A 141,051-nucleotide genomic window follows, 5' to 3' on the forward strand; every position below is an offset into this window, starting at 1 on the left:
CTAGTGCAAAGCTGGACCTGCTCTCTACGAGCATTGGTGTCTTCTCCGAGTTTCTTGAGTCTGCAATTTGCTGGAATATGATTGCTCTTCTTCACTTGTTAGTATAGTGTTTGTACTGCTAATGCCCGAGTACGTTCATTTGTAAGCTGTGTATCGAAAAGTTCATAAAACGGAGAACCCACGATCATTTTACTAAACAAAGTTTATGATTTCTGTCAAATTCTTGGTTTCACTTTCTGCCTGTTAATGTATCATGTGTTCTCCAAAAAAAGGTGGTCAATGAATAAATAGAAAGTCGTCAAAAGTTCTGATACAATTACTTTGTATTTCCTCTTTCGTTTCTGTGCAAGTGCTCAATCTCAGGCTTGCCATTTGAGCTAAAAGTCACTTGAGCCGTCAAGTAATTTTGCGGGATATTCTATTTTCCTTTAGAGTATTGAAAATTACCTTATTGTCTTATTGTGTGAGGTACTCCAAACATAAAAGCTAATCTAACGATTTCTGATTCTAGTGTTTCAACATTACAGAATACTACAAGACATTAGAAAATCAGCCAATAGCTCTTGATTTCAGAATATCGATACACTATAGAATTTTCGTCTTCAATTAGTGCAAAAGAATTCCATTATTAAGTTGGGGATGGGGTCGAAATTTTCACGTGGGACGCAGGTGGGAATGAAGCCATGTGTTGGGAATAGTACAAACCTTTAAATTTTCTCACAATTTGACGTGACCAGACAATAATTGATGGCACTCAAGGCTATCCTCCGATTTGCAGCATCTCACAATGTGTATGCCTCTTTTCACTCTCTCGTTGGTAACTTGGTATACGAGATCGAGTCTATAATATAGGGCTGGAAATAATGTATGGCTTCGAGAGAGATTGTTTCCTTTTTCCTCCAAGGTCATAATCTTTGGATTAGGTGTCAATTTGCCCAATCAAATCAAATTTGCTCACCAAATATGGTGATCATATAAGCTCTTGGAGTTGGCCAAACATAGTTTTTTGATTTTTCTGCCTCAGCTTCATCATCTCATACTACAATCTCGACAACTAATTTTTCATCAACAGAAATAGTCAAAATCTGATACGATTTCGATAAAAGGCTAGACCGACTATTGATCTAGTAGATAGTTTCGATCAAATCCAACCTGATCAAACTCGTATCCAAATCTATTAAAACATTTCCTTTTTTAATCGGATCTTCAAGTTTTGTTTTTCTTGGTCTGTCGATCCACAAGTTAAAAAAAAAAATTGTTTGAAAATACAAGAATATTATATTCAAGAAGAAACTAATAACCAATATTCTAAAAAACGGCCGCCCAAGCCACCTAGGCGCTGGGCGGCAGCTGGCCGACTCGAGTAATGGATAATCGGAGGCATTGGGCGGTCAGGATTTAAGCGGCCGCCTGGGCGGGTTGGGCAGGCTGGGCAGTCGAGGCGACTAGGCACTGGGCAAGTTGGGCAGGTGGGCTAGGCGGCCGAGGCGGCTAGGCCGTTTTAGTCGTTGAAATTCATAAGATGATTTAGATCTGAGATCTCAATGATTTTTGAAGCAAATGAAATTCATCTTTACATCTACATTTGAGATTTCATTGAAACTCTGAATTCTGAAACACTTACTGGCCTCATGTTTTAATTGATCAAAAGATCTCAATGATCAATGCTTAGGATGATGAGGAGGAGGAGTTATTGATCTGGGATTCTAGGAAGATAGATAGAATGAAAGAGAAGATAGACGAATTGAACTGTCTTTTAAAAAAGAAAAACAAAGATGGTTATGGGTTTTTTAGTCTTCTTAACCCACTATTTTTTTTTTTTCTGAGAATATTCTTAACTCACTATTCTGCTAAGGTGACTTAGCAAATTGATCCACGAATCAACAATATATGATTAAATGAAATAGAAATTCTAGTAAATATAAACTCTTCTAAGTAGTTTTTTAAACTCTTTTTAAGTCTTTATATATATTCGCTAAAAAAAAAAGTCTTTATATATATATTATATAATTATATGATATAAATATAAAAATAAAAATTAAGAAAATCAAATCCACTTAGGCATCTGGGCCCTAGTCCCTTGACCACTGCCTAACAATTTTTTGGAACCTTGCTAATAACAAAGAAAAAAGGTAACAGCCCACATTAACATATACTAATTGGAAAAACTATGCGTTCTCTCTCGAGCTCTCTCCTAGGGTTTCTTTGTAGTGGCGCAGGCTTTCTTCTCCGAGATGGAGGCTTGGTCTCCTTTTTGGGTTTTCATAGGAGTGTGGGTTACGGCCTTGTGTGGTGGCTCCTCCTAGCACTGGGTGGTTTCAACTTCCCTCCTCTCGTCAGCGTTGTTGATGCTTATGGTGGCGCAATCAACAAGCTCCTGGCCAACGATGCTCTTCCTTTTGCTAGAAGTGTAATGGTGGCCAGTCTCGATGGGTTTGATCTGTGTTCAGCTCCATTTGATGATGGAGATGGTGGTAAGGTGGTGATGGCCTTGGATTTTTGGCAACGAGGATTTCAAGGGGTTGCCGTCGGATCTGATGTCTATTGCTCTCATGGCGGGTTGCAAATTCGTGGTTGCATGCATGGTGGTCCAGGTGGTCGAGGTCACTGGAAGCGGCGTGTTTGCTCTCAAGGACGACGGTATTCTTCTAAGTGATGGTAACCACGGCGGTGGTAGGCACGACGGAAGCGTTTGCCATGGGGACGAAGAGTCTATAGCTAGGGTTTGTTTGGACTCCTTGCATCTATTAGGCCTAAAGCTCTGTCTGCGGGCTCGTAGATTAGTTCAGTATTGATTTTTTGGGCCTTGATTTTTTATTTTTTACTGGTTCATTAAGCCTGGGGAATCCCCCTCTATATATGGTTCTTCTTTGAGAACATGAATAATATTAGGAAAGGATCTTGGCCACGTTCGGAGTCTTCTCTAGTAGTGTCAAGGTTACTTGAATCAATCATTGGAGCTTAATCCTATGGTTATATTATGTTTGAGTAGTCTAGGGCTTGCTTTAGATTATTCATTCATGGCTTTCTTCTGTCGTTGTCCGGAGTCCGAGTGAGTCATGTCTCTTAGGTCTCATTTGGTTTGGGGAAAGGAAATCGGATGGAAAAGGAAAAAGAACTTCCCACTAACTTTCCTTTCCGCTGTTTGGAAACGTTGGGAAAGTAAGGAGAAAATGCATGTTTGTTTCCATTCTAGTGTTTGGTTTGTGTACAGAAATGAAACAAAATCATATTAATATTCCATTTTTATCCTCATATATAATTACAAAATCTCATAAACTTTTTAAATAAAATTGTCAATAATAATTTTCAACAAGGATATAAATGTACTTATACTATGTAATTAATGCAGGGAAAGTGAAAGGGAAAATGAATCATTTGGAGGATGAGAGGATTCACTTTCCCCCATATTTTACCTTCTTAAAGGAAAGTTGTTCCTTTCCTTGTGCACACCAAACATAGAAAATGAATAACTTTCCTTTCCCAAGCCCTCAATTCCTTGAACCAAACGAGGTCTTACTTTAATGGACTGACACCCCTTGCATTGAAAAAAAGAAAAAAAGGTAACAGAAAACTGCCAATCACACGCGTGCACCAATCGCACTGCCTGCTCTATATTCCCTCCCTCGGGGCCCTGTCAATGTCCACAGCCACAAGTAAAAAAAAAAATGAGAGAGACTAAGGTACGAGACCCGCACCACGTGGCAAGTGGAGCTGCTCAATCAGTGTCCAAGCAGGGGGGTATTTTGGGTATTTCACATTAAAAATCAGGGGTGGTTTCAAAAGAGAAGATAAAATTTATTTATTCTGATTGGAGGACCGCACCGCCATGTGATGCGGCAGCCCGTGTGCAAGAAATTCCCAAGAAAGATGATAGTTCAATAAAAACAGTAACACCTGCAAAGAAAAACGCATGTAATAAATGTTAACCAAAAAAAAAAAAAAAAACGCATGTAATAAATCAGATAAAACAAAGAAGGAAAAAAAGAAAGAAAAAAAAGAAAACATTCTCCTTTCCAAATCCCAGTACTACCACTACCTCTGCTAGTTCCTCTTCCACTGAATCCAACCAAAACAAAAAAGCGAATTTAAGATCACTGCCAAGGCCAAAACTTTAGCTTTTGCCTTCATTGGCACAATGGCCCCTCCCCATCCCCTCAATTAAATCCAAAGGCAGTCACACTCACCGCGTCCCACAAGCTCTTCCTCTTCTCCTTTTTTTCTTTTGCTGCTCTTCATTGTGACCTCTCTTTCTGATCAGACCTATTTTTCCGGGTTTCTCATTTTCTTCCCTGAACCCACAATTCTACTGAGAATTGCGTCGTGCGGGACCCAATAATGGCTTCAGCAGGCGGAGGCTCCGGCGGCGGCGGCGGCGGCGGCTGGGGGAAGGCTGAGTCGTCGTCGGGCACCAGCAGTTTCAAGCAGCACAACAGCAGCACTCGGGCGGAGTCGGTGAGCAAAGCGGTGGCGCAGTACACCGTCGACGCTCGGCTGCACGCCGTGTTCGAGCAGTCCGAGTCCGGTAAGTCTTTCGACTACTCGCAGAGCGTGAGAAGCACGAAAGAATCGGTGCCGGAGCAGCAAATCACGGCGTACCTGTCCAAAATCCAGAGGGGCGGCCACATCCAGCCGTTCGGGTGCACGATTGCCGTGGAGGAGTCCACCTTCGGGGTCATTGCCTACAGCGAGAACGCGCGCGACCTGCTCGACCTAATGCCCCAGTCGGTTCCGGTGCTCGAGAGGCGGGAGATCCTCACAATCGGGACCGACCTCAGGACGCTCTTCACGCCTTCCAGCTCGACTTTGCTGGAGAAGGCGTTCGGCGCTCGGGAGATTACTCTTCTCAACCCAGTTTGGATACATTCGAGGGTTTCCGGCAAGCCGTTTTACGCGATTTTGCATAGGATTGATGTTGGGGTTGTCATTGATTTGGAGCCTGCTAGAACAGAGGACCCGGCTCTGTCTATAGCCGGCGCCGTGCAGTCTCAGAAGCTGGCCGTGAGGGCGATTTCGCAGCTGCAGTCACTGCCCGGTGGGGATATTAAGCTTTTGTGTGACACCGTGGTGGAGAGTGTGAGGGAGCTGACTGGGTATGACAGAGTTATGGTGTACAAGTTTCATGAGGATGAGCACGGGGAGGTTTTGGCGGAGAGTAAGAGGCCGGATTTGGAGCCTTATCTTGGCCTGCATTATCCGGCCACGGATATACCTCAGGCGTCGAGGTTTTTGTTCAAGCAGAATAGGGTGAGAATGATTGTGGATTGTCATGCCACGCCGGTTCATGTGATCCAGGATGAAGGGCTTATGCAGCCTTTGTGCTTGGTTGGATCAACGCTGCGTGCGCCCCATGGTTGTCATTCGCAGTATATGGCTAATATGGGCTCCATTGCGTCGTTGGCTTTGGCGGTTATCATTAATGGAAATGATGATGAGGCTATTGGTGGACGGAGCTTGATGAGGCTGTGGGGCTTGGTTGTTTGCCATCACACTTCTGCGAGGTGCATTCCGTTTCCTCTTAGGTATGCTTGTGAGTTTCTAATGCAGGCCTTTGGACTACAGTTGAATATGGAATTGCAGTTGGCTTTACAGATGTCCGAGAAACATGTTTTGAGGACTCAGACTCTGTTGTGTGATATGCTTCTTCGTGACACCCCGACTGGGATTGTTACTCAAAGTCCTAGTATCATGAATCTTGTTAAGTGTGATGGGGCAGCGCTTTACTACCAAGACAAGTACTACCCAACTGGTGTCACCCCCACTGAAGCTCAGATCAGGGACATTGTTGAGTGGTTGTTGGCTTCGCATGGAACTTCGACAGGTTTAAGCACTGACAGTTTGGCTGATGCTGGGTACCCTGGAGCTGCCTCACTTGGTGATGCTGTCTGTGGGATGGCTGCTGCTTATATTACTAAAAGGGACTTTCTGTTCTGGTTCCGATCCCACACCGCAAAAGAGGTGAAATGGGGTGGAGCAAAGCATCATCCTGAGGACAAGGATGATGGGCAGAGGATGCATCCACGTTCTTCCTTTAAGGCGTTTTTGGAAGTGGTTAAAAGCCGTAGTTTGCCATGGGACAATGCAGAAATGGATGCCATACATTCCTTGCAAATTATTTTGCGAGACTCATTTAAGGATGCTGAGACAAACAACTTAAAGGCTGTTACACAGGCCCAGCATCGGGATCTGGAATATCAAGGGATTGACGAGCTCAGCTCAGTGGCAAGAGAAATGGTTAGATTGATAGAGACTGCAACTGCTCCCATATTTGCTGTAGATGTTAATGGGTGTATAAATGGGTGGAATGCAAAGGCTGCAGAGCTGACAGGGCTCTCAGTTGAGGAGGCTACAGGGAAATCCTTGGTACATGATCTGGTTTACAAAGAATCTGAAGAAACTGTTGACAAACTTCTCCTCCACGCTCTGAGAGGTATCTTTTTTTTTCTTTTTTTCTTTCCTAATGTATTTGTTCCTGCTCTATTCAAAAAATTTTGTCAATGGGCTGTTGTTGACATTCTTTCCTACTTTATTCTCTATTCCAATATATATACACATTAGTAAAACCATTTTCAAAACTAAAGGTAAGTTCATTGTCAAAGTTGTCGTGATAAAAGGGGTGCATGAAAATTCTGAGGAAGGTAACTATGTGAAATTCTCCTTAGAAATCTATGACACAGAACAAAGTCAAACCAAAAGTTGGCTTACTTCAAGTGCCATGTGTTAACGATGGTGGCTTCAGTCTGGAGCATAGATACCTTCTGATTGATTTGATTTTCTGTGCACATGTAATTATTTTAGACTTTCTTGAATTAGCATTGCAATTTTCTTAGTCTATTATTGAATAATCAACTTCTATCTTTAACAGAATTGGGTGAGTAATCAACTTGTATTGGACACAAATGCAGGAGAAGAAGATAAAAATGTAGAGATAAAACTGAGGACATTTGGCCCAGAGCATGAAAACAAGCCTGTTTTTGTGGTGGTTAATGCTTGCTCTAGCAAGGATTACACTAATAATATCGTGGGAGTTTGCTTTGTTGGTCAGGATGTTACTGGTCAAAAAGTGGTAATGGACAAATTCATAAACATACAAGGTGATTACAAGGCCATTGTTCATAGTCCCAATCCTTTGATCCCGCCCATATTTGCGTCGGATGATAACACATGTTGCTCAGAGTGGAACACTGCCATGGAAAAACTCACTGGGTGGAGCCGTGGAGATATCATTGGAAAAGTGTTGGTTGGGGAGGTCTTTGGCAGTTGTTGTCGACTCAAGGGTCCAGATGCTATAACAAAATTCATGATTGTCTTGCACAACGCCATTGGAGGCTTAGACACAGACAAGTTTCCTTTTTCATTCTTTGACCGGAATGGGAAATATGTACAAGCTCTCTTGACAGCAAATAAGAGGGTGAATATAGACGGCCAGGTTATTGGAGCTTTCTGCTTTCTGCAGATTCCTAGTTCAGAACTGCAGCAAGCTCTTAGAGTTCAGAGACAACAGGAGAAGCAATGTTTCGCTAGGATGAAAGAATTCGCTTACATATGTCAGGAAATAAAAAATCCTTTAAGTGGTATACGCTTTACTAACTCACTTTTGGAGGCTACAGAGTTAACTGAAGATCAAAAGCAGTTCTTGGAGACTAGTGGTGCTTGTGAGAAGCAAATTTTGAAGATTATAAAGGACGTTGATCTGGCTAGCATTGAAGATGGGTAAGTTTTTTGTTTAAAAACTAATTTACTAGGCATGATATTTTTGGTGCATGCTTGTGGTGGTGGGGTGAGGACTATAAAAAATTTACATGCTTGTAAGGAACCAAAGATTATTTAAATATTATTTTATATTAATATATGTTCCCACTGATTCCTATCACATTGTAGTGTATAATAATAACATTATTCCCTTTAAATTCATATCAATGAACATGATTAAGTTCTTTTATCTTCTTTTGTTTTTGAAATTAGTTCTTTGGAGCTTGAGAAGGAAGAATTCTTACTTGGAAGTGTCATAAATGCTGTTGTTAGCCAAGTAATGTTATTGCTGAGGGAAAGAAATTTGCAATTGATTCGGGATATTCCTGAAGAAGTCAAAACACTAGCTGTTTATGGTGATCAAGTGAGAATTCAGCAGGTCTTAGCTGATTTCTTATTGAATATGGTACGTTATGCACCATCTGAGGAAGGCTGGGTGGAGATTCATGTTCGTCCAATCTTAACTACAATTCCTGATGGACACTCTATGATTCATACAGAATTCAGGTATTTTGGCTTTTGTCTTTGTTTTGATATTATAATTGTATGTTGTTGAAGTCAACATAATGAAGTAAGTAATCAACTTGTCCTTGGTTTCTTGGGGATTCAACTTGAACTTCAAGTAGGAAGCTAGTCTAGGTTGGGCTGTGAATGTGTTGATCAAAGCCATATTGGGTTAATAAATCGCTGCTGCAATGATCATAGCAAGTAACCTCCTTGTTGTGTTTTGAATAACTTGGTTGGATGGATTTAGGTTGGTAGTACAATGTTCTGTTTGGCACTTATGACTCCTGATTGTCTCTTGGCAAAGTCTAACTAGGTAGATAATGTGTTTTGTGTTATACGAACATCACTTGATTTAGTGTTTACCAATGCACTTATATTATTAATGACAATGCATTTATAATTCTTTTGATATGTAATTGACTGGTATTAATACGGTGTTTATGATGAAGGTTGGTATGCCCTGGTGAAGGTCTTCCCCCTCAATTAGTTCAAGACATGTTCCATAGTTGTCGATGGATGACTCAGGAGGGCCTAGGACTGAGCATGTGCAGGAAGATTCTAAAGCTCATGAAGGGAGAAGTCCAATATATCAGAGAATCAGAGAGATGTTATTTCTTAGTTATTCTCGAGCTTCCTATGCCTCAGATACATGCAAAGAGTGTTGACTAGGTAAATACTTGCAGACTGTATAGTCTCAACTAGAAATGCTCCTTATACGAGAACAAACTGCTCCTCATAATAGCCACCCTATTCTTTTTGACGGTACTCAACACATCAGAAACCGTGATTCTACCCAGTTCATCGAGTTATTGGTGTTTGTTGCTGCCAACAACAGTTCAAGTCACTAATATGCTTAAGATCTCACTAACTTGGTGAAAATGTTATTTATTGATTTGCTGCTGTGTGTTATTTATTGAAAAAGAGCAAGCGGGTGCATCTGAGATAACCGGGCTTCCACAAATACAATAGAAATCTCTTTGGTATTGTGACAATGTGACTTGTGGTTGGATTGACTGACATCCTTCTGCTATCCCATTCATTCCACCTTGTATATTTCTGTCTGTAACAGGTTCTCAGTGTAAATTTGTTCCTTTGTGTACTAAATTAGGGGCTGAGTTTTTGCTCTTAAAAATAAAAAGCAGTTGCTGAATCTGATGTAAGATATAAATATCTGATTTAAATATGGTTATCACTTGGTCAGGATACGATGGATCCCTGCTATGTAGCATCACGGAACACCAAGCCTCAGACCAATTCTTTATTTAAAGCAGCCTTTTATCCTGTAAAATTCAGAATTTGCCAGTCAATAGTTATCAAATAGTGTGAAATTATTGAGAAGTTTACTCTGCTTCAAGAAATCATGACTCTCATTCCTAATTTTCGTTTTCTTTACATTTGCTTTGGTACTGTGTAAGGGAGACTAGTGTGAATTTCGATCAGTGGTGTGCTGTTTTTATAACATAGTATTAGGTCCCGTTTAGGATTATTTCGTTTTAAAAAAAAAATCAATTTTTGTCTAAAATATTAAATTTTATTGTACTTAATAAATAAATAAAAAATAGTTTTAATTGAAAATTATAAGTTACTGTCACTGACATTAGATTTTAGAAACAACCCAAATATTAACGTTAGAAGCTATTTTAGATTAAATATGCTCTGAAGTTGTTTTATATACTGACAACAAGTTGTTTTATATATTGACAATACTTTTAAAAGTATTGTTCATCAAACACGAAACTGTTTTAATTGAGAGACGATTATTCTCAAAACATAACAGTAAAAATTTTTTTTTTTAAAGTCACGGCAATCTCAAACTAACTCTTAGTAATATTGGAATGAAGCATCGACTCATTACGTGTGTGTGTGTGTGTGTGTGTGGGTGAGTGTGTTTTTTGTTGACTCATGTCCCCTCCTAATGGATCATCCTCACAGTCATCCTCATCCTTGGACTCAGACTGTACTTTGCTCATTAATTATAAACTATGTCTGACAAAAAAAGTGCAACTTGAGGTGAGCAGCAACAGTTGAACCCTTTCTTGACGATTACTTTACGGTGAAGCAACTAGAGACTTTTTTTTCTGGGAGCTTCCCCACGTTCTTAAACCAACCTTGTTCATATCTCCTCACCTTTCTTCTTCTTCTTCTTCACTTGGGACCTCGCTCTTCAATGGACACTACTACTCACTAGCTAACAGAGCTGGAGGCCTGGAGCTATTGAAAAAGTTCAAATGGTCGAAAGTGATCTCGCCCACCTCAAGCAAGAAATGTCCCAGCTCACCAGCCAACGCCGAATCGCCAGCTCCGGTACTCCGCAGCCCAAAACGAGCGGCAGTGCCAGTCGGCTGCCGTCGACTTTTAACTTGAGTGATGCTCAGTATCTCAACATATTGCAGTCGATTGGGCAGTCTGTGCATGCAATGGATCGTAGTGGTCGTATAATCTACTGGTGAGTAGCTGCTTAGCTCAATCAAAGTCTTGCTGATGAGTTTTGTAGTATGGTGTGGTTATTGATTTTTGCTATGTCTCAGCAGTTTTTGGATTATAGGATGCTTTATTTGAAGTGGGAATTCACATAATAGAAAGGGATATTAACTATATATGCCTCTGGGTTTTGATTATTTTATAACATTTGTGTCATAGAAATTTAGTCTTTGAAGTTTGGTGCAATTGAGAGAAAACTCAAAATTGCAGGAACAGAAGTGCTGAAAAACTGTATGGTTATTCTTCGGAAGAGGCCCTTGGAAAGGTTTCCATTAAGCTCATTGTAGATTCCCGGGACTTTGGTGTAGCATATAATATAGTCCACCGTGTCATCCACGGGGAGAGTTGGACTGGGCAGTTCCCTGTAAAGCACAAATCGGGGGCGAGGTTTTCAGTCATTACAACAAATACTCCATTCTATGATGATGCTGGCAGTTTAATTGGGGTTGTTGCTACATCAACTGATTCTCAGCCCTTTTATGAAATGAGGGTTCCAATGTCAGCTGAGAAGCAACCACAACAAGATCTAAGCTTCAGCAGTCGTGAGGCTAGTGTTACAACTAAATTCGGTGCTGATCCTCAGCAGCCTCTGCCAAAAGCAGTTTTGTCAAAACTAACAGACTTGGTTAGTCTTATTGTTTTCATGTTCCTCTGATTTGTAATGTAGCTGTGTGTCGTGATTGTTATAATCGTGAAACAGGCATCGAAGATGAGTTTCAAAGTCAAGTCGAAAATTCAGGCAAGAGAAAACAACATGGATCCCAAAGGTGACAGCGAAGATAGTCATCATCCGTTTCACGGTTCAGATTCTGTCATATCTGCCAATAGGGAGGATGGGAATGCAAGTGGGACTAGCACAGCTATAGGAACTATACCCCCAGCAACTCCTTTTGGTGTATTTAACCATGTTGAGAGCAAGCCTCTAGGAGAACCCTCCATAGATTCTGCCAGTGAGAGCAAAGAAAAATCTTCAATTCACAAGCTAATTGCCTCAAAGGCAGAAGCATGGATTAGTAAGCAGGAAATATCATGGCCTTGGAAAGGAAATGAGCGAGATGGGTCAGTGGCTAGGGCCAGTGGTTTTGTTTGGCCCTGGTTTCATAATGATCAAGTCAATGTTGCCATTCCTCAGAAGAGTTATTGTGTCTCAGAACCAGAAATTCAGGTGAACGAAAGTAATGGGCCAACAAATGATAATGATGAGACTCAAGGGTCCTGGACCTCTCCATTGGATATTAACAGCATAAGCTGTGCCATCAGCCTTAGAAGCACCAGTAGTGCTTTGGCTACGGTGGATGTGGACACTGATTGCTTGGATTATGAAATCTTATGGGAAGACATGATAATTGGAAGAAAGATTGGGCAAGGTAATAATATTTCTAGTGACGGGAGCATGCTGGTGAAGTATTGATATTGTTCATTTCTGCAAACTGTTTAATTACTGCTAGGAAAGCTGTAATTGACTGAACCACAAAAGGTGATTAAATGAGTGTTCCAACAGATAGATCTTTCTTGAACCACTGCTGTTTTGTATAGCATATTGACACTGGTCAAGAGAGATACATGGTGACCAAAATGTTGATCTAACTGTCATTTTTCTGTAGCTGTAGACTTGATCATCTCAACCAAACAAATTTTTTTTTGTACTTGTGTTCGGTTCACTTGTGAGTTTCTGCTTTTAGTTGGTTAAATTTCCTTCTGATATCTGTTTGCTGCTCCCCTCCTCTTCAGGTTCATGTGGAACTGTATACCATGGTCAGTGGGATGGATCAGTATGTTCTTTCTCTCTTTCTCTAGTTCACTTCAACTTTAAGTGGATTCACATCAACAAAGTAACAGAAGTGATATGTCCAAGGGATGATTTCCAATTACTCTAATGAAGAAAGATCAAGTTCAAAATTCAAGCAGTAACACGTAGAAAAGAATGATCCTAAACTCTCTTGCTAAACATTTGGTTTCATATGGTATACTTTTGGATAAAGTGCCAAACGTAGTGCTCAAAGTCTATCTATGTGTTTTTGCAGTAAAATTTAATAATAGTAAAATTTAATAATACTTGTTATCATATGAACAAGTCTAGACCAGGGAATCTGCAATCTGTTTGAATAGTGTTTAGATTAGGGAAGTGGGGAGAACCATGAAAGTTTTTGTGAGCTTATATAACTTTAATGTGCGGTTGAGTTAAATCTCTGCTCTTACAGGATGTTGCCATTAAGGTATTCTCCAAGTTTGAATATTCGGATGATTTGTTACTTTCCTTCAAACAAGAGGTAAGTAAAAAATATCTGAACCACCTACTTCGGAAGCAGATGAGAATTTGACCAGAAAGTTTGATATATTTGGACATTTCTCTTGATGTGTGTGGGAGCAACTTCTGGGTGTAGCAATCTTGACTATACCATATTACTCTGTTATAAAATGTTCCTATACGTTTCCTTTTTAATTACTTTTATTTTTAGTTTTCTCATTTCTTAATTTTATTTGTTATGTCTAGTATAAATTTCACATTATGATTTTATCTATGTAGGTATCCCTAATGAAAAGGCTTCGACATCCAAATGTTTTGCTTTTCATGGGAGCGGTGACTTCACCTGAGCGTCTCTGCATTGTCACAGAGTTCCTCCCACGGTCTGTTCTCAACTTCCCATTCTGAAACTTATTATTCTATATTACCCGTACTCTGATGCATGTTTATAATATCCAAAAATGTAAGAATGTTTATATTGGTTCGTACTGTATTTTAAAGTACTTCTTACCCTGATCTCATCTCAATATTCTCTGAACATAGCGGAAGTTTGTATCAAATACTACAGAGGAACCCATCAAAACTAGACTGGAGACGACGTATTAATATGGCTATGGATATAGTGAGTATTGACCTCCCTCCTTCCCAAACAAAAGAATAAACTTGTGCGCATGTGGGATTCTATATTAAATTTACTAGTCCATGCTTTAATTTTTATTTTTTGTGCTTACTGAATAGATTGTCGTTTAATCGTTCCACAGGCATGGGGCATGAATTATCTTCACCATTTCAACCCACCAATCATTCATCGAGACTTAAAGTCTTCAAATCTCCTAGTTGATAAGAACTGGACTGTCAAGGTCTGCCATATTTCTTGTTTCTGTTTCTTAAAGCCCTCCCTTTGGTTTGTTGTTGTCCATTTTGTTTTTTTTTTCTTCTGGTTCTGTATCAAGTTAAAAAAGTGACCCATTTGATGTTAACTAACAGGTCGGCGATTTTGGTCTTTCACGTTTTAAGCATGAAACTTTTCTTATAAACAAGAGTGGCAGGGGAACGGTATTCTAACTGGCATTTACTTCAACCTTTTTTCTTAATTGTATTAAATTTAATCAGTCCAAAAATTATTATATGAGGCTACATTTGGATATACTGACTTCAATGTCTGTCGTATTCTCTCTGTAGCCTCAATGGATGTCACCAGAATTTCTACGTAGTGAACCCTCAGATGAGAAGTATGTTGTAATTGTTTTTCTGGATTTAGTGTCTTTATCCCCTCGGTTTCTCTCAACCATATTTACATATTCTAAATATGTTTGGTTATATAGGTCTGACATATATAGCTACGGGGTGATATTGTGGGAGCTTGCTACCGAGAAGATTCCTTGGGATAATCTAAACCCAATGCAGGTAATCTCTTCTTTTCAACATATCTTCAGTCAGAATTCAAGAAAGAAAGATATCGCAACAGTTCTATAAACTAAGACATGAGCTAGTTAAATATTTTGTATTATTCAGGTGATTAGATCAATCTTAACTAAAAAGCAAAAAGAACGGTTGTCGAATGGGCTCTTTTTACTTGAGAGATTTGATATTAGACTGCAGTGGTTTCGATTGATATGTACTACACTGAGACACCATTTAGGAAAGAAAGCCAGCACAAGATTTCTGTGTAAATTATGAATATTTACATCTATTACTCTAAGGGATTTGGTATTAAACTTAATAGATATGTTTGATTAATATCTAGCTTCTTTTAACCGAGTAGAATTTGCTTTTTATTTTATTTTATTTCTTTTTTTCGTGCAATATTTTCTTATTCTTTTCTATGGCAAGAATTTAGTTCTTAGCACTATCTTTTTAACATGTAATTTCCTAGAGGCATTTTCTTGGTGGCATGTTGTGTGCGCATATGAGCAACAATTTTTCTATGACTTGCAGGTGATTGGAGCTGTTGGATTCATGAACCAAAGACTGGAGATCCCAAAAGATGTGGACCCAAAGTGGGCTTCTATAATTGAGAGTTGCTGGCGCAGGTATTCTTTCTGCACTTTGTTGATTTTCGTTTAGTTGGTCCGAGATTTTAGTTTAAGATGTAGAATACTGTCTAGGTAGTTGGTCAAGATGCTGAAAACGTTCCTAATGATCATCAGTTGCACTTGTTCACTGACTTGCCGCTCTAACCAGATTTAGCATAATAGGGCTTTTCATCAATGCAAGTATGTATAATTAGGCTTTTCTACAAGTTATGTATTTCTGATGGTCATATTAATTGCTTAAAAATTAGAATGGTTTGATGCTGGGACTATTTTATTCTTGTCAAACGATTCTCAATCTTTATTTTTTTCCTTTTCATTTTCCTTTTAAGTGTAGTTTTAGATGTGTTCATAAGATCCTATGGACACAATAGCATCCAATTGTCAACTGCAATTTTTTATGCTGTGTTGTCTGCGATTACAAGGATTTATTTTTCCTTCTCACCAGTGATCCAGCTAGCCGGCCAACATTTCTAGAACTGCTCGAAAAGCTTAGAGTGTTGCATAGACAATATAATCTTCAGTTCAAAGCAGCACGTTCCGCCTCTAATGAGAGCACCCAAAAAGAATTGTAATCACCAGGCCACGTTTTTGTCCATTGGGTTTCATTATTTCATTCACCACATTGGTAGATGAAGCAGCCACTCTCAGATACTTCCACAGTTCCACCTGGTATTGAAAAGTGGTAATGGTAATTATTATCGTTTATTTTCTTAGCAGTCTAAGTCAAAAGATAATGCGCTTTCTGTAACACAGTTCTAATTCCACTATCTGCCATCTTCTTTCATAAAAAGATCACTTAGCTTAGTGCAACTCTATCCTTCTTATATTGTGCATGTCATGAATGTTATTATTCTTTTGGTATTTAATTAACATGGTGTGAATGTTGGTATTCCCTGGTGAATCTCCTATCGTGAACTAGTTCTATAGCAGTCGATAGAGGACTCAGCTCAGGAGGGCCAAGCCTGGAGCATGTGAAGGAAGATTCTAAAAAAGCTCATGAATGGCGAAGTCCAATATATCAGAGAAGAAGGATGTTATTGGAGCTTCCTGTCACTCCAAGAGGCACAAGGAGTGATGATTAGGTGAGGACTCCCGACTTTCTGATTTCAACAAGATATGCTCCTTGTCACGAAACAAATTGCATAGAACAAACTGCTTCTTATTCGGTGGTTGGATTAATTGCATCTTTGTTCTCCATGCATGCATTCTACCACACTATTTCTTTTCTGAACTGTAAATTTTTATCCTTTTCTTCTGTATAATGAAGCTGGTAGCCCGGGTGATGTAATTAACTGATTCGTATATACTTTTCAATTGGTGAAGATAAATTCTTGGATCCTCCTGTTTGTGTTGCAAGTTCACTGTCACTTCCGTGATGGTCACTCAAAGGAAAAGGTTACAGCCCCATTGGATCGTCCTGCCTAGCTGATCCCATATCTGCTACGAAAATAACTGTACTGCCTAACGATGGAAAGAAGCTGGTTACTTTTTTGTTTTGGTAATTGGCAACTTGTTAGACAGATGGGAGTTCAGTTACTCACTCATCATAGTACAGTTTCATTGTAAAACTCTAAAGTAACAAAAGAATACATTTTTAGGTTTTCCCTCTTAAAGTTCCCTTCAAGGGTGAACTTGCTCATACATCCCATGTTAGGATCGGATTCTGATCACCTTATCTTTTTATAATCAGAACCACTCATAGTTTGGTGAATGAAGTTTTTATATATGCTGAATCTCGTGTATCCAATTAGGTATAGAGGTAGACAGGTTCCGTGTATTGATAGATAAGTTTAGCCTGATATTTACTACGGGTCCTATTACTACTATAGGAAGTTTGGTCTACATCCTAAACCTCAAGAATTTGTTTAGAATTTCTTATGATTGTGTACGTGTCTACTTGACTTCTCCATAAAATAAGGCCATGACCTCTAAAAAGAACGCAGTGATGACAGTTTTAATGAACAGAAAAAAGAAGCTGGTACCAATTTAAGCAAGCTTGTGAGGAAGAAGAAAAAGACTTTAATTTATCTTTATTGGTTCATGTCATACCCATACTGTGTTCCCTGTTTCCTTTTTCTTTTTCCTTTTCCATTTTCAATAGCTTTACTCATTTTCTTCACGAGTGCGTAAGAGTGAAGCCTGAACATTTTCTTCCTTCTGAAGCAGCTACTACAGCCTTTTTTTTTTCAAACCGAGCTTGTTGAAATCAGTGAGCAATGGATGATACACCACCAGCAAAGGAGCTTCTGAAGAAGCTTCAAGTGCTGGAAGAGGGTCACGCCTACCTCAAGCAAGAGCTCTCGGAGTATTCCTATGCCAAACTGGAGAACCAAAGGGCTCTCTCAAAAAGGCGCTCAAGATTCTCTTCCAAAAGAAGAGCCGGTGGTGGTGGCGGTGCAAGTTGGCGGCCGCCGAGTCTCAACTTCAGTGACAGGCAGTATCTCAATATATTGCAGTCAATAGGGCAGTCTGTGTACATATTTGATCTCAGTTGTCGTATAATTTACTGGTGAGTAGCTCAGCTCAACTCGACCAATGTCTTGGCTATATGACAAGGTCAAGTTTGGATTTTAAGTTTTCAGTATAATTTTGGGGTACTTCCGTGCTTATTTGATTTCAATACTTGTTGCAACTGTTAATACACTAGATCAGTGGGTTGTGATTCTGAATTGGTGATCAACATTTATCTGCTTTTGCATAGAAATTTTATCTCTGAAGTTTGGGTTTTTACTTCCAAATTCTTTAGTGTTTTGGAGGTTTCAATTTGGTTTATTGAAGAGAACTCAATTTTATAGGAGCAAGACTGCTGGAAATCTATATGGTTATTCTGTGGCAGAGGCCCTTGGACAGAATCCCCTTGAGCTCTTAGCAGATCCCCAGGCCTTTGCTGTAGGATATAGTATAGTTCAACGTCTCATCAAGGAGGAGAGCTGGACCGGGCAGTTCCCTGTCAAGAACAAAATGGGGGAAATTTTTTCAGCCATGGCCACCAATACTCCATTTTATGATGATGATGGCACTTTCATTGGGGTTATATGTGTTTCATGGGATTTGCGGCATTTTCAAGAAACGAGGGTTCCACTGTTATGTTTAAAACCAGACTCAAGCTTCGGCCGTTGCCCTACCACTAGTGCGGCAACTCAAGTTGGTGTTGATCCTCAGCAACCTCTGCAAAATGAACTTGCATCAATAATAACAAATTTGGTTAGTCTTCTACTTAGTTTTCATGTTCCTCTGGTTTAACAAATTAAGTGGCATCTCATAATCATGAAACAGGCGTCCAAGGTCTGCAACAAATTCAAGTCAAGAGTTAAGGATGGAAAAGAAAACTTGGATGACAAAGCTGGGAGTGGAGATAGTGGCTGGTGTGATCATGGTTCAGTTTCTCATCTCTCTGACCATTTGGAGGATGGGTGTTCAATTGGGGCAAGCAAACCGAGAGGAGGTATACATCCATCTCCTTTTGGTATGTTTGCCAAAATTAAAGACAAGTTTCCAGGTAAACCCTCCGGAGAATATGATGATCAGAGTGAAGGAAAACGCCCAATGCATAAGATATTAACCTCAAAGGCAGAAGCATGGATTGGTAAGAAGGGACTATCATGGCCATGGAAAGAAAATGAGAAAGAAGGGTCGGTGACTAGGAGCACTCATTTTGTTTGGCCCTGGTTGCATAATGATCAAGGAAAAGATTCAATACCTCAGGAGGGTAATTGTGCTTTAAAACCAGAAAATCAGGTGAATGAAAGTAATCAACCTGCAACTAATGAAGCTTCAGGAGCCTGGACCTCTTTGTTTAATGTTAACTGCACAAGACGTGGTAGCAGTTCTGGAAGTACCAACAGTTCTGCCAAAAAGGAGGATGTGGATATTGATTGCTTGGACTATGAAGTCTTATGGGAAGACATGATAATTAGAGAGAGGATTGGGCAAGGTAATGATCTTTCAACTGCCCACTGCCTGCTACAAAACAAAGTTTTCTTTTTTTTACTTATGTTTCTTCTCTTCTCGCATACCAGTTTTGATTGTTTGCTTTGATGAATTTCATTCTGATATCCTTTTGCCACTACTGTTTGCTTTGTTGAAATTCAATATTCTTTGCCATTTTACTTTCCTCTGCAGGTTCATGTGGAACTGTATACCATGGTGTGTTGGATGAATCAGTATGTTATCTTGCTCTTTCTCTACTTCAAATGTGGATGTGCTACAAACCTTTTTCCAGGAAATGATGTTTCCAATTAGTCAATGTAGACAAAAAGTGCAGTCAAATTTCAATAAGTGACACCTGTTTATCCAGAAACGAATGCTCATAAAATCTCTCTGAACAGTGTTTTCATGCCTACGTCTTCTGCATAAAGCATATAACTTGATGAAATGTCAAACTATTATTCATATAAACTTAAGAACAGAACAACCCTTCTTATTCATATATCTCAACAAGTCTAACAGTGCTGGTGCATCTTGCGATCTGTTTTCTCCGTAATAGTCTCTAGGTTTTGGAAATGGAGAGAAGCAGCTAAAATATAAAGATGATATGTAATGTTAATGTATGGTTGAGTAAATTGAGTTTTATCTTTGCCAATTACAGGATATTGCTGTTAAGGTATTTTTGAAGCAAGAATATCCAGATGATGTGCTTCTGTCTTTTAGACAAGAGGTGAGCTTCCTACTTATGCAGTATTAGTACTTTGTACTCGAAAGACAGATGAAATGACTGAAAAATTTGAAATGTACCATTTCGAGATTTCTCTTTATGAGTGCTTGAGGAAGTTGTTGCCCTGTGGGCATGGCAGTCTTCATTGATCTGTGTCATACGTTCCACTGTGTTACATTTATCTTGGTTTTAATAAATTTGGTTTTCTTCTTCTTTTGTTTTATATCTGATGGCATACGCTGGTGTTGTTTAAGTAGGTATCTCTTATGAAAAGGCTTCGACATCCAAACGTGCTGCTTTTCATGGGAGCGGTGACTTCACCTCAGCGTCTTTGCATTGTAACAGAGTTCCTCCCACGGTCTGTTCTTGACTTCCCTTTCTGAAAACTCTTTATTCTTTGTTAATAAATATTTGTTTCATAGTTCATACTGTCTTGTATAATGTACTTCTTGGGCTGCAGCTGCCTCTCATCTCAATCTTTTCTTAATGCAGTGGAAGTTTGTTTCAATTACTACAGAAGAACAAGTCAAAATTAGACTGGAGACGACGTGTTCAAATGGCTTTAGATATAGTGAGTGTTGACTTTGCCCCATCCGCTAACAAAAGAAAGAAAAAATATGGTTACGGTGTTTGTTTTACACCATTGTTCTCGTTTTTTAATGTATTGTTGTAGGCTCTTGAGGCATTTTATATCAGACTATCTTCTGGATTGCATCAAATTGTGTTCATCTGGTGTTTGAATAGAGTCTTGGTTATGTATTTACTAATCTGTGCTTAAAATATATATTAATTTATTTCATCTAGTGTATCAATTATTTTGCAATCCTTCCACAGGCACGAGGCATGAATTATCTTCATCATTTCAGCCCCCCTATTATTCATCGAGATCTGAAGTCTTCAAATCTCCTAGTTGATAAGAACTGGACTGTCAAGGTCGGACATTGTTCATGTTTTTTTTATTCGTAAATCCCTTAATTTGACTTTTTTCTTTTCTGTTTTGGTTTGTTTCTTGAGAGTGTACAACTAGATTTAAGTAAGAAATATATGTGACCCATTTGATGTCATCAAACAGGTTGGTGACTTTGGTCTTTCACGTCTTAAGCATGAAGCATTTCTCTATACCAAGACCGGAAAGGGGACGGTACTGTAACTGGAATTCACTATAACCTATAAAAACCAGTCTAAATATTACTGCAGGGCGCTGTATTTTGAAATTCTTGCCTAAGTCTATAATTTTTTTCTTTTTTAGCCTCAATGGATGGCACCAGAAGTTCTGTGTAATGAATCCTCAGATGAGAAGTATGTTGATTGTTCATCTGAATTTACTCCTTATTCCCCTGCTCTTGTTTTTTCTTTTCTTAACTATATTTCTTTATGTATTTCTTGGTGCTTTTTTTGACATATACAGGTCTGATGTATTCAGCTACGGGGTGATATTGTGGGAGCTCGCTACTGAGAAGATTCCTTGGGATGATCTGAATGCAATGCAGGTATCTTATTATTTCAACTATATTCAGCTCTATTCAAGAGATTAAAGAAAGATATCTAACTAATCTTGACAGTGATTTTGGCACTCCAAATTTTGATACATTTTTCACACTTAACTCTACATCTGAGTCGTTAAAAGTGGAGTATCAAAATTACTCCACTAAATATTGTAATATTCATTGCTTTCCTAAGAGGTCTGATATTGTACTCAATCAGTTGCTTGGATAATTTGATTTTCAGTTCTTCAGACTAGACCGTGTCTTTTGTTATCCAAAAAGAAGAAGACTGTATTTTTATGGGAAGAAATGAACTGAGTTCTTCGCAGTGTTTTCAACATGCTAATTTCTTTTTGTAATAGTAAACAAAAGGACCATGACAGATTGTGTTCACATATAAATAACTAATTGTTTGGGATACTCTTGCAGGTGATTGGAGCTGTAGGGTTCAGGAACCAAAGGCTAGAGATCCCAAAGGATGTGGATCCACAATGGGCTTCTATGATTGAGAGATGTTGGCACAGGTGGTAGTTCTTTCCATGCTTGTTAGTTGATTTAATTTTCTTTCACTATAATGAAAAATCATCTAATGTAAGAAATACTACTCGACTTGGATGACTTCACATTTTTTTGCTACCTGGTGATTGGTCAGAAAGGTTAAAATTGTTCCTATGATCTTTAGGTTCACTTGATTAACACTAAACTTTCTAGCTAGCCAGAACTCACTTGATCGATATGGTTTTGCAGTCACCGTGATTGTTGTCTGTAGCCAACTGCGAGCATAAGTTACATAAGAATTTCAGATGTTCATATTAATTCCATAGCAAGTAGCTAGGATGATTTTATTGGAAGATAATATGTGATTTTCTGTAACAAGACGTGGACTCTGTTTGTCAACCTCTATCAGTTTATTGTAAAAGTCAGTTTCATTTGAACATAATGGCATTGAAAGGTCAAAAGTGTTTTTTCTTTGCTGTGTTATGAGTTATGACTAACTTCTATCTTTTTTTCTTTTTGCTTTTACCTAGTGATCCAGCTTGCCGGCCAACATTTCATGAATTGCTGGAAGAACTTAAAGCGTTGCAGAGACGGCGTGCTCTCCAGTTCAAAGCAGCGCGTTCTGCCTCTAGTAGCACCCAAAACGAATTGCAGACCAGCCTGAAAGACTGAATGATGGAATTGAATGTATATAAATTTGATTGCGTACAATTGTCTTTACATGCTACATATATATAGTAGTTAGCTAGCTAGCTGTCGTCTAACTATTGTCTCTAACACTCGTGCACCAATAAAAGCAAAATGTCTTCCCGGATCCAAATTATGTGGTTGATGAAGGCGCAAAGGTGAAGACCGTACCATTCTCACTAGTTCCAGTAAAGACCGTCCTCCCCGTCAATAGGTCCTTCACAAGAAGATAATCACGAGAGATTAAGAGATAACAAGTTTATCACTAGTATAATCTGACCTAGCACTCTCTCTCTCTGCTAGGGTTTATCGTCGACGGCCGTCGATGACAATTTTCAGGCTTCGGCCTAGCCGTCCTCTTCTTATGGGGTTCTCTTCAGGCTTCGGCCTCCTCTTCTTCTTGGTTGCACTTGTTGCTCCCAAAACTTTCAATGAGATGATGCTCGTAAGCGACGAAGGTCGCTTAAGTGTGGTTGGTTTGGAATTGCCGGTGAGAAAAGGGTTTGTTTCGACGGCAAAAGTTGGTGGTGGAGTTTGTTGGGAAGGGTGGGATCCAGGCAAACTGTCGGTTCTGGTTCCTTATGGGGGCTTCAAAGGCTTGTTTTCTTTAGGCGGAGATGACGGTGCTTCTAGTTGCTTGGTGCGAGCGTGGAAGACTGAATTAGAAGCCATGTATGTGGCACTTAGGTTATCACAGTAAAGCAGAATGGGGTACTGAATATGGACACCAAGTTCATATAGTAAGAAGAGTAACCAAGTTGTCTCAGTATTGGAATGAGCAAGGGATCGATATTCAGATTTTGTACTGGCGTGAGCAATGGTAGGTTGCTTTTTGGAACACCAAGAGACAAGGGTATTACTAAGGTAAATGAGATAGCCAGAAGTGAAACAGCGAGATTCTGGGCAACCGGCCCAACCGGCATCAGAGTAAGCAGAAAGGTGGGTAGTTGGCGTCGATGACTAAAATAGAGACATGGCCTAGTGTGCCTTTGACATAGCAGAGAATACGTTTGGCTGCAATGAGATGCGGAGCGAGTCAACCTCGTATGAATTGTGACACAGAATTGACCGCAAAGGCGATGTCAGGGCGTGTAATGGTTAGATACTGCAAGAAGCCAACCATCAGCCTCTAGTAAGAGAACCGAAGAGGAATTGTAAATCACCAGCCAACTTTCTGTTACAAAATTGACAGATAAAGCAGGCACTTACAGATACTTGCACCGGTTACTGAAAGTGGTATTGGCACTTATTATTTTTTATTTTTTCTTGGCAGTCTAAGTAGAAAGATAATGTACGTATTTTATGTAATACGGTTATAATTCCTCTATCTACCATCTTTGTTCGTACAACATCACTCAACTTAGTCTTATCAGAGCTCTTTCCTTATAGAGTCAATGGCTTTGATCTTTGATTGACTAAAACGCTATTTATAGTGAAGGTTGGCATTCCCTACTGAAGTCTTTCCCCTCAACTAGTTCAAGAAATGTTCCATAGCAGTCGATTGAGGATTGAAGGCGGCCTAGCGCTGGAGCTGTGGATCAGGAAGATTCCAAAGCTCAAGAATGCGGAAGTCCAATATATATATATATATATATATATATATATATATATATATATATATCAGAGAAGAAAGATGTTATTTCTTGATTATTGTGGAGCTTCCTCTAGCTCTGAGACACACTGCAGGGAGTGTACATTAAATAAGGGCTCGAGACTTTTCAATTTCACCAAGAAATGCTCCTTCTCACTGAACAAACTGCACGGGCATCTAATCCACCAGATTCTTCTCATTGAAGGCACCTTATCACTATACAAACTATGTTAGAGAGGAAAGATCCCACATTGAAATAGTGACAAATAAAATATAACTTATAAGTGGGTGGCTTTCACCCAATTGTACCGAGGTCTTTTGTGATTAAAACCTAACGCCTATTGGGTGGTTAAGTTGGATAGTATCGGTACAATGGTGGGCTACGGGCCACACTTGTCGTTGTTTAACATGGTATCAGAGTGGGTCGCGGCTCTCACCCAATTGTACTAAGGCATTTTGTGATTAAAACCCAACACCTATCGGGTGGTTAAATTGGAACAGTATCGGTACAATGATGGGCCACAGGCCACACTTGCCGCTGTTTAACAAACTGCTCTTTACTTCGTGGTTGGATTGAATTACATCTTCATCTCGTAGCGTGCATTCTATGTCAACCACTAATTTGCTAGTAACACATTCAAAAGTGTAAACTTCTTTTGTAGAATAAAGCCATCCCACATTGAAATAGTGACAAATAAAATATAACTTATAAGTGGGTGGCTCTCACCCAATTATACCGAGACATTTTGTGATTAAAACCCAACACTTATCGGGTGATTAAATTGGGATAATATTGGTACAATGGTGGGCCACGGGCCACACTTGTTGTTGTTTAACAAACTGCTCTTTATTCGTGGTTGGATTGAATTACATCTTCGTCTCGTAGCATGCATTCTATGCCAACCACTAATTTTCTAGAAACACATTCTGAAGTGTAAACTTCTTTTGTAGAATAAAGCCATAGCTGTTGAAGGATATCAGGATTATGTGTGCTTTACCAAACTATGATTACTTTCTATAGTGTAAACTTCTTTTGTAGAATAAAGCCATAGCTGTTGAAGGATATCAGGATTATGTGTGCCTTACCAAACTAGGATTACTTTCTATAGTTGTAATAGGAGAGAATGTTCTAAATTCCTAGAATAGGATTCCTTGTATACCCCTGTGCCACGCCACCACTTCCTGCACGCCACCACCTTATGCAATCCTACACGCCTGCATCAACACGCACGTATATGAAGTTTTCATGCATAGAAATCTCCGAGTAATTTTTTAATAAAAGTTCCCGCTTTCTGTATTTTATTATTTTATTTTATTTTTTGGAGGACTTCCAAAATCTCTTCTTCTTCATCCCAGCTTTCTTATAACTTGGGTTCGATTCATAAAAGCGGAACCATGGAGAGTTCACGCTAAACTACGAACTTAGAGCGTTCGTAAGCTACGAATTAAGAGCGTTCGTGAACATCGAAAATTGACCATTCAAACATCATTGTTTCGGTCTAATCCAAACTTCTTGGAAATCTATTTCTTGGTAACAAAGAGGCTCGTAAATCTTCTATTAATTGTCGTGGAAGTTTTTACTCCGAAACTAATTTATTCTCCTTCATTTTTGAATCTCGAATGCAAATCTGCAAAAACTCGACTTCACTAAACTAGATTCGAATGACATTGGTTATCACCGATCGGTGAATAACTTCAAGAATCACCTTACTACTAATGGGATTCTGTAGAGTAGAGCTGACAAAACAGGAATTAATTGAGAAAACCCTCTCAACCTTCCCGTTTCAGCATTAATGGTTGCAAAGCAATATAGGCTTGAGTGCAATGCTAGATGGATCACGAGGTTTCATAAGCTTATCACTACTATGTCAGTTGCTGAGAAACATGACAATATACTCGTGAAAAATTATAATTCAAGGCCCGTTGAAACTAAGAGTGTTTACGAGGCGAACTATAATAGCGCACCTAAAGGAGGGCACAAGGAGCGGAACTCTAAAGTTAAGGGACAACAAAATGGACGTATGGCTCCATAAAACAACCCTACAAAGGAAGGAAAACCATCATATTGATGCGCGGACATGTGGCAACGTTGGCCAGCGTGGGAGAGTCAAAGACGGCTCAGCCGATAGTGGTGGTGCCGCCACCAACATCCCTAGGGGACATCGAAATGCACAAAGTGCATTTCAATTAATGGGTGAGGTATGCTATAGATGTGGATCTTCAGAGCATTGGTTTAAACATTGTAATGCGAGTGAAAAACAAGATACACAATACAAGGTGTATAAAAATATGAGAGAGCATGGGGCTTATCTCGCAGCTGAAGGAGAAGATGGAGATGACAATGACGCCAATCTCACTATTGCAGACTTCAAATCTGGCGAGGGAAAAAATATTGATGCCACAGATTTTGATTAATAGTCTTTATTTTTCAAGAATATATGTAATTGCATTTTGCCTAAGACATTATCAATAAATGACAATAGTTCTAACTCTTTCTCAACTAGGCTCATCTAATTAATTGTGATGTCTATGAAAGTTTTGATATGAGAGAACTGTTTTACAAATGAGCATTGCTACACCAAAATCTCGCCTTGCCTTAGCTGGTCACTATCAAATTAGAGTAACTAAAATGATTGAGTAATTACTATTTGTTGGGCTAAATATTATTTAGTACCCTGTGTATGGGTCAAACATCGATTCAGTCCCTCGACTTTCAATTTCATAAAAAACACCCCCACAATATCATTTTCTCGTCCAATAGGTCCATCCGACTCAATTTCGTTAATTTCAGACGTTAAGTGCTGACATGGCATTTCCAACTCATCAAAAGTGGGGCCCACACGGAAGTGAAATTCCCAAACTGACCCTGGGCAACAGAATATGGAAAAATCCAAAATTAATTGTAGCTTTGAGGTTGAGGAAACTCAAACCTCTCCCAAAGCATATGCAAATGAATGCCCAACCACCAGACCACTTGCATGGTTTTGGTATATTGCAAACAAAAATAATATATATATCTGTATAATAGTGTTTTAAAAAAAAAATTTTACTTTGTCATCTCCACCCACCTCTCTCCTCCTCTCCCCTTCTTCTTTTGCAACCCATGCGCTCCCAAAGCCTCCTTCTCCTGCTCCATGCCTCGCCCTCCCAATTGAAATCGTTGAAACCACAGATGAAACTCCAATAGCGCCACCACCACCACCACCACCACCTTCACCACCTTCCCCACCGCCAAGCCCGCCTTCTACACTTCTTCTGACCCTGAAAACTTCCAAACCACCTTCGACCTCAATAGCCTCTACAACTCCTCCCACTCCTACCTCCGCCATTTCCTCGCCTCCGCCGCTGAAGCCGCCAATGACGTCCAGACCCTCGTCTCCGTCGACGTTGACTGCATGATCGTAGTCTCCTGCCGCCCCTCCACGCTGCGATTCGTCGGCAATTTCGTCGTGTTAACCTGCTCCGTCGTGCTGGGGTTTTGGTTGGGTTGGTGAGGTTAGAGTTTGGGAGAGGGTCGGGTTACGGAAGGGAGAAGGTGGTGACGAGGAGGGATAGGAGTCTTGGCGGGAAAGAGGTTGTGGTAGCGAGGATAGAGAAGCCAAGAGCAGAGGAGGTTAGAGTCAAGAAGAACAGGGGTTTGGGGATTTTGGATAATCACCTATTGTAGGTGAGGAAGAGCTCAATGGTGGCTGGGATGGAGAGAGTGTTTAAGAATTGGGTTCGCTTCGGGAAAAGCTTCCCCAATGGTGACCAACTGCAACTTCCCCAAGAGGAAGAAGAAGAGGAGAGGAGGAGAGAGGTGGGTGGAGATGACAAAGTGTTCATTAAAAAAAAAAAACACTATTATACAGATATATACTATTTTTGTTTGCCATATACCAAAACCATGCCAGTGGTCTGGTGGTTGGGCCATTCATTTGCATATGCTTTGGGAGGGGTTCGAATCTCCTCAACCTCAAAGCTGGAATTAATTTTGGATTTTTCCATATTCTGTTGCCCAGGGTCAGTTTGGGAATTTCACTTCTGTGTGGGCCCCACTTTTGATGAGTTGGAAATGACATGTCAGCACTTAACGTCTGAAATTAACGGAATTGAGTCGGAGGGACCTATTGGACGAGAAAATGATATTGTGAGGGTGTTTTTGATGAAATTGAAAAGTTGAGGGACTGAATCGATGTTTGACCCATACCACAGGGTACTAAACAGTATTTAGCCCCTATTTGTTTATATTTGAGTATAGTCATTTTGGATTACATTTTGGTCAGAAACTTTGATGTAATCGTTGACTATTATTAATAAAGTGTCGATTCTTTGATTCCATGTCTTGGACATATCTTAATTCGAACTTTATTATTTAAAAGATATTAGAGCCAACGGTTTCCATGTGAAAACACCTAGTGAAGTTCCTTTGAATTGCCTCTAATGACTACGGACGAAAACGAGTATTAATTATAGAAGCTTATGTGTCACTCTAGTGGGTTATATGTAATCACTATTCGAGTAATTGAATCCATGCAACAACGTTATAAGAGATTACCTCTAGGACACCGACACATGTAGGCTTTGGCATGACCAATTGGGACATTCAGCTAGTGATATGATGATCTGTTTATTAAAGACTTCACATGGACATCCTTTCTTCCGAGCGAAGAGAAGTAAGAATATTCAGACCACCAACACGCCTCACGACACAGCTGCCGTTCGCCGCCAACAGAAAAATGACAATGCTGTTACCCCCCCCCCCCCCCCCCCCCCGGCATAAACTTGGCATTGACGCCAAGAGTGGCACGTTGCCACATCTCCTTACTTCTCAAGTCAATTGTGAATTTGTTGCTCAACCAAAATCCTCATTGGTTGCTTCTAAGGCCCATCGCTCGTTTTTCAAAGCCTGTTCCTTGGGGAAATCAATACCAAGACCGTCCTATGCAAAGGATACAAGTGTTCTCATTATGTTCTTATAGAATCCAAGGGGATTCTATGGACTGTTTCAACCAACTTGCGGACAGTTTTGATGTTTTATGGTGTTGGTTGACGCGCAGACACGCTAGTCACATGTTGCGATATCGTCCACTCATTGTGCTGCTTATAATAAACTCCTGGCCCAAATCATTTGGCTACGGGCTCACTACTCGGATCATCTCATTTAGTCAATTCGACTTGATAATGTTGGAGAGTTTTACATCGAAGACTTTCGATTACTATTGCATATTAATAAGGATTAATGTTGGGCATCATATTCCCCATGTACACACCCAAATGGTCTCAAGGAAAAACCACCATTAAATGTCTACGATGGTAGCCCGGACATTGGTAATGCGCACCAAGATTTCTGCTTGGGGTTATGCAATATTGCATGCGGCTATGCTAATTCGTCTACGACCCACCGCTACTCACCTTTCTTTGCGTTACAGCTAGTGATTGGGTACTAGTCTGATATCTCATACTTACGCATATTTGAGTGTGCGGTTTATGTGCCAATCACGCCACCACAATGCATCAAAATGGGTCATTAGCAACGAATTCATATATATATATATATATATATATATATTTGTGTTGGATGTAAATCTCCAACTATAAGTCCACTATGTAAAATGTACATTTGACAGGCGATCTTTTTACAACTAGATTTGCTAATTGTCACTTTGATAAGACAACTTTCCCATTGTTAGGGGGAGATTAAAACATCAACATTCAACAGGAACGACAGGAATTGTCGTGGTCTGTTCCTACTATGTCTCATCTCGATCTCCTAAAAGTGACAAGATCACATATACCTGCTGCAAACATGCCTGCAAGGATTAATGTCCCCTCAGAAGGACATGGCACTACCTAGAAGAGCTGGGCACGATGCTGCCACCATGGATGATGGCATAGTGACTCCACAAGGTGGCATAATGGTGTCACAGGTTGTGGGTTCCCCTAGAGAGCGTAGGAGACCCATAGGTTCGATGGATTCTCGCCCTAGGAAGAGAACGAGTTTGGCACAACCTGATCCATTGATCATTGATACTCAAATCCGTCTCATCAAAATATTCTAGATTGTGGTTATGTCCAAGAAACATCGTTAGGAGATGCCTCAATGTTAGAACCAATTCCTGAGAATATAGAGATCTCTACAAACTACACTAGTGTACATAAGGATGTGGGATTATTGAGACCAATGACATCCAATCTTACTCCGTTGGAGAATACTAACGTAGAGAAAATTGGCCTAAATGGAAATATGCGATCCAAGTTGAATTGGATTTACTAACAAAGATGTCAACACCTCCTAAACATAAAACATGTTGACATAAATAGGTCTTCGTTAGAAAGTGTGATGAGAAAAAAGAGGTTATAGACTCGCCTCATGGCGCAAGGCTTCTTACAACTCCCTGGAATCGACTATGAGGAGACATATTCTCCCATAATGGATGTCATTGCACTCCATTACCTTTTCAGTTTGGTAGTTTCCAAAAAACTAAACATGCAGCTTACGAATGTGGTTATTACGTATCTTTATGGGGATCTAAATACAAAAATATGCATGGAGGTCCCTGATGGACTTCATTTACTCAAATCAAGTGGCTCTAGACCACGAAGCGTGTTTGCAATGAGGATGCAACGCTCACTAAGTGACTACTTGATTGGGAAATGATATTTTGAACTATGCCCATACATTTCCATGACAAGTTCCGGATTTACAATTGTTGCGGTTTATGTTGATGAATATAATTGGAATCCTTGATGAGTTAAGGGAAACCGTTGAACACTTGAAATCTGAATTTGAGGTGAAGGACCTTGGGAGAACACTGTTTTGTCTCTGTTTAGAACTTGAATACCATGTCAATAGATGCTTAGGCATTTTGATAAAGTCAAGCCTGTAAGCACTCCTATAGTCATCCGTAGTCTTGACCATAAGAGGGATCCGCTTCATCCCAAGGATGATGATGAAGATGTGTTAGTGGCAGAAGTACCCTATCTAAGTGCAATAGGCGCATTATTGTACTTAACACAATACAAGACTAGACACCTCATTTGTTGTGAACTTGTTGGCTAGATGTAGCCCTGCGCCAACATGACGCCATTGGATTGGTGTAAAGACAATCTTTCGATACTTAAAAAGTACGATAGATATGGGATTGTTCTATACTTACAGAGAGAAAAGAAAGGACAAAAGATGGAATCAGACTCCATAGGCCCGAAGACCGTAGTCACTACCGGTGTCCTTCCTCCCTCCTTCAAAACAATGGTGATGTCACAACGGTCGTTCGCAAACTGGTTATGTCTTTACCATGGTTAGGATCGCGATATCTTAGAAGTCTACAAAGCAGAACCTTGTCGATACTTCTTCGAATCATGCAGAGATTATTGTTCTTCATGAAGAAATTCATGAATGCATATGGTTGAGGTCCATAGTTGCATATATTCGAATAACTTGTGGTTTGAAGTCTACCACAAATAAACCTACGTGCATTTATGAGGATAGTGCTGCTTGCATTGAACAAATGAAGCAAGGTTTCATCATAGGCGACAACACCAAGCATATATCGCTTAAGTTGTTTTCTAAATCAGCAATAACAAACACTTCTGAATATTGAAGTGAATCAAATCCGATCTAAGGATAATGTAGTGGACTTATTTACTAAGTCGTTACCCAAGTCCACTTTCGAGAAACATGTGAAGAGCACCAAAATGAGTAAAATATCTGAACTCCCATGATTACAGCAATCAGGGGGAGATCTCGACATCAGGGGGAGGCATGATGTCTACATGTTTGATCTCGAAGAGTGAAGGGCGCCGTGTTGTATTCTTTTTCTCCTCCTCGAGGTTGTTTTTGTCCCGTAGGGTTTTTATTAGTCGAGCAAGGTTTTTAATGAGGCAACATTTGAAGTGCCATAGTGTCATGGTGTCATGATGACATAATGTTTGGACAGCTCAAGGGGGAGTGTTGAAAGATATCAGGATTATGTGTGCCTTACCAAACTAGGATTACTTTCTATAGTTGTAATAGGAGAGAATGTTCTAGATTCCTAGTTCTGTTTAGAATAAGATTCCTTGTACTCAAACATTATGTACTTGTACCCCCTATATATAAGGGCTCCTATTATCAATGAAAAATACAACTATCCTCCCAATTCTCTCTACAATTCTCTTTTCCTTAAACAATAGCTTGGTTTTGTAACATAGATTACCATGTAATTGACTGATTATAAATACTTTTCACTTGATATACAATGCAATAGCATAGTGGTTTTAAGCCTAGCTGATCCCATATCTGCTGCGAAAATAACTATACTGCGATTATTGCCTAACAATGGATAGAAGCTAGCAAGCTAGCGACTTTTTTGTTTTGGCAATTAGTGACTTCTTAGTTTTTTGTTTTGATACTGATGGTCATTTGTAAAACTCTAAATAACAGAACGATAATTTTTCTCTCTTAAAGTTTGCTTTAAGGAACCTGCTCGTACATCCCATTTGTTAGCAACTTAAAGTTCTTTTCTTCAGTGTATGTTGTGTTTTGCTATAGAGGCTTTGACTTCGACTCTCTCATCTGGTATCTCGTTGTTCTTTAATAACAAAACATCGGATGATAAGGAGGTCGCTTGCCTATCTTATTCCTCTGTTTGAGCCAAAAATAATGAAATAAATAAATAATCGGACACTGAAATTTGGATACTGAAACTCATTATTCAATTTAGGTACTTTGTACCTGGATGAAATCAGCTGTCCCAGATTTCTATGTCTCAATTCTTTTCCCTCAATATAATTGGTCTACAGAGATTAAAAAATGAAACAAAAGGTTAAGAAAATATTTTTTTAATCTCTTTGGATCAATCATGTTGAGGGGACAAAATTGAGATAGAATAATAGAGACAGCTGATTTCATCTCCTTTGTACCTTGACCAGTTTCATGCATCTGTAGATAAGTTTAGCCTATGTATACCTCAGAATTTGTTTAGAATTTGAATGCTTTATGATTGTGTACGTGTCTGCTTGACTTCTCCTCCAAATAATGATCATGAAACTCATAAAGCAATGACCTAGAAAAAGAACGTAGTGATGACATTTTTATTGAATAGAAAAAAGAAAGGTACCAACAGATCAGCTGGTACCAATTTTAGCAAGTTTATGAGGAAGATGAAACAGACTTTGATTTATCTTGATAAAGTAATCTGGGGTTCACATCCAAAACCAATTGGCAATTGATGGAGTGGCCCAAACCTTTATAAACTCATAGGCAAGGTCCCATTTTTCCCATGTGGGATGTATGTATTCTCAACACGCCCCCACACGTGTGGCGAATTTTCAAGCCATACACGTGGACAACTTGGGTGACGTAGAGCCTGTGTGACCGTTAGGCATGCACACGTGGGATAACCCGCTCTAATACCATGATAAAGTAATCTAGGGTTCACATCCAAAACCAATTGGCAATGGATGGAGTGACCCAAACCCTTATAAACCCATGGCAAGGTCTCATTTTTCCCATGTGGGATGTATATATTCTCAACATATCTTTGTTGGTTTCATGTCATGGCCATACTGTGTTCCCTGTTTGCCTGTACTCTGGTCCCTGTTTCCTTTTCCATTTTCAATAGCTTTACTCATTTTCTTCACGAGTATGTAAGAGTGAAGAAAAGTAGCCTGAACATTTTCTTCCTTCTGAAGCAGCAACTACAGCCATTTTTTCCAAAACCGAGCTTGTTGAAATCAGTGAGCAATGGATGATACACCACTAGCATAGGAGCTACTGAAGAAGCTTCAAGTACTGGAAGAGGGTCACGCCTACCTCAAGCAAGAGCTCTTGGAGTACTCCTATGCCGAATAGGAGAACCAAAGGGCTCTCTCAACACAGCGCCCAAGATTCTCTTCTAAAAGAAGAGCTGGTAGTGGTGGTGGCGGTGCAAGTTGGCGACAGCCGAGTCTCACCTTTAGCGATAGTGATAGGCAGTATCTCAACATATTGCAGTCAATTGGGCAGTCTATGCACTTATTTGATCTCAATTATCGTATAGTTTTCTGGTGAGTAGCTCAGATCAACTCGACCAATGTCTTGGCTTGGACCTTGTCATATGTATGGATTTTAATTTTTCAGTTCTTGTTGCAACTGTTAATACACTAGGTCAAAGGGTTGTGATTCTAAATTTGGTGATCAACATTTTATCAACTTTTGCATGATAATTTTATCTCTAAAGTTTGGATTGGTTTCGATTTGGTGCATTTACTAGAACTCAATTTTACAGGAGCGAACCTGCTAGAAATCATTATGGTTATTCTGTGGCAGTGGCCCTTGGACAGAATACAGTTGAGCTCTTAGTAGATCCCCAGGCTTTGATTGTAGGATACAGTATATTTCAACGTCTCACCAAGGGGGAGAGCTGGACCGGGCAGTTCCCTGTCAAGAACAAAATGGGGGAAAGTTTTCCATCCATGGCCACCAGTATTCCATTTTATGATGATGATGGCACTTTTATTGGGGTTATATGTGTTTCCTATGATTTGCGGCCTTTTCAAGGAACAAGGGTTCCACATTTTGGCATGGAGCACTTAGAACCAGATTCAAGCCTTGGCCTTTTTCCTACCACTAGTGCTGCAACTCAAGTTGGTGTTGATCCTCAGCAACCTCTGCAAAGTGCACTTGCATTGAGAATAACAATTTTGGTTAGTCTTCTAGTTAAATTTCATGTTCCTCTGATTTAAAAAACTAAGTGGCGTCTCTTTATCATGAAACAGGCATCCAAGTTCAGCAACAAATTCAAGTCAAGAATTAAGGCAAGAGAAGAGAACTTGGATAATGAAGCTGAGAGTGGAGATAGTCGTCAGTGTGATCATAGTTCAGTTTCTCATCTCTCTGACCATTTGGAGGATGGGTGTCAATTGGGGCAAGCACACTGAGAGGAGATATGCGTCCATCTCGTTTTGGTGTGTTTGCCAAAATTAAAGACAAGTTTCCAGGTAACACCTCCGGAGAATATGATGATCAGAGTGAAGGAAAACGCCAAATGCATAAGATAATAACCTCAAAGGCAGAAGCATGGATTGGTAAGAAGGGACTATCATGACCATGGAAAGAAAATGAGAAAGAAGGGTCGGTGACTAGGAGCACTCATTTTGTTTGGCCCTGGTTGTATAATGATCAAGAAAATGATTCAATACCTCAGGAGGGTAATTGTGCTATAAAACCAAAAAATCAGGTGAATGAAAGTAATAGACCTGCAACTAATGAAGCTTCAGGAGCCTGGACCTCTTTGTTTAGTGTTAACAGTACAAGCAGTGGTAGCTCTAGAAGTACCAATAGTTCTGCAAATAAGGCGGACGTGGATATTGATTGCTTGGATTATGAAGTCTTATGGGAAGACATGAGAATTGGAGAGCGGATTCGACAAGGTAATGATCTTTCAACTGCCCACTACCTACAAAACAAAGTTTTCTTTTTGTACTTATATATATGTTCTTCTAGAGTACCTGTTTTGATGGTTTGCTTTGTTGAATTTCATTCTTCTTTAAGGATGTTGTATTTTAATGTGCCTCTTCAAACTAGGGTTTATTTTCTAGAGTTGTAATAGGAGAAAGTTCTAGATTTCGTAGTTATATTCAGATTCTATTACCTTGTATGTATCTTGTAATCCTCAATATAAAGGGCTCCTATTATCAATAATACAATACACAATTTTTCTCGAATCATATTTTCCTACAACACGTTATCAACACGAGCCCTAACCCTAACCCTAAAAACCAAAACCCTAAAACTCTCCTCACTAAAAAGCTGTCGCAAGCCCTAGCAAACCTTAGCCACAAACTGCCACAAGTTCCTAGCCCTAGCTAGCCATACCATGCGCTGCCCCTGCAGCCCCTGCCCACCCATGTGCCACCGCTGCTGCTATTTTCTGCCATTGCTGCTGCTGCTGTCCTGTTGATTTGCTGCTGCTGCTGTCCTGCTAATTTGCTGCTGCTGCTGCTGCTGTTTTGTTGTTGCCCTATTACCGCTGCATCAATACGTGTGTGTTCTCAAGCCCCGAATCAACAAGTAAGTCTTTAAGATTAAGGTTCCTGCTTTCTTGTCTTTTAAATTTCTTTATTTTATTCGGGGATTTGTAGCCTCCTTTCTCCTCCATCCCACCTTTCTATAACATGGGTTCGATTATTTAATAAGCGGAATTGCGGGGATTCACGCTATATACGAACTAAGAGCGTTCGTGATCGTAGGACTAAGAGCATCCTAAAGCATCGATCTTTGACCATATTAAATATCAATGTTTCAGTCTAATCCAAATAAACTTGGAAATCGATTTCTTGGTAGCATAACTCGGAAATCTTATTATTAGTGATCGTGGAAGTTTTTACTCTGATACTAATTTATTTCTTCTTCTTATTTTTAGGATGTCGAATGAACAAAGACTCGACTTTCCCATGCTTGACTCAACGGGTTTGGAATACCATAGCTGGGTGACCGACATTGAGAACCACCTCACTTCTTTGGGAATATTATCCATAATTGGCCACCAAATCTGGAACTCGTTTTCTAGACTATAGCCATTAAGCATGCTCGAGCAGTCATCCTGATGCGACGACACATGGATAAATCACTTCGTTTGGAGTACATGATGATAAGAGATGCAAGAGAATTATGGGTAGCGCTAGAAGAGCGTTTCGGCAATGTCCAAGATTCCTTCCTCCTTGATTTGAAGGTCCAATAGAGCAATCTGCGTGTTGCGGACTTCAAAACTGTTGCTGAATATAATTCAGAAGCTCTTCGCCTCAAATCCATGTTGAGGTTTTGTGGACAGCTTGTCACAGAGCAAAAGCTAATTGAGAAAACTCTCTCCACCTTCCCCGTCTCAGCAATCTTGGTGTCAAAGCAATATCGAAACCAAAGCAATATCGAAACGAATGCAACACTAGATGGATCACGAGGTTTAATCAGCTTATCAATGTTATGTCTATAGCTGAGAAACATAACATACTCGTGAAGAATTATAATTCAAGGCCCGTTAGAACTAAGAGCGTTCATGAGGCGAATTATAATGCACCCAAAGGAGGGCGCAAGGAGCGGAACCCTACGAATAAGGGACATAATGGATGTGTGGGTCCATATAACCGCCTTAACAAGGAAGGAAACCGCCAATTTAGAGCGGATACACGTGGTGGTAATGCCACACGTGGGAGAGGTGACCGTGGCGCCGCTGGCCGTGGTAGTGGCGCCATGGGTTGTGGTGGTGGCGTCAACCCCCCTAGGGGACGTCCACAACGTGCACCTCAATTAAAGGAAGGCAACCACAATGACATGTGTCATCGATGTGCATCAAGTGAGCATTGGTTCAAGCAATGCAAAGCAAGCAATCAACTGGCTGCATGCTACAAGGAGTATAGGGACCTTAGGGAGCAAGAAGTCTATCTTGCCAAAGAAGAAGATGGTGAAGATGTCAATCTCACCATAGAGGACTTCAAAGCTGCAGATGAAGTGCACAAGAATGCCGCAGACTTTGATTAGAATAGTCCTTTTATTTTCCAAGTATTATGTAATGGCAATTATGTCTTAGTCAATAAATGACATTTTATTTTAACTCTTTCTCACTAGGCTCACCCAATTAAATATGATGTCTAGGAAACTAAGTAGAGATTAGTGGTACTTAAGCGAGCTTTGCTCCACCGACATCTCTTCTTACTTTCCTGGTCATGTCTAATTAGAGTTACCAATTCAAAAGGATTGAGTGACTACAATTTGTCTAAGTTTGATTTCTATTTTGGATTAGACTTTGTTAAGAAACTTTGATGTAATCATTGGCTATTTTTATTAATAAAGTATTGTTTTATTATTGAATGTCTTGGACATATTTTAATTCTGAACTTTATTATTTTTTAGTATGTTTCCTGGAGAGCTTGAATGCCTCATAGATAGTGGCACCACACATACTATATTGCGACATAGGCAATTATTCCTATGGATGACGCCTAGTCGATCTTCAGTGACTACGATGGCAGGACCATCACAATTGATTCATGGTCGAGGACCAACTCAATTTATGTAGCCAAATGGCACAAGTATTAATGTCATTGAAGCTCTATATGCTCCTAGGGCCAGAAGAATCCTATTGAGTTTTAAAGATATAAGAGCCAATGGTTTTCATGTGGAAACACATTGTGAGAATGGAAAAGAGTTCCTTTGCATAACCTCTAATAACTACGGACATAAACGAGTATTAGAGAAACTTATTTGTCGCTCCAGTGGGTTATATGAAACCACTATTCGAATTATTAAATCCAACCATGTCATGAGAGATGACTTATGGGATTCTGACACATATAAGCTTTGGCATGACCGTTTGGGACACCCATGTCGTGATATGATGATCCGTATACTAAAAACTTCACATGGACATCCATTTTTCAAAATGAAAAGAAGTCAAACCCGAAATTCAGTCCAAGGAAGGGCATTGCACCACATGGCACCATTCCTATGCAAAACCGGTAGTCATTGGCTGAAGCCGCCTACCCCCTGCGGCCCAAAGTTGGCTTTGACGCCAACACTACCTCCTTGACCCAATTTTCTGCTTCTATAGCTTATCTTTCTTTTTACAAAGCCTGCTCTTTAGCAAAGTTAGGATCTAAACCATCCTATGCAAAGGACACCAAAGAAAATATCTCATTCTTACAAAGAATCCAAGATGATATTTGTGGACCTATTCAACCATCGTGCAGACCATTTAGATATTTTATGGTGTTGGTTGATACATCGACACGCTGGTCACATGTCATGCTTTTGTCCACAAGAAATGCTGCATTTGCTAAACTCGTAGCACAAATCATTAAATTACGGGCTCACCACCCTGATTATCCTATTAAGTCAATACCTTTGACAATGCTGGAGAGTTTACATAAAAAAAACTTTTGATGATTATTGCATATCCATTGGGATTAAGGTTGAACATCCTGTTCCTCATGTTCACACCCAAAATGGCCTCGTAGAAGCCACCATTAAAGATTGGTTATGCGCACCAATCTCCCTGTGTCTGCTTGAGGTTATGCAATATTGCATGCAGCCGTGCTTATTCGTTTGAGGTCTACTGACACTCAACCTTTTTCTGCGTCCCAGCTGGTTACTAGATATAAGCCTGATGTCTTACACTTACGCATATTTGGGTGTGCAGTTTATGTGCCAATAGCTCCGCCACAGCGCACCAAAATGGGACCTCAAAGACGATTAGGCATTTATGTTGGATATGATTCTCCAACGATCATCCACTATTTAGAACCCTTGACAGGCGATCTCTTTACCGCTAGATTTGCGGATTGTCATTTTGATGAGACAGTCTTCCCGTCGTTAGGGGGAGATAAGAACACTAATGTTCAACAGGAACGATAGGAATTTTCGTGGTCTGTCCCCACTTTGTCTCATCTTGATCCTCGAACAGCACAGTCCGAAATTGAAGTGCGGAGAATACTCGATCTTCAGAACATAGCAGATTCGATGCCTGATACTTTTTCTGATATCGCTAAAGTGACGAGATCACATATACCTGTTGCAAACGTGCCTGGAAGGATTGATATCCCCAAAAGTGGAGGATATGGCGCCGCCGTCCCTTGGCACTGTGGCTAAGGCCAGCCTCCCTGCAAGAAAACGAGGGAGGCCCAAAGGTTCGATGGATTCTCGCCTAAGAAAGAAAGCGAGTTTGGTACAAAAATATCCATTAATCATCGATATAGATAATCCGTCTCATGAAGATATTCCGGATTATGGTTATGTCCAAGAGACATCATTGGGGGACGCTCCGATGACAGAATCAATTCCAGATAATAGAGAAATCTCCATAAATTACACTAGTGTACATGAGACGTTGAAGAAAAACTCTATTATCCTTGATGATGCATTTGCATATTCTATTGCTCAAGGAATCATAGAACATGTTGATATCGAACCTCGCTCTATTGAAGAATGTTAACGAAAAGCAGATTGGCCTAAATGGAAAGATGCGATCCAGGCTGAATTGAATTCACTAACAAAGAGACAGGTATTTGGGCCTATAACACTGACACCCCCAAGTATAAAGTCTGTTGGCCATAAATGGGTCTTTGTTAGAAAGCGTAATGAGAAAAATGAGGTCGTTAGGTACAAAGCCAGCCTTGTGGCTCAAGGTTTCTCACAACGCCCTGGGATCGATTACGAGGAGACATATTCTTCCGTAATAGATGTTATAACGTTCCGCTACCTTGTCAGTTTGGTAGTTTCTGAAAAATTTGACATGCAGCTTATGGATGTGGTTACAACATATCTCTATGGGGATCTAGATTCAAAGATATATATGAAGGTCCCAGATGGACTTCAATTACCCAAATCAAGTGACTCTAAACCACGGAGCGCGTTCTCTATAAGATTGAAACGCTCACTATATGGATTGAAACAATCCAGACGGATGTGGACCGTCCAAGGGATTACTTGATTGGGAAGCGATATGTCAACAATGAAATATGCTCATGCGTTTTTATTAAAGGACAAGTTTCGGATTTGCAATTGTAGCAGTTTATGTCGATGACATGAACCTAATTGGAACTCTAGATGAGTTCAGGGAAACTAATAAGTACTTGAAATCCGAATTTGAGATGAAAGATCTTGGGAAAGCAAGGTTTTTTCTCGGATTAGAACTCGAGCACCGTAGTGATGGGATTATAATCTATCAGTCAGCATATACTCAGAAATTACTAAGGCGCTTTAATGAGGGTAAAGCAAAGCCTGTGAGTACTCCCATGATTGGCTGTAGTCTTGAGCCCGGAAAAGATCCGTTTCGCCCAAAGGATGAGGTCGAAGAATTGTTAGAGGCAGAAGTGCCCTACCTAAGTGCAATAGGCGCATTATTGTACTTAGCTCAATGCACAAGACCGGACATCTCATTCGCAGTGAACTTGTTAGCTCGACATAGTTCCGCTCCAACACGCCCCCATTGGATTGGTGTAAAGACAATCTTTCAATACTTAAAAGGTACGATTGATATGAGCTTATTTTATCCCTACAGAGAGAAAAGAAATGACGGAAGTTTGGGATCGGACCCCATAAGGCAAAACTCCAATTTTTGTAACGTAACCGTTGACGCCACTGCCCAAAGTGGCCTGCGTCCTACTCCTCCTCCCCTCCATCAAAATGACAGCGATGTCTTGATGGGTTTTGCTGATGCAGGGTATCTCTCTGACCCTCACAAAGGTCTCTCCCAAAAGGGTTATGTCTTTACCATGGGAAGCACTGCGATATCTTGGAGATCTACAAAGCAGACCCTTGTTGCTACCTCCTCGAATCATGCAGAGATTATTGCTCTACATAAAGCCGTACGTGAATATATATGGCTAAGGTCTGTAATTAGACACATTTGAGGAACTTGTCGTTTGAAGTCTACCACAGATGAACCTACATGCATTTATGAAGATAATGCAGCTTGTATTGAGCAAATGAAATTAGGTTTCATCAAGGGCGACAACACCAAGCATATATCGCGTAAGTTTTTTTTACTTCAATTTTTACTTCAATCCTTTGACCAGGGTTATTTTTGTCCCACTGAGTTTTTATTACCTAGCAAGGTTTTTAGTGAGGCAACAATCAAAGCGTCATCACTAAGTTTGAGCGGCACAAGGGGGAGTGTTTAAGAATGTTGTATTCTAATGTGCCTCTTCAAACTAGGGTTTATTTTCTAGAGTTGTAATAGGAGAAGGTTCTAGATTTCCTAGTTATATTCAGATTCTATTACCTTGTATGTACCTTGTAATCCCCTATATAAAGGGCTCCTATTATCAATAATACAACACACAATTTCTCTCTAATCATATTTTCCTACAACAATTCTGATATCCTTTTGCCATTTTTACTTTCTTCTGCAGGTCCATGTGGAACTGTATACCATGGTCTGTGGGATGGATCAGTATGTTTTCTTGCTCTTTCTTTAGTTAACTTCAAATTTAACTGGGTGTGCTATTGTGCTACGACCCTTCTTCCAGTGCATGATGTTTCCAATTAGTCAATGTAGACCAAAAGTACAGTTCAAATTTCAATAAGTGACACCTGTTTATCCAGAAAAGAATGCTCCTAATCTGTCTCGCTATAGATTAACATAGTGTTTTCATGCTAAATAAAGCATATAACTTAATGAAATGTCAAACATATTATTCAAATAAACTATGAACTGAACAATCCTTCTTATTCAAATAAACTATGAACTGAACAACCCTTCTTATTCATATAAACTTATCAACAAGTCAAACAGTGCTTGTGCATCTTGGGATCTGTTTTCTCTGTATTAGTCTCTAGGTTATGGAAATGGAGAGAAGCAGCTTAAGTATAATGATGATATATAATGTTAATGTATTGTTGAGTAACCTGAGTATTGTTTTTGCAAATTACAGGATGTTGCTGTTAAGGTATTCTTCAAGCAAGAATATCCAGATGATGTGCTTCTTATTCTTTTAAACAAGAAGTGAGATTCCTACTTAAGCAGTATTTGTACTATGTACTTGAAAGACAGATGAAAATATGACTGAAAAGTTTGAAATGTGCCCTTTCGAGATCTCTCTTTACGCAGTATTCTGATGGCATAATCTGGTATTGTTTAAGTAGGTATCTCTTATGAAAAGGCTTCGACATCCCAACGTTCTGCTTTTCATGGGAGCTGTGACTTCACCTCAGCGTCTCTGCATCATCACAGAGTTCTTCCCACGGTCTGTTCTCTACTTCCCTTTCTGAAAACTCTTTATTCTTTGTTACCAATATGTAGTTGTATTTATAATTTATACCTCGATATTAATACAATTTTTCATTCTGTCTTGTATAAAGCAATTCTTTGGCTGACAAGTGCCTTTCATCTCAATTTTTCATAATGCAGTGGAAGTTTGTTTCAATTGCTACATAAGAACAAGTCAAACCCAGACTGGAGACAACGTATTCAAATGGCTTTACATATAGTGAGTATTGAGTTTTCCCCATCCCCGAACAAAAGAAAGAAAAAAACATATGATCACAGTGTTCGTTTTACACCAGTGTTCTTGTTTTTTAATGTATTGTAGTAGGCTCGGTTTATATCAGTCTACCTTCTGGGCTGCATCAATTTGTGTTCATCTGGGGCTTGAATAGAGTCTCAGTTATGTACTTATTAATCTGTGCTTTAAAAAAAAGAAAAATATTTTTTTCCATTTAATGTATTATTTGTAATTCTTCCACAGGCACAAGGCATGAATTATCTTCATCATTTCAACCCCCCTATTATTCATCGAGATCCGAAGTCTTCAAATCTCCTAGTTGATAAGAACTGGACTGTCAAGGTCGGTCAAGTTCATGTTTTTATTCTTAAATCCCTCAATTTGATTTTTACTTTTTTTTTTGTGTGTTTGGTTTATTTCTTGAGTGTATAGAATTTAATCAAGTAAGAAAATATATGACTAATTTGATGTCATCAAACAGGTTGGTGATTTTGGTCTGGCACGTCTCAAGCATGAAACATTTCTCTTTACCAAGACTGGGAAGGGGACGGTACGTACTGGCAGTCTAGATAGTACTATATGGCACACTGCATTTTGAAATTCTTGCTTAAGTCTATCATTTTTCTGTTTTGTAGGTTCAATGGTTGGCACCAGAAGTTCTGTGTAATGAATTCTCAGATGAGAAGTATGTTGGTTGTTCACCTGAATTTACTCCTTATCCCCCCTTTTTTTTAACTATATTTTTCTTATGTACTTCTTGGTGCTGTTTGGATATATACAGGTCTGATGTATACAGCTATGGGGTGATATTGTGGGAGCTCGCTACTGAGAAGATTCCTTGGGACGATCTAAATGCAATGCAGGTATCTTATTATTTTAAACTATATTCAGACTCTAATCATGAAAAAAAGATATCTTACTAATCCTAATCTTGACAGATTTTGGCACTCCAAATTTTGAAACATTTTTTTACACTTGCACACTACATCTGAGTAGTTAAAACTTAAAAAGTGGAGTCACGAAATTACTCCCCTAAATATTGTATTGCTTTCCCAAGAGGTCTGATATTGTACTCAATCAGTTGTGTCAGATATGTATTTTCAGCTGTCCAGACTAGACTCTCTGTTGTTATCCAAAAACAAAAAAACAAAAGAATACTGTATTTTTACGGGAAGAATTGAACAGTTGTTGACAGATTGAGTTCACATATAAACAACGAATAATTGTTTGAGATACTCTTGCAGGTGATTGGAGCTGTAGGGTTCAGGAAGGAAAGGCTAGAGATCCCAAAAGATGTGGATCCACAATGGGCTTCTATGATTGAGAGCTGTTGGCACAGGTGGTAATTCTTTGCTTCTTAGTTGATTTAACATTCTTTTACCATAATGATTTACATCTAATGTAAGAAATACTACTCGACTTGGATGATTTTACGTATCTTTATTACATGGTGATTCGTCAGGATGGCTAAAAATGTTCCTATGATCGTTAGGCCGGTGCAGTTGTTTGACACTATACTTTCTATCCAGAACTTAATTGATATGGTTTTGCAGTCACCATTATTGTTGTGTCTATAGCCAACTGTGAGCATAAGTTAGATATGTTTCATAAGAATTTCACATGTTCATATTAATTCCATAGCAAGTAGCTAGGATGCTTTTATTGGAAGATAATATATATGCGATCGATTTTCTGTAACAAGACGTGGACTCTGTTTGTCAACCTCTGTTAGTTTATTGTAAAAGTCAGTTTCATATGAACATATGGCATCGAAAGGTCATAGTAAGTGCTTTTCTTTGCTGTGCTATGAGCCTATGATTAACTTTTTTTGTTTCTTTGCTTTTTGCTTTTAACTAGTGATCCAGCTCGCCGGCCAACATTTCATGAATTACTGGAAAAACTTAAAGCGTTATAGAGACGGCATGCTCTTTAGTTCAAAGCCGCACGTTCTGCCTCCAGTAATAGCACCCAAAAGGAAATGTAGACCAACCATCCTTGTGCAGTGGTTTTGCTACTTCATTTACACATTCCCAGATAAAGCGGCATTTTCTCATACTTCCTCAGTCCCACCTGTTACTACTTACTGTTAAATGCTAGTGTTACTTGTGATCCTTTTACCATCTCTTAGCCCTCTAACAAGGAGTATAATGTACTTCATGTAATTCTAATTATATCTCCACGATCAATTATCACTTGGCTTAGTCTTGGGACACCACTTCCAAATTGCAATGTACAGCAAAGAAGCTTTTATTTCTGCTTCTTTTATTGTTAATGCCATGAATGTTATTGCTCTGTGGATGTTTACTTGTCTAAATCTGTTGTACGTTTATGACTTTATGGTAGAGGTATGGCCTGATGGAAGTCCTCCTCGATTAGTTGAAGGCATGTTCGATAGATAACTCCAGAAGACCTAGGCCTGAGCGTTTGGAGGAAGATTTTAAAGCTCATGAACCATGAAGTCCACTGTATCAGATAGTCTAAGATGTCGCCACTTAATTATTTCGAGCTTTCTGTGCTATAAGATATACAAAGAATAGATTGGACACTAGTTGAGTTGGCCGACGATGGTGATCAGACGATTGTTCAGATCTCGAGGCAGAGTTTCCAAGTGCTGGTTGGTGTGGGGTAGGGACCGTGACGGTTGGCGACACTCGCCAATGGTCGGACGGCGATGGAGACGTGATAATGGTCTGACGAGTGACGCCAGTGTTGGGAGGCGACTTTGGAGCGGGCAATATAGGCTGGAGGGCTGGACACGGCCCACTTACTGGTTTGATCTTTTGGATTTGGGTACTGCATGTGGGCCCGTTGTGGGTTGAAGATTGGGTTGGGACTCAATTTTTTTGGGCCCTCAGTTAGGTTTTATTTTATTTAATGTTTTTGTTTATTTATGTCTTTTAGTACTATTGCGCTTTATGCGAGTAATAAGTCTCTATATTTGTTGTGTAGGGCTAGTCAGGCTATGTGCATGTGTGTGCACTCAGAGTGTCTTGTATGCTCTAGGTAAACGGCGAGTTTCTTGCTTCGTCAAATGGTTGTTAACGCATAGTGACAGATTGAAGCTAAATGTCATCGGATTTATCCTCCGACGGCAACATAGTAGAAAAGCTGTGTTTTTGGTGATTATGCTACGTTGTAATCAAATTACATATCGAGTTATCTTTTCGTTATGTCACCACTATGTCAGAGCAAATAGAGTAGCCTGTAAAGCACTCTTTGCTAGTTGGTGCCAGACTGCTAGGTTGAATACATTTAGAGAAAAATTCATCTACCGTCCCCAAACTATTCTGCCAAGGCCAATTTGATACCGGAACTCTCAAAAGTATTAATGTAATACCCAAACACCTAAATTGGCATCAACGTGATACTTCTGTCCAAAATTTCTGACGGCACCGTCTGTTTGCTGATGTGGCAAGCACGTGGGTCCAAAAAAAAAGTGAAATTACCAATTTACCCTTTTTTTTATTCTTTTTTTTCCTTTTCTTTTCATTTCTTTTTCTTCCTTCTTCTTCTTCTTCTTCTTAGGGTTTCGTGGTGCCAAGCAGCTTGGGGCTGAAGCTCCAAATCGAACCCGATACCAGTCGAAGAACTTGCTGGTGTCGTGATCAACGACCCGTCAGTGTAAATTGGGGCAGCCGAGTTGTTGAGCGAGACGAGGCGGTCAGCCGGAAGGTACCGTGAGAGAGTGGCCGTTGAGCAAGGTAGCGATCTTGGCGCCGAACGGGAGGGACTTGAGTGATCAAACAGGGAAAGCTACGGGAGGAGGTGGTTGGTGGAGTTGGGTTCGCCGGAATTTGGTGTGCAGCGAACCGGTGCCTTCTCTTGAATCTGTTTCTTTTCTTCGGCTTCGGTTTTGTTGGGCTGTTTGATTTTTCCTCAAATTGCAGGCGTTAATGCTTACTAATTTGGGTCTTGGTACAACGTCTCTCTCTCTCTCTCTCTCTCTCTCTTTTTCTGCAACTTTGGGCATTTTAATTTGTGATTTGTTTAGTTAGTTTCTCTATTTAAACTCAGTGGTTGAAGAATTCAGAGTTAAGAAGATGGTTGAAGATGTTAGAGTTGACAACATGGTTGAAGATGGTGGAGTAAAGATGGTTGAATTTGATCATAGAAATGGAGACAAAGCTTCGGGATTGAGTAGGGATGAAGATGATGAACTAGAGAAGGGTGAAGATGATCAAGATTATGATTTTTAAACTCTTGTTAAACTCTTGATTTGGACTCAAGATTGATTCATGAATCATTTTGCAATTTCTTCCAAAATGATCTCTTTCACTTAATTGCTACTCAGCCCTTTTCATTTCTTTTGGTTGTTGTTCCTATCATGTAACATCGTCGTTAATCCACAGGAGTGCGAGAGAGATGGATTTGTAGCAAGAATTGGAGAGGATCTCGGCGATGTTAGTGATGGTTTGGGCAGAGGAGAAGGAGAGGAGAGAGAAGAAGAAGCCATTTTTCTTTGATTTCTTGGGAGAGAGTCACCATCGTCGTCGGACTGGTCTTGGTTTAGAAGAAAATCCCAGACGAAGAAGAAGAAGAAATGAAAAGAAAAAAAAAATGAATTAACAAAAAAGGGTAAAAAGTCAATTTTGCCCTTCTTTTTTTTGCCCATGTGCTTGCCACGTCAACAAACAGACGGCGCCGTCAGAAATTTTAGACGGAAGTATCACGTTGATGCCAATTTAAGTCTTTAGGTATCACATTGATACTTTTGAGAGTTCAAGTATCAAATTAGCCTTAGTAGCATAGTTTGGGAACGTGGACTGAAATTTTCTCATACATTTATTTGGTAGAAACTTTTAATATCATTTAAGGACGTTCTCTAGATGCTTATGTTTAGGCTCAATGTCTCTCCTATATTCAACAATTTCATTAATTAAGACTTGAGGGTGGCCGAACCAGCCCTTTATTTAAAATATAAAAAAAAACAAAACATACAAAAGATGTTGATTAGATGCTCCTTATCCTAGAACAAACTACATGGGCACCTCATCCACCTGATTCTCTTGTAGGGCATTTCACAGAAGTAAACACACACCAATATGCTCAAGCTAGGTGGTTCTTAAGTATCAATAATGATGTAATTAATGCGTTGAGTTGCTGCCTTATATTTCTCAGTATAAGGAACCAGTGTACATGTCCGGCCTGAAGTCTCCAGATTGGAGAGTTGATTGTACGTTTCTTTTATATGTTAGTTTCCTCTTTGGGTAATAAAGCCCGTAGTCCAAGTGTCTTCTAGTTGTTCAACCTCATGTAACATAGATGATTAACAATTGGGAAAAATTCACCAACGGTGTCTGGACACTTAGGAGACTTTCAGAATGATACCTGAACTTACAAAGTTATCAATGTGATACCTGGACTCATTTTTTCATATCAACGTAGTACCTACGAACAGTTTCCGTCATGGTGCCGTTAAATTTTGCACGTACGATGCACGTGAGTCACTTAATGAAGATAAAAAGACCGATTTACCCTCAAAAATTTTTGAAAAAATTCACCAATGGTGTCTGGACACTTACGAGACTTTCAAAATGATACCTAAACTTACAAAGTTATCAATGTGATACCTGGACTCATTTTTTCATACCAACGTCGTACCTACGACCAATTTCTGTCACGGAGCCGTTAAATTTTGCACTTGCGATGCACGTGAGTCACTTAATGAAGACAAAAAGACCGATTTACCCTCAAAAGTTTTTTTTTCCTTTTCTTTTCTTTCTTTCTTTATTATTCTTCTTCTTCTTCTTCTTTTTCGGATTCTTTATGCTCTCCTTCTCTCCTTGCCAACACCACTGCTTTCGGAGAACCCACCATCGAATATGCAGGAAGAAAAATGGGGGAGAGCCACAACCTCCACTACCGCGCAATGATGTCGTCCTCCACTGCTTCTTGATTGGGTTTGGGGATAAGGATTGCTTCTTCCTCCACCGCTAGCGAAATCGTGGAGTCTCGAGGCCACATTCTAAGGGCCACCGGCCAGAAGGACCGCCACAGCAAGGTCTGCACCGCCAAAGGCCCCAGGGACCACCCCTTCAGGCTTGTCGCCCACATCGCCATTCAATTCTACGACGTGCAAGACTGGCTCGGATACGACCGGCCCAGCATGGCCGTCGATTGGCTCATCAAGAAAGCCAAGGCCGTAATAGACGAGCTGCCGTCGTGGAACCCGAACTCAATTTCTGTTCAGACAACATCTTCTCCGATTGTGTCGATATCTGCCTCACAAGACATGCAGAACATGAGCCTCCATTTCTCGATGGTGGAGGCTCCAAGTTCTTTGTTTGCTAATAGGCGAGGCGCAATGGTGGGCAGTAGCAGAGTGGCGGAGCTGGTGAATCAGAACAGCTCGAATTTTCTGTAGATGAGGATGGTGTGGAGGCCGAAGTTAATGTTAATCTTTGTTTGCCTACAATTGCCTCTGATTGAAGTTGGGCTAGAGGCCGAAGTTGTCAGCTAGACCGGTGAAGTTGCAGGTGAGGATGTTGTGGAGGTGGTGTTGCATGTCGGGAACGACGGAGAGGATGGCGGGGTGGGATTGGAGCTGTGATTTGAGAGTGGAGGGCTGGCAGGGTCTGTGTTTCTGATCAATGGTGTATAAAAAGGAGTCGGAGGAGAGAACAAGAGTGGTGGTGGCTAAGTCGTCGGCGGTGGGGATGAACTCGGAGTGAGCAGCGAAGCCTCAACGCACAATTTCAATTTGCTGTAAGATTTGAAGTGGGAGGAACCAGAAGCATTTGCGGTGCATGAAGGTGGATTGAGAGGCAACAGCGGTGTTTGATCTGCGATCGGCAGTAGGAATCAGCCGAGCAAGATGATTTGAATCTTCATGATTCAAATCAGGGGAAGAAGAAAACAAAAAGAAGAAGAAGAAAGAAAGAAAGAAAGAAGAATAAAGAAAGAAAGAAAGAAAGAAAGAAAAGAAAGAAAAAAAAAAACTTTTGAGGGTAAATCGGTCTTTTTGTCTTCATCAAGTTACTCATATGCAAAATTTAATGGCTCCGTGATGGAAATTGGTCGTAGGTACGACGTTGATGCGAAAAAATGAGTCCAGGTATCACATTGATAACTTTGTAAGTTCAGGTATCATTCTGATAGTCCCGTAAGTGTCCAGACACCGTTGGTGAATTATTTCCTAAAACAAACTGAGGGCAGAATGTCTTTTTTGCCCTCATTTTTGGGCTCACGTGCTCACAGTTGGCGAAAACGTGACAGAAGTTCGCCAGAGGTACGACGATAATACGAAAAGTAAAGTTTAGGTATCACATTGATAACACTCAGAGTTTAGGTATCATTCTGAAAGTCACCCAAGTGTCCAGACACCGTTGATGAATTTTTCCCTTAACAATTATCTGATCAATATAGGTTTTTCTCTCGGTTTGAAAACATTCTTGGATCCCCTATGTTTTTTCTTTTTACATTGCAGTCTTGGTAGGAAATGCTTTTGCTCTGGAATTACTTTTATTGGAACCGCACATTTTTCTCATTCAAATTTCAACTGCTTACTATAAAAGCAAACAGAGTGGAGGTGCTTTTTTAGAAAACAGTAAAAAGTGTTTCTACAGTCCAAAAAACACCAATGAGTTTTGCTTAAGATGCTACCAAGAGTGCTTCTAAGTAGTTCTAAAAGCACTGTCATACATAACAATTGCCCATTTGAGATGGCGATGGTGATTCGCAAAGCTCGGATTAAACAACAGAGGGATATATAGTTCTTACGTTCACTTCAAGGGTGAACCTGCTCGTTCCTCCACTTTGAGCAACGGATCTGGTCACCTCATATTTTACTCATTGTTTCTGTTGGTTTCTCCAGTGTAGCCTGACAAAATGTGGTACCCGCTGATGGATACAAGGATGACTCCAAGTCCCTGTCAAAGGAAATACACAATGTCAGACGTGCAGACCAAACTGGTCGATCTATGTCTCTCCGATGTTTAAGTAAGGCTATGAATGTAAATTGACAGAGTAACACTAAGAGACAAGAAGTTAATACCCTTCATGGAGGTGGTTGAGCTGACTTATATATTCTCAACAAGGGAAGAGGTTTCCCTTTTCTTCGATGTGAGATGTGGTCCTCCGAGATTGTAGGTTCTGATGCAGGCTCTGGTGCCTACTGTGTCTGTAGCCAAGTGTGAGCATAAGTTAGACATGTCTCATAAGAATCCTTTATCATTTGATTGTTATAGGTAGTTTCATATAAACATAATGGCATTAAAAAGTAAGCCAAGTGTTTTTCCTTGACGTACTGTACTGTTTTTTTCTTTTGCTTTTAACTGGTGATCCATCTCGCTTGCCAACATTTCAGGAATTGCTGGAAAAGCTTAAACCATTTCAAAGCAGCGTGTTCTGTCTCTGGAGATAACGTCCAAAAGGAATTGCAGACCAGCAGTGGTTTCGCTGCTTCATTTACCAATAGCAGATGAAGCAGCATTTTCTGATACTTCCACAGTTCCAGCTGGAACTGAAAAATGCTACTGGTAGCTATGATACTATCACTTTCTCTCAGCCGTATAAGTAAACATGCATATAATATGCTTTATGTAATGCAATTATATCTCCACGATCTGGCGGTATTCAAACAAATTAACATCACTTGGCCAGTGTTAGCAAATTGCAATGTACAAAAAAGCAGCTTTTTTTGCTTGGTTATATTGTGAATGCCATGGATGTTATTATTCTCGGACTGTTTAGGGTGAAGGTATGGCCTGATGAAAGTGTTCCTCCGGTAGTTGAAGACATGTTCTATAGCAGTTGATCTACAACTCAGGAATGCCTAGAACGTACTGACCATGTGCACGACGATTTAAAGCTCATGAATCGTAAAAGTTCAATACATGGGATGCTCGGGAAGATGTTTGTTAATTATTCTCGAGCTTCCTGTGCCTCGGAGATGCACAAACAATGTTGACTAGGTAATGCTCCTTTCACAGAACTAAAAACACTATTCTACACCAGTTCAACTCACCAATACATCTGCTCAAGGTAGCTGGTTGCTTAAGATCACAAAATGTAGTACTCAAGTATTCATGTGTCGGTTTACTGCCTTGTGTTGTTCAGTGAAAGGGACAAAGCGTAGATGTCCAAAAGTTTCCAGAATGGAGAGCTTGTTATCCTTATCTATTTAATTTGTAAAGTTCTTGTGTGTGTGATAAAGTATGTAAGTAATCCAGTACTCTCTTGTAGTTGCTCAACTTTTTGTGACATGACAATTATCTGATCATTATATGAAGTGTGGATATATTATATTCTTGGATCACATGCATGTCTGCGTATAGCTTAGTGTGTTTGTAGAAAGTGATTTAATTTGCTGCGAATCATTTTCGTTAGAAGTACATACTTTCCTTTTTCTAATTAATTACAAGTGTCTAATGCAAAAGTAGTAGGAACGCTTCGTTGAAAAACACACTATAAAACGGTTCCATAATCAACACAGACTATCTTTGTTAAAGATGCTACTCAAAGTGCTTTGGGCAGTTTTTTAGGATTGATTTTGTTGATTTTTCCAAGAAGTACCCCAAAACCCTACAGTTTTTTTTTTTTTTTTCCTGATAAGAAAAACCCAAACCCCTACAGTTTGCCTACCCCTTGTATTGATTTGTTGCTGTAAGTGGTAAGTTTTTTTAGGCAGGTAGGTTAGGTATTCACACTACCCAGTTACAGAGCCAATTAGGGTTCACTTTCCTAGCTTTCTGGGCTAACATTTCATCAGAATTGTACATTATCCTTGGGCTGGATGGAACCCAGAACCTGCTACTTGTCCTAATCTGGCTATTTGTCCCATATAGTTGGATGTTTCAATCTGATGAATGGCTCAAGATTTGAGATGGTGATGTTGGATACCTTATTTTGTGGTTATTATTCTCAAAAGTAATTCATAAATCCAGCCAGCGCATGAATAATAACAATGGACATATGAACAAACACAATGAAGAAGAAAAATAATGGGGAAAATCAAAATCAAGTTGTGATAAGTTGAAATAGATAAAATGATTAAGTCAACTTGATAGGACAGTATGAGTTATAATATGCTGGGTTAGGTACATATATGAGATGGATAAGGTTATTTTAGAGTATGGTGTCTCTTGTATTTTAATGTAAAAGTTTAGCTGATGGTAACAATGGAAGTGTCACTACTGACTAATGTAAGTAAAGTATTATGATTATTGTCCCAAACAATTATATACAATTATATTTGTTATAGAAAAGAGAACAAGAAGACATGAGTATGCTCATTGTCCCCTTCACTCCAAAAATTGTGTGCTTGCACGTCCATTTTCATGTTGTGTACGCAATCTAAGTTTGAAGTTCTAATGAGATGAAATTTTGCTCTAGAATTAAAGATGAGTCAAGCGAAGCAACTCACTTCTTGCTTCTAAATCCGAAATTGTCACCTGAGGAACCACCGGAAAGTCACAAATTATTTATGTCCTCACACAATCATTTAATTTTAAAAATCGATAATAATCATGACAATCATCTAAACTAATATTGACTTTTCTGAAACATTAATAGTAACCAAAGACAATTAGCGTTAATGTGTTTTGAAATCGGCAAATCACTCAAGAGTAATTAGCGAAAATTCTCATTCATTTTTTATTCATGTATTAAAAGGCAAAAAAAATAAGTATTAAAAGCAGTTGTAAAAGTTTTACAACTGTTGAGTGCTCTCTCACATTTGCAGGTGATTGTCATCTCTGTTGACAATTACAGCCACTAAATATTGTACTAATGACCGATAATTACTGTTTATGGCCGTATATTAGCATAATTAGATCAATGTTCTACATTTACGTTCTTTAGAGCATATTTAGTAAACTCTCTATTTTGGCTCATTAACTATTTTGGAGAGCATGTTTAGCTTTTTATATATTTTAGCAGTTGCACCAGACTCCTAAGTGGCTTTCTATTATAACTTTTAGCTATCTCGCTCCTAAATATAGCGAGATGAGGCTCTCTATAATTTAAAACATTCATTTTAAGTTATTTTATGTAATTTATAAATACATTTAAACTATTTAATCTTTATTTAGAAAATAATATAATTTCAAAACTAGCTAAAATAGAGAGCATTGACGCAAACATATTTCTAAAGTGACTAGCTAAAATGACTTTTTAGCTATTTTGGCTAAAATTTGACTCAAAAATGGCTAGCATTGCTAAAGATGCTCTTAGCAGACTCTCTATTTTGGCTCCTAAGCTATTTTGGAGAACATGTTTAGCTTTTTATCTATTTTAGCAGCTGCACCAGACTCTTAAGTGACTCTTCATTATAACTTTTAACTATCTCGTTCCTAAATATAGAGAGTGAGATGAGGCTCTCTACAATTTAAAACATTCATTTTAAGTTATTTTGTGTAATTTATAAATAAATTTAAACTATTTATTATTCATTTAAAAAATAATATAAATTTAAAATTAGCCAAAATAGAGAGCACTGATGCAGACATATTTCTAAAGTGGCTAGCTAAAATGACTTTTTAGCTATTTTGACTAAAATTTAACCCAAAATGGCTAGCATTTTTAACAAACTCTCTATTTTAACTCCTTATCTATTTTGAATAGCATGTTTAACTTTTTATATATTTTAGTAGGTGTACGGTATACCAGACTACTAAGATTATAAAGACAAGAAAGAGATAAATACAAGACAAAATAATTGTTGCTGATATAAAAAAATCTTCTCATACACCAACAATTGATAATTATCGAGAATAGTCTATTACACAAAAGCGCAAAAAAAAAAAAAAAAAAAGTTGTCTGTGGTATAAGAAAAGAGAAAACAAAAAATCAATAATGCAAACTCTAAGAAAAGCAAAAGTCAACACTCAATTAGTGCTTATGTGTCTTCTCTTCATCCTCAATTTATTCCATACGTTCAAGAACTTTCATGGCTTTCCTTTAGACTTGATAAAAAAAAAAAAGGGAAGAGACTGCTTCAACCAAAAAATTCTTGTCCAATTATGGAATATTTCTTTCTAGATTTAGTTTCCTATTCAGTCAAAAACCAAACTGATTAGACAGTTTTTGGACCACAAAAAGGATGCACATTTTTCTTGTGATATGTATGAACTATGAAGCAAAGCCATCAGCTTAGGAATAGCTCGCAACCTAACCTCATCTCACCCTTTATAATATATAGTTTTGTTATAACATTTAATGCCTTAAGAGAGCCAAGGGCAAAATGATAAAATCCCGGAGTATGTCTGAACTATGAGTTTGATCAAAATTAGAGAAAGAAAGTCTTACGATAACCACCAGCGAGAGACTGATATCCTTTTCTTCTTTTTTTTAATTTGAAGGCTAATATCACTTCATTATTCATTTAAACTAGCTCCTTAACATGTGCGAATTGGCTTTTATTTTTTTAAATAAAAAAAATTACAGCAAATTCTCTCCTAATTTTAGGGAAACTTTTTTTTTTTCATGGGAGGTATTGCAAGTTTTTCAAATATGATATAGTATATTGACTATCTTATCCTCATATAGAAATAATTTATTTATTAATATTTATATTAATAAGGACATATATGGTAGTTAAAAAATTTAATCATTCCCTTAAGAATTGACTTAATTATATAAGATGAAAAAAAAAATAGAGAAAAAAAGTCTTGCACAAATTTGGACATTCCCCACTTGGAATTTATCTATGATGTATGAATTTTTTGCATGAAAACTCCAAAAAAGAAGAAGAATAGGGAGTGGTACAGTTGAAAAGAGGAGTGGAATTAGAAAAATTAGTGGGGGTGCCTTTAACCGGGTTGAAAAAAAAGGCTGCTTGAGAGGCTCAACCCAACATTAAGCGTGGAGAGCACGCTCTTCGCTGATTGGTCTAGTAAATGAAATTCCAGAACCATCGTTGGTTGTCACACCCCACGCCCACTGTTGAGCGCGTGACCCAATGATTTGGAGAGTGCAGCCTATAAATAACTTCTGGTCTCAATGGTTGGATTCAGATGATGATGATGATGATAAAACTAGCAATATAGAGGAAACAGCAAACCGCCCAAAAACAACAAGAAGAGAGAAAGAGAAGCAAAAACCTCTCTCTCTCTCTCTCTTTCTCTAAGAAAGCAAGAAGAAGAAGAAGAAAAAGAAAAGCAAAGTAATTGACTGCTCTAATTATCAGAGCAGCTAACAAAGTTCGAGTCTTGGAGATTATATTCATCAATCTCTGACTCCCTGTCATATCAATTTCAACCCCCTCACACCCTATACTTTTGGTTTTAACTCTCATCATCTGGGCACCCGTCATTTTCTCTACTTTAATTGGTTGGATCAGAGTGGGAGTTAAAAACAGAGGAGAAGAGAAAAAGAGAGAGAGAGAGAGAAAGACCCATGAATCCTCTTCTTCTTGTTTTTGCTGTGCTGCTCATATTTCCATTTTCGACCCAACACTGAGGGTTAGTTTGTGTCTATTGGTTCAAAGTTAGAAACTTGATAATGGACACTCCGCCGCCGCCGCCGGAGGAGCTGCTGAAGAAGATCCAGGTGCTGGAGGAGGGTCAGGAGCACCTGAAGCAGGAGATGTCCAAGCTCCGGAACAACTCCGATGCTAAGTCCGAGCACCCGAGGGCCCACTCGGTCTCGCCGCAGCGGTCCAGATTCTCGTCTTTGCCCAAGAGGAGAGTCGCCGGGGGCGGCGCCGTAGCTGGAGCCGACGCGGTGGGTTGGAAGAGAGGGTCTACTTCGTTTCGGCATTCTTCGCCGCTGCAGAGGGAGAGCCGCAGCCATGATCCTCCGACTGGCGGCAGCGGCCGCGCCGGCGATGATTTTAGAGGTGGAGGTGGTAGCGGGCCGTCGGCGGTGAACTTTACTGATAGGCAGTATCTGAATATATTGCAGTCCATTGGGCAGGCAGTGCATATTTTTGATCCCCAGGGTCGTATAATTTACTGGTGAGTTGTTTAAATCCAAGTCTTGGTTTTGCAGATTTTTTTTTTTTTTTCCTTTTTCTTTCGGTAACTTTTTGGATTGTTGTCTTTGCAAATGTGCAATGGTGGTGGTTTTGAATTGAGTTTGACTATGTCTATGGGTTGTGGTTGTCAAATCGGGTTGGTAGTGGAACTAGGAGTTTTCCTGACCAATACGGCCCAACATTTGACTTGTTTATGCATGAAACTTGTGTGTTTGAAAGTGGGATAATTGAAATTTGCAGGAACAAAACAGCTGAAGCTATGTATGGTTATTCAGCGGCAGAGGCCCTGGGACGGGATCCCATTGAGTTCTTAACAGATCCCCAGGACCATGTTGTAGGACATAATATAATCCAAAGAGTCACCAAGGGGGAGAGCTGGACAGGGCACTTCCCTGTCAAGAACAAAAAGGGGGAGAGATTTTCAGCTACTATAACGAATACTCCATTCTATGATGATGATGGCACTTTTATTGGGGTTATTTGTGTGTCAAGTGATACCAAGCCATTTCAAGAAATGAGGACGCACCCTGAACCAGATTCAAGCTTCAGTCGTACTAAAGCTACTGTTACAACTAAACTTGGTCTTGATCCTCAGCAGCCTCTGCAAACTGCAATTGCATCAAAAATTACAAATTTGGTTAGTCTGATAGTTTTCCATGTTCCTGAAATTTATTATTGCATGGTGTACCTTGAGTATTGATTGTTATAGTCATGAAACAGGCATCCAAGATGAGCAACAAAGTCAAGTCGAAAATTCGGGCAGGAGAAAACTATATGGATCGGGAAGGTGTGAGTGTAGATAGTCATCATTCTGATCATGGTTCGGACTATGACCATCGGGAGGATGCAAATTCAAGTGGGGCTAGCACACCTAGAGGAGATATAGCCCCATCTCCTTTTGGTGTGTTTTCCCAGATGGATGAAAAGTCTCCAGGAAAACCTTCCAGAGATTCTGGCGATGAGAGTGAAGGAAAACCGCCAATGCACAAGGTAATATCCTCAAAGGCAGAAGCATGGATTGGTAAGAAAGGGATAACTTGGCCATGGAAAGGAAATGAGCGAGAAGGATCGGAGGTTAAGACCCCTCGTTTTCTTTGGCCTTGGTTGCAAAATGATCAAGAGAATGATCCAGTTCCTCAGAAGAATAATTGTGGTTTAAAACCTGACAATTACGCGACTGAAAGTAATCGACATGCAACTAATGAGGCTTCAGGATCCTGGACCTCCTCATTTAATGTTAACAGCACAAGCAGTGCCAGCAGCTGTGGAAGCACCAGCAGTACTGTGAATAAGGTAGACGTGGACACTGATTGCTTGGATTACGAAATCTTGTGGGAAGACTTGATGATTGGAGAACAGATTGGGCAAGGTAATCAACTCTTAAGTGACCAGTGCATGCTGGTGATCATAGTATTCTTGTGAAGTATTGATATTTTTCATTTCTAGACACCAAAGCATTTGTCCAATAGTCCAAAGGTGTTAAAATGAATCCTCCAAAATGTATTTGATCTTTCCTAAATCAACCATTGTTTTCACGGATCATTATTTACACTGGTTATTGGGACATTTTTGATATCCAGAAATGTCCATCTATGGTCATTCATCTACAGGTCACCTAATAGTCATTTTGCAGTAGCTGCAGAATTGGTCATCTTGACCAAATATAGTCTCTTTGTCTTTTAGTTTATTCTTGACTTTTGCTAGGTTTCTGATATATTTTTTCTGTTTGTCTCCTGTCTGCAGGTTCATGTGGAACTGTATACCATGGTCTGTGGTACGGATCAGTATGTTCTTTTGCTCTTTCTATAGCTAACTTCAAATTTATGTGGGTACACAAAAATATAATTTCTGACTTGACCAAAAGTTATAAGTTGAAGCGAATCATTTTCAATTACCTTGTTGAAGACAAAATGTAGTTTGGTTTGCAACCAGTCCTGCTTAGCAGAAACACTGCTCCTAAACTGTCTTGCTTCAACCAAAAATAAATAAATTGTCATGCTAAACATAGAGTTTTTATGTCAACAACTTATGGATATAGTGTGAAATTGGATGAAAATGTCAAGTATATTTTCAAAGTCTATTGTATGTGTGTTTGCAGTACAAAGTGAACTCTTTCTCAATATATGAACATGTGTCAGAGTAATGGTGCATTGTGGGATCTGTGTTCTGCTCTAATTATCTTTGCTATTACAGGATGTTGCTGTCAAGGTATTCTCCAGGCAAGAATATTCAGAAGATGTGATACTTTCCTTCAGACAAGAGGTGTGCTTCTTAGCTGCTCAATGTTGAAATATGTACTTGTGAAGTAGATCAGAATTTGACTGGAAAGTTTCGAAATATACCCGATGAAGATTTCTCTTCATGAGTGTGGGATTAAGTAATGCACATCTTATATCTCACAAGGAACTTGTGGCTGTGGAAATCTTGACTACACCATATCATACTGTTATAAAACTTTCCTATAAGATTCTTTGTATTGGTTCTATTATTAGTTTTGTAAATGCTGATGTCACATTGTGGTGTTCTTTATGAAGGTATCTCTTATGAAAAGGCTTCGACATCCAAATGTTCTGCTTTTCATGGGAGCTGTGACTTCTCCCGAGCGTCTTTGCATCGTAACAGAGTTCCTCCCACGGTCTGTTTTCAACTTTTCTTTCCAAAAGCTCTTTATATGCCAGTGTTTGTAATCTATGTTTCTAGTTTTGACCAATAACAATAATTAATATATTACTTACTTTCTTGTAAAGTACTTCTTGGGCTTACAAAATTTCTCTTAATGCAGTGGAAGTTTGTTTCGGTTACTACAAAGAAGCACAGCAAAACTAGATTGGAGACGACGTGTTCATATGGCTCTGGATATAGTGAGTTATTAAACTCCCCAGTCCCCTGAGAAACAAAAAGAAGAAAAAGAACAAAGATGATTATGATGTTTGTTTTACATTGTTTGTTTCAAAATCTCTCTCTCTCTCTCTCTCTCTCTCTCTCTCTCTCTCTCTCTCTCTCTCTCTCTCTCTCTCTCTCTCTCTCTCCCTCTCCCTCTCCCTCCCTCCCTCCCCAGTCCCCTGAGAAACAAAAAGAAGAAAAAGAACAAAGATGATTATGATGTTTGTTTTACATTGTTTGTTTCAAAATCTCTCTCTCTCTCCCTCCCTCCCTCCCATAAACATGGGTCTTAGAATTTTATCCACTCTGCCATGTGGGCTTAAAAATTGTGTGCATCTGGGGGTTGGATAAATATCCACGACATTGGTCCATGCCTGGATCATCATCATTTTGTTATTGTGCACTTATCAATTGTTTCTTTTCCTTCCTCAGGCACGAGGCATGAATTATCTTCATCATTTCAACCCTCCAATCATCCATCGAGATCTGAAGTCTTCAAATCTCCTAGTTGATAAGAACTGGACTGTCAAGGTCTGCCATTGGTTATGTTTTTGTTTCCCACCGTTTGATGTTTTGTTGTCCATTTTGTTTTTTTCGTTTTCTTCAGATTCTGTGGCATTTATATGAAGTTAAAGCTTGACGCTTAATTTATCTGACCAGGTTGGTGATTTTGGTCTTTCACGTCTAAAGCATGAAACATTTCTCACAACCAAGACTGGGAGGGGAACGGTATTTTAACTGGCATTCACTACTTCCTCCTTATTAAAGAAATTTATTGGTTACAATTTATTTTATTTTATTTTTCCGGAAAGGCAGATGTAATATATGACGCCAAAATTTTGAAGTCTGTCATTTTTCTGTTTTGCAGCCCCAATGGATGGCACCAGAAGTTCTACGCAATGAACCCTCAGATGAGAAGTATGTTTCAATTGTTCATTAGGATTTAGTGTCTTTATCCCTTCTGATTTCTCCAAACTACATTTACATATTCTAAGTGCTATGTATAGGTCGGATGTATATAGCTACGGAGTGATATTGTGGGAGCTTGTTACTGAAAAGATCCCTTGGGATAATCTAAACTCAATGCAGGTATTGTTTTCTTTTGAAAATATATCAAGGCACTATTGAAAAAAATTAAAAAAAGTATTTGACAGCATTTCTGTGATATATGTTTTTCTCTTTGGTCTGAACGTTTCTGTGATAGATGAAAAATTTGTAATACTTATTACTTTCTCGTGATATTTGATTTTTGAACAATGCAGTTGTTGAATCTTTGATTTAATATATCTTTGGTTTCAACATTGTTTATATTTTTGTCTAAAGAAATGAACCGAGCCTTTTTAGTGTAATCTTTTGGTCTTTTCATTTCTTTTTTTAGTGATAACTAGAGGGCTATGACATGTGCACATATGAACAACAGTTCGTTTAGGATACTTGCAGGTGATTGGAGCTGTAGGGTTCATGAACCAAAGACTAGAGATCCCAAAAGATGTTGACCCGCAGTGGATTTCTTTAATTGAGAGCTGCTGGCAAAGGTAGAATTCTTTCCGTACTTCTTAATTGATTCTCCTTTGATGGATCCAACCTCTCAACTTGGATCAGTTTATATGAGATCACTTTCTAGAGGTCATGATGCTTATATACATTCCTAGTATAATTGCAAAGTTCCTACCCGTCTCTCTGCATTACATATGCTGATGGGTGCATATCTTGATGTTATTAGTTGCACTACCCTGTTTTCTAGCCAGCATTAGCCTAAAAGTGGTTTGCATTACCATCATCATTCTATTTCGCCAAGTGCAATAGTTGTACTTGTTAGGTTTGTGTATATCATATATCTCATACGAATTTCAGATGTCATTGTGGATAGAACGTAGAATGATTTTCTATCATTTGATAGCCAATGTGGTTTGGCATTTGTTGGGTCATATGATTGCATCTATTCAACTTTGGTAAAACTGCTAATGTGCTAACTTCAATTTCATCATAACCAGTGATCCCGCTAGCCGGCCAACATTTCAAGAGCTGCTGGAAAAGCTTCGAGATCTGCAGAGACAATACGCTCTTCAATTCCAAGCAGCGCGGTCCGCCGTAAGTGATAGCACCCAAAAAGAACTGTAGACCACCAAGCTTACTCTGTGTATAGGATTTCATTGCTTCGTTTACCACATTGGGGATGAAGATGAAGCAGGCCACAAATTGAGCAATTTGCATTTGTTAATGGCAAGTGGTGTTGGCAGCCAAGGATAGCCACAGAGGGCCTTGTGGTATTGGAACCACAAAATTCAAAGTGAGATGGATAGTTGTGAGCTACCTAACTTTAGATGGTGATGGGTTGGTTGTGTGATGCTTGTTTGTTCACTGACATAAAATTTTATCTTCAAAGTACAGGGAGTCATGTCTGTTTGGATCTCATGTCACCCCATTTTGTTATTTTATATGATGGGAAAGTTTCAGCACCACGTAGACAAAATTGTTGTACAAAGGGGAGAGAAGAAAATACTTCACAGTTAGTATTCATTTGAGTAAATATAGTGATCAATCTTTTGCTTATTTACCCTTTGTTCTATTTCTAGTCATTTTAGGATGTCCACTTTGGTCTTATTGTTCTCTTTGGATCTAATAGCTGAAAATTCAATTGCTTTAGTTGGTCTTTGTATGACATGCTTTCGGAGCTGGCAGTGAACTTTGGTGAAGGTGAGTGGGTTATCTTTACAGACCATTACTCCCATGTGAGTCAAATGATCTAATCCATTGGATGAACATGTAGTGGATATCGGATATTGATGTGACATACTATTTGAGGCAAAACTGAAAGTGAATGGAACTCTTGGATTTTCCTTCTTAATGCTACTGCTATGCTTATGTCTAAAACAGGGATTTAGAATTCAATAAATATGCTCATCATTTGATAGCCAGTGTGTTGTTTGAAGTGACATGCTTATGAGTACACCGTCTTAACCAAAGATCCAGACTCAAACCTAACATCGGGTTTGGCCGAGCTAAGAAGGCAATGATAACAGGCAATAAGATAGGGCAGGAACAAACTTTCCGTGCAGAAATCTTGTGGCTAAAGGGAGCTGTTAGGAATCTGTTAAATTGAAATCAAAGATCATCATTGGCTATTAAAAAGCTGAAATGAATCTGTTAAATTGACAGATCCAAAAGAATACTCGAAGCCGTGAAGACCAAGCATTGCATATATCATCAGTGCAGCAACGTTCGATATCCAAACAGCATTCAGCAATCAAACTTGAAAAGCTCAATTCACACAAAACAGTGTACCTTGAAGCCAAACATGCCAAGACCAAGAATTGCATATATCATGAGTACAACAACATATTTTGCGACTGACCACCTCTGAATATCCGATGACATTAGCAATCAAAACTTGAAAAAAACTCAAATTATCCTTGCAACACACATTTATATTTCCCTAAAGCCGCCAATAGGCAGTATTTCTAGTGAAGCAAGTGCCTAATGGCAGCAACAGCATCACCTTTGTGCTCCCTCAATGTCCTCTCAGCAACCAACTTGTCCAGCTCTAGTTCATTTGCAATTATCTCAACGTCGCGTGGATTGATCTTCACAGTAGCCAATTCTTTCTCCCTGAAATTTGTAACCAAGCATAGCCCTATATCATGCACAACCCAACTAGTGCTCATCATCTAGCAATTTAACATCTTTATACAACTTCGATCATATTAACAAGATTATGATACCTAATATTTATCGTCTTCGATCATACTACTACTCAGTAAAATTACAATTACGCACATATGACCAGCATAAGAATGAAATTCATCAAAAAAGAAAAGAAAAGAAAATAGTGAATTGAAATTGTGACCTCTTTCTCATGGCTTCCAAATCGGCTTCTGAGGTGGCAGCGATGGAAGCCATGGCCTCCTGGACTCGGGTGGAGTCGAGCTGGCGATCTTCGACGCGGTCAGTGAGCTTATCGAAGGCTTTGCTCTGTTGCTGCAAGTCCTTCGAGTCCTCGATCCTATCAATTCCTTCTTCTCCTGCGCCCTCCATTTTCAGATTTTGATTCTGCTTCTGCTTCTGCTTCTGGCCACAGAAAACCAACCCCCTTTTTTTTCTGTGAAATTGATAGAACCCTAGAATTTGCCCCCTTTCAGGAGAGACGTTCACAGTGGGCTATATAAACTAAAACGTTCGAAGGCCCAACAATCTGGTTTTGTTACAAGACAAAAGCCCAGTTCTCAATGGTTCTTTTTATATGACATTCGTGGGCTTGGTATGAGAATCATTCATAACTCTTTGTTTAGGCGTTTAGTTCAAGCCTAGGATATATAACATACACTACTAGCAAAATAACAACACACACGGATTTACTGTAGTTAAAAGCCACAGATATCCGTGTGAAATAGAAATACTGACAGAAATCCGTGTGAAATGAGTATAATGGGGCCCACAATAATTTATACAATAACAATTTCAACGAATATCCGTGTGAATAAACAACAGTCACAGATATCTGTGTAAAAACTAAAACATTTTCACACGGATATTTGTGTGAAAAACAATTCACACGGATGTCTATATGTATTATAAATTAGTTTATTTCGAAATCATTAATTTTTTATGTTATGTGAATTATGGAGGGACGGATTTCCGTTACAATAAGTATTTGATACAGATTTCTGTGTGAAATGAGTAATACACACGGATTTCCGTGTGAAAATGTTGACACAGTAATCCGTGTGAAAAAGCCAAAAATGAGACTACACACAGAAATCCGTGTGCATAAACAATAGTAACTGATGTCTGTGTAAAAATTAAAACATTTTCACACGGATATCTGTGTGAAAATAACAATTAGCTACAAAATTCCGTGTGAAAAAATATAGGTGTATATAAGGTTGACCATTTATTTGATATCGAAATAACGACGGATTGAGTTAATTTTTTTTACACAATATCTATTAATACACTATAAATAGATGGGTAATGTCAAATTTATTGATTTTCAATTTTGATTTATTGGTTCGCACCAAATTCTTATATGTCTACTAATGTGGTATAACTAGTTTATTAGTTGTCAAGAAAAGTATACATTTCATGAGCAACAATGTGGAGCAAATAGATTTTATCAAAATCGACCGTTGGATGTTGTCATGATTAGAATAAATAGTTATGGTCAAAATTTCAGCTATTTTTGTTATCGTTTAGGTCTCGATCTACTATATCAACCCTTAACCCTAAATACCACATAAAACTAATATGCTCATAACCGCTCATTCGCAACTTATTTTTTCGATCTGTCAGCTCTCATACTCTCATGAATATGAGGTATACCAAATAATGTAAAAATTTTGTAAAATTTATCTCCTCGTGGTTTAACTCCCCTTAGGGAAGTATCGGTGTATATAAGGTTAACCACTTTATTTGATATTGAAATAATGGCTTTAATTTGAGTTAATTTTTTTACACCATACCTATTAATACTCTATAAATAGATGGCTAATGTCAAATTTATTAATTTTCAATTTTTATTTTTTGGATTGCACAAAATTCTTATATGTCTACTAATGTGGTATAACTAGTTTATTAGTTATAATGAAAAGTATACCTTCCATAAGCAACAATGTGTAGGAAATAGATTTTATCAAAATCGACCGTTGGATGTTATCATGATAAGAATAAATGGTTATTTTCAAAATTTCAGCTATTTTCATCGTCGTTTGGGTTTCGATCTAGTAGGTCAACCTTAAACCTTAAATACTACATAAAACTAATATGCTCATAACCGCTCACTCGTAACGTATTTTTTTGATCTGTAAACTCTCATGCTCTCATGGGTAGAAGTTATATTAACTAATGTAAAAATTTCTGAAATTATATCTCCTCAAGGGTCGGCTCCCCTTAGGAAAGTAGAAGCATTTAAAGGGTTGACCGGTTTATTTCATGTCAAAATAACGGCGGATCGGGTTAATTTTTTCACACAATACCTATTAATACGCTATAAATAGACAGGTAATGCCAAATTTATTGATTTCCAGTTTCGAGTGTATAGATCGAACGAAATCCTTATGTGCCTACCAATGTTTAACTGGTTTATTAGTTATAATGAAAAGTATACATTCCATAAGCAACAATGCGTAGGAAATAGACTTTATCAAAATCGACCGTAGGATGTTATCATGATAAGAATAAATGATTGTGTTCAAAATTTCAGCTATTTTCGTCGTCGTTTGGGTTTCGATCTAGTAGGTCAATCATAAATCTTAAATAGTACATAAAACTAATATGCTCATAACCGCTCACTCATAAATTATTTTTTTGATCTGTAAACTCTCATGCTCTCATGTGTCGAAGCTATGTCAACTAATATAAAAATTTCTGAAATTTTATCTCCTCAAAGGTCGGCTCCCCTTAGGGGAGTAGAAGTGTTTAAAGGGTTGACCGATTTTTGGTATAGACATCTGTGTGAAATGAGTAATACACACGGATATTTGTGTGAAATGTTAACATGGAAATCCGTGTGAAAAGAACCATTAGCTACAGAATTCCGTGTGAAAAACTCTATTAGCTACAGAATTCCGTTACAATAAGTTTTTAATACAGAATTCTCTATGAAATGAGCGACACACGAATATCTGTGTGAAATATAGACACGGATATCTGTGTGAATAGAAAAATTAGCTACTAAATTATGTGTGAAAAAATAGAATAGAGACAGAATTCCGTGTAAACAATAATTAACATGACAGTTATATATTACCGAGATAAATACACACGAATATCAGTGGTAAATATATATGTATCTCACACGGATTTTTGTGGTAAATTTTTTCCCGCTCACTATTTTGGAACAAATTCAATTTCCCTCCCCTAGTAGTATTACACACGAATTTCCGTGGATTACTGAGCTACATAGACATGGATATCAGTAGCAAAGGATATATTTCACACGGATTTCTGTGGAAATTCCGCTTATAACCAGCAAATTGATCCAAATCTGAAGCAAATCGATCCATGTTTCAGCCTTTTTTTTTTTCTTGACTTAAAGCCCCCAAATCGAAGATAGGGTTCGATTTCTTTCTCAATTCTCAGTCTCTCTCTGCCTCTCTGTCGTTTTGAACCAAAACTGGAGGCTCCTTGCTCCCGTCTCTTTCTCTCAGTTTCTCTGCCTCTCTCTGCGGTCCGGCCGCACTATTCTCAGCGGCTCAACCTCTCTCCGACTGTCTAAGTCGCCGGTGACGCCTGGAGTCTTGGTTTGCTTCTTCGACTCCTCCTTTTTTTTTTTCTCCTTCACGTCTTCTCAGTTCTTCCTTCTGGTTCTCTGATGGGTGGCTGATTAGATCGAGTGAAACAGTGAGAGAAAGTACCCAGAAGCTGAAGAAGGAGAATGAAAAGGTTGGTGTTGTTTAGAGGAGCTGTGTTGTGGGTTGACTTTGCTTCCTGGAGGCAGCAAATGGTACTCTTCCTCACTAAAGTTTCTACTTTTTTGTTAATTCTCGTATATTATGCATATGTATCAGGGATTTTTGATGGGTTTTAGTTGGAATTTTCTTGTGTGTCAGTGTTATTGATGATCAAATTGGACTGTTTTTCATATTGTCTGCAACAAGTTTTGAACTTTGAGCAAAGAAATTGATGGGTTCTGGAAATTAGATATCTTTGGGAATGTTACATTTTCAAGCGTTACATACAGAAAGTATGGATTTTTGAGAATTTGTGAAATTTGTAATTGCCTAATTGGCTTGGAGATTGATTTATAAACGAATTTGAAATTTTTAGTTGGAACATAAGCTGTTTGATTCATGTCCCAGATGATTTAATTGGAGATTTGGAGTGAGAGTTTTATTTCTTGTTTTAGTTGTTGCTCAACTCTGCAGCTCTTACTGGGGCGCAGCGAGGACAGCTGCGGTCGGTGATGCAGGCGCAGGGGCGGTCTGGCCAGTGAGGCCGATCAAGCAGCAAAGCAGAAGACTTGGTTTGATTGCTGGGTTCTTCAAGCTCGGTGATTCTTTTAATCTCTTGTTAAGTTGCTGGGTATTGTATGAAACTGTGAATGTTAGAATGTAATCAGTGTTTGAAACTTTGAATGTTGATGGGTATTGTATGGACTGTTCTGTTTTGCAGCTTTTGCTTAATTGAATATTTGTCCATTTTGGATGGGAGTCATGGGACTTGATTAATTGAATTTGGCCTCAGTGAATCAGAATATAATCAATTGACACTTGACAGGTTGTATACTTGTATATTTGGCCGTTTTAGATGGGAGTCATGGGACTTGATTAGTTGATTATATGTTATAAAAATAAAATTAAAAACTAACAAAAATAATATAGAGACTTTATGTGCATGTCTGTTATATATCTCATGATGGTTCAATGGCTAAACTATAGAGACTTTTGATTAATTGTACTGGAATCATTAATATATAATTTTTTGTTAGTTGCAGAGAAAGGGGATTTGCTGACTGATGACATTCTGCCCATCTTGGATCTTTTTATGGTTCTACACAAGGTTATTAATTAGGTGTTAACACCTATTTTTGTTTTTCTTATTTGATACAAAAGAGCTAGCTTGTTGGCCCCAAGCAATTCAGATATGTTCATGTTTACAAAAAGTAAAATTTAGTTTCAAATAAGATACCAAATGATCCCAAAGTTAAGTTTCTATCTTCTGATCATGATCATTCTTGTAACCCTGTATGACTGTTTTCTTTGTTTGATGAAGATCTTTAAGCTCCTCAAGATCAACACTTGAGCAATCAAAGTGAACATAAACTGTGATGGGAAAGAAATTCCTTCAGAGAATTGAAGGTGTTTACCAAGTCAATATTGATGCTGAACAGCAGAGTCACAGTTTCAGGAGTCATAGACTCTGCCACTTTGATCAAGAAACTGCTATGAGCTGGGACACATTCTGCGATCCAAAACCAGGAGCAAAAGACCATCAATAATGAAGCAGTCAAGGCAAGTAAATGAAGCAATGCAGCACCAACAACCACAAATGATGTATCACAGGTTCCCATTCATTCCTCTAAGTACTGACAATTAATTACTACCCTACTATCGTGGTCCTAGTCCTAGTCCTGCCTCATATCCTTACTAGTGCTGAGCCTAATTACAGTGGTGATGGCCGGAAACATCATAAGTAAACTTAACTAGAGAAAAGTTTTAAGTGTGATTATAGTACTTATGGTTCATATTGCTGATATTAATATGTTAATGTTATCTGAGATGCGTGCTCAATAATTGCAGATATGTCCGACATGGATTTCCAGTTGGATGATGATGCCCTACCATCGATGCATGACAGCGTCAAATTTGTTTTTTGTAATCCAAGATTTTGCTATAAATGTAAAGAACATCTTGCTATGAATGTAAAGTTTTAATATTTTCGATTCAGTTGTGGATTTGTTCATTTTATAAGCAATATTTGAAGTATATTTATTATAGAAAAATAGGTTCAGGTTGCAGATTAATTAGTAAATTTTTTTTTTTAAAATGCCGTCACTTTTACACACTGAAATCAGTGCAAGTTAGATTATATAGATTTTATAATGTTATAGGTTTTGACACAGATATCAGTGTGAAATAGAGTATATATTTGGCACAGAAATCCGTGTAAAATAGAGTTGGTAACAGAAATCCGTGTGAAATAGAGTTTATACATTTGCTACAGAAATCCGTGTGAAATAGAGTTGTTCACACGGATTGCTTTCCATTCCGGTAATTTATATTTATGGAATTATGGTGGGGCCCACGTAACCTTTTCACACGGACAACATAATCCGTGTGAGATGAGCATTACCCCCCCTCCAAACAGCACGGTAACACCAATCTGTGCGTGTACTGTGTGTAAAGGCTATCACACACTGATATCCGTGTGTAAAAGTCTTATTACCCACAGATTAAAATCTGTGGGTAATTGTTGTTTTGCTAGTAGTGATAATAAACCTTGTCACGAAAGAACAAGTTCGTTGCCACCAAGCATGAATTAATGCCCTTGATGCCTTCAAGAATCTTAAATTGGTCTTTTAGTTTCTCTAAACTGAGCATAGCTTAAAAAATAGAAGAAGAAAAAAAGGAGTAAGAATAAGGGGGGTGAAATTTGCACACCCCCTTTTACATTCTACACACCCTTTACTTTTTTTTATTATTTCTTAGCATTTCACAATATTTCTCTTCCAAAACTACCCTTCTTTCTCTCTCCTCTCTCTCCATCCACAGAACCCCAAAGACTCTCTCTCTCTCTCCATCCACAGAACCCCAAAGGCAACCTCCCTCTCTCCGGTCAGTACAACCCCAAAGACTTCGTCATCTCCCTCCAACGCCCCAGATGACGATTCTCGTCAAGGCAGGCGCCCCTGTTGACAGCCCAAGTCCTCAACTCTGTCTTCAACACCTCCCCTGAAGTCCCAGCTTTGCAATTCAAGCAGAGTCTCAACAAAAAAACCTCTGCAATAACAACTCCAGCCAAGTAACTCATCCCCATCTCTCTCACTGAGCCCATCAATCACCTCCTCACTCACTAATGGTAACAAATTCCTAACATTCTCATCTCTGTTCAACCAAACAAAACTTAAACTCGAAAAAGACCAACCCGAACTCGAATCAATCAAAGGATCCTCCTGACCCAAATCCCTGCTAGAACAGCACACACTTATAAACCCCATAATCACTCCCACCAAATTCTTCACCTCCTTCGTCACTTTCTTCTCTTTCTTAAACCCCAATTCCCTCTTAAACAAATCCAAAACAACGTCGTGTGCCAACCGCACCACCTGAACGAGCAGCGCGAATCTTTTTGAGCAACAGCAGGGAGCTGAGCAAGAGGATAGTAGCTGAAACAAGTCCTTTGCAGCGGCGATTCGGTCCAAGATGTCGCCTTTCGGGTGGTTCCGGCTCCGAAATGTCAATGCAGTGTAGACCCAGATGGATTCGAGAGGCCGGTCGACCCGAGCTTGCATTGGTTGGTAGAATTGTTGAATCAAGGGAGAGAATTTGGGGTTTTCGTTGTGGATTTCATCTACGACGGTCTGAATTGATGGGTTAGCTTAATTTGGGGTTCAGAGTTTGGTGAATTTGAGGAAGTCGTGAACTCAATTAGAGATGGAACCATGGTGAAACTGGCGGAACCATCACCGCCCTTTCGGCCTACATGGAGCCCGGCGACGCCATCATCGATGGCAATGAGTGGTACGAGAGCACCGAGCGCCGCATCCATGAGGCCTCCGCCAAGGGCCTCCTCTAACTCGGCATGGGAGTCTCCGACGGCGACGAGGGCGCCCGCCACGGCCCCAGTTTCATGCCCCGCGGGTTTCACCAGGCGTATTCCAACAGATGTGTTGAAGAACATCGGCGGACTTGAGTGGATTGAAGGAGGAGAGGGAGAGCGCCGAGGAGCAGACTATCCAGGCTATAGATTGCGCTCTTCTCGTGCACAAATGGGGTTTTGTGGTGTCATCGGAAAAAAAATGGGTTCTGTGGATGGAGAGAGAGAAGAGAGAGAGAGAGAGAGAGAGAGAGGGGTAGTTTTGGAGTGAAATGATAAGAAATATTAAAAAAAAGTAAAGGGTGTGTGGAATGTAAAAGGGGGTGTGCAAATTTCACCCCCCAAGAATAATGGCTCGTGTTAGGATTCTTCTTCACGCTATAGTATATATTACATGGTCAAAAATGACACCAACAGAAATTATGCACAATGGAACTTCTTAACATATATAGATAGGCACTAGAAGGCCAAAATTTAGGGATTCATGTCTTGAAGATCAACTTTTTCATAAACTTTCCTTCTCAAAAAAAAAAAGAAAAAAAAGAAAAAAGAAAAAAAAAGAAGCTCGCCTTAGAATGTTTCATCCCTTCATAAACTTTTGAATGGTATATTACATGTCTGAAAAGATATTATAGCTGAAGTCTACTGACATTCGAAATTCTTGCCAAATTTATAGGCATGGAGGAGAAGAGGAATTCTTGCCAAATTTATAGGCATGGAGGAGAAGAGGAAAGAACATATATACTTGAGTCTTGATATTTGCATGGGCGTCCTTGTTCGGCCTATAATAAAATGTTTCAACAATTGAGATGAGATGGACAAAACCATCACACTACCTCTTTTGCCACCAATGTCTACGAATCTTGAAGATCGGTGAAAGTGTAACAACTCATCTTTCAATTCCATTCCATTGTTGCTTCAATTGATCTTCAATTTTTTTCTAAAATGTAATGGCAATCACATAACGCAATAGTTTTTTTTTTTTTTTTTTTTTAGGGGAAAGGAAGATATATTCATGTGATCGAAAAGATCATATGACTGTACAAAGTCAAGCTAGGAGATCCGAAGATCACCCATTACAATCGTTGCTCAAGTAGTGCACTGACTGCACATTAAAAAATGACTACTAGCTTAGACTACTCCGCCTTGATCAATGAGAGGCTACAACACCAAAAAAACCAGTACATCCGCCTAAGACCTTCTTGGTGTACATCAGTACTGATCCTTGGACACATTGTAACAACCCAAAGAATCAAGGTATACAGGGCTAAGGCCCACTGCACCCACCAGTAAAAGATGGCGCATTTTTACACAAAAAAAAAAAAAACAAATAATAAAATTGGGCCCAAAGCAAAGCCTAGACCCAAGAGCACTCAAACCCTAACCAAACTCCAAGATGTTGCAGCCACCATGCCTCCACCACGTTTAAGAGACCCTAGCCACCGCCACGAGTAGACGTCGGACGACCATCCACCTCGCCATCGTCGCCAGCACGCCGACAAGAAGCACCACCTCCCCCAAAACACCTCCTCCCCGCATGGATCTGAAGCACCCATACCAGATCGAAAAACTCCGATCCAAAACGCGCCAGTCGCAGCCCCACCTCATGTTGTCCTGCTAGCCGCTGCCATCGATCAAGGGAACAGAACGCCGATAGAGCCTCCAAACGATTAGAAGATGCAGGCTCACCACAGGCTTACAAGCTTGTCAAGGTCCAAACCGCGCCGTCGCAGCACAGGCTGAGAAATGGCCATCAAAACGTCCTCGCCCGGCCGCACTCACCTTTCACTGACAAGGCCATAGCCTAGCGCGGCACGGGAGCCGCCGGACGAGAGCCTCCAAGTGTACCTAAGGAAACCTAGCCGCCCTCTCCTTGAGAGAGAGAGAGAGAGAGAGAGAGAGAGAGAGAGAGAGAGAGAGAGAGAGAGAGAGAGAGAGAGAGAGAGAGAGAGAGAGAGAGAGAGAGAGAGAGAGAGAGAGAACAGGAACATTAATTGTTCATAACGCAATAGGTTTTTCAGTGCACTGAAATCTATGAAATTGTATCTTATATGTCAAAATGGGGTAAATTTGGAGATTTTAATTTATACTTGTGTAGAAATGCTTAACAATATATCCTTTAAATCTGCCAAAAAAAAAAAAAAAGTTCTTTTAACCATGTGTACAGTGAATGTAATTTTGTTGCTAATTTGTTTGCAAGCATTGACCATGGTCATAGAGCATGGTTGCAGATTCTTTAGCTCTCCCCCTTATGTTGTTTCTCTGCTGGAAGTTGATTTATATGCTTATTTAAGTCAAGATTAATTGTAATTTAGGTCTCTTTTTCTCTATTTTCGGGCTTCCTTATAATAATGAAAAATGTCTATCAATATATAGGACAAAGATATGCTAAAAGCTGATTAAAACACCCTGTTTTGTGAAGATTACTATTACTATTTGAAAATTAGTATAGGAAAACATCATAAGAAGTTGTTGTTGTACGTTGCCTTTTTTTTTTTATTGGTATGAAGATCAATTTCCAAACGTCTTTCAACACTTGTTACATAGGATTGTAAGTCCTCATCAATTTTAGAGAGTGAAATTCACACTCCCTATTTTACAATTTTTACAATCCACACTTCTCCTTTCATTTTTTTGGTAGAAAGTTATTTAAAAGACAAAATTTCAGTCACCAAAAAAGAAAACATGCAGTGTGGATTGTAAAATGAGAAATGTGAATTTCACTCCCCTCAATTTTTTAGTTTCTAAAATTAAGAACAGGGCGGCAATATATGCATGGTCAATTTAAGTACCAAAAAGGGACACACTTTTGCCTATGATTATTTCGTCGGTAGAAATCTCCAATAAAATAAAAAAAAATTAAAATCAATCTACTGATGAACATAAGGAAAATTTTACAATATGTAATACATATAATTACCACTTTACTCAAATGAGAATCTATCACAATTACAACTTTTAGGACTTAATTACTCAAATGAGAACCTACCACAATTACAACTTTTAGGACTTAATTACTCAAATGAGAACTTATTTTACTCTAACAAGGACCTTATTTACCTTATTGAAGACTTTTTTCTATGTACCTACTTTACTACAACAATAATTTTTGTCGGCAAAGTTGTTGTGTTTGTCGTCTTTTTTTATATAATTTTTTTATTACTAATTGTATATATGTCAGATGTTAACAAAAAAGACATAAAATTGTCTCTCTTAAAAAAATAAATTTAGAAGGGACAACACCTTTTGCTGACTAATTCATTGAAAGCCTCGTATGAAAATAAAAATAAAAAGAGCCACAGACCAAATTTCATTGGCAAAATCCTCACATAAATTAAAATATACACACACACACAAACACATTTTCATTGACAAATTTGTGTCGGCAAAAGCTGCCCATGAAAAAAACAAAAATTGTGCACACTTCTGCCTCTGAAATATATGTCAACAAAACGTCCCATATTTTAACAAAAGCCTCCTATAAATACATCATAATTAAAAAAGGATGCACCTAGTGCGTCTTCAAAAACCTCCCATAAATTGTATATGTTACCTCATGCATAAGCGGACTCTTGAACACACTAAGCTTAAATTTCTTCTAACATTTAATCCAAATATTCAAGTTAATACCTGAACTACACTACATATAATCTATCCTCTGAAAAATCATCTTGTTAGACATTAGAGGATGTTATACACGAAAAAGTTTTGTCCCATAACAAAGTCTTTGTCGGTGGTTCAGCTGGTAATCTGATTTGATTTAGCCAATGACATGGATTTCTTTTCTATTTGCTAACAAAATCACATGGACTAACTTCAAGGCGTTAAGTGGGTAGAGACTTTAATAGTACAGCTGAATTGATCGAGCCCTCTACTGCCAAGGCCACTGCCTTGGTTGCCTTGGTCAAGGGACGGCTCTGCCTGTACATTTGCTCTGATTTTATACAGTACGTTCTTTCAGGTTTTCCAAATGAAAAAGGATCGTGTTTATTGCTTAGTGGTTGAGCAGTAGAACTGGGTCTACACTGTCATAGTTCAGGGAGTACAAAATTATAATTAAACGCACCGGCTAATTATGATCTTTCTTTTTCAAAATGAGATATAAGTTTGAAATTCTCAGCATTTCATTAATAGAAGTGTCACAGATGCCCCCATTCTTGTATCTCTCAACTGCCTGCATTTATGTTACTTGAGGAAGTAGTATTGGTCTTCACTAGCTCTGTCATGTATACAGTAGTGCACTAGCGGACTAGCCAGCATGGAGCTAGCATAGTACTATAAATATTCGAGACTCGTTCTAACTTTCAGATCATCCAGAGCTAGCAAAACAGACACTGTGCGATACAGGCTCTTCTCTTTTGCACTTTCAAATTGAGGAAAGATGGGGAAGTTTTCTAAGTTTGTTGGAGTTTTTGCTGTGATGCTTGTAGTGGTGGTAGCCATAGCCGAGTGTAGGAAGCTTGAGAAAGAAACGTTTTCGGAAGGTGGTGTTGGAGGTGGCGCTGGAGGTGGTGCAGGTGGAGGCTTTGGCGGTGGTAAAGGTGGCGGCGTTGGAGTAGGAGGTGGTTCTGGAGGTGGAGTTGGTGGTGGTGCAGGTGGTGGTGTTGGAGGAGGAAGCGGTGGCGGCGGAGGTGTTGGTGGAGGAAGCGGTGCTGGTGGAGGCTTTGGGGGTGGTAGAGGTGGTGGTGCTGGGGGAGGAGTTGGTGGAGGAAGTGGTAAAGGTGGAGGCTCCGGAGGAGGAGTTGGTGGAGGAAGCGGGGCTGGTGGAGGCTTTGGGGGTGGTAAAGGTGGTGGTGCTGGGGGAGGAGTTGGTGGAGGAAGTGGTAAAGGTGGAGGTGTTGGTGGAGGCTCTGGAGGAGGAGTTGGTGGAGGAAGCGGTGCTGGTGGAGGCTTTGGGGGTGGTAAAGGTGGTGGTGCTGGGGAGGAGTTGGTGGAGGAAGCGGTGGTGGCGGAGGTGTTGGTGGAGGCTCTGGAGGTGGTGTTGGGGGAGGAGCGGGTGGTGGAGGCGGTGTCGGTGGAGGTGCTGGGGGCGGTTTTGGAGGAGGAGCTGGTGGCGGTGTTGGGGGAGGAGCCGGTGGTGGAGGCGGTGTCGGTGGAGGTGCTGGCGGAGGCGCTGGGGGCGGTTTTGGAGGAGGAGCCGGTGGTGGTGCTGGTGGAGGATTCGGAGGAGGCGGTGGAGCTGGTGGTGGTGGGGGAATTGGTGGTGGGTTTTAAATCACCAATTTAGTCAGCTAGGTAGAGCATGCAAAGTCGTGCAAGACAATGCATGCTCGTGCATGGAGATTGTATCACGTATCTATACTAGAGAATAAATCAATTAAGAGCTGTAAACGTGCTTTATCATTTTAATAGCTAACGCTTCGTGCGAAACTTTTGTTCTTAATTTGCTTACACCATTGCTAAACTTTTTTAACCTCGTTTTTTATATCCGTAAGACGAGATTTTAGTCAATTTCAACAATAAATCTCTAAAAGAAAGAAGTTTCTTCACATTAAGAATAATAATTTGAATATTGAAAATTGGTATTCAAATAGGCTTCTTAATGATGGAATTAATCATAAATTACTCTTTTGGATATATCGGGATTCTCGAGCAAAATCTTGATTGAGATTCCAAGAGTAATATTCTTTAGTATCTAGGATTCTATTTTCGATTTTTATTTAATCAGGTTTAATTAAGTTTTCTAGTTTTAGTCTACAATAATTTTTTTGTTTTGTTTTCTAATTGTATTAGGTTTATGCTATGTGCAAAGACATCTCTTAGATTGTAATATTCATTCAAGTTATCAATAAAAAAACCAAATATAATGTTTCTTACGGGGTGTGCCCGTAATTGCTAGTGGATTCTAGCTCATCTCATATGGCTTTCAACGCTTGACGGAGCCTCTTGCTATCGTGTTCACGCTTCCTGCATCACATTTCATCACTATTTCCATGCATGATCACATTCTTATTCTAGGTTCAATCAGACCCTGATTCACGAAGGCACTAAGCTACTTTACATATAAAAAGGCTAGGAGATGTACAGAATGTCAGAATTAATAAAAGACAAACTTGATTTAGAACAATCTGAATCAACAAAACACATGGGAGTAGCTAGTGATATTTTTACTCTATAATATGGTCAGATTGCTCCGCTGATTACATAGAATCATATATCTAAATACATCATTTTCTTTCGCGATTGATCGTTTATTTGTTCGAAAACAAATTGTTGGTGAAACGGAAACTTGGGGTCCATGTATCTTCATCAATGTGTTGCTCCTCCTAGCTAGTTAGCGAATTCATATCCACACCGGGAGCCATTCCCGTCCGTCGATGAAGTCGATCGACAGGAATGGTGCGGCCTCTTTCTCCGTCAGTTGCTTCGCCCATGGAGCGCGCTCTGCAAAGTCGGCTCCTGGCCCTTTGCAATTGTACTCCGCGTGGAACAGGTTCCTGTTTAGACGAAACAGAAATGAATAAGCATGATGATGAATTTGAATATGCATGCATTTGGATGTGATCAAATATTGTTGTGATTAGGGTTTAGGGTAGGGAGCAATTAGTTCTTACTCTGTTCCTCCGGCGTAACTCCAATTGGTCCAGCCCTGGGGCACAATGGTCTTAGAGAGGTAGGTTTCTGCAAAAACGACTCTAGAAAAGGGACCCTTGGCTCTACCCAAGTAGACATGATCACCTACACCATACACCTTGCCTTTGATAAATACAAACCCACTGCACTCGTTCGCATTCTCTCGGTGATTAGCTGTTACAGACCCTTTGATGGAAACCCTCTTGTCTGAAATCACAAAAATCTCACAGCTCTGCACAAATTATTTATTTATGGCCCTGTAAGTTAATCAGTTCTAACAATTTGCATTCGTAGAGACATATTCATTAAGAATGTGATCGATCAAGTACTTACATGGAAGGTAGACCTAGCACGTCCGAAGATGAAGTCGATTGAGCCTTGGATGTAGCAGTTATCATAGTAATGCCTGCCCTTGTAATCGAAAAGGGTGTTATGGGTACTGTAGAAAGCACAGTGGTAAAATGCAACCATGTCTGCACCCACAAATGCTGCCACCGACTGATTTTGCGACGTGTATGCCACACCAGTTGGAGCCTCATTCTGCATATTCACAATACCAAAATTAGACCAAGGCCAACGCTATCCCTAACCCTAACCCTAATCCTGTAATTGCTCCATTCCTTTTTCGTTGTTTCATTTCATCAACCCTGATGTTAATTACAAACTTTCATAGCCACTTCAATCTGGATCCCCTCTGTATCTCTTCTAATTTCTAACCGACATGCTGCATGTACAAGAAATATCATGTGGTGAACAAGTATCGTGCGTCCAGCAGTTTCCCCATCGAAATTGGAGGGTGAACTTATGTATAAGAAACATCATTCTTTTATGCCAAATAATTCTTTTGAATCGGAAATGGGATGTTAAGTAATAAAAGAAAAGGAGATCCAAACAGATTATGTTGTCGAGTATATGATAATATGTGAAGAGAAAGGGTTAAGGAAAATGATGAACCTTGAAGCTGATTCCAAAGGCAATGAAGTATGGAGATTCTACTTTGAAAGTTGCAGATTCAATGTTGTCATGAGAGCTTTGGGACCAAACAATGTGTGTCTTTCCCCTCCCATTGCCTCTCAAGAAAATATGGGGTTTGTCTTGGGGTACGTGCACTTTTTCTCTGTACACCCCTCTCCTAACATGGATGATAACCCACTTATTGTTGCCTGCAGGAACAGAATCGATGGCGGCCTGGATGGACTTGAATTGGCCACCGCCGTTGATATCGACCAGGATGGTGTTGTTGGTGTGTAGCTCTTGAGTCAGGAGGGGAGAGCCGATCTTTTCATCTTCGCCGCTGGGGTGGCCGCCATGAGTGAAAGAGGCGGAGACGAACAATGTGATTGCGAAGGCAACTAAACCTTGTAACTTGAACATCATTGATGAGGAGTTGAGGACCAAGGAAAACAAGAGGAAAGTTTGGAGGATATATAGGGGGTTGTAAGTTGAAGTGATATCAAATTATTGGGAGGCTACAAATTTATGAGGCTTTCTCTTTGACTGAAATAACGGGTGTCTAAACTTGGGTTGCGGTTGTTAATTTGGAAGGTAATAACAAGATTTTATCTATTTTAGAGGGCATCCATTGGATTTGTTGTGTGTTTGGTTATAATTAAATTGTTTCTTTTTATGGTAATAATTAACAAGATGTCAGCTTCTCATTTGTTACAAGAATTGAAATTTTGGAATAATTGTTAAGCTGCATCATTTCAAATTAAATACTGAGTCATTATTTTGTATTTCAGTTACTCGATGACAGCAATTTTAACTAATTGTTACTTAACATGAGACTAATGCTACAAAAAATTATATTATAGGTACAGATTTGCTAGAGCGTAAATTTGAGTTTATTTTTCTAATCTCAGTTGAGCAATATAATGCCTTCAAATAATGATGATAGCCACATCTCTAGAGAATAATTTGTCAAATACATTGGCCGATCGAGATATATATTTTGGACTCCCTTGGCCTAAAACTCTAGTAAATATTTAGCCAGAAGCTCGAGTACCAACTGCTTCTACATTCATTCTCAAAAAAAAAAAAAAAAAAAAAACTGCTTCTTCATTCATGGCTTCATGCATTGATTAATATTAAATAGAGGCAATCTTAGGCCTGTCATACTCATATAGATCGACGAGTACGTAGCGAGATAACAATGCATTTGGTGAAGTCCTTTGAACTGAAGTGACATGGATATATCATTATATCCTATAGAAACCCATTAAAGTACTTCTGCACTAATTTATGTAAGGTACGTTCATGATGTTCTCGCTGATGGAACTTTGACTACCATGGATTAATTCATGGGCATGGTTTTAGATCCGTCATGTGAGAGATGCCGCCTTCATTACTTTGGTAGTTTCAAGTCATTTTCACCCCAAGAAACCAAATCATATTAATATTGTATTTGTACGTAGCAAGCATTTGATTTCACCTTTTTGGTTGTTGTTACCTTGTCATTTTCTGTTTCATCAAAAAAATTATACATAGAAATCATCAAAGGCAGGGAGCAATAAAACCTCAATCCCCTTTCCATTAAAGTGACAAGAAAAATAATTACAGAACCAAAAGACTGGGTGGAGGATAAGATTCATTGACAATTCCTCCTATATATTAATTTTGACACTGCTGCTATAGTCGGCAAATTTGATTAATTAGGTACGAGCCATCAACCCAAGTTGCTGATATTGACCAAACAAGTTCATAAATGTGGCATGTGATATTCCCAACTTCTGCGGTAATCGTATCTTGTGGTATTTACTATTTAGAACCAAAAACACCCAAGTTGTTTACGTTGCTGATACTTCTTTTTCTCCCCATTAAGATCACATTTATATTTTATATTTGTATGCATGCAGATTCTGATATTTAGTAGTTGGATCTGTAAGTCTAGGTCCATGTACAGCCAGCTTTACTATTCCGTAATTATTATACAAATGTTTTTAGACCGACCCTTAAGCTCACAAGTTTTGAATCGATCATATATATATACCAGAAGAAAAAATCGATCACTAGTTTGAGTAGAAATGGTTTCTACCAAGTACGTACATGAAAGAGGAATCCTGACATACACGATTAAAGTTTGTTTCATATAAGTTGTTTGCCATTACATTCTCTAATACTTTTTAATTTTTTAATTTTATTTTTAATAGCACATGCATTAGGCAATATTAGCTCTGAAAAATTCTACAATGTGTTAACGTATGACATGGATACAGTTGTCTTAAAAGTGGTAAAATGAGTCATCAACATAGTAATATTAGTTCTTAAAGTAGTAACATGAGTCCTTAAAGTAGTAAATTTTCTTAGTTACCACATGAGTCCTCAAAATAGTAATATTAGTCCTCAAAGTGGTAACATGAGTCCTTAAAGTGGCAAATTTTCTTAGTTTACCATATGAGTCCTGAAAATAGTAATATTAGTCCTCAAAGTGGTAATATGAGTCCTTAAAGAGGTAAAAATAGTTGATGTATGAGAAATGCTAACATACTATAGTTTTACCCCTAAAAGGGATAAGTCTAAGGTATGTTGATGTTTGTCATACATCAACTTTTTAATAAATGCATATTAAATTAAATTAGTTGGTGAAACCTGTTGTACAGGTCAACAAGTTATCCACTTATAATTTGACATGTGTATTAAAAATAACATACTAAGGACTGAATAATTATTTTATACGTAAATTGTTCAAAAACTTGTAATAAAGATCGTAAATATAGTAATTACTTTGATTCCAACTATAATTATCACTAAATATACCACATTGACGAAACATTTGTTGTCATATAGGTAAAGTGATCATTTTTTTAGTAAATCGAATCATATCTCAAGTAATTATCATAAATACGACCATAATTACAATTTTACACCTCAATTTAAAATGCGTTGTTAGACCAGTAATTATCTCATGGATGATGAGATTTACACAAGAAAAGTATTAATTACAAAATAGAGAACTTTATTACACAACTAAGGACTCACGATTCATTTACTGTACATACATCAAGTTTTACCGCTTTTACAGCAATTCGTTGTCATATTAGTAAAATGGTTCTCAAACTTGTAATATTGAAAATTACCACAAATAAGCACTTTTCCAACAATTCGTTGTCTCATTGGTCAAATGGTTCTCAAACTTGTAATATTGAAGAATTACCACAAATACAACCTTAGTTACTAATTTAGACCTCAATTGTCGTAAAATCAAGAGACAACGTTGTTAAATAAGTAAATAACTTTTCAATGATAGTAGTTACAAAATAGACAACCTCATTACACCATAAAGGACTCACCACTAATTAGTTATATATATGAAGTTTTACCAGTATAGCAACACATTTGTTGTTTTATTGGTAAAATGGTTCTGAAAACTTGTAATAGTGAAGTATTAACACTTATAACAACTAGATTACCACAATGTGTAACTTGATCAGTAAAACGATACTCAAACTTGTAATAGTGTAGTATTAACATTAATTACAACTTGATTACCACTATTTATCACAATTCGTTCTCTTATCAATCTTATAGCTTAGACTTGGAATATCTAAACATTACCAAAAATACAACTGTGATTACTATTTTAGAATTTTTTTCCCTCAATTATCGTAAAATTAGAAGAGAATATTGTTAAATAAGTAAGTAACTAATGACACAAATTTTTTTTTTGTTTTCTGAAAACAGATAATGTAGAACAGAACCCAGAACAATTTCTCATAAAAAAAATAATAATAATAAAATATTTAAAAAAAAGAAAAAGAACCCAGAACAAGGAAGACCTCCTCTCTCTATTTCCCTACTTGCATTCTTTCTCTTGGCGTAAACCCCAAACCCAAAGCTCACCCTTGGGTTTCGTGAGGTTGATTGTATTTGTTTGAACCCAAAATGAGCATTTTGGCCTGACAAGGCGTGTCTTGGAGAAATTGAGCCAATATGTATTGTCGACAAGTTCGAGATATATTATTTAGAGGCTAAATAAAGCCTACCTGCAACAATATGGAAGATTATGCGAGCTGCAAGAAAAGGAAATGATGGAAACATGGAAATGAAAAGTCAACTTTAGCACATTTTCCTACTTCGAGTAGGAGAAACCGAACTAAACAAGGAAGGAGGGGCGACAGACTAATCAAATGAAATCCAAATGAGCTAAAAATTTCCAGATTAATTTTAGAAAGCCCAAGGATCATTTCTTATGAAGAGTGCTAGAGCTATTTTTGAGTGGAAGGCCTTCAAACAATCAGTCCAATTTTCTGCAGAAGCAAAACTAGAAAACTGGACCTGTAAGAGGTCCAGCAGCGTTTTCGGCCCAATAACTATACCAAAAGCTCTGAAATTTTACCAGGATGACCTACACTCATAGTGGAACATTTTTTATAAAGAAGTCGAAGGCCCATTCTGAAGTCTTGGTAGAGAAATAATTGAAGGAATAAAGGGACAGAAACTGACCTAAAACCAGCTCAACATTCATCATGTTCATGTTTCCTACCCACATGAAGAAAGCTAGATGCTTTTCTCTTTTTCCTTGGATATATTTTTCTACTACAATCTCTTTAATAGATCATCATCACTTCCATGTTTCTTCACCTTCATGCTTTGCTTTCATTTCATCATTACTCTATCTTTTCCATATTTTACAAATCACTTCCATACTCCACTTTCATTATTTTTCTTCCACTCATCATTTCACTCTTCTTTTTCTTCCCTATATAAACACCTTCTCCTCTCATTCTCAAACACACATTCACAACATTAAAACATCTCTAAGATGATCTAAGTTCTCTCTAGAGCAACCTCTCTAAGAGCAACTCCTCTCCTTCTCTTTCTCTTACCGGTGATCACATTCCTAGTCCTAGTCTTCTCAGAAGCCGACTTTCAGTGCCACCAAACCCTCTGCCAACGTACTTCGGTCCTAGTCTCCTCGGGAGCCGACGGTAGTGCCGCAACCACAACGGTTACAAAACCAGCCAAGCAAGGGTAATGCCCTAGCAACCCAGCTAAGCTAAAGTCACGCTTCAGCAAGTTCTCCTCACTTCCCAGTGGTTCTCGCTCTGCTCGATCTACAACATCGAGTATCGATTGTGATTTTCAAGAAGCTCAGCAAAAGTCCTCGCCACGAGGCACAAAGAATTCCGCAATGAGGTTGGTGCTCTCCTCGTCTACAATCGCTCAACAGAAGTCAGGTCAAGGGACACCCCCGACGACCGCACCCGACGGTGCTGGCAAGCCCACGCAAGAAAAGAGACTGTTGACCAGCTACAACAAAATTGGAGCCAAACATTTTGGCACGCCCAGTGGGACCACACTAGAGTCTCGCGGTGATTAAATATGGAGCCTCGCTGAGGGTCCAGCCTCGCCAGTGGTGACTACACTAGAGTCTTTTTGCATTTGTTCGCCATCATTGAGATTCCAGGGGAAAATCTTTACCAAAAGAAATTCCTAAAGTGAATAGATGGTCAATGTTGCCACCGCTGGCGATACTGCCATTAATGATGAGTTTGTGCTTATTCCCATCCCAGAGGGGGCAAGCATTGAGGAACAGCTCGCGATCATCATGGCCAACATCGAGAGGCATAAAGAAAAGCGAGCCAGGGATATGGCCAGTTTGATCGCAAAAATAGAGCAGAGGTTTCGCGATTGGGACCAACAAATTGAGCTGAATGCTCGAGAAGCTAGAGAACAATTCCATAAGCCTTTCTTGAGCAGCGACAAACAGACCACTCAACATGCCGCGAACATCACATCTGAGTTCACGACCTTACGCGAGGAAGGTTCCAGCTTGGCTAATTCGCATCAAGGAGAATTCGAACGTCAAAAACCTGCACGCGAAAAGGTTGTTTCTAAGACTGACTTGCCTATAGGTGGCAATCAACCTAATGGCCTCACTGGTGAATCACAACCTTACATAGAGGCTACTTATGGAGAAGAGGTTCAACAAGATTGTTCTTCTGATAAGAAAATTGTCTCTGAACAAATAGCTGATTTCTCCACTGATCAAGCTAAATACGTGGCTACTGATCAGATGCTTGGGGGGCAAGACGTAGCCCATGTTCATACTGGTGATCACCAAAAGCAAGTTCTTAAGGATTCTAATAGCCAAGCGGTGATTAAATATGGTCTAGGCGACCAAATCGTCGTTTACCAAGAAGAAAAGCCTCTAGAAGTTCATGATCAATTCAATTGTGACTCTGCTACTGGACGTCATCATGACCATACAAAGGGTCAAGGGCAGGGCCCACCTTACTATCATCAATTTAGCCTTGGCCATGCTGGACGTCATGGTGGAGTTAACCAATTAAGCCATGGCCAACTTAATTATCAATTAAGTTGTGGTCTTGGAAAGCCAATCTGTGGCTTTATTAATCAATTCAATTTCAAATTCTTGATCAATGTTTCAGGGCCAAGCGTTGGCTTTGATATACATGGAGGATACATTTGCAACCCACCTTGCAAGAATGGCCAGAAAAATTATTTTAGTGGCCAATTTGTCCTTCGTGACTGTAAATTTGAGTATCATCAATACAAGTTAACTTTTGTTTACAATTATCTAGCAAGTGAAGCTCTTGATGTGGAAAATTTAGACCAGCAAGTGGTCAATTGCAAAAGCCAATTCGTGGCTTATTCGAAAGACAACATGTTCTATGATATGGTAGTTGGTAACAAAGCCGATCTATACTCATCTTCATCTCCTCAATTGCAATTGAAGATCATGCTTCACCAACCAACAAGGATACTTGGGGGGCAAGATTACCCCTCTCACGAGCCAAATTCCTCCAAATTCTTCAATGCGAAGTATCTTTGTTCTTTTCCTACAAGCTCTCACAGGAATGATTTTTACCCTACAAATTTTGATACATCAAAGCTTGGAGTGAAGCATAGATGGCCTCCCCCGTGATCTTGTAGAGGCGGCGAATGGTGGAAACACACCACTATTAAGAAGTTGAGGTTGGTAAGGGGTTGTGAATCATAACGGAATAGGTGAAGTCTCTTTTGTTAATATTGGCATAAACTCCTTATTGGTGCCTAGTTCAGGTCCCTTAAGGTTAAGGGCGGCTTTTATTAACACTTATTGAACTGTCTTCACACTTATGACCTTTCTCATCTTAGTAAGTATAGCCTATGTGAAATGGTGTCTAGAAAGGGGACAACGTTCATGACAGGTTCTTGAATCCAGAAGTGCGTGCAGATGGGCCTAAACCACTATGTGGGAGTAGCACATGCCAAAATGGATTCTGCCTCTCTTGTTCGCCCTCCCCCACCTGGCCATTTCAGTAAGGTTGCCCAAAGGATTTGAAAGAAAATTTGTGTCTAGGCGACTATACTTGGGCCGCATGTCTAAACCTTGATTCACATTGTCTTATTGAATTCAGCTACTTATTAAAAAAAAAAAAAAAAGAGTGCGATCCCAAAATTACTAAGGAGTCGAAACACTGAAGGATTGATTTATTAGCCAGTTTCTTCGCATAAGCCTTTGTGGGAAATTCTAGTGTTCCCACACTAGCGAAGCCCATTCATGAAGGATTTTTTTTTAGGCCCATAATCATTTCTTCGCTTTGCCTAGCAACACTAGGGGGCAACACTATACAATACTAAGCCCATTTAGCTTAACAATTATGGCTATATAAAAAAAATAAATAAATAAATAAAAAATATATATTTCATAAATACAACTCTTAGGGGGCAATTCTAAGTGTTCCTACACTCGCGAAGCTACTAAGCCGAGTCAGCGGCTCCGGAAACTTTTTTCAGCTTTGCCCTCACAGGAAAGGCTGAGCTCAAGGGAAGTGTGAGAGCCACCACCGTGACCGCCACCTCCATCGGAAGTAGTCCTCATGTTGCCAAAGATGTCCTCACCGTGCATGGGAAACAGTGGAAGGGTTTTAATCTCCTGGTGATCTTCTCCTCGTTGTTCCATGATGGATCCACCAACACCAGCAGAACTAGTTGACCAAAAATTGAGATTAATGGATCCACCAACAAGCCCTGATCTTTGCTTGGGCACTTGAACATCCGAAGTGAGCTCCTTCTTCTTCAGCTTCTCCCGAGCCCTTTGATTCTGGAACCAATAAAAGACGTTCTTGTTCTCGATCTGTCCGTACCATTTTAGCTGGAGAGTGATCCTCTGAACCTGCTCTACAGTGGGGGACTTAACTCCCTTGTCATCGTAAAGCTCCTTGAGGATTCTTATCTGATCTGTAGTAGGAAGCCACCTGGTATTACTCTGCTTGCAATGCATGTTAGGACTACTCTCGGCTGCTTTGTTGCTTCCTCCATATTCGGTTGGATGTCGGTTTTTTGGTTCCATTGATGATGCATTGAGAGAATGTGAGAATGGAAGAGTGATGATGATAAGTAATTAAGAAAGATTGCTGTTGATGAAACGATTTTGGGATTGGAAATTTGGGTTTTTAATGTGGAGGAAGATATAGGCATGCAAATGTCCACCCGTGGATGGACGGTCAAAAAGAAGAGTCAAGTGTGAGTAAAGAGTGATTAAAGTTGCCCTAAATTTCGGAAAAGAAGGAATTATTGGCGCGTGAGGGAATCGAACGGTTTTCGAGGATGTAACTGTTCCATTTTCAATATTATCTTCTTACGGTGGAGTTTTCAACAGCTAATTAAAGCGAATTGAGTTGGGGCCAGCAAGTGGATCCAAAAGATAAATATTTTCTCAAAACCCTCGTCACGAGGCTCGATTTGATGCAGAACATATTTTAACAAGTTCAAATTATTTTCAATATACAACTATGGGGCCTATATTTGAGGCTTTGCGAGAAACAATTATTTGCTTCTCACGGATATTGGAATATCAGGATAAGAAAATATTATTGTATTCATAAAGTGGCTGTGCGGCCAAAAGCAGTACATTCATTACAAAGCCAAAAGTGGCTAGAATACAAAACAGGAATCTTCGGATATCTTCTGAATCTTTTCTCAAGTGGAAGCAACTATGGAATCCAACGTTAGGTTGAGCCGCGCCATTATCTCAAGGAGGGCAGACTGCAGGGAAGGAAAAAAGAGGAGTAACAGAGCGCCCGCGCCCCCTTTACATGGAAACGCCAAAGGAATACAACATAGGCTTGGCCAACGCCAGTATCCATGAGAAGGGGAGACTCTAGTAAAAGAAAATGGAGCCTCCAATCCCCCTCAATTGGAAGCAGCTATGGAATCCAACGTCGGGTTGTGCCGTGCCATTATCTCAAGAAGGGGCAGAGAGTGAAGGAACCGAATATCAGCTTGAGTCTCTGCATCCCCTCTAGCCTTGGTAACCACCATTAGTTGGACGTGAAGTATAGGTGTTTGACGCGTAAATCCGGTAGGGGTGCAAACTGTCTCTTTTGAGCGAGTGATTGCGCAGGCGTGCCAGCACCGTGGGTTGCAGTCGTCGGGATAGTCCCTTGACCTGACTTCTTCTTCAAGCGCTGTGGACGAGGAGAGCACCAACCTCGCCACAGGGTTCTTCTCTAGCCTTTCGGGAAATGACTTTTGCCTTACGAATAATGACTTTGGGTATGATCTCTTCAGTCACCAAATCGATACTCAACGTTGTAGGTTGAGCAGAGCAATCACTGGGAAATCTTGAGAAAGCACGAGGTTTGCTAAAGCGTATCTTTAGCTTCGCTGGGTTGCGAGGGCGTTACCCTTGCTTTGCTGGTAGTATCTGTGGCGGTAGCACTGGCAGTCGGCTAGCAAGGAGACTAGGACTGGAAGCACGGTCGCCGGGTTGATCTGGTGATGTTGACAGTCGGCTCTTGGAGAGACTAGGACTGGCGCGCGGTCACCGGGTTTCAACGAGGTTAAAGGTTTGCTCCGGGGAGGCTTTGTAATCGCTGGGATTAGTTGAGTTGAGAGAGGTCCTTGTTATGTCCTCGAATCCTAGTATTTATACCTAGGTCTTCGACTGTTCCTTGCTGCAGAAGGATTATTGATTGAAGTTCCCTATTCAATCTCTGCTACTGGACTCCAATAAGGTTTCGTTTTCCTTATGGATTACGGAATGGGCGAAGCTGTAACCCAAACCCAAGTAGGCTTATTTTTGGGCCGCAGATATCAGCCCGCTATGCTAAATCCACTAAAGGATCTTGCCAAAATTACTTTTAGGCTCAAACATTGCCCCCCAGGCCCCGAAAGCAGGCCCGCGAAGATGTAATTGCTTGAAGGGGACTAGAACGATGCGCCGGTCACTTGAGACGATGTCATTAATAAAGGTTGCGTCCTTTCATGTGCAAAACTCCTTTCTGTCATATTGTTTCCCTCACAAAATTCTTTATTTAAACCCACGGCCGTGAGACCTGTCACATCAGAAACCCTTCTAGTCTCTTAAACCCAGAAAAATCCATTTCTCCTTCGCAGAAACCCAGAAATGGCTCCCCCAAAGAAAATAGTCATCAATCAAGAGGAAGAATTAAACGAAAAAGTTGCCCACACTTGGGGAACCAACATCGGTGTCCGCATTCGTCTCCAAACACCTATCCATCGACCCCTGCTCCTTCGATTCTCCGACCATCAAACCGGACTGGGTCCAGCGCCACAAGATGCTATTCCAGCCGACGTTATCGCTCTCTACGGCCTACCAGTCCGTCGGCCCATTCCAGTCCTCCGAAGGACTCCTGGAGATTTCAGTAACTGGGGCGCCCAAAACCATCGAGCCAAAATAGGGCATTGGCCATCCTCCATTAGTGCAGCAGAGACTTCTTGGTATCGCACAACGCGGGCGCAGGATCTGGCTAGCTGGAACGCAGCAGGTATCACGCATACTATCGAGCTATGCTTCAAACTTCCTCGCGGTGGCAATCGCTCGCCACTCGCTGCTTTCCTTTGTTTCTGGAATACCACCACCAACACATTTGACTTCAGATTTGGTCAAATGAGTATTACTCTGTTGGATATTCTCGCCATCACCGGCCTGCCCATCGATGGTGAACCATATGTGCATGGTCAATTCGATTCTGTCAATTTCACCTCGACCATGACCCAGCATGGTCGAAGCGCCCACAGCGGCTCCTACCCGCGATGGTTGGCGTATTACAGCAGGGAACACAATGCGACCGGTGGAATCGCCTTTCTGGAGTATTGGCTCTGTAAGTTCATATTCTGCACCTCTTCCTGCAAGCCCACTGGTACTTGGACTCTCCTGGCGACGGCCCTCTACAACGGCCGTAACATCTGGCTTGGGCAACCAGTGTTAGGAGCTCTCTACCGCATGCTATACCAGGCCACAATGCATCCATTTGAGACCAGCATGTCTGGCCCCTTTTGGATTTTGGATTTCTGGATCCAAACTTACTTTCCATTCTTCCGCCGTGATGACATCCCGCTACTCCCACCGGCCGACCAACTCTTGGGTCGGTGGTTCAGCCGCGAGGGAAGGTACTCATCCCCCCTTACTCCGAGTGTTTTTCTTACCTGTACCTCTTAAATGAGATGCCGTACTGCGACATAATTTTGGGTAGAAGATTCCCCTCTTTACTTGAATATGGCTTTCTTCCCAGCGATCCTCGCTACACTGATCCTGCGCACTTGGCCTTTCGCCGCGCGATCTCCTGCTCAGACATCAGGATCGCTGCCGAAGAACTCAGCTACGAGCTTTACGCTCCTAATCATTTTGCTCGCCAATTCGGCCTTGTCCAATTGGTGCCATTCCCTATATACGACGCATGGAACTACAACACTTCCTGGCGCAGATTCGGGCCCCCTCTAAGACCTGAACCGGCGCAAAGTATGCTCGCGCTGGTTGATCTTCCTGATTGGGCTCAGGCCATCGACGCCATGGACGGGACTGAAGAAGGATACAAGACATGGTGGGAAGAGGTCTCCGTCAATTGCTGGACTCAGCAGGACGACGAACTCTTCGCAGCACTCTTTGGAGAACTAAAAAACCCCTATCCTGTCGATGTTGAAATGCTCGCTCGCTTCCTTGAGGATGCGACACGATCCCAGCCTCTTCCGGTGACATAACTGACGCGAGCTCCTCGCCCGGTCCAGGCTGGTATTGTAATCCGCGAGCCTCCTCCTGAGGTAAGTATCTGAGCCTTATCTTCTGTATTTTTCTTTTACTTTCTACTCACCCCTCGCTGTGTCAGGGAACTACGCCACATTTTGGCGCTTGCACAATCCGTGCTTCCCCGGCCGCTGGCCCGTCTGGAAAGCAGAAGGCGGTGCTTGCAGAGCCTGAAGCTGAAGATTCTTCCTCTGACGACGATAATCCGCAAACTGTAAGAGCCCTCTACTCTTAGGATTTTGCCTCTCTGCGAACTAAGTCTAACTTTTTGATTTTGGCAGGTAGCAGCTGCTTTGGCTCGCAAGCGCAACCGCACTGACCCATGGGAAGATGATGAGCCACTCGCTGATCGATTGGTAAGAGATAAGAAAACCACACTAGAAATTATCCGTCTTTTCGCCCAATTCCTATAACTGTTTCACCCGCAGGTTCGTCGCCGGTCCTCCGGACACGCTGGGGAAAGCTCTTCGGCTGCTGGTGAAGGAACAACTGCCCCGCAGGCTCAAACACCTACGGTTTCTAGTAATCTCCCACCTCCCACCAGCAACGTGAGCGATGTGCATTTGGCTTTGATTCTGGTGCAGTTCATAGACGACAGTTCACCCGAGCTGGAAGAAGGAATAGCCCCTTCAGACTCGCTGCCTGAGGCACCGATCGCTACACAACCCCTAACGCAGGTAGCGCTTAATCCCATTCCTGATGAAGCAACTCAAGAGCCTGAGCCGATAGCAATCCTGCACAAGCCTCTAGCCGTAGAGGTACACTTTCTCTTGAACAAAAGGCCTCAGTCCTTATTTTATTTTCTGTGTACTTTAATAAGTCCTCCTCAACCACAGAATCCTGATCCTATCGGGGAAACAGCTACCGCTGCGGAGGTACCTGTCGCTGATCCAGCGGACCCCATTTGTGGAGATATGGTGATCCAGGAGCCTGCCCCCCATGTCCCTGAAGTGGGAGAAGGAGCGAATGTCAAACCAGAGCCAGAAGCGGTCCCTGTTATAGAGCCTCAGGAGGCCCCTACTGCTGCTGATGCTGATGCTCCATCGCCTGAGCCTCCTTCCAGGCTGGAAAGGCTTGTTCGCGTACTCGAAGTGACTCCTCCAGGAGTTATAGATAAAGCGAGAGATGGGTTACAGTGACTTCTGAGTCCTGAGATCCTACTACCGGGTGCGTCCGCCAGAGCTCAGGAATACTTGATGGTTCTCCGCCGCGAGCGAACTATTATTGTGGCTCAGCTCACCGAGATATATGAGCTATTACAAAAACCTTCTTGAGCGGATCAATGAACGAACGACCGCGACCGCACAAGCGAGGCAAGCTCAGGCCCACTATCAAGGCCTTGCATAACAGACAGAGACATCTCGCGACTTCTTGGGCGATAGAGCTATCCTTGTTAGAGACTTGCGGATTACACAGAACCACCTTCGGACTCAAATCCAGGAACTGCAAGCCTAGTTGACTGCGGTGACGGCCCGACTTGAGCATGAGGAGCCTCTGCTAGAGCAACCCCTAGCGGCCTTCGAAGCAATGTCCCAGAACTTAGCTCAGGCTCCTGAAGCGGCCCGACAAGTGGAGCGAGTTGCTGCCGACGCTAGTTTTCGTCTGGATGAACACTTACTTCGCTTGACCCACGCGGGCCCAAAACTTTAGGCCTCTATTACTATTAGGCCCAGTTTGTATGAATAACATTATATTTATCTTATATATTTAGCCCACTTTGCTTGGCCCAAATATTCGCTCAATTTTCGAATTAGTGTTTACCTTTATTGCCATTGAAGTTGGTTTGACAAAATAATCTCGAAACAGAGCAGTTATCTCCTTAAAGACTGCCCCGCTTCCCACGCGTTTTCAAGTACCTTCATTTCCGAGATCTTTGCATTCAATTCCACTGATACTCTTATTGATGGCGTTGAAAGTACTTCAACCGTCCATCGCACGGTTGAGGCCACTGAACTTGGCTCTATAAATATCAACACCTTGGGGAATTGATAAGCACCAGCAAGTATGGCTTTCCCAGAGATAGTTTCACAAACCTTACTTCTCTTTCTTCACTTTCTGAGATCTTCTCCTCATAGCCTCATCCTCAGCCCCAAATTCATAGGCTTCATGGCTTAATCTCAAGACCTGGGTAGGCCTCATGGCCTAATCTCAAGTCCAGTGGCATGTCTTTGGTTTCTGAAAATCTGGATGAACTTGCCAGTCTCAGTTAAACCGAAGAACATGTCACGCTCCTAACGCGGCAGAACCCTATTCTGAGGGGTCTCTCTTCTCAGACTGTTCGCGTGGAGCAAAAGGGAGAAGGGAGGAAGGCCACTTTGAGGCCGCCTGCTCTTCTTCCGTGGTCTACCTCCGGGGCTCGACTACGAGACTTCTATTTTTCCCCTGGAGGTAGATGTGGTTGTGAGTCGCGCTCGCTCTGGATACCAACTCCATCCCGGAGGATATTCAACTAGAAGGGTTGGGATGGATTATTTCCTTCCCTCTTCCTCCGGTACAAATGAGAGCAGCGGTGACTCAAATCGGAGGAGGATCTGGGTGAAGAGAGGAAGAGTGCCAGCGGTACGGCCCAATTTGCTTCTCGCCACCACAAGATCCAGGAACTCTTAGAAGATCTGCAATCCTTATGTTTCTTTAAGCCACTTTTGGCCTTGTAATTGTAAATGTAACTGTTTCAATTTGTACTGCTTTTCGCCGCAAAGCCACTCTATGAATGAATGTTTTTGAGCACAAGTAAGAAACATTGTTCTAAAAATAAGGCCTCATGTATAGGCCATCCAGTATATTCTTAACACACATTGTCAAGGAAAAATTATAACAAAAATAAGGCCTCAAAAGAAGGCCTAGAATTAATCAAAACAAGGCCACAACCAAAGGAAGGCCTCATGTTACAAAGTGTATAGAGTGTTGCCCCCCTAGTATTCGTAGGTGAAGCAAACATATGAGACGAAGGCCACGAAATAAGGCCTGAATGTCGAAATAATGCGAGCTGAGGAAAACTATGATTGCCCCCAGTCTGGGACGAAGGTTGATCGGGTGGATCGTCGAACTCCCAAACACTAGGGTAATATTTCTTCAGGAATCGCCTGTTGATGGGATTGAGATGGATGTCGCCGTCCAAATCCTTGAGATGAAAAGCCCCGCGCTCCAGAATGTGATGAATAACAAAGGGTCCTTCCCAGCGAGGAGTCCACTTACCGCGACCGGTCAATTTCTCGCCAAAAGGCAAAACAACTTTCCAAACAAGGTCTCCTTCTTTATAACTGCGGCCATGTGTCCACTTATCATAGGCGCGGGCGATGCGCTGTTTTTCCATTACTAAATTATCCAGGGCTGCCAAGCGCTGCTCGCTTAAGTCTTCGTGTTCTTGCCACATTGCCTGGACATAATCTTCACCGATCAAGCGGTGCTGATCTTTCACACGTAAGGAATGAACGTTGATCTCCAAGGGTAAAACTGCATCATGACCAAACATTAATGCATAGGGTGTGGTAGCAGTGGGATTCCTCTTGGAGGTGCGATAAGCCCAGAGTGTCTCATACAAAGTGTCGTGCCACTGTCGAGGGTTTTCGATCAGCATCTTCTTTAACAGGGTAATAATAATCTTGTTGCTGGCTTCTGCTTGACCGTTGGACTGGGCATAATATGGAGTGCTGTGGATAAACTGGATACCGAAATCGTTGACAAGTTGCTCGACAGGACCTCCCATGAAAGCTGCCCCCCGGTCCGAAACGAGCACCTCGGGGATACCAAACCTGCAGATAATGTTACGAAAGATGAACTGGCGAATGGTAGCACCAGAAGCCTCCTTCAACGGTTCAGCTTCAACCCACTTGGTAAAGAAGTCAGTAGCCACAATGATGAACTTGTGTTGGAGGGAAGAATGTGGGTGAATCATCTCGATCAAGTCCAATGCCCAGTCTTGCGCAGGCCACGGCTTAATGATAGGTTGCATGGGAATGTTAGGAACATGCTGGACCGGACCGTGTGCCTGACAGTCCTGACATCCTTTAGCAAAAGCGATACAGTCCTTCAAGATGCTAGGCCAATAATACCCATGTCTTCTGATAAGCCACCTTATCTTAGGTCCCGCTTGATGAGCGCCGCAAACCCCTGTATGTGCTTCGCGCATTAGTCGTTTTGCTTCGTGGCCATACACGCAGTGAAAATCTATGCCATCCTCTCCGCGGCGACGCAGCTCATCGTCCCTGAGGAAGTAATTTAAGGCAAGAAAACGAGTCCTCTTGTCAGCTGTTAGACCTGGCTGCTTGAGGTATTGGATCAATGGAATGCGTCAATCAACGTCAATAGGCTCGAGGGCAGCGACGAATGGATCATCCGGAGGGTCAGGCCGTACAAGCCATGAAGGCAGTGTGCGACGCTCTACTTTTAGAATGCGTTCGCGAACTCCATATTTCAATGTAACGCCTGTAGCCAACTGAGCGAGTTCATTGGCCGCGAAGTTGCGCTCGCGAGGGATGTACTCAAAACCAACGTCGTTAAACTGATGCAACAGCGTGGTTCAGATAGGGGACGAGCAAGCAGCTCACACGTCTGTATATGTCTTGAAGCTGATTTATCACAAGTAAAGAATCGCCGCGGACCTGAACCTCTCTGACCCCTAGTTCCAGTAAGACTTCTAGGCCAATAATAAGGGCCTCGTACTCAGCTTGGTTATTTGTACACTTAAACTCCAGTTGGAAAGAATAAGAGAAACGATCGCCCGCTGGATTTTCCAGAACAATCCCTGCCCCTGCTAATGTTTCAGTTCTTGAACCATCGAAAAACAATACCCATGGCTGTAAGGAGATTGTGGCTTGATACCATATGGCGTACTCTGGAATGCGTGCCAAATCTGGTCGGGTGATAGTTATGGGCGCTATCTCTAACTCTCTTACCGTCGGGATATCCAAAGTAGGGTGATGTGCCAGAAAGTCTGCGATGGCCTGTCCTTTTACTGCTTTCTGAGGAACGTATTGTAGCGAGAATTCGGACAAGGCCAATACCTATTTGCCAATGCGGCCTCTGAGGATAGGTCGCGATAGCATGTACTTGACCAAGTCGGTTTGAGCGATGATGCAAGTAGTAAAAGATAACATATAGTGTCGCAACTTGCATGCGGAGAAGTACAATGTAAGGCACAACTTTTCCATTGGAGTATATCTGGTTTCGCAGTCTGTAAGTGTCCTGCTGAGGTAGAAAATAGCATGCTCGATGCCCTCTTCATCATCCTGGGCTAGCAGGCTGCCAATGGAAGCTTCAGCTACTGATATATATAACTTTAATGGAAATCCAGCCCTCGGAGGAACAAGCACAGGTGGACTCGCGAGGTAGGTCTTGATTCTGTCGAAAGCCTCTTGATGTTTAGGCTCCCACACGAACTCAGCCTGACCCTGTAGTTTCAGTAATGGGGAGAAGGGCTGGATTTTACCTGCAAAGTTAGAGATGAAACGTCTCAGAAAGTTGATCTTACCCAGCAAGCGCTGCAACTCCTTCTTTATTCGTGGGGCGGTGGCGTTGATGACCACGCTTGCTTTGTCTTCAGGGACTTCGATGCCCCTCTGATGGACAATGAATCCTAGAAAATATCCTGCTTGAACTCCAAACACGCATTTGGCTGGATTCATCCTGAGCTTGTGTTGGCGCATGCGCTCAAATACCTTTCTGAGATCGGTGATATGGTCACCTTTCTTCTGAGACTTCACCACTACGTCATCGATGTAGACCTATAAAATTTTTCCCAGTATGTCATGGAAGATCAGGTTCATGGCTCGCTGATATGTTGCTCCGGCATTTTTCAGTCCAAAAGGCATAACCACATATTCAAAAACGCCCGCGAAGCTGGGACAACGGAATGCGGTTTTATGTCTATCTTCTTCTGTGACCGGAATCTGGTGATACCCTGCGGTGCCGTCCATGAAAGATAATAATTCATGTCCTGCTACGGCGTCTACTAACATGTCCGCGACCAGCATGGGGTAGACGTCTTTAGGTGTAGCGACATTAAGGTCTCTATAGTCAACGCAGACCCTCATCTTGCCATTCTTCTTGCGAACTGGCATGATATTAGATAGCCACTGATTGTACTTGGCTACCCTGATAATGCCTGATTTATGCATTTTTTCAACTTCCTCTTTGACGAGGACTTGGGTTTCGGAATTCATTCGTCGCGGCTCTTGTTTCACAGGCCTCTTGTCAGGGAGTGTTGGGAGTTGATGGCAAACTAAGTCCGGTGACAGGCCTGGCATATCTTCATACTTCTCCGCGAAGCAGTCTTTGAATTCATGTAATAACTCAATGAGCCTCTGTTTCTCGCTAGGCTCTAAGTTAGCGCTGATGGCCACTTCCATAGGCTCATCTGCTGTTCTGAGATTGACTTTCTCGGTAGGATCTCTGACTTTAGGAGGTGTATCGTCCAACGCTGCTGGAGCGAGCTGAATATCTACCTCAACCTCTTGTTCCTGGTCAGAGAGCTCCTCATGGACGACCTCTAAGGTCGCGACCCGATCGTAGGCCTCTTTTTCCACTAAGTACGATGATAGTCTTTCGTACAGCGAGTGGAAGGCCTCTATCCCTCCTTCTGGAAGGTCCGTAATCCATTAATCATTTAAGGGTTTGGGCACAGCGTGGCCAGGCCTTTCCAAGCCTTCTTTTGCGAGCGCCAGCCCCCACTATGCCAATTCAGAGGCCGTCACCCCTGTGGGGCGGCCTTTGTCATCGATGCCACCGACCTGTAATGGAGTGATAGGCTCCAAATAGTACCTGGCATCTACATAGTTTGCGGAAACGGGAAATGGACGAGGGTCCGCCTTAATCACCTCCGCTTTATCTGTCTTCCGATTCCACATAACGAGCTCCTGATGAAGAGTCGACAGAACACAATAGGTCCTATGGATCCAGTCTCGGCCCAGAATAGCACTATAGGCCGCATAACAATCTGTCACAAAGAAAGCATAAACTCCCTCAGCTGGGCCAACCTTGATGCGCAAGAAAAGAAGTCCCAAGGTCTTTGTCACAGTCCCCGCGAAGTTCTTGAGAGTAAGGGATGTAGACTGGATCTTCTCCCTCTTGATTCCGAGCAAGTGCATGGTTCTGGTAGTGACCACATTAACGGCAGCGCCGGTGTCAACCATGATCTTGCTAACCTTGATGCCACCAACGTCTGTAGTTATATATAGAGGTCTCATGTGCTAGACCATCGCAGGTGTTGGCTTGGTGAAGCTCATGAAGAATTCTTTGCTATGAGCATCCTCTGTCTCGAGCAAAGCCGTTTCTTCCACAGGTGTCGTGACCGCTGATGTGATCTGCAAGGGTTGCGCACTGTTTTCCCCAGTTTCGACGCATTCCTGAGCGGCGACCGGCAGTGCATACCGCACGGGAAGCACGTAAACCATATTGCAAGACGTATCAGCCATGGCGATTTCCTCCATATCGTCATCTAGAGCAAGCTTGGGCTCTTTGGAAGGGGTGTCAGTGTTGAACTGTTTAGCCAACCGATCCACCAACGACTCCTCTGTAAGGCCTTTGACCTCACACTGCTCGCGTTCCTGTACCACAGGTGTCTGTTCGGGCGAGCCTGGCTTCGGTTCCCCTTTTGCACTGACCTTGGGGGAGGTAACCACTACACCCTGGACCCTTTTTGGCCTCCATTATAAGGTTTCGGTAGTCTGTTCCATGCCCCCCAGTCTCTTGAAAACCGAAGGCTTAGCTTCCGGTTCTTTGCGAAATAACCTGCGCCTAACGTGAGGGCGCCTTGCCGGCGAAGTTTCAGTTCGAGTTGGCGGAGGTATCCTTTCTTCATTGATCCTGCAAAAAACACTGGGCTTATCTGCCCCTGTTGCTTGTTTCTGGAGGCTGCGGGGAGCCACTAATGGCCTGGCAGCGAGTGCCTCCATTTCCTTCTGATACTGCTCTGGCGATTTGACTAATTGCGAAGGCTTGATCAGGCCCTGATCCAGAGCCTCTAGAGCACGCTTGGCCTCCCCGAACCTGCGTTGCAGCTTCCTTTTCCTGGAAGAGCTTATTTCTACTGCCTTCCCTTTTTCCCTAGTGTACCACTTTCCTTCTTTGACGGTGGCAGCTGGAGTAGGTGGGATGTAGGGCTTAGTTAAAACGTCCTTTTGTTCGTTCGTGGCCTTCTCCGCTTGTTCCTGATCGACTGCGGCTGCTTTCAGTTTCCTAAACAAGTTGGAGTTCTTAGGGGTTGGTGGCGACTCCTTTTCTCTTGGACTAGAAGGTTGATAGTTCCGCGATGGTGAGGCCCACTTAATGGTCGGGAGAGAGCCAAAGCGAAACGTCTGCTCGACCTCTTCATGTGACACTTGGATGCCACACTCTTCTTTGCATCGCGAGCATAGGATCACTGGTGAGGCTTTCCCGATTGATTTAGTTGTCTGCTGCGCAGGGACCTCATCCTCAGTAGACTTTCCTTCTCGCCCCTTGGTATTTAAATCCAAGGTTGGTTTCCTCTGTTTCTGCCTGGACCAGTTTACATCGACCATATTGATCCCGGTGTCAGGAAAAGGGTTTGAGTCTACGAGCGATGTCACCTGTACTGGAGCTTCCACCTACAAACTGCCATTATTGAGCCATACCTGGATCTAGTCTTTGAGTTTCACACAGTCTGCGGTATTGTGGTTCCACAAGTTGTGGAATTTGCAGTACTTCTTCCCTTTCAGCTGGTCCAGTCTAGGAAAAGGCCCGAAATCGGTCTTCACCATCTTCGCGGCAATCATCTCATCCAAAATCTCATGTGCCTTATTAGCATCGTAAGTATATGTCGCGAACTCAGGTTTGGTAAAAGGCCATGGATTTGAGTTTGACAGGTTATTTGGATATTTTCAGCTACTTCAAGGCTGGATTCTTTTTCCCGGTCAGCTCATAAGCAGCGACATCATTCTCCTCTTCCTCATCGTCATCCTGAAACGCTTCCTCAGTGTGGTGCTGGTAGTAAGGGTCATAGGTAGCTGGCTGGTAGCTCAGGGCCGCTACGGTGCGATGCTTTCCTGGCACATATGTCCCTTTGGACGCATTCTTCCTAGCGTCTGTTTCTCTGAGAAGATGTTCAAAGCTGCCTACCTCTGTGATGAGTTCTCCCATTGATTGGATCATACTACCATGTTGCTTTTTTCGTTGGCGAGGTTCCAAGCCCTTGACCGCCAGCTTGACTAACTCCTTCTTGAGCAGGATGACATTCAGCTTGGCTTTCTGAATTTGGAAGCACTGAAGATAAGCCACAGCAGACTCTGTAGGCTGTTGGGCCATCTGAGTGAGAGAAGCCAAGTCAACCTCAGGCTCGATGGCTCCAAAGGTTTCTCGGAACAGCTTTTCCATCGCGGGCCAATCTGCAACGGTCCCTGGCAGAAGTTTGGAAAACCACCTAAAGGCAGCGCCAGAGAGAGAAGTGCCAAAGATCCTGCATTTGAGGATGTCATCATTCTGGTACTGGCCGCATTGTACCCTAAACCTGGCTAGATGTGTAGCCGCGTTCTCTGTATCTTCTCCTGAAAAAGTAGAAAATATGATATTTTTATAACCCCTGGGAAAGGGCGCGAGCATCACATGAGGCTGGAAAGGTCCCTCATAGACCCCTTCCACTTGGGTCCTAGGATTAGCCAGCCTGATCATCTCCTCTAACTCATCGCGTCTCACATACTCCGGACCCGGAGGTGGAGGAGGAGGTGTTGCCACAGTATGGCGGGCAGCCTGCAAGGGTAGTGCCTGGTTCAAAGCCCCTACTCCTTCTCCTATATGTACCACGTGAGTTGTAGCTGGTGGCTGAAGAGTTATTGCCGGGATGGGCATTTCTTTTGCCAAGGCTGTTATCTTAACCGGGTTACCCATCTGGTCAATACCATAATAGCTTCCTGGTAGCTCCTGATACACATTTTCTGCCCCGTCGCTATCATATTGGATAAAAGTGGTAGAACCAGGTGCGGTTCCAGTAACCTTCGACGTTGGATGCTTCTGTCTGGTGGTTTGTCCGTCTGCCGAGGTGACCTTTTCTTTGCTGCCACCAATAACCAGAGCCTGTTCTTTGCCTTTCTGTGGCGTAGCGCCAACGGTTACGGCCTGTGTAGCGGTCTGCTGCTAGCTTTCTCTCGCTGATTAGGTGGTATGTATTTGCTAGAGCCAGATGGTTGGCCAAGAGAACCGAGGAGAGCATTAGGGTCCCCCAAAGCCTTGTTCAGCACTTCCCTTGCTTGGTTCAGCTCGGCTCTCTGCATGGCCACCTCGGTTGCGAGGCTAGCGCCGTCCTTGCGAAGATCTGCCATATCTGATGCAGTCTGTTGAGTTTGGTTCGCGATGGCCGCCAGGATCTCTTTTTGGTGCTGACTATGCTGACTAGCGACACCCGTGACATGAGCCCTTACTGCACTTTCTGATTGTGCGATCTGTTGTTGGGTATCTGCTGCATGTTGGGTGATGCATTGGTCTAACTCGCGCATGCGCTGGTCAATCTTCGCTTGTTCCCTTTCAAAATCAGCGAGTATCTTCTGGCGGTGATTTTCAATGTTCTCCATGATGATCGCGAACCTCACCTCCGAGGTCGCTCCTTCTGGAATAGGCTTCGTGACAAAAGCCTCTCTTCCTCCACTTTCCACTATGTTAGGAACAGCGGTAGCGACAACATTGACGGCTGCGCCGGCTTGTTGAGCAGTAACATTCTGGCCCTCAGTAGTGGCCGGGTGATTTTCTTCCCGTTGAGTAGACATGTCTGATGATTGAGCAGGATGAGAGAATCGTTGAATTACTTGTTCTTCAGAAAGACCACGACAGTCCGCGAGAGAGTGCGGTCTGTAACTGGAGGTCTTGTGTCTTGAGTAGTTAGCGTAAAACTTTTGGTAAGGGTTTTCGCTCGACTTCCCAATGGCTGCGTTCACGAAGAGACACTATTACAGGTCGCACTGGGCGTGCCAAAATGTTTGACGCGTAAATCCGGTAGGGGTGCAAACTGTCTCTTTTGAGCGAGTGATTGCGCAGGTGTGCCAGCACCGTGGGGTGCAGTCGTCGGGGTAGTCCCTTGACCTGACTTCTTCTTCAAGCGCTGTGGACGAGGAGAGCGCCAACCTCGCCACAGGGTTCTTCTCTAGCCTTTCAGGAAATGACTTTTGCCTTACGGATAAGGACTTTGGGTGTGATCTCTTCGGTCACCAAATTGATACTCAACATTGTAGGTTGAGCAGAGCAATCACTGGGAAATCTTGAGAAAGCACGGGCTTTGCTAAAGCGTATCTTTAGCTTCGCTGGGTTGCTAGGGCGTTACCCTTGCTTCGCTGGTAGTATCTGTGGTGGTAGCACTGGCAGTCGGCTAGCAAGGAGACTAGGACTGGAAGCACGGTCGCCGGGTTGATCTGGTGATGCTGACAGTCGGCTCTTGGAGAGACTAGGACTGGCGCGCGGTCACCGGGTTTCAACGAGGTTAAAGGTTTGCTCCGGGGAGGCTTTGTAATCGCTGGGATTAGTTGAGTTGAGAGAGGTCCTTGTTATGTCCTCGAATCCTAGTATTTATACCTAGGTCTTCGACTGTTCCTTGCTGCAGAAGGATTATTGATTGAAGTTCCCTATTCAATCTCTGCTACTTGACTCCAATAAGGTTTTGTTTTCCTTATGGATTACGGAATGGGTGAAGCTGTAACCCAAACCCAAGTAGGCTTATTTTTGGGCCGCAGATATCGGCCCGCTATGCTAAATCCACTAAAGGATATGCCAAAATTACTTTTGGGCTCAAACAATAGGAACAACCATTCTGTATCTTGAACCCATTCCTCCAAAGAGTCCATCCCTTCTCATCCCTCCAAGATTCTATCAAGAAGAGAAAGGGGGAGAAGGAGGTGAGAACCAAAGCCCCTTCCATCTGGAGGGCACAACACGGGCCGGGTCCAGAAGGAAGGAAACAGAGGAGGAAAGACGAACCTCAATTAGGCTTCCTTCCCTTCCCCTATTTGCTCCAAGTGGGGGATCCTAATAAAGATGATCTCGCATGATCGTGGATCTCACACTTGGAGCCCCCTCGTGTTTCTAAACCAATCTGAAGCCTGGCATTGTTGTTGCAAGATTCCAGAAAGGCGAAACAAGGGGTTGCCTAAGATTACGCCATAAGGCCTAACCCAGGCTTAAGATTACGCCATAAAGCCTAAAATTTAGAGGCTAAAGGTCATTTCATGATGGGAAGATTTGTGAAGAAGGAGAAAGAGAAGCAAGGACTGAAAGGCCATTTCTTGAATGTTTCAGAAAATTTGTTGTGAGTATTCCTTGCCCAAAATACAACTATTTAAAGGGACTTCAGGAAAATCCCCACCCTTGGATGGATGGTTAAAGAGTCAAACCGATGTCAGTAAATCGAGATTAGTGATTCCAAATCTCGGGGAAAAAGGGACTAGTAGCATGTGAGGAGCTGTTTTTTGAGGAGTTAGCTATTAAAAGAAGAGATTATTGGCATTTGAGGAGACCGACCGGTTTATGAGGGGGCCTACAAAGATTGGCCCGCAAAGCTCAATTTCAAACAAAGTTCCTTCACGTGGCGTTTCGCTGCAATGGCACCAGCTTCGGCCTGAGTAGCCTGATCTCTGATACGGGCTAGGTTGCTGCCCATTTCTTCAGAAGCAGCGAAAGGCTCATCGAGTTGAGCTTCTTTTACAACAATCGCATTATCAACAAAGGCTAAATGGGCTTGGAGGTCCTCAATCTAAAGTTTGAAGTCGGACCTTTGGATTTGTAGTTCCCGCAGGCGGATGGATCGTTCATTTAAAATATCATGGGAGATGTCCATTTCTCGAGAGACACTATTCAAAGCCTCTTGAGCATCGTGAGCCTGGGTGTTTAGCGGCCGATTGACCTCGGCGGGCCATATTAAGTTCATTCAGTAGAGAGTCGATAGCACTAAATTGCCATAGAGTTAAAACCTTCTCCTGGCGAAGATACCTTAGAGCTTCCAAGACTCGCGGGAGGATGTCAGTCTCCGATACCTGAGGACCCAGATGTTCGTGAAGCACCATCTTAGCCTCATCCACAGCAGAAGGAGGAGTCACCTCCAACACCCTCATCAATCTCTCGAATCTGGTAGGAGGAGGAGGCGGCAGAGGCGCCACAGGATCACGAACCACCAATGCAAAATGGTAGATAGCTTCCTCAGTTTCTTCATCTTCAACAGGTTAGTCTGTCCCTTCAGCCTCAGGGAAATCTGGAAACTCAACTCGCGACTCACCATGGGCAAGTGGAGCAGATTCAAGCACAGAGCCCTCAGCTTCGACGGTTATCTCATTTGTTCGCTAGAGTTGGGGGGCACCACCACCGTTAGTATCATTTTCTATCTCTGGGGAGATTGTCCCGCCGATAAGACCAGTAGCGTTTGCAGCCACCTCCTCGGTACAAACAGAATCCGGGTCAGGTTCAGAAATGTTAGAGAGCAGGGTTGGATCTAAAGGGAAATGGAAAGTATTGGCCAAATATTGGCTTACCTCTCGAGCTGTCGGGTCAATATCTGGTACGTGGTCACCAAGAGGAAGAGGCTCCGCCTCATTCACCTCTTGAACCTCTAGTACCGCGAGAATCTCTGTAGTCATCAGTTCCTCACAAGCGGCAGAAGTCTCAGAGTAGCTTTCCACGCTTTCATCCTTCGAGGAGTCGTCATCAGAGATCGTTATTAGAATGGTAGGACCTTGCAGATGCTCTGTAGTGGGAGATGGGAGAGGTGCCACAAGGTTAGTTGATGTTTGAACTAGTGAGAGAATTGGCTCTTCTGCAGTGGCTGAGGGTCCAGCCTCGCTCAGGCGAGAGGGATCAGTGGTCCTTTGATGGACGTGTCAAAAGATACATAGTGAAAATCCTGCCCAGATTTTAAATTTAAATAGGATAAGACAAGGCCGGAGTTTACCAGTCGCATTCCCAGATGTTCATCATCTTCAAAACTCTCTTCGACGAATTGAGCTCGATCACGTTTACAAGCAAAGACAGTAGTGGCCTGTATGAGAAAAGAGTCATAACTCAAAAAGGGGGAAGCACCAAATATACAAGTTTGGGATCGTTCTTAACCAAATTACCTCAGCGGGATCTTCATCATGCGAAAACTCTCCCTCAGAAGTCTCCTCTGCTATTGCCTTTTGTTTCCAGGCCTGAACAGAGGTTGTCCTGCTCCGGGTAGTTTGCTGCAAAACACACTCAGGAATAAGAGCGGGAAAATCAACACAAGGAAATGGAATGGTGAAGAAAGACAAAAACTTATTGTTGCCCTAGGCTCGTGGATTTGTATCCCTGGACGCAATGAGCGAGAAGGTAGAATAGGTCGTGAGGGTTGTGCTACAGGTTTGGAGAAGCGCTCAAGAATCTCGCAGTCCTCCTGACCAGGGCTACTCGTGCCACGAAAGATTAGGACGAAGAGTTTGTCATGTGGCGGGTCCCAACAGTTCACTGACACTTCTTTCCACCAATCAGCATAGTCATCATTGACATCGTTGAGGGGGTATAACGCTCTGACCCAAGGAGGAATCACTATCAAAGTAAACTGACTCTGAAAGGGGGCAGACCCAGGCGGGTCTAATCTCCGCCAAAAAGTGTAGTAATTGGCAGAATCAACCAGAGGCCAGGGTACCAACTGGGCCAACCCAAATTGGTGAGCGAAGTGGTTAGGGGCATAGAGCTCATAACTTACGCAGTCGGTGGCAAGACGAATATCCAAGCAAGAGATGGCGCGACGAAAGGCCAGGAGGGCTCTTTCGCTATGATCCCGTCCACTGGGTAGAAAGCCATCGTCAAGGGGAGGAGGGAAACGCCTAGAAAGGACTATTTTTGGGTCCGGCATCTCTCCCAGCAAGTACAAGAAAACACTCGGAGTAGGGAGGAGCTCGATACCTTACATTGCGGCAAAGCCAGTTCCCCAAAAGGGAATCGACTGGAGGTTCTTTTGGAATATCATAGCGACGGAAGCAAGGGAAATAAATCTGCAGCCAAAAGACAAGGATCCAGAAAAGGCCACTAATGTCGGTATCGAAGGGGCGCATTATGGCCCTATAAAGGGAACGATATAACGCACCCAATACAGGTTGCCCAAGGCCAACGCAAGTACCATTGTAGAGAGCAGTGGCCAGAGAATTCCAAGGCCCAGTAGGTTTGTTGGAAGAAATGCAAAAGATAAATTTGCAAAGCCAAAATTCCAGGAATGCGATACCTCCTGTATGGTCACGCTGGGTGTAGTAATAGTTGCGCTAGATTGGGTAGGATCTGATGTGATGCCCTCGACTAGCCATATCCATTCTCAAAGAAAATTGAATGCCATCAAACTGACCATGCACATAAGGGTCAAAATCAATGGGCAACCCCGTGATGGTAAGAACATCCAGCAGAGTTATGCTCATCTGCCCAAACCGAAAATCGAATGTATTGTTGGAGGTGTTCCAGAAGCAAAGAGCGGCGGCTAGAGGTGCAGGGCTAGTATTATGGGGAAGACAGAAGCATAGATCGATGGTTTGGGTGATACCCACCGCATCCCATCGGGCCAAATCTCTCGCTCAGACCTCCTGATACCAAACCTTTTCCTCAGGAGCGACGGTAGGCCAGAAGCCCACTTTCCTCCTTGGTCCCCAACTGCTAAAATCACCAGGCACCTGCCGAAGAGCCGCTATGGGACGGCGGATGGGAAGCCCATAATAAGCCATAGCATTATCTGGCAAACGATCGCGAGGTGTGGGACCCAGACTCGCTTGACTATCACCGCCACCAAAGCCCATCAGTAGACTTCTCTCCTCTCTGGTCTGACGTCTACATCGAATACTCATGTTAGTCCTCCAGGTGAATGCGGCTTTCTCAGTGATTTCATCTGCCTGATCGATAACGAATGGTTTCTTGGATGCCATTTCTAGGTCGCAAGGAACACTTCTCCATTACACCTTGATTTATAGCTCAGATATTTTTGGAGATTAATTTATTAGCTGGGCCAGTGAGTGGCCCTAGTTGATAATTAATGAGTCATTATTCCATCTTGAGAATCGCATCTAAGGTGACAGTGAAGATACTTCTCCATTACACCTTGATTTATAGCTCAGATATTTTGGAGATTAATTTATTAGCTGGGCCAGTGAGTGGCCCTAGTTGATAATTGATGAATCATTATTCCATCTTGAGCATTGCATCTAAGGCGACAGTGAAGATATTCCACCTTTTCCAACCACCGCAAGGCCAGCATAGTGGCCTGATGTTTTTTAATTAAAACATGATTAAAACCGATGCAGTTTTAGATGCTAAAGTTGCAGCAAGTATGGTGGTTTTGCTTGGTCACATGTCATGATGTCGATAGCCATGATCCAATCATCCTCTTCAGCATAAGACTCGCGAAGCATTAAATGACAGCAAACAGTTTGCTATTCTGCATCTTATTTCGCCAAGTACGTAGGCCTTGATCAAACTTGATTTAGCCAGCGAAGTGGCTCCAACACCTACATTTGAGAAAATCAACAGAGAGCCAGCGAACAAGGCAGATACTGGTTGCTATACACATGGCGAAACTACCACCAAGGAAGAGAAGGATCCTCATTTGCAATCAAAAGCAGTCTCCTTCGCATGGGGATCACGCTAAAGTTCTGATCCTCATTCATGGCAAAGGCAATTCAGATTGTGGCTTTATGGCCTATTTAGAGGCCTATATGGAATCAGTCAAGCCAAAACAAGTGGCTTTTGAGAAACAATATTATAAGAGCAGTGCTGATTCAAGACCTCTTCAGTCAAGATGGAGACCTTTGACTCGAGGTCTGGGGGGCAATGTTTGAACCCAAAATGAGCATTTTGGCCTGACAAGGCGTGTCTTGGAGAAATTGAGCCAATATCAGTGGCCCAAGCTATATATTGTCGACAAGTTCGAGATATATTATTTAGAGGCTAAATAAAGCCTACCTGCAACAATATGGAAGATTATGCGAGCTGCAAGAAAAGGAAATGATGGAAACATGGAAATGAAAAGTCAACTTTAGCACATTTTCCTACTTCGACTAGGAGAAACCGAGCTAAACAAGGAAGGAGGGGCGGCAGACTAATCAAATGAAATCCAAATGAGCTAAAACTTTCCATATTAATTTTAGAAAGCCCAAGGATCATTTCTTATGAAGAGTGCCAGAGCTATTTTTGAGTGGAAGGCCTTCAAACAATCAATCCAATTTTCTGCAGAAGCAAAACTGGAAAACTGGACCTGTAAGAGGTCCAGCAGCGTTTTCGGCCCAACCACTATACCAAAAGCTCTGAAATTTTACCAGGATGATCTACACTCATAGTGGAACATTTTTTATGAAGAAGTCGAAGGCCCATTCTGAATTCTTGGTGGAGAAATAATTGAAGGAATAAAGAGGCAGAAACTGACCTAAAACCAGCTCAACATTCATCATGTTCATGTTTCCTACCCACATGAAGAAAGCTAGATGCTTTTCTCTTTTTCCTTGGATATATTTTTCTACTACAATCTCTTTAATAGATCATCATCACTTCCATGTTTCTGCACCTTCATGCTTTGCTTTCATTTCATCATTACTCTATCTTTTCCATATTTTACAAATCACTTCCATACTCCACTTTCATTATTTTTCTTCCACTCATCATTTCACTCTTCTTTTTCTTCCCTATATAAACACCTTCTCCTCTCATTCTCAAACACACATTCACAACATCAAAACATCTCTAAGATGATCTAAGTTCTCTCTAGAGCAACCTCTCTAAGAGCAACTCCTCTCCTTCTCTTTCTCTTACCGGTGATCACACTCCTAGTCCTAGTCTTCTCAGAAGCAGACTTTCAATGTCACCAAACCCTCTGCCAACGTACTTCGGTCCTAGTCTCCTCGAGAGCCGACGGTAGTGCCGCAACCACAACGGTTATAGAACCAGCCAAGCAAGGGTAACGCCCTAGCAACCCAGCCAAGCTAAAGTCACGCTTTAGCAAGTTCTCCTCACTTCCCAGTAGTTCTCGCTCTGCTCGATCTACAACATCGAGTATCGATTGTGATTTTCAAGAAGCTCAACAAAAGTCCTCGCCATGAGGCACAAAGAATCCCGCGACGAGGTTGGTGCTCTCCTCGTCTACAATCGCTCGACAGAAGTCAGGTCAAGGGACACCCCCGACGGTGCTGGCACGCCCGCGCAAGAAAAGAGACTGTTGACCAGCTGTAACAAAATTGGAGCCAAACAGTATCATCAAGTGGGTAATCAGACCTAGCAGATTTGGATGGAGTGCATGGTCTCGGAATTATAGAAACATAGCATGTTGAAGCCCTTGATCGAGATTCTTCTTCTGTGTCTTTGTGGTGTTTGCAGAGAACTTTTGAAGGTCCATGAGATATGCATTAAAAGTGGTTCATGAGACAAAAATTGAATGACTTTGTAAAAACTGGACGAGTAATGTGGACGGGGACGAGTTTCTTCCTCTTTTCTTCTTCTTTTCCTTTCCAATTTAGAGTTTTTTAAATTTTATTTTGGATATGTAATTGAGAATTTTGACCCAAAAAAAAAAAGTTTGTACAGGTTAACGGGTAAGCATGTTACCACTATTGAATATTCTAGAGCGTCAGATATATTCACATTTTAAATATATACAACGGTGTAAAATATTCAAAAAATTTGATGTATGGCATACGTCAACATATACTAGAATTTCCCCCCTCGAGGATATAGATATGGTGCAAATTTCGGGTTTGAGCAATGCCACAAAAATTAGTGATAAACTGTATGTAGAACTCTAAAAATTATCTTGGTTGCTAAATTAGGTGGAAAAGGAATAAACTAATGAAGTATAGAAGGACTGAACTAATCAAACAATTACTTATTTTTAATGGCAAGCAGCATTATATTTGACAGAAAAATTGTCCATATTTTTTACACCAATGTTCCTATAGTTCCCGTCCTTGTTCCAGTAATTCATTTAACTTAAATTTCACAGCTGTTTTATTAATTTGATGATCGATGAGGGCCATGAGGCATTAGCAGTTAGCAGAATAGTACAAATACGTCAACAATTGCATTTAACCAACATACGAAAATCAACCCCTCCCAGTCCCACTGGAGGCAAAGAGTAGAGACAATATTGTTCAGTTATATATCTGCATTGGTTGAGCTCACCTCGGAATTAAGTCAATTAACTCATAACTCATAACAGAAATAGAAGTATGGATCCCAGAGCTGTAGTGGCAGGCATATCTCTGCTGCTATTTATCAGCATTGGGGCTAGAGGAGAGGGGCTTTCTTATAATTTCTATGAGGCCTCATGCGCACAAGTTGAGGACATTGTTAGAGCTGCCCTCGGACCTATTTTTCTCTCTGATCCGACTACTCCGGCAGCTTTGTTGAGGCTCATGTTCCATGATTGCCAAGTTCAGGTCTCACTGTTTTCAATTACTTGAGCTACAATTCTAATTTTGAGCTTTATTACCATGTCCAAGTTTTGTTGTTTCCTCAAAGCACAATGCTTGACATCTTGTGTTACATACAGGGCTGCGATGCTTCGATTCTTGTAGATTCTAGTGAGGGATATGCTTCTTCTGAGATGGCATCGGGGAGAAACTTTGGTGTCAGAAAGAGGGAGACAATCGGCATTCTGAAAACAATGGTTGAAGCAGAATGTCCTAAGCAGGTTTCTTGTACTGACATTCTTGTATTGGCGGCACGGGAGGCGGTGGCTATGTCAGGAGGGCCAGAAATTAAGGTTCCTCTGGGAAGGAGAGACTCCATTGTTGCTCCAAGCTCTAAGCTTGCAGATTCTTTGCTTTCTGCAGCGAATATTGGTGTTGATGGAACGCTTCATGTCTTCGCAAAATTTGGGATGACAATCGAAGAATCTGTAGCCATTTTGGGTACTACATGAAATTGAATGCGCAAACTTTGACATTGTTACTATGTATTCCCATTTTGCTAAATATCTAACAAGAGAGCGTTACCCCTAATGGGCATTTCACCAATGGGGCCGTATTACCATTTTTTTTTTTTCAGGTGCGCACACGCTGGGAGTAACACACTGTTCGAATGTCCTGAACCGCCTAAACGAAGCAGAAGACGGGCATATAAAAGGCACGATCACACCTGGGTTTGAAGCATTTTTAAGGCTAAACTGTCCTCAAGGGTCCTTGGCATCAAACTTAACCTTTGTTCTTAATGATCCCACTACAGCTACATTCGACAACCACTACTACAGTAATGCAATCGGAGGCCACGGGGTGCTTCGAGTTGATGCTGAAATGGTGATGGACCCCCGCACAGCTCCGGCGGTTCAACAATTTGCTGAAAATGAGGATTATTTCTTTGAAGCATTTTCTTCTGCCTTCGTCAAGCTCTCTAGCTCCGGCGTTCTGATTGGGGATCAAGGCGTTGTTAGAGAGAGTTGCAATGCAATATAGTGAGAGGTAGTTAGATGGTGCTTGTAGAGTGAGAGATCCTAAATAACAGTTACTGTTGGCTTATTTTCACTGAAGCTTATAGTTAGCATTTACTGAATGTCTCTGGCTAGCTTCGTACTTGAGCTGAAATGATAACAGATCGATGCACTTAAAAATGAGATCGAGCGCAATTCATTGAGCCTACTGACAAAGATAGGGACATGGCTTTGAAGTACAGCACAACCCCGGCCCAACCAATATCACGCACACTAGTTCTAAAGAAAGTTCTACCATACCTACATGTATATCATACACATTTACATATATGATGACAAATTTGTTGTTAGGTAATATAACTCATTTTTTTGTATTAATAGTTTTGTTTGAAGTAATTGTCTTGACCATTGTTACAAGTTTGTAAACAATTTATTGTTAATGTTGTAATTTTGGTTCAAATATATGTAAATAGTGTAAAACAAATATGATAATTTTGTTGTCAATGTAGTCATTTTGGTTCAATTAGATTATAATTTTAGTTTAATAAGATGTAAGATGAATGTATGCTAAACATCACAATACTATAGACTAATAAAAAAATCGACATACTTTTATATATATATATATATATATATTTTTTTTTTGTTTCTCTCTCATTCTTCTACTATATATATCAGGCAGTGGGACTGCATTGAAATTTCGAATGTAGTAGGGTTTCATGAGTGCAAATCCATGTTAGTTAGTGGCTTGAAAAAAAAAATTGAAAGATTATTGCAGTACAGAAAATTGTGGAAATTTATCCTGGCCCCTATCAAATTTTTTTTGTAAAACCTCACCACTTTATATCGCATTCCTTTCGGTAGTATGGACAATAGCTTTTCCAAACCAACAAATAAAAAATTAAAATTTTTTTGTCATGTGCAAATTACCCTTAATAGTTACGCGTGGTCCAAATTGGAAAATAGATCTTGTAAGTGGCCTATACATCCTACCAAAAACATATTTAACAGGTTATTTCTATCCACCTATCAAATGCACAAAAATTAATGCCTATAACTTAACCCTACAAGAATGTTGAAAGTAGTATGGGTAAGTAGGGATTGATCCCACAAGAGATTGTGATTTGATCACTAAGCTAAACTCAAAATAAGATAAAATCTGTACTGACTAGAAGACGACTCTAAACTATTTTAAATGTCATGAAAATTTATAGAAAGACTCTAGAAACAACAAACTAACTACTGACAAAGTTTAACAATTTTTTAAGATGTTTTGGTTGGTGAGATAATTTAATAAAGACGAAAAGTTAAATGAATCCGAAAATAATAAAAAGAGTTTGGTTTAGGCTTTTGATAATCAAGGAGAAAACAAGTTAAGGGACACCACCAATCAATAATACAAACTAGTCATGTTCAGCCTAATTACATTTATCTATGGATGAAGATATTCAAGTTGACCCAACGCTTGAATTAATCTATTGTTTTTCCTTACTTGTATGCTAGGTGAGAGACGCTCTACACCTAGCCTATTTTCTAAAATACAACCTCAGTTGACGCAACACTAGATTTAACATAAAGAAATCATTATGCAATAGAATATAGAAAAACGAGACATCACAAGACATCATGAGTACACGACACGTCTCAATTAATCTAGGAACATAATCACTTGCCTTAAAGACAATTTACTACTCTAAATGCAATGATTATTCATAGCAGTAGAACCCTTGTAACAAGGAAAATGCAATGATTATTCATGGCAGTAGAACCCTAAATATGCATACGTACTAAGCGTGCACTCAAAGTAAACATATAAAGAATTCATCAATGTAAAACTAGAAATTAGGTTCTCATCCAATAGATTTAGCGAAAATTACTGGTTTCCCCCTGTACTTTCAGAGCGTCGATAGTTTAGTCCTTAACATTTCAATTTTAACAAAAAACTCCCCAGACATTCAAATTTCACACAGTTTGGTCCAAAATGACCATTTTAGCTCTCACTTCTTCTTCCTTTTTCTTTTTTTTAATTCTTCTCGCTTTTTTTTTGTTATTTTTTTTCCTGCTTCCGTCTCACTCTCTCTCTCTCTCTCTCTCTCTCTCTCTCTCGGCTCAGAACCAACAACATACACTCTCTCTCTCTCTTCCTTTTCTGCACTCCCATGGATGCCCATCGACGCACACAGTCTAACTCACTCAGTCACCGCTTCTTCACATGTTGCTGCCTCTCTGAGAGCTCAGAGCTCCGCCGCAGCAGATCCCAACCTCCCTTTTCCTAATGGGGTCACTTGCTCTCACCACCGCCCTTCTCCCCTCTCTCAGATCCCGAACCGCCTTCCCGAAATCTCTATCACTAAAACCGAGTACGAGACTCCGAACCCAAGCCCGACTCGGCCCTCTCAGAACTGCCGCTCTCGGATTCAACAAAACCCTAAGCCCTCTCATTGCCCTCCCCAAACTCGCGACTCCGCCCACCAGTTCGCTCCCCTCTGAAGCCGCTGCTTGACCCTTAAGGCCGCCGCTTCCAGCGATGGTTCCATTACTCCGGCGAAGCAGCCATGGCAAGGCGTGCCGATGAAGCCTCTGATCTCGTTGATCGCAATGGGGGTGATCCTCTGGTTCGTGCCGACTCTTGTTGGCGTCACCAAAAACGCGTGGCAGCTTCTGGCGATTTTCCTCGCCACCATCGTCGGAATCATCATCCAACCTTTGCTTCGATCTCATCTCCGCCGTCGTCGAAGAGCCCAAGGTCCCTCTACATATGCTATTAAGATTGAGCGGAGGATCATGGAGATTGGGATGGAGGCAAGGATGATGGCCATGGTGAAGTAGATCGAGATGGCGTGCCAACGGGTGCAGTAGGAAGAAGAAGAAGAAGAGAGAGAGAGAGAGAGAGAGAGAGAGAGTGTGTGTGTGTGTGTGTGTGTGTGTGTGTGTGTTGTTAGTTCTGAGCTAAGAAAGAGAATGAGACGGAAGCAGAAAAAAATAACAAAAAAAAAAAGCGAGAAGAATTAAAAAAAAAAAAAAAGAAAGAAAGAAGAAGTGAGGGGTAAAATGGTCATTTTGGACCAAACTGTGTGAAATTTGAATGTCTGGGGAGTTATTTGTTAAAATTGAAATTTCTTAAAGTATAGAGAAAGCCAACTTCTTAATTTTCTGATTGATTTAAGATTTCTCCACATCACTTGTCCACTGAGAATGCACCATGACTTCAAGCTTTTCCTTATTTGCATGCACATCTTTCTTCCATAGTATCTCATTTTTATATATTTGCTCCAAAAAAAAACCTAATAAACACAAAAGCAAATAAATAAAGAGAAAATAGATGAAACTAACAAATATTAATATAGGGATTGACATTATTATAAATGTCGCATAAAATGCTCCTATCAATATTGTAGGATCAGATTTGATCAGTCACCTTCACCATATATTGGAAAAAGTGTGCCCTAATGCCAAGTTGCCTACTGGCATGGAACAATAAACTCATTTCCAGATCGATAAGGGTGAAAAGTCACCACCATTGCCACCAGTGGTCATGGCAAGTTGACCCGCGGCCGACCCATTTTTTAATCATGCCGGTTCAACCCGTTTTATTTTGTGCGGGTTTCGAGTCGTATTATCGGGTCGTGTTGGAATTGACAACCCTACCATTAATATTTACTGCTGTCAACAACCCCTAACTACTAAAGAGTTAGCTACTCATAGAAAGAAAAGAAAAATAAAAAAAAGAAGATGAAGAGGTAGAGGTCGCAGCAACGACTACACTGGGGGGGGGGGGGGGGGTTGGGGAAGGTTTGAGATTTCTTAAAGTATAGAGAAAGCCAACTTCTTAATTTTCTGATTGATTTAAGATTTCTCCACATCACTTGTCCACTGAGAATGCACCATGATTTCAAGCTTTTCCTTATTTGCATGCACATCTTTCTTCCATAGTATCTCATTTTTATATATTTGCTCCAAAAAAAAAAACCTAATAAACACAAAAGCAAATAAATAAAGAGAAAATAGATGAAACTAACAAATATTAATATAGGGATTGACATTATAAATGTCGCATAAAATGCTCCTATCAATATTGTAGGATCAGATTTGATCAGTCACCTTCACCATATATTGGTAAAAGTGTGCCCTAATGCCAAGTTGCCTACTGGCATGGAACAATAAACTCATTTCCAGATCGATAAGGGTGAAAAGTCACCACCATTGCCACCAGTGGTCATGGCAAGTTGACCCGTGGCCGACCCATTTTTTAATCATGCCGGTTCAACCCGTTTTATTTTGTGTGGGTTTCGAGTTGTATTATCGGGTCGTGTTGGAATTGACAACCCTACCATTAATATTTACTGCTGTCACAAAATTAGCAATCGAAATCCTCATTTCCCTTATGTAACATATATATCAAAACTAAAAAAGTCTTCGTTGAAGCTAAAGAAGCTATATAAGGATATGCGCCTTTGATATTGGCCATCTCGACTGCTTTTAATTTGCACTCTCTCCCTTGTGGGCCTCCATTACTATTTGAAGATAACTTAGAATTGATGACGACCAAATTACTCTTGAAGTATTTACATAGATTTTTAGGAACCCTTCTAATGAGGACCACTATAATGAGGACTACTTGAGGACATTATTATTAGACCTACTTTTCGATCACATTTTTGTAAATCGACAGTTAGATGTTTAGATATTAATTATGTGTAGATCATATGCAATTTTTCAACCAAATTGAAAATCGTTATGACATTCATAATCATGATTTATTAGTTATGGCCATGAACGGTTCAAGTTTGACATATTTGGTTCATCCAATTATTTGATATAATTTGGTACCTTAACAATTAGCCATTTGGAGGAAAATTTTCAGAAGTGATATGTTAATGTATATTTAAATATCTAACGGTTGATTTGCCGTAATATAATCGAAAAGTGGGTTTTCCAAACCATTAATTAGAAAGTCCTCAACTAATCCTCATTAGTCATTATAATGGTTCTCATTATAAGGGCTCCCTTTAATTTATAACAAATTTATTTTTTCTAACTCAATTTGCTATATATATATATATATATATATTTCACTACTGTTATTTTTGAAAACACACATCTTTTCCTTCTTTTTCCCTTCGGTTTTTTAATTGGTTGGGCCATATCAATGGTACAAGGTTGGGCAAAGGGCTTCTCCTACCTCGCACAGGTTGGTGGAGGTGGTGATGGGTTTTCTCGTTGCAATGTTTGTATTCTGTTTAGGCTTCTATTTGAGCTTTTGGTCTCCATTTACTGTTGGCATTGCGGATTTTGCCCGACGAGCCTTTGGATTTCAGCTTCTTTTGGATTCCCCCGGACCCTCTCCAAGTATTCCTCCTACCTCCTGAATGGTATAACTCTGAACTCGAATGGTCTGTAACTTTGTATATATTGATCACATAAGTTCATCAAGTGTTCAAATCATAACATTAACCTTCTTCTAATCAACAACTATGCCACTGTTTTAAATGTGTTTGGCAAGGCTTTGATAATGCAGTTCATCCTTGCTGTGTGCTTTTGCGGGCACCGAGGGGCATGTAATCATCTGTCAATAGTGAAAAATAAAAACATGATAGTGCATTCTCCATGCTGTGAATATAATCATGGTCTCTGGTATCTTCGAAACAATAATTGTGTTCCATTTGACAGATTGTGAAGGACTTATTAAATGTTGTTTATCTTGTGTGAGATAACGTAAGAATGTGTAATTGCACTAGAATAAAAAGAAAAGAATATATATTCATAGGCACAAATTAAGCATGAATTGACTCAATTTGAGTTTCCTTAACTAAATTTCCATGTGAAAAATTAGCTTTAAGCTAAGGAGTGGAGAATTGCAAGTACAACTGTACAAGTATAATCTGCACAATAATCCTTTTCACCCATTTAGACAACATATATGAGATGTTGATATGATTCTATCAGTTAAGATATATTAGTAATCATAAAATATATGTTTTGACGAAGAACATAATAGTTCACTGCACTGCAGTGTTTTTTCTCGTTCTACTTTTTTTTTTCCTTTCTTTCTTCTATTGGTTAAGCTTATCTATTCTTGCCCCTAGTGGGCCTGCAACTATGAAAGCTTGGTTCTTCTATTCGCTGGGCTTAGTTTCTTTTGGTCCAGTTTGCTTTGTGCCTTCTGGGTCTTAATGCAAGTATTTTCCAGTCCAAAAAAAAAAGAAAAAGTGCCAAGTTAATTGGTAACTAAGAAAAAACTCTTGTTAAGGTAAATAATGTGTTCTTATTGGAGAAGTAAGTTATAGTTTAAATAATTATGTCCTGAAAATGATAACTATATATATGACATCTAAGTATGTACGCCAATGAGCTAGCATGTTGGTCATTCAGAATAACAGATATCATAGGGTCACTGATCTAAATCTCATAGACATCATGAATGAGATCGACCAGATTTTAAAGTGGGATAGGTGGGGATAAAGTGGGATAGGTGGGGATAATAAAATAAAATAAAATAAAATAAAATAAATCCAAACATGTACATTATCCATCAAACATGAGGATATTCTTCTACTTTAGTCAGTTGGGAGGTTAAATGAGTACAATATTTTACCAAAATCTCTCAAATTAGTGTGTTTTCCTTCTTCTATATCAATAAATGGCTCTGCAGCGTTTCAATTTGGGATTGTTGTGGCTAAAATAACAGTAAAGAATACTTATTGCTGAGGTAGAGGATAATGCTTGGAGGATCAGTCACTTCATAAGTTCATATTGATGATGAGGTTGTTCCCAACCAATATGCTAATTTCGAGCTATGTTTTAGTCATTTATGTATGGATGAAATACCTCACTGGTTCTAATTCATTGTAACAAGCAAAATTAATGCCTGCAAGTCTGCAACTGCAAGAAAAAATGTATACTACTCTAAGCTTTAGGGTAACAATAAACCAGAATACATTAATTACCACTGCAGAATCTGACTTACTGTATCAAATTTCACATGGGATATCACGTTTTTAGTATTTTACTGGTCTGACTTTGAAACTTTTATACAATTACACTCACCGACTCCACTGTGGGTTTGCAACTTGAAGATACTTCCTTTTTCACTTCGAAACTCTCAGAACAGCTCTGTTCTCACAGGGTAAGTTGCTAAGTTTGCACTGCATTCAAATCAATGCTTCTGCTAACTACTAAGTTCTAAATCTCACCATGATAGGCCTATGAATGTAGATATTGACAAGCACAAGTTTCTCTACAAAGACCTAAAAAGTATCGGTTCATAAGCCTAACTCTGGTCCAGTTTAACTGTTTTTCATGCTCTCAATAACGTGTTCGATGGAATGCTTGTATGATTTTATCTACATAAAGAGGCAGGGCTGTTGCTCCTTTCAAGCTTCATCTGAAGAGTAGTATTGGTTTTGAGAAATTTGAGATACCCTTTTGCAAGATCTTTGTAATGGGTGGCCTACTTTCAGATGGAAAATTCATCCTTGGCATTATTTTTGCAGTGTGGAGAATGTGTTCAGCAAAAGAAACTCCTGCTAATTTTGTGTTTGTTGATTCTCTAGTTGAAGTGTGGAACAACAACTACATTGTGACTCTCTCCAAGGCTGATTATCCTCCCAATGGAATCGATTTCGGAAGCCTACCGGGAGATACACAAATGGAAGAACCATCATTGACATTATAGGCAAGTAACAAGTTCTGGTCCTACATTCAGTTCATCCTTTGTCTCTAGTCCATCATTCTTTTGACACATTCTAATCAACAGGCCAGACTCTTGGTTTTAAGGGGTTCACTCCTCCTTACTTAGCTCCCACAACAGCTGGACCAGTAATTCTGAGGGGTGTTAACTGTTGAGAATATATACATCCCACATGGGAAAAACGGGACCTTGCCTGTGGATTTATAAGGGTTTGAGCCACTGCATCCATTGCCAATTGATTTTGGATGTGAACCTCAGATTACTTTATCATTAACTATGCTTCAGGTGGAGAAACAGGAAAAATATTTGTAAAAATATTTGTAAGGCTTCTTCTCTGCTTTTCAATCAATTTCATTTGATCATATTAAACGTTTACATTAAGCTAATGAAATATAAATCATATGTAATCTTGGGTAGGTTGGTAGAATAAACTTGGAAGCACAGACAAATAACTTCGCAAATACCAGGCAAGATATTATCTCAAGAATTGGTCTTCATGGAGCCAGCTATAAAGCTACTTAGAAGTGCTCTGTTCTCAGTAACAATCGGCTCGAATGATTTCATCAATAACTACTTGGCGCCAGTTATATCTGAGGCTGAGAGGAAACTCAGACTACAAATTACAGTAAACATTTTTCATTCATAACTCTAATAATATCGTTTCCCCATATATTGGACTTTGAGTTTGGTCCTGGGATTTTACATTAAGCTATTAATTGACTGTTATAATGAGAAATAAAGTCATTCATATTGTAAAATATGGTTCAGTTTTATTAACATAGATTTGTTATGAAATGCAGAGACTGTACAATATGGGTGCAAGTAAGATGGTTGTGGTAAATGTAGGACCTATTTTGGGAAGTAAATCAAGCTGATCCAGAGAGCTGTTCGGAATTTTCGAATCAACTAGCCCAGTCATTCAATGGCAAGCTAAGGATCCTTGTCCCCGAGCTAAACAAGAACCTTCCTGGAGTCAATTTTGTGTATGCAGATATTCATAGTATTGTGGAAGACATTATTGAGACTACATATCATATGGGGAGACTTGGTGCGGTGAATTTCCACCGTTAATTTGCTTGAAGATAACGCGACTAGTTTTGTTCCATTAACAGGTTTCGAGAATACAAACCCTGCATGCTGCAGAGTAGCAGGGCGCTACGGAGGTCTAATTCCATGCGGTCCTCAGCCATCAAAAGTTTGCGTGGACCGGTCGAAGTATATGTTTTGGGATCCTTACCATCCTTCTGATGCTTCTAATACGATCATAGCAAGGCGTCTCTTGTATGGGAACTCCAGTGATATTTCACCCATGAATGTACTGCAACTCCTCCAAGCTTCTTGATCTGCACTCATTTGGTGGTTCCTAAACCCTAAACATACAGCGTTGGTTATAGAGTAGTAGCACGTTGCAGCTGGAGAGAATGGAAATTTGCAAGTGTAAGAAATGCCTAAAACGGTCTAATTATGGTTCGACTATTTGTTGTAATAAGCTTCATTATCTCCCGGCCCTGTTCGAAATTTTTTCTTATTAACTAGTCTGGTTCAACCCTACATGTTTAACCCAAAATAAATGTACCCAACAGGCCGGGAGCCCGGGATTAAATGCTGTATTAGAGCTTCGATTCATTTCATCAATTGATTGTATATGAAGGAATCAAAAACGAGGCCAGTTTTGACTTTAAACCCTACTTTTACACTCTTAAAGACCAAGTAAAACGTTCATGTTCAATCAACTTTGTACGATAAGAGACCTGTACAAACTAATAGAAAGCTATGAGGACTTTTATTCCGATTAGAGATCACGGCTGATCAACATTTTTTTAAGATAACCTAGACGCAACCGGCCACGACAACATAGTTCTTCAGGTATTTACTTATTCAACAAAAAAAAAAAAAATTCAACTCAATTTAGCGTCTTCACTACTGTTATTTAAAAACACACATCTTTTTCCTTCTTTTCCCTTTGGTTTTGTAATTGGTTGGGGCCATGTCAGTGTCTACTGGGTTGGGCGAGGATGGAGCTGAGGTGAGCCAAAAGAGGCGGCCGCCTCAAGCCTCCGACAGCTTTGCGTTGGCTCCTATACAAATATTATCTAGTGTAAATATGCATCATGTAAATTGTTGACTCCTATACAAATATTATCTAGTGTAAATATGCATCATGTAAATTGTTGACTCCTATACAAATATTATCTAGTGTAAATATGCATCATGTAATGTTCTATGTTCCAGCGGTAAAACATGTAATTTTTACATTTGTGATTGAATGTTTGAATCTCATGTAGCACCGTTTGTGTGGTATGTATTTTTTTTACTTATATGTATGTAAAAATATGGGACCATTTTTTAGTTTTTGCCTTGGACCTTAAAATCTCATGTTCGGGCCTAGTTTGGTGAAGAGCTTTCCCTAGCTAGCACGGGATGGTGGTGGTGGATGGGCTTTCTCGTTTCAATGTGTGTGTTCTTTTTAGACCTTTGTAATGTGTCGTATGGTTTGTATACATCGATCATATAAGTTCATCAATTGTTCAAATTGTAACATTGACCTTGAAAATGTATATTTGTAGTCTTCCATGAGAGTAGTAAGGGTTTTCTAGTTGGGCTTAATAACTTGAAAATATGGGTTTACTAGATAATGACTCTTTCTGACAACCTCACTAAAGTGGGTCGTTATGTGGCACTATAAATGAACTGACAATTGTCTTTCAAAAATAAACAAATAAATTAAATAGATACACCTAAACTATTAGGTGAAGAATAATTAAATGCGAGCATAGCGTGTTAACACGGATAATCAGCACAATAACCTATCTTTCCCATAAGATTAACGTAATTAGATGGTAATTTGACTCCATACTCTATTTGTTTATTTATGTGTTACCTTCCTACTCAAAAGGTAAAATATATGTTCTAGTAAAATAAAAGGTGATCATAACATTGTTCGAAATAATTGCCAAAATGTCATGTAGAAGCATCGATGACGACAAGATACACCAATTCAATGAGTTATACAAGGTTGTATAGGCTCTAAGACCATTTGTTATAGTAAAACATATATGGTAGTAACACACATATCCAACATGACAATATTCCTCCCTTACTTCCCAATCAATACATGGCATTGCACTACTTTGATTTAGGTTTATTATGGCTCTCTTTCTTACACACTAAAATAACACGAATGAAAACTTAATCGGAAAAAATCTTCAAATGGTACCTAAATTATGCTCCAATGCACATTTTGGTATCTAACATTTTAAAGCTACTCTCGTATTATCTGGACTATTGCTCTGTTAGCCAACTTAGTACTTCCGTTTTTTAAATAGGGGTAAAACTGTCAGATAAATTTTTATTAACATATTGTTTAAGGAAAACTGAAATTGGGAGAGAATTGAGTCGTACTTTCATTGATAATAGGGGTCTCTTTATATAGAGGATTACAAGGCATAGAATCAGATTTCTACAAGGAAACGTAATATTACAATTGATTGGATATCTCCAAGATTCTCCGATATTATCTCTAATTTTAACCCTATTACTACTAGGTCAAGTAACCTAAAGTTTGGACCAGACACATATTCTAGATTTACTTGAACACTCCCCCTTGTGTCACTCAAACGTGGTGCTCCTTTCGTTGCCTCATTAAAAACCTTGCCGATTAATAAAAACCCAGTGGGAAAAAAATAACCTCGGTCGAAGGGGAAAAAGAGCACAACACACCCTTCACGTTTCGAGACCATACATGTAGACACCTCCCCCTGCTGTCTGCATCTCCCCCTGACGACTACGGTCATTAGAGTTTGGATAACTTCCTCAAACGATACTACCAACATGTTTCTCGAAAGTGGAATTTAGGCAATGACTTAGTGAGCAAGTCTGCCATACTATCCTCAGATCGAACCTAGTTCACTTTGATCTTGAGGAGAGTTTATTGTTGCTGATTATACTTGGTGTGGTCGCTTTTGATGTAGCCTTGCTTCAAAACAAGCAACATTATCCTATATGCTCGTAGGCTCATCTGTGGTAGACTTCAAACCACAATTGTTCGAACATGCGTAAATATGGATCCAATCCATATACATTCACGAATCACTTCGTGATGAGCAGTAATCTTTGCATTGTTCGAAGACATAGCGACTAGGGTCTGTTCTGTAGACCTCCAAGATATCATGGTCTTTACCCATGGTGAACACTTAACCAGTTTGGGAATGACCTTTGTATGGGTCAGAGAGATACCCAATATCAGCAAAACCTTCCAAAACACATGTCGTTTTGGGATGGGGATAGAGGACGCAGGCCAGTGTTGGCAGCGTTCCTGGTGTGTGATGGGTCCGAATCCATCATCTCTTTGTAGGGATAGAACAAGTCCATATCAATCGTACATCTCAAGTACTGAAAGATATATTTTACACCAATCCAATGACGTCGCATTGGCACAAAGGTATATCTAGCTAACAAGTTCATTGCAAATGAGATGTCCGGTCTTGTACATTTAGCTAAGTACAATAATGCGCCTATTGTACTTATGTAGGGCACTTCCACCTCTAGCACATCTTTGCCATCATCCTTCGGACGAAGAGGATCATTTTCAAGATTAAGACTACGGACGATCATGGGGCTGTTTGAAGGTTGGACCTTGTCAAAATGCCTAAGCATCTATCAACACGATGCTCAAGTTCCAAACAGAGACATAATCGTGTTCTCCCAAAATCCTTCATCTCAAACTCGGATTTTAAGTGTTCAGCGGTTTCCCTTAACTCTTTAAGGGCTTCCAATGAAGATCATGTCAAACATGAACCGCGATATAGTTCGAAACTTGTTATGGAAACACGTGAGCATATCCTTTCCCAATCAAGTATTCATCTTAGTGAGCGTTTCAACCTTATTGTAAACGCGCTCCGTGGTCTAGAGCCACTTGACTTGGGTAAATGAAGTTCACCATGAACCTTCACGTACATTCCGTATCTAGATCCCTATAGAGATACGTAATGACTACATTTGTAAGCTGCATGATCAGTTATTCGAAAACTACCAAACTGACAGGGTAGTGGAGTGCAATGACATCCATTACGAGAGAATATGTCTCATCGTAGTCCATTCCAGGGCATTTTATGAGAAGCCTTGCACCATAAGACGAGATTATCATCTCTTTTTCTCACTACGCTTTCTAACGAAGACCCATTAGTCAACAAGTTTTATGTTAGAAGGTGTTGGCATCATTGGCTCAAAAACCCTCATCTTCGTTAGAGAATCCAACTTAACCTGGTTCACATCTTTTCATTTAGGCCAAATTTCTTTACATGACATTCATTCATCAACGGAGCGTGGTTCGATATCATCGGACTCAACAAACTCATGCGCAACTACATCATAAATTATGATGGAGTTTCTATCCCATGTCTCATCACTACAACAAATTCTGGCATTAGTGACCAAATTGTCAGTGACCACATTAATGTTGGTCACAAATAATATGGAATTAGTGACCACTATTACCAGCGGGTCATTAACAATTTTAGTGACCAAAAATTTTAGCACTAGTGACCATTTATGTTGGGTCATTGATTTTTCTAGACTTTATAACATGTGGTTTGGCTATGGTAACCAAAACTTTTCAGCTGATTGGAGGGAATTCTTCTCTTGAATCCTAGAGTAGGCGGGTTGGTTTCAAAATTAAAAACCAAACTATTTCACGAGCGCGGCATTCAATTAAAGTCTGACATAATTTATACGCAAAAAAATATATATATATAATCCCTAATTCACCGAGATGCCTTTTATATCTTCTCGCGAACAGAATCCTTTTGCTTCATGGTCCATCGCTGAGCTGCTTGTGCGGGTTGAAGAAGGGGGACGTTGTGGAGCTAACCCAGGATATGCAAAAAGGCTTCGAGACTAATCAGATCCAACCGTTGGAAAATTATGCTACGGTTCTAATTTTCACAACGGGATCTGGAATCAGGTTTGTTGCCATTCAATTAATTTTGAATTCACTAACTTTGGGGCAATAGAATGAACTCGACTGTTAACATGTTTTGATTTGTGTTTTGCAGTCCAATCAGGTCTTTGATTGAATCAGGGTTTAATGTTGATAAGGGATTCGACGTGAAGCTCTTTTATGGGGCCAGAAACCTTGACAGAATGGCTTATCAGGTCTGTTATAATGTTGTTCTCGTTCATTTTCATTGGTATTCTAGGGTTGTATTTTCTTTTTCGATTTGTGACTACTTTTGGTTGATTGATGTCTGCAATGTGCCTTTCGCTTTATTTTAAGTATGGGTTTGTATGCTGCATTAATCGCGTTCGCCAAAAGTCAAACGACTGCAATCACAGGGATTTTGATTTGAAGGTAAAGCTCGAATTTTTAATCTGCAGCTAATTAGGGTTTTTGTGTGGTTCCCTGAATTTAATAGTGATTGGTTTTTGTTGTGTTCAGGATGTTAAAAAGATGAAGATGAATCATTGAGGCAATACTCAAACCATTGCTGCTGTCGACCTGAATTCGCTTGAGGTGATTACCAACTCTTTCTCTATCAATCAAGCATTTTTGTTTTTAATATTGTAAAATGAGTTGCCATGAATGCTGCTTTGTTTTAGTTTGGGAACTCTGTGTTTGCGATTTTGTTCGATATTGTTGAGCCCCCCATGGTTTAGTTTAGTACAAACAGTTTGCGTTTCGATGTTCTATTCCTAGAGGCTAGGTGATTCATTAGGTGTTGTTGTCTTGGACAAGTTATTATCTTACCGAGTAGCATATATTTTCTTGCATAAAGTGGATGTTTGTTAATTACCCTTCATTTGACCCAATACATCTACAACTTCAGGGTGCCATTTTGAGTTCATTTTGTTTAGATTTATGTAATATATCAGTTTTAGTTGATTAATGTACTGGGTTGGTGTTGAGTAACACAAAGTTTAGTAGATATTTTTTTCCCTATGAGTAGGTCTGCTTAAAGAAGCTTTCAGGACAAAAGGGTGAACCTCTCTGTCTTCTCAGATATCCTTACTTTCAAATGTAAGTTTTTTGGCCAACAGGGCCAAGCTCTTTATCTTTTGCCACTTCTCCATTTTTTTGTAATTTCATTGTAAGCTCTTTATTCTTAATTTATTTCTGTTTATTTTTGGTTTTAATAATTAAGGAAATCAGTTTGATGACCATATGAAATTATGAATAGGTGTCTTGCTTTTGTTTTCCTATCACACCAAGTCCCTCATACATGCATCAACACACATATATATATATATATATATATATATATATATATATATATATATATGCATACATCTGTAATTGATTGCCTGAACAACTTTCAAACTTTGCACAACTTTACATATCTACAAACTGCAGTAAGAGGAATTGTTACTTACATTAAAAGTTTTAATTTGTCGGGATTGATTAGCTAGAGGAATGGCACTTCTGATTATTATCCATATGTATTGTGTGAGTTTCTACACATATATACAATATGTTGTTGCAACCCTCTTAATACTGCTTATGGCATGAAATTATCCATCTTGGATGATCATTATTTTTGCGCTATATATATACATTCAGTTCAGTTACTTGCAAAAGTATGCCATTGTCTTAAGTTTGCAAAACTTGACAAAGTTGCATTAATTGAAGAGCCTTGGTAAGAAACAAGATCATTACTGTGGGATAATTAAGTTTAATAGTTTTCCTGCATTGGTGATTGTAACCTTAACCTTAACCTTGAGCTGAGGAATTGAGTGATAGGAATTTTCCCTAGGTAATTTTTAAGTACACTAACACTACCCTACTTAATAGTTACTGTTTCACTACACTACTATGAAGCTGGATATTCATAGTAGCATTATGGTTATGATTGTGTCTGGTTTTGGTTCTATATTTTTGTTCCAATACATGTTCTGTTTTTGCAAAAACAATCTCATGGTATTTGTTTTTTTGTTTTCTGGATTAACTTGAGTTCTTGAGTTTGATTGTCCTTTCTTGACTGAGTCCTCTCCTAAGATTGATGGGTCATTTGTAGGTTTGCCAATGGCTTGGATAATTGAATAGGGAATACTAAATTGTAATTGAGGAAATGAAAGGCGAGCTAGTTGGACTCATCATTGGGGTTTCTATAGGGGTAGTGATTGGAGTGCTTTTGGTAATTTCTAGACCGGTGAGAATGGACTCAGTTTCTTGACTTGTTACAACTTCTTCATCTTCAGCTCTGGGGTGGCTCCATGGTGAGTCATGCTTGTTCTTTTTCATTTATGTTTCTCTGTGTAAGGTTAATGGCAGGTTTTTATGTTTGACTTTTATGTTTTCTCAACTTTGTTTCATGGTTTGAGCTGTGGAAAATGAGAAACTTGGTTGGTATATATTGGTGTTAGCGTATGTGATTTTAATTGATGATAATGAAAGGAAGGCATAGGTTTGAGTAGTTTACTGGATAAGCATTTTGACTTGGTCATATGCTTGATTATGAGGGTACACATTATTCTTTGTGAAACATGTGTTGAGATATATACTACATTGAAAATTGAAAACTAGACTTGCAGGGAATACAAAATTGAATTGACATGCTTTTTTAACTTCAACCATGCACCAAGACCTCTCTGTCTATTTCTGTTTTGAATAATTAAATTGCAGCTACTATTCATTACGCTATTCATTATGTCAAGTCTTGAGATATATATCTTGGTTGACATTACTTCTTTAAATTTCGACATACGTTACCCTTCTTACAAATTATAAAGTACTTCATTTTCTACTGGACTTTTATACCAGAAGCAAGAGTTTTGCAATAGCCATGTGAGCTTTACAGATTGGACATATGTATAATTGCTATATGACCATCTTTTTCTTGATAGCTTTACAAACCGTTTGGATGTTGCATGGTAACAAGTCAAACAACAGATTTGAAATTCTCATCCTTGCAACTAAGATGCATGACCTATATGTATGAAGGCACAAGTGGAAGGTGAGTGCACACTTACTTGTAGTGGGAAGTTAGACCCCTTTTTGGCATGTAATTCAATAATTGGTACTGTCCATTCTTTAGTTCTTTCTGCATATATCGTTCTCAGTTATTTTCATGGATTTCTATTAATAACAATGTACCTTTTTAAGCAGCCCCCTAGCGTCATAGTTGAGATAAGGAACTTTTAAATGATTAACACTATCACACAAGTAACCTACCTCCTTACCTCTAGCAGATATATATATATATATATATATATATATATATATATATATATATTATCATTGTACCAAAATAGTTTATGGTTTTCCTGGTCCATTAGAAAAGTAGGAAGAAATGTCTGCATAGTTTGTGCATAAAATAGCGCAACAGCACCATAGATAATGAATTAGACAAAAGTAATGACTGATTGTGTATGTTGGTATCACTAATATGTCAGTTGCTTCAATTGTACATTGTGTGCTTCAATAGTTTTTATTTGATCAAACTTAGCCCAATTCCTTCTCATTTACAGTAAATCATGTTGGTTAATATGTGTTCTTATAATGCAGAATGGTGAAGAGAGTTGTCATTTCAGAGGTAGATATATCAAAGCACATCAATTACAACCGTTATATGTGACAGAGTTGCAAAAGTTTGTCCATCTTTCTCTTGGATTTTGCTGTCATGGAAGTACTGAAATTGTTGTAGGCTTTTAAATTAGTTTTTAAGGGACATGTATTTGTAAACATGATCAATAAGTGATAATGTGGATTGTCTTCAGCAATACAATGTATTTAGTTATTGTTCTATTATATAGAAGTTTGATTAGTATTAATACAATTTCTATTATATAGAAATTTGATCACTACAACGCACTTAATGATCAGGTTTGTTTTAACAATTGGGAATAATTGCCAATTTAGTTACCAAAGTACCAATGATCTAGCAATATGGTCACTAAAACCATGCTAGTGAATAGTTTTAATGACTAGATTTTGCAATTTAGTGACCATCGATAACATCTTTAGTGATGAACATGTAAGTCACTAATGCCATTAGAATTTGTGACCATGAGACTATGGTCACTAAAGACATTTTGAATTAGTGACCATAAAATTGTGGTCACTAAAGGCATTTTGAATTAGTGACCAACTCACAACTGTTGGTCACTAAATAGAATTAGTGAGGGACCTATAGTGACCACCTAGTGACCACCCAAATTTGGTCACTAAACATATTTAGTGACCAGATTTGCTAGTTTTAGTGACCAATGCAGTGGTCATTAATACCCAGATTTGTTGTAGTGCATGTACACTAGTGTAATTTTCATAGAACTCTATATTCTCAGGAATAGGTTCTGATGTTGAGGCATCTCTCAACAATAACCATAATCCGGAAAATTCTCATGAGACGGATTTTGAGTCTTGATGATCAAATGATTGGAATGTGCCAAAGTATCCTTCGAACCCATGGGCCTCCCACTCATCCTAGCTGGGGCCATGACCTATAACGCCAGAATGCCACTATCTTTGGCGTTGGCGCCATGCCTACCTCTGTGTAGGGTGGCGCTACGTCCTCTCGTAGGGACGTCCTTCATTGCAGGAATTTTTGCAGCATATTTGTGTGATCTCGTCACTTTAACGGAGATCGAGATAAGACATAGTGGGGACAGGCCACGACATCATGTCGTTCCTGCTGAACATCCGTGTTCTTATCTCCCCCTAACGATGGGAAGACAGTCTCATCAAAGTGACAATCCGCAAATCTAGCTGTAAGGAGATCGCCTTGCAAGGGTATTAAGTGGCGGATGATTGTTGGAGTCTCAAATCCAACGTAGTTACCCATCGTCTGTAAAGACCTATCATAGAGCGTTGTGGCGGCGCAATTGGCACATAAATGACTCACTCAAATGTGCATAAGTATGATACTTGTACCCAATCACTAACTGTAACGCAAAGGTAGATTGAGTGGCGGTGAGTAGTAAACGAATTAGCATAGCTGCATGCGATATTGCATTACCCCAAGCGGATATAACGGGATTGGTGCGCATTACCAATGTCCTAACTACCATCGTAGTCATTTCCGCAAGACCATTTGGGTGTGTTTATGGGAATATGATGTCCGACATCAGTTCCAATGCAATAACCATCGAAAGTCTTCGATGTAAACTCTCTAGCATCGTCAAGTTCAATTGACGGAATAAGATGATCCGGGGAGTGAGCCCGTTGTCATATGATATTTGCTAGGAGTGTAACATAAGCAGCATTACAAGTGGACAATGGCACAACACGTGACCAGCGTGTTTGCGTGCCAACCAATCATCATGAGATATTTAAACGTTTGCAAGTTTGTTGAATCAGTCCACAGATTCCCCATGGATTCTATGTAAGAACAGAATAAGTATTTTCATATCCTTTGCATAGGATGGTCTCAGTCCTAATTTCTCTAAGGAACGGGCTTTGTAAAACGAGCGAGAGGCTTTAGAAGCAACCAATGAGGATTTTGGTTGGGCCTGAGGTCTGAAACGCTATTTAAAGCAAGTTGGTGATTGCAGCATCACCTGGGGTTCCATCACCATGATGGATGCCATCCATGGTGTCATGGATAGGTACTATGCCAGCCCTAGGCTGGTGGTGGAAGGCGGCGGTGCCAGAGGCAGCGGCGGTGGTCACACTTAGTCCAAGAATCAAACTTTGATTCATGCTTCATTTCGCTCGAGAGAATGGATGTCTGTGTGAAGTCTTTTGTAGACAGATCATCATATCATGACTAGGATGATCTATCCTGTCATGACAAAGCCAATATGTGTCTAAATCCAAGAGATATTCTCTCATAACTTTTATTGGATTAATAGCTTGAATAATGACATATAGTCTACTAGAGAGACATATAAACTTCTCTACGATGCACTTTTGTTCGCAATCATTAGAGGTATTGCAAAGGAACTCATTTTTGTTCTCTACATGTGTTTTCGCATGGAATCTGTTGGCTATTCATAGGGTATAATTTGCCCTAAGAGCGTAAAGAGTTTCTGTGACAGTAATCAAGGTGCCATTTGGCAAGTGGAACTTAGGCTATTCCATATCCTTGAATTAATACCAATGGCCCAGCCATCGTAGTCACAAAGTAATATGCTCATAATCAAAATTGAGTCATAATGAAAAGAACTCAAAATTTTATTCATAAGTCAACAGAGTTACATCATTGTCTCTTTGACCAAAGAAAATCTAATCCAAAATGCTAGCTAATGCAAAACAATGGTAGTCGTCTAACTTCTTTCGGTAATTCCAAAATAAATGTGACCAGGTGAGTAGAGAGATGTGGGTGGAGCAAGGCTCACTTAAGAACCACTAATCTCAGAACCTTCCTAGACATCACACTTACTTTGGGTGAGCCTACTTTGAAGAAAAACTAAACCATTGGCATTTACTACAAAAAGATATGGCAATTGCCTATTACATCTCTTGGAAAAATAAAGACTTAAACGGAATTGGTGATCTATTGATCACAGCTAGATTTGTAGTCTTCAACACTTCACTGTAGATCATCTTCTTGATCTTCTTGTTCCACATCGTGACCTTCTCTTCCTTCACAATATGCTTTATAGGCAGTGACAATTTCTTCACGAGCTCAACAAACGTGTGCCCAATGACTAGATACTCCACATCAAAAACATACATCTCTTTGCTCAGACTCCAGCTTTGAAAGCGTCATTTAGATGGCTCATAATGTTGGTGGAGCCACCAACATGGCTAGAGGCGTTGCCTCCCTCTCTCTTTCCACGTTTACCTTTTCGGTTATGTGTTCACCTATTTTGGCGGTTACCTTCCCAAGTAGAGCGATTATATGGATCAGAACGTCCAAAAATATCCCTAAGATTAGGGTTTCGCTCTGGGCGCTCTCTCTTAGAGGAGCATTGAATTCCGGAATATGCTCTGTTTCCATGGATCTCGAATTATAGTTCTTCACAAGGATGTTATCATGCTTTTCAGCGACATTCATAGCTCCAATAAGCTCATGAAACCTTGTGATTCGTCCAGCAGTAACATCGATTTGATAGTTCTTAGCAACCATCATTGCAGAGACGGGGAAGGTAGAGAGAGTCTTCTCAATCAACATTGCATCTGTGATCTCTTTACCACAGAATTCCATTAAGGATTTAATACGAAGTGCTTTCTAGTTGTAGTCAAGAGCTGATTTGAAATCACAGAAGCAGAGGCTATGCCATCTCAGTTCTAGGTCAGGAAGCAGGGAGTCACGGACATTGCTAAATCTTTATTCGAGTGAGACCCACAACCTTCTGGGGTCTTCTTCATTCATACACTCGTACTGGAGTGAATCATCCATATGACGAGTCATTAGGATGATGGCTTTCGCCTTATTTGCCTCTAAGGCTGCTCTATTTTCTTCCAAAGCTTGAGCTTACTCAACCGTTAACACGTCCTGGCTAGGCTCGAGAATCGTATTCTGGATTCCATCGACCTTGAGATGCTGGCGGACATCACGAACCCACCTGTGATATTCAGAGCCAGTTGTTCCTAATGGAGCAAAGTCCAATTTGTTCAGGTTACTCATCCTAAAAGAGAACAAGAAATTAGGGTTAGTTTTGAAGCGTAAAAAGCTACCACGAAAACATATAAAATTTCTGAGCGTAGTTGCTCCCAAGAAATTATGAATTTCTGAGCGTAATCGCTTCCAAGAATTTAGGAATTTCTTAGCGTAATCGCTTCCTAGAAATTCAATTCCAAGAGGTATTGGATTAGATCAAAACAATGACGTAAGTGGTCGATCATAAATTCTCTACAAACTCTAAGTTTGGAGATCTCAACAAGCTTTAAGTTTGGAGTGAGCACGAACCCCCACTGTTCGGCTTAATTAGGTCTCCCCTATGATGAAGAAAGGGGGGTAGAAGAAGGGAGTTTGCAAGTCCCCGAAAAAGAAGAGAAATTGAATTTAAAAACTCTAAAAAACGGAAACTTTTAGAAAAAAAATACATAGAAATAGGTCGCCAGAAAATTTGACCAGAAATAATGCCTTGAAAAGTCCCCGGAAAGTCGCAGGCGGTCGTTGACTGCTAACCTGCGTTGACCAGGAGCTGACTGAGCTGACGTGGTAGTGGGTCCCCCTGATGTTGGCGTGGCGGCTGACTGTTCTGCTGACGTGGTTGTGGCCTGTGGGGTCTGCGTCAGTGGGCTTGGGCTTCTTTTCCTTTCCTTTTTTTTTTCTCTTTTTTTTCTTTCTTCTGCTGGCTTTTCTGTTGGCCGGTTCTGCTACTTTATACAGGTTTTTTTGGTATTTTTCTTCGAGTTCCTAGATCCTGGTATCGAAGAGCTGCTTCTAGAAAAAATTGGTAGCAATCGGAGGTCCGGAAGGTGGTGAACCGGTGTAGGGATCCCTTTTTTTCTTCTTGGAGGGCTGGTTCGATACTTCCGGTGGCCGGTTAGGTGGTGGTTTTCCTGCCGAATCTAGTGGTACCGCCGTCGGTTCTGGAATCCTGGGATTGAGGGCTTCAATATATGCGGCGGTGGTGGCTAGGGTTTGAAGGCTACGAATTTAGGGTTTCAGGGTTGGGAGATAATTGAGTCGTACTTTCATTGATAATAGGGGTTTCTTTATATAAAGGATTACAAGGCATAGAATTAGAGTTCTACAAGGAAACGTAATATTACAATTAATTGGATATCTCCAAGATTTTCCGATATTATCTCTAATTCTAACCCTATTACCGCTAGGTCAAGTAACCTAGAGTTTGGGCCAGACACATATTCTGGATTTACTTGAACACATATATATTATTTGTTTCTTGTTTCTTTTTTTGCACAAAATAAATATGTTATTCGTGACTTTGAGTCAATATAATATTCACACATATTATTTTTCTTTTTTATTAGATTTTGTTAATTTTTTTTGGCTTTTTTGTCATGAATTTTCTTTAATTATGTACCAAAAATAAAAGTTGGAAAAAAAAATATTTGATGCCAGCTCGAAGAACCTTTCAACCATGTACTTGAAAACTGAATACAATTTTTCGAGTGGCAGGTTTTATTTTATTTTTATTCTTTCATATTTTGGTTTCTTTTAATTAATTTAAGAATTTTATTTATCTAGTTTTCAAATTTAGTGAAATAACTGTTTTGCCCCTGCCTTTATTACCAAAAAAGTGTGCCACATAAGCAATTTCACAGTAAAGTAGATGGAGGTACTAAAGTAGCTAACAGAGCAATAGTTCAGATACTACAAGGGTAGTTATAGGTACCACAATATGTATTGAACCTTAGTTGAAGTACCATTTGAGGATTTTTCTCGAAAATTTACTGTGAAGGTAAATGACAATGATTGGAGTTTCAGAATGTTAAAAAAGTGTGAGCAATAATGAAACAAATGGACTGATAACTTGTTACGGTTGATTAAAATCAGAAATTGAAGTATTTAAGTATTTCATCTATATTCTAAAAACAAAAAAACAAAAAAAAAAAAAAAAAAAAAAAAAAAAAAAATCCATACATATGTTTTGAGCTCGAAGCTAGTTTATTGGTTGGGACAACCTCATCATAAATATGAAGTACTATAACAAGAAACTGAAGGACCTTAAAGAAGGTAATGACCCACTAGATGTTGTCAAGCTTACAGTTGCAGATGCACAGCTGCAAACTCCATAATCAAAGGGATCTGTATTCTGTAAATGCATACAGATTGGCCTCTCTGCCTCCACTTCATGACAAGGATGAAATTAATGGTAACCTGCAATTGTGCAACTTCAACAACAGATGTAGCTTAATCTTTAGGGTAACAAAAAACCTCAATACCACTGCAGAATCTGAATTACTGTATTAAATTTCACATGGAATATCACATTTCTAGTATTTTACTGGTCTGACTTTGAAACTTTCTTACAGTTACACTCTCGGACTCTACGGTGGGTTAGCAACTTGAATCTATTTCTTTTTTCACTTGGAAACTCCCACAATAGCTCTGCGCAAACGGGGTTAGTTGCTACGTTTGCACTGCATTCAATTCAATGCTGTTGCTAACTTCTAACTCTTACCATTTTAGGCCTATGATTGAATGTCGATATTGACAAGCAGAGGTTGCTCTACACTGGTCCAGTTTAACTGTTTTTCATGCTCTTAATAATGTGTTTCGCTGAAGTAATTGTAAATATATCTACATAAAGAGGGCTGTTGCTCCTTTCAAGCTTCATCTGAAGTATAGTATTGGTTTTGAGAAATTTGAGATACCCTTTTGCAAGATCTTTATAATGGGTGGCATATTTATAGATGGAAAATTCATTCTTAGCATAATTTTTTCACTGTGGAGAATGTGTTTGGCAAAAGAAACTCCTGCTAATTTTGTGTTTGGGGATTCTCTGGTTGAAGTTGGAAACAACAACTACATTCCCTCACTCTCCAAGGCTGATTATCCTCCCAATGGAATCGATTTTGGAAAGCCTACTGGGCGATACACAAATGCAAGAACCGTCATTGACATTATAGGCAAGTATAAGTTCTGGCCCTACATTCAGTTCATCCTTTATCTCTAGTCCTCGATCATTTTTTGACACATTCTAATCGACAGGTCAGAGTGCTCTGGGTTTGAAGGAGTTCACACCTCCTTACTTAGCTCCCACAACAGCTGGACCAGTAATTCTGAGGGGTGTCAACTATGCTTCAGGTGGAGGTGGAATTCTTAATGAAACAGGAAAAATATATGTAAGGGTTCTTCTGCTTTTCACTCGCTTTCGTTTGATCGTATTAAATGTATACATTGAGCTAATGAAATATAAATCATATGTAACTTTTGGTAGGTTGGTAGAATAAACATGGATGCACAGATAGATAATTTTGCAAATACCAGACAAGACATCATCTCAAGCATTGGTCTTCCTGCAGCAGTAGAGCTACTTAGAAGAGCTCTCTTCTCAGTAACAATCGGCTCAAACGATTTCCTCAGTAACTACTTGGTGCCAGTTATAACCGAGGTTAAGAGGAAGTTGATACCACCGGAAACTTTTGTTGGCATTTTGATTGCAAGATTCAGACTGCAACTTACAGTAAACATTTTGCTTTGTTATAACTCAGATATATCGCTTCCCCATATATTGGATGTTGAATTTGGTCCTGGGATTTTAGGAACATTGACTGTTATGATGAGAAATACAGAGTCATTGATACTGTACTATGGTTGTTTATCATTAGTTTTATTAACATAGATTTGTTATGAAATGCAGAGACTGTACAATTTGGGTGCAAGGAGGATGGTTGTGATAAATTTAGGACCTATTGGGTGTATACCCTTTGAGAGGGAAGTAAATCTGGTAGCTGATCCAGAAAAGTGTGCTGAATTTCCAAATCAATTAGCACGGTCATTCAATGCCAAGCTAAGGACCCTTGTCACCGAGCTAAACAAGAATCTTCCCGGGGCCAAATTTGTGTATGCAAATGTTCATAGTATTGTGGAAGACATCATTGAGAACTACATATCATATGGTGAGACTTGGTGCTGTGAGTTTTCGATCACTGTTAATTTTCTCAAAGATAATGAGACTGATTAGTATTGTTTCCTTAACAGGTTTCGAGAATACAAACTCTGCATGCTGCAGTGTAGTAGGGCGCTACGGGGGTCTAATCGCATGTGGTCCTCAGCCCTCAATGGTTTGCGAGGACCGGTCGAAGTATGTGTTTTGGGATCCTTACCATCCTTCTGATGCTTCTAATATGATCATAGCAAGGCGTCTCTTGTATGGGAACTCCAGTGATATTTCACCCATGAATATTGTGCAGCTCCTCCAAGCTTCTTGATCTGCACTCAGATGGAGGTTTTTGGTTCATTAAACAGAGAACGTTGTTTATAGAGTAGTTGATCGCCAGTATAGTTGCACCTGAAGAGAATTGAAAGTACTCAAATTAGTGAGAGTAAGGAATGCCCGAAAAGGGTCTATCTATGGTTTGATTATTTGTTGTAACCTCTGTTTGGGCTGCTTCTTCTTCTTCTTCTTTTTTGACAAGTCTGTTTGAACTTTACATGTGCTAAATTATTATCCAAAATATGGAGTAATATACCATATAAGAGCATATTTAGCAGCTATTTTGTCTCTTTAGCTATTTTAGAGAGCATGTTTAGCTTTTTAGATATTTTAGCAGCTGCACCAGACTCTTAAAATTTGATACACCTAAAATAGGCATTAAATAAATCCCTGCAATTCCATTGGTTATCGATGGTAGTATAGGAAAGAGGGTGTTTCCCGTAGAGGATTGTGGCTCAACAATTGCAAAACATACTCTAAAACCTCGAAACAAACACTAGACAAAGACGAAATTAAAAACTATACCTAGACTTAATTAAAAATTATGAAAATATACACTAACTAGACACAGAGTTGAAGACACACAAATTTGGGGGTAATCTGAATTGAATTTCTCTACTAAATAAAATAAAGAAAACGAAGGACATAAGACTAACGAAAACAGAAAACAATTCGGGGATTTTGGTTTTGATCAAATATGAGAAAACTAGCTGGGAACTACTTCTCACCACTAGACAATAATTATAACTATGATGTATTTACTAACATGTTCAATTCATTTGGATATCCTTACTCAAGCTAAGCCAATGATGTGTTGTAATTAACTTATCAATCTTTCTTACTTATTACGTTAAGAGAATGATGTTTTCAACTTAATTTAGCCCCTAGAATAGAATCTAGAGTGATGTTCTCGCATAGCTCTCACATAGAAGTCATTAAGGTCTAAAAGATTATGAATAAGACTAGGCAATTTCGGTACTGATGTTGTCCTAATCTACCTAGACGTTGGTTTATATGAATGGGGCTCAAGTCACTCACTAGCTACACTAGAATGCACGTACGCATGATGATCATACAAGACACTCATAGCTTTACAACCTAGCATGCATACTAATGTTGTGCACCATCAATAAACATACAAAGTTGATCAATGAATAAACAGTAAACCAATGAATATCCGAAATCCAAAGAACATATTAAATAAACACCAACATCATGGTTACACCATGTCTAGGGCTGAAAGCAGCCCCTAACTAAAAGAAAATTAGCTAGCCATCATCTTGGAAAACACACAAAATAAATACATCAGTTTTGGAAAGAAGAAAGAATAAAAAAGATGGAAAATAGGGCAAATGATCGATCTCCAGATTCCAGCGGTCGATCGTTTCTGGGCTTCGAACGTTACTTCTTCTCCTTGAGTTGCTTGAATGGTTTCTTGCTTTTCTTGTGCGTTGTAGACCTTGACTCTCATGTCTAGAAGTCTTTTATTGAGTCTTAAAACTCTTCTACTTTGTTTCACGCAGTTTCGTTCTTTAAGCATTCTTTTCCTAGTTTGCTTTGGAAAACCTAATAAACATTAAAAAAAAAAATTATCTAAAAATAATATAAACTAACAAAGAAAAGCATAGAGTTAAATAATAATAATGTTGCATAAATATGCTCCTATCAAGTGGCTATGTATTATAACTTTTAGCTATCTAGCTCCTAAATAGAGAGCGAGATGAGACTCTCTATAATTTAAAACATTCATGTTGAGTTATTTTATGTAATTTATGAATACATTTAAACTATTTATTCTTCATTTTTTTAAAAAATATATAAATTCAAAACTAGCTAAAATTGATAGCATTGATGCAGATGTATTTCTAAAAGTGATTAGGAAAAATGACTTTTTAGCTACTTTGGCTAACATTTGACTGAAAAATGGCTAGTATTTCTAAAGATGCTCTAACAGCTTTATTTCATCACGTGTATATGAAGGAATGGCTTTGTGCCTGAATATGATGATGGAGGTTATGACTGCAGCGGGGGTGATTTCAGGGGTAGGGGCCGTGGTAGAGGGCGTAGTTTCCTAGGCCGTGGGAAGGGAGGGTACAATTGACCCCAGGCTGATGTGCAACAAGATGGAGGATACAATGAAGAAGCACCTCCTCAAGGCGGCTGTGGTCGTAGCCTTGGCAGGGAAGGATATCGTGGAAGGGGCCGTGGCGGCTATAGGTCTAATAGGCCGATCCAGGCAGCTGCTTGAGTTGCAATATGGATATCATTGAACATCCTGCAAATGGCCAGAGTCTACCTATGGGAGGCTTTATTACCCAATCTATGTTATCAATATCACCTTTATGCATGATGATCATTGTAGACCTAGTTTAGAGTCCTTTGAGATAATCCCTCTTGTTTTGTCATGTAGATGTAGGTGACATGTTACAAAATATTTGGATTGATCAGCGCATTGTTTTATTATTATGGGAGAATTTTGTTGTAAAAAAAAAAAATGAAGGATTCAAACACTATGCCAATTTGAACCTAACTTTTTACACTTCAAGTAAACGTTGCCGTTGAATCAACTTTGTATGATAAGAGAGAAACCCGTCAAACCAGATAGAAAGCTATGGAGGATTTTCCTCCTAATAGAGATCATAGACGATCGACATATTTTTTTTTTATATTTGAAAGGAAAGTTTATTAATTCCAGGCTTTTAGGTAATGTCGTCTATCTCAAAGTGAGAATTGCTCCCTCTCACACTAATTATATTGGGGGAGGGGGGAGTGAAATTTGCACACCCAATATTGCAAACCACACACCCTTCTATTATTTTAATAATATTTTACCTCACATCTCTTTTCACTTCCTAAAATGCCCTTGAGTCAGATTTTTTTTTTTGGTTTTGGTCGTTCTCTCTCTCTCTCTCTCTCTCTCTCTCTCTCTCTCTCTCTCTCTCTCTCTCTCTCTCTCTTCCTCTCTTCCAAACCACGATAGGGATTTTTCTCCTGTTCTTCTATTGCTCCATCTTTCTCAATAAACTGCAATTTTGTGCAAGGCTTGGTTTTTTCCAGTCTTCTCTTTGGTCCTCCCCTCCGGTGGGGCCCCGGTGCCGGCACGGGCCTCTGGACTCACTAGTGCGTGGTGGTTACTGCCGGGTGGGTGGTTGACGGTTTCTTCATGGTGGAGAAGAAGCAATTGTGATCCATGGCTAAATGCTTCGAGAACGTCGACGGCGGCACGTTGGGTTTGAGTTTTCCAGATCAGATGGTGTGTTCTCATGGGTTGTTCTCAAGGTGTTAAGATTAGATGGGGCGTTCTCATGGCGGGTTTGGTTGGGATGGTGGTGGATATCTCATGGTAGTTTGATTATGGGGTGTTCTCTGCTGATCAGATCTGGTGCAGGAGAAATTGCTGGTACGAATACCAATCCGGTGGTGGTGGCTCTTCGTGGTCCAATGACGGCTTTTCTGGGTCGAACTCAAGCAGCAAAGCAGCGATGGTTCAAAGCATAGATGTCCTGAAGCTTGATTCGATTTTGGATTCTTCAAGGTTGGTTCTGATTCTTCAAGTTCAGTTACTTTGTTCTATTTCTGGGTTCCAATTACATATGTTTTGCCTTTTGCCAGTGTGTAAATTCATTAAATTGAGATGAGAGTATGAGACATTTTTATATCAATATATGAGATGAAATTTGTATATGAGAATTGAGATGAGAAATTGTATAATTGAGATGAAATTTGCATATGTTTTGGTATGAAGATAATATGAATCAAGCATCTATTTTGGACCTTTGGTAATGCAATGTCGGAGTAAGCTGCCAGTTTTGGATTTTTGGTATGCTCTACATCTGTTTTGGTATGCTGCCAATGATGGTATGCAGTATGCTTGATTTCTGTTTCTGAACTTTCTATTACGCAAGATTTTTTTGTTCTTAAAATTAGCCCACCCCATTTTCAGATCCTGGTTCCGCCACTATTGTGCCCTTGCTTCTATTTCTGGGTTCGACTTTCTTCAAGCTTGGTTCGAATTGCATCTGACAGGACCCGCCTCGGATTTCACCTTGAAATCCAAAGTGGCCCTGCGGGGCCCACCTCAGAAGAAATTTTATCAAAAATTTAGCGGAACTCCCTCTAAAAGTGGACTACCTAAAAACCTGTAAAAGACAGTTACACTTCTAAAATAATCCACCCTTACTCTTCTGGAGCCACCTGCTCCCTATATCATAACATCTCCCATTTCACAAACAATTCTGAACTTAAGAATATTAATATCATGGGTTATCAGAGCAATCTAATGTACATGTGTACAAGAGGATAAAATATAAGATAAATGACCGATACTTTTATAATGCGGAAGCTATGACAGCTATGCCTCAACTCCATGTACGCTCGACCTCAAACTAAACTGGCCTGCAAACTGGGCATTTAAAACCGAAGGGCCCGGGGAAAACATTTAAAATCCGTTAGAGTGAGTGGACGAAAAATAAGTAATTTCGATCGAATAAGTAAAACTTAATGATTTCCCAAGTTATTCTCTAAAACCTCGCATGCAGTAACAATCTTGGAAATACTTTTAATCATCATCTTTACTGCAATCTTAATCACGTAAAAAAAATAGAACATCTTGCAATCTCTTAAAATCTCATCCTCAATCCTTTTTAAAACATCCTTTTCAAGAAACTCGTTTGATAACTAGAAAGGACAGTTGTCTAGTCATCTCATGCCATCAGGGGGGGACTGCCACTCAGATGACGCATCGGAAGGGACTGCCAACCGGATTAGGAGGCGGTGGGTAGAAGGGACTGCCAACTAGCCACAG

At 40.2% G+C, this 141,051-nt stretch overlaps 10 protein-coding genes, 2 long non-coding RNA genes and 2 pseudogenes across 30 annotated transcripts in view; 12 read left to right on the top strand and 2 right to left on the bottom strand.

Annotated features, from left to right (window-relative positions):
* The window catches only part of LOC112197739 (ATP-citrate synthase beta chain protein 2), a 5,133-nt gene extending 4,817 nt beyond the window's left edge, over nt 1–316 (top strand). For both annotated transcript variants that reach the window (XM_024338551.2, XM_024338552.2), the window contains exon 17: nt 1–316. This exon is cut by the window's left edge and continues 91 nt beyond it. The gene's annotated coding sequence lies outside the window, so the exon portion shown is untranslated.
* Nucleotides 317–4,007: 3,691 nt separating this feature from the next.
* LOC112196757 (phytochrome B) lies at nt 4,008–9,462 on the top strand. The gene is made up of 4 exons (XM_040517722.1): nt 4,008–6,430; nt 6,906–7,713; nt 7,966–8,259; nt 8,709–9,462. Exons 1-4 carry the CDS (start codon nt 4,339–4,341, stop codon nt 8,926–8,928), a joined length of 3,414 nt encoding a protein of 1,137 aa, XP_040373656.1. The 5' UTR covers nt 4,008–4,338; the 3' UTR covers nt 8,929–9,462.
* Nucleotides 9,463–10,219: 757 nt separating this feature from the next.
* On the top strand, nt 10,220–16,103 carry LOC112198013 (serine/threonine-protein kinase STY46). 6 transcript variants are annotated; one of them, XR_005810235.1, is made up of 14 exons: nt 10,220–10,705; nt 10,951–11,365; nt 11,441–12,107; nt 12,472–12,512; nt 12,942–13,010; nt 13,268–13,368; nt 13,529–13,607; nt 13,747–13,845; nt 13,973–14,041; nt 14,168–14,217; nt 14,311–14,392; nt 14,924–15,018; nt 15,467–15,709; nt 15,941–16,103. XR_005810235.1 is itself a non-coding variant. In XM_024339011.2 (13 exons), exons 1-13 carry the CDS (start codon nt 10,488–10,490, stop codon nt 15,591–15,593), a joined length of 2,112 nt encoding a protein of 703 aa, XP_024194779.1. In that variant the 5' UTR covers nt 10,220–10,487; the 3' UTR covers nt 15,594–16,103. The 6 variants fall into 6 exon arrangements, 1 of the variants encoding a protein (XP_024194779.1); XR_005810234.1 differs by having other exon boundaries at nt 15,467–15,703; XR_005810237.1 differs by having other exon boundaries at nt 15,467–15,703; nt 15,952–16,103.
* On the top strand, nt 15,953–23,612 carry LOC112198012. 3 transcript variants are annotated; one of them, XM_040518964.1, is made up of 15 exons: nt 15,953–16,103; nt 16,345–16,519; nt 17,188–17,530; nt 17,817–18,225; nt 18,298–18,955; nt 19,144–19,184; nt 19,610–19,678; nt 19,933–20,033; nt 20,168–20,246; nt 20,510–20,608; nt 20,748–20,816; nt 20,925–20,974; nt 21,084–21,165; nt 21,589–21,683; nt 22,188–23,612. In XM_040518964.1, exons 3-15 carry the CDS (start codon nt 17,238–17,240, stop codon nt 22,327–22,329), a joined length of 2,187 nt encoding a protein of 728 aa, XP_040374898.1. In that variant the 5' UTR covers nt 15,953–16,103; nt 16,345–16,519; nt 17,188–17,237; the 3' UTR covers nt 22,330–23,612. The 3 variants fall into 3 exon arrangements, with proteins under 3 accessions (XP_040374898.1, XP_024194778.1, XP_040374899.1); XM_040518965.1 differs by having other exon boundaries at nt 15,957–16,103; nt 16,289–16,519; XM_024339010.2 differs by lacking the exon at nt 16,345–16,519 and having other exon boundaries at nt 15,954–16,103.
* A 6,127-nt stretch (nt 23,613–29,739) lies between these two features.
* On the top strand, nt 29,740–44,858 carry LOC112199494 (annotated as a pseudogene).
* A 10,976-nt stretch (nt 44,859–55,834) lies between these two features.
* LOC112196981 (MAP kinase kinase MKK1/SSP32) lies at nt 55,835–62,229 on the top strand. 2 transcript variants are annotated; one of them, XR_002935491.2, is made up of 13 exons: nt 55,835–56,769; nt 57,030–57,426; nt 57,510–58,158; nt 58,533–58,573; nt 58,983–59,051; nt 59,324–59,424; nt 59,572–59,650; nt 60,105–60,203; nt 60,333–60,401; nt 60,541–60,590; nt 60,680–60,761; nt 61,102–61,207; nt 61,667–61,702. XR_002935491.2 is itself a non-coding variant. In XM_024337496.2 (13 exons), the coding sequence occupies exons 1-13, from the start codon at nt 56,315–56,317 to the stop codon at nt 61,791–61,793; spliced, it is 2,313 nt and encodes a 770-aa protein (XP_024193264.1). In that variant the 5' UTR covers nt 55,838–56,314; the 3' UTR covers nt 61,794–62,229. The 2 variants fall into 2 exon arrangements, 1 of the variants encoding a protein (XP_024193264.1); XM_024337496.2 differs by having other exon boundaries at nt 55,838–56,769; nt 61,113–61,207; nt 61,667–62,229.
* A 682-nt stretch (nt 62,230–62,911) lies between these two features.
* LOC112196982 (huntingtin-interacting protein K) lies at nt 62,912–63,817 on the bottom strand. The gene is made up of 2 exons (XM_024337497.2): nt 63,520–63,817; nt 62,912–63,281 (listed from the first exon to the last, which is right to left on the bottom strand). Exons 1-2 carry the CDS (start codon nt 63,705–63,707, stop codon nt 63,134–63,136), a joined length of 336 nt encoding a protein of 111 aa, XP_024193265.1. The 5' UTR covers nt 63,708–63,817; the 3' UTR covers nt 62,912–63,133.
* Nucleotides 63,818–66,639: 2,822 nt separating this feature from the next.
* Nucleotides 66,640–69,055, top strand: LOC112198334. 6 transcript variants are annotated; one of them, XR_002935944.2, is made up of 6 exons: nt 66,652–66,910; nt 66,998–67,113; nt 67,516–67,659; nt 68,098–68,168; nt 68,382–68,671; nt 68,909–69,055. It is a non-coding gene; the product is annotated as an uncharacterized LOC112198334 (long non-coding RNA). The 6 variants fall into 6 exon arrangements; XR_002935945.2 differs by having other exon boundaries at nt 68,104–68,168; XR_005809181.1 differs by having other exon boundaries at nt 66,649–66,910; nt 68,098–68,671.
* A 6,101-nt stretch (nt 69,056–75,156) lies between these two features.
* On the top strand, nt 75,157–76,308 carry LOC112199830 (glycine-rich cell wall structural protein). Of its 3 annotated transcripts, none has more exons than XM_040518454.1 (2): nt 75,157–75,760; nt 75,797–76,308. In XM_040518454.1, the coding sequence occupies exons 1-2, from the start codon at nt 75,307–75,309 to the stop codon at nt 76,150–76,152; spliced, it is 810 nt and encodes a 269-aa protein (XP_040374388.1). In that variant the 5' UTR covers nt 75,157–75,306; the 3' UTR covers nt 76,153–76,308. The 3 variants fall into 3 exon arrangements, with proteins under 3 accessions (XP_040374388.1, XP_040374389.1, XP_040374390.1); XM_040518455.1 differs by having other exon boundaries at nt 75,157–75,526; nt 75,587–76,308; XM_040518456.1 differs by having other exon boundaries at nt 75,158–75,652.
* Nucleotides 76,309–76,957: 649 nt separating this feature from the next.
* Nucleotides 76,958–78,940, bottom strand: LOC112200722 (probable pectinesterase 67). Its single transcript, XM_024341727.2, has 4 exons — nt 78,453–78,940; nt 77,832–78,038; nt 77,480–77,730; nt 76,958–77,362 (listed from the first exon to the last, which is right to left on the bottom strand). Exons 1-4 carry the CDS (start codon nt 78,873–78,875, stop codon nt 77,209–77,211), a joined length of 1,035 nt encoding a protein of 344 aa, XP_024197495.1. The 5' UTR covers nt 78,876–78,940; the 3' UTR covers nt 76,958–77,208.
* A 30,602-nt stretch (nt 78,941–109,542) lies between these two features.
* Nucleotides 109,543–111,217, top strand: LOC112199495 (peroxidase 29). Its single transcript, XM_024340508.2, has 3 exons — nt 109,543–109,835; nt 109,949–110,309; nt 110,446–111,217. Exons 1-3 carry the CDS (start codon nt 109,626–109,628, stop codon nt 110,847–110,849), a joined length of 975 nt encoding a protein of 324 aa, XP_024196276.1. The 5' UTR covers nt 109,543–109,625; the 3' UTR covers nt 110,850–111,217.
* A 6,762-nt stretch (nt 111,218–117,979) lies between these two features.
* LOC112199496 lies at nt 117,980–119,490 on the top strand (annotated as a pseudogene).
* A 4,770-nt stretch (nt 119,491–124,260) lies between these two features.
* Nucleotides 124,261–128,279, top strand: LOC112200489. 2 transcript variants are annotated; one of them, XR_005809345.1, is made up of 8 exons: nt 124,265–124,476; nt 124,568–124,667; nt 124,789–124,863; nt 124,951–125,025; nt 125,459–125,529; nt 126,524–126,725; nt 127,353–127,462; nt 128,014–128,279. It is a non-coding gene; the product is annotated as an uncharacterized LOC112200489 (long non-coding RNA). The 2 variants fall into 2 exon arrangements; XR_005809344.1 differs by having other exon boundaries at nt 124,261–124,476; nt 124,568–124,863.
* Nucleotides 128,280–134,628: 6,349 nt separating this feature from the next.
* Nucleotides 134,629–136,437, top strand: LOC112200799 (GDSL esterase/lipase At4g16230). Of its 2 annotated transcripts, none has more exons than XM_024341810.2 (5): nt 134,629–134,937; nt 135,020–135,153; nt 135,249–135,494; nt 135,672–135,930; nt 136,013–136,437. In XM_024341810.2, the coding sequence occupies exons 1-5, from the start codon at nt 134,703–134,705 to the stop codon at nt 136,240–136,242; spliced, it is 1,104 nt and encodes a 367-aa protein (XP_024197578.1). In that variant the 5' UTR covers nt 134,629–134,702; the 3' UTR covers nt 136,243–136,437. The 2 variants fall into 2 exon arrangements, with proteins under 2 accessions (XP_024197578.1, XP_040375237.1); XM_040519303.1 differs by having other exon boundaries at nt 135,249–135,422.
* Nucleotides 136,438–141,051: the final 4,614 nt, after the last annotated feature.

This window comes from Rosa chinensis, chromosome 4 (assembly GCF_002994745.2).
Source record: "Rosa chinensis cultivar Old Blush chromosome 4, RchiOBHm-V2, whole genome shotgun sequence".
Taxonomy (NCBI): Eukaryota; Viridiplantae; Streptophyta; class Magnoliopsida; order Rosales; family Rosaceae; genus Rosa; species Rosa chinensis.

Bases quoted from the DNA above. Each gene is read 5' to 3' on its own strand.
- LOC112196757 (XM_040517722.1), top strand. From the start codon at position 4,339: ATGGCTTCAGCAGGCGGAGGCTCCGGCGGCGGCGGCGGCGGCGGCTGG. The intron at 6,431-6,905 runs GTATCTTTTTTT...ACACAAATGCAG, and splicing joins TCTCCTCCACGCTCTGAGAG to GAGAAGAAGATAAAAATGTA. The intron at 7,714-7,965 runs GTAAGTTTTTTG...TTTTGAAATTAG, and splicing joins CTGGCTAGCATTGAAGATGG to TTCTTTGGAGCTTGAGAAGG.
- LOC112198013 (XM_024339011.2), top strand. From the start codon at position 10,488: ATGGTCGAAAGTGATCTCGCCCACCTCAAGCAAGAAATGTCCCAGCTC. The intron at 11,366-11,440 runs GTTAGTCTTATT...ATCGTGAAACAG, and splicing joins TGTCAAAACTAACAGACTTG to GCATCGAAGATGAGTTTCAA. The intron at 14,218-14,310 runs GTATGTTGTAAT...TTGGTTATATAG, and splicing joins AGTGAACCCTCAGATGAGAA to GTCTGACATATATAGCTACG.
- LOC112198012 (XM_040518964.1), top strand. From the start codon at position 17,238: ATGGATGATACACCACCAGCAAAGGAGCTTCTGAAGAAGCTTCAAGTG. The intron at 19,679-19,932 runs GTGAGCTTCCTA...TTGTTTAAGTAG, and splicing joins TTCTGTCTTTTAGACAAGAG to GTATCTCTTATGAAAAGGCT. The intron at 21,684-22,187 runs GTGGTAGTTCTT...GCTTTTACCTAG, and splicing joins ATTGAGAGATGTTGGCACAG to TGATCCAGCTTGCCGGCCAA.
- LOC112196981 (XM_024337496.2), top strand. From the start codon at position 56,315: ATGGACACTCCGCCGCCGCCGCCGGAGGAGCTGCTGAAGAAGATCCAG. The intron at 56,770-57,029 runs GTGAGTTGTTTA...TGAAATTTGCAG, and splicing joins CAGGGTCGTATAATTTACTG to GAACAAAACAGCTGAAGCTA. The intron at 60,204-60,332 runs GTCTGCCATTGG...TTATCTGACCAG, and splicing joins ATAAGAACTGGACTGTCAAG to GTTGGTGATTTTGGTCTTTC.
- LOC112196982 (XM_024337497.2), bottom strand. From the start codon at position 63,707: ATGGAGGGCGCAGGAGAAGAAGGAATTGATAGGATCGAGGACTCGAAG. The intron at 63,282-63,519 runs GTCACAATTTCA...TACAAATTTCAG, and splicing joins TTGGAAGCCATGAGAAAGAG to GGAGAAAGAATTGGCTACTG.
- LOC112199830 (XM_040518454.1), top strand. From the start codon at position 75,307: ATGGGGAAGTTTTCTAAGTTTGTTGGAGTTTTTGCTGTGATGCTTGTA. The intron at 75,761-75,796 runs GTGTTGGTGGAG...GAGTTGGTGGAG, and splicing joins AGGAAGTGGTAAAGGTGGAG to GAAGCGGTGCTGGTGGAGGC.
- LOC112200722 (XM_024341727.2), bottom strand. From the start codon at position 78,875: ATGATGTTCAAGTTACAAGGTTTAGTTGCCTTCGCAATCACATTGTTC. The intron at 77,731-77,831 runs GTAAGTACTTGA...TAATTTGTGCAG, and splicing joins GTGCTAGGTCTACCTTCCAT to AGCTGTGAGATTTTTGTGAT. The intron at 77,363-77,479 runs GTAAGAACTAAT...TCGTCTAAACAG, and splicing joins AGTTACGCCGGAGGAACAGA to GAACCTGTTCCACGCGGAGT.
- LOC112199495 (XM_024340508.2), top strand. From the start codon at position 109,626: ATGGATCCCAGAGCTGTAGTGGCAGGCATATCTCTGCTGCTATTTATC. The intron at 109,836-109,948 runs GTCTCACTGTTT...TGTTACATACAG, and splicing joins TCCATGATTGCCAAGTTCAG to GGCTGCGATGCTTCGATTCT. The intron at 110,310-110,445 runs GTACTACATGAA...TTTTTTTTTCAG, and splicing joins AGAATCTGTAGCCATTTTGG to GTGCGCACACGCTGGGAGTA.
- LOC112200799 (XM_024341810.2), top strand. From the start codon at position 134,703: ATGGGTGGCATATTTATAGATGGAAAATTCATTCTTAGCATAATTTTT. The intron at 135,495-135,671 runs GTAAACATTTTG...TATGAAATGCAG, and splicing joins GATTCAGACTGCAACTTACA to AGACTGTACAATTTGGGTGC. The intron at 135,931-136,012 runs GTGAGACTTGGT...TTTCCTTAACAG, and splicing joins TGAGAACTACATATCATATG to GTTTCGAGAATACAAACTCT.